The 140,212-nt window shown below is 39.5% G+C and overlaps 13 protein-coding genes and 4 non-coding genes across 25 annotated transcripts in view; 10 read left to right on the forward strand and 7 right to left on the reverse strand.

Moving 5' to 3' along the window:
• Window positions 1-1,942: 1,942 nt before the first annotated feature.
• asip2b (agouti signaling protein, nonagouti homolog (mouse) 2b) lies at window positions 1,943-9,047 on the reverse strand. 2 transcript variants are annotated; one of them, XM_061044145.1, is made up of 4 exons: window positions 8,889-9,047; window positions 8,669-8,800; window positions 3,851-3,924; window positions 1,943-3,063 (listed from the first exon to the last, which is right to left on the reverse strand). In XM_061044145.1, the coding sequence occupies exons 2-4, from the start codon at window positions 8,775-8,777 to the stop codon at window positions 2,896-2,898; spliced, it is 351 nt and encodes a 116-aa protein (XP_060900128.1). In that variant the 5' UTR covers window positions 8,778-8,800; window positions 8,889-9,047; the 3' UTR covers window positions 1,943-2,895. The 2 variants fall into 2 exon arrangements, with proteins under 2 accessions (XP_060900128.1, XP_060900129.1); XM_061044146.1 differs by having other exon boundaries at window positions 8,885-9,047.
• Window positions 9,048-17,079: 8,032 nt separating this feature from the next.
• LOC132978826 (sorting nexin-16-like) lies at window positions 17,080-20,538 on the reverse strand. Of its 2 annotated transcripts, XM_061044150.1 has the most exons (6): window positions 19,827-20,529; window positions 19,395-19,481; window positions 18,198-18,346; window positions 18,035-18,104; window positions 17,801-17,937; window positions 17,080-17,718 (listed from the first exon to the last, which is right to left on the reverse strand). In XM_061044150.1, the coding sequence occupies exons 1-6, from the start codon at window positions 20,118-20,120 to the stop codon at window positions 17,487-17,489; spliced, it is 969 nt and encodes a 322-aa protein (XP_060900133.1). In that variant the 5' UTR covers window positions 20,121-20,529; the 3' UTR covers window positions 17,080-17,486. The 2 variants fall into 2 exon arrangements, with proteins under 2 accessions (XP_060900133.1, XP_060900132.1); XM_061044149.1 differs by having other exon boundaries at window positions 18,035-18,346; window positions 19,827-20,538.
• Window positions 20,539-21,101: 563 nt separating this feature from the next.
• LOC132978825 (receptor-interacting serine/threonine-protein kinase 2-like) lies at window positions 21,102-30,523 on the forward strand. Of its 2 annotated transcripts, none has more exons than XM_061044148.1 (11): window positions 21,102-21,646; window positions 22,499-22,652; window positions 23,379-23,534; window positions 24,373-24,530; window positions 24,990-25,039; window positions 25,274-25,435; window positions 26,329-26,414; window positions 27,964-28,065; window positions 28,210-28,306; window positions 28,415-28,615; window positions 29,267-30,523. In XM_061044148.1, exons 1-11 carry the CDS (start codon window positions 21,450-21,452, stop codon window positions 29,650-29,652), a joined length of 1,749 nt encoding a protein of 582 aa, XP_060900131.1. In that variant the 5' UTR covers window positions 21,102-21,449; the 3' UTR covers window positions 29,653-30,523. The 2 variants fall into 2 exon arrangements, with proteins under 2 accessions (XP_060900131.1, XP_060900130.1); XM_061044147.1 differs by having other exon boundaries at window positions 21,104-21,646; window positions 29,264-30,523.
• Window positions 30,524-34,617: 4,094 nt separating this feature from the next.
• Window positions 34,618-41,998, forward strand: LOC132978828 (Y+L amino acid transporter 2). 2 transcript variants are annotated; one of them, XM_061044152.1, is made up of 11 exons: window positions 34,618-34,789; window positions 34,950-34,986; window positions 35,081-35,604; window positions 37,760-37,885; window positions 37,981-38,125; window positions 38,382-38,505; window positions 38,696-38,799; window positions 38,883-38,979; window positions 39,079-39,228; window positions 39,713-39,896; window positions 40,826-41,998. In XM_061044152.1, the coding sequence occupies exons 3-11, from the start codon at window positions 35,091-35,093 to the stop codon at window positions 40,918-40,920; spliced, it is 1,539 nt and encodes a 512-aa protein (XP_060900135.1). In that variant the 5' UTR covers window positions 34,618-34,789; window positions 34,950-34,986; window positions 35,081-35,090; the 3' UTR covers window positions 40,921-41,998. The 2 variants fall into 2 exon arrangements, with proteins under 2 accessions (XP_060900135.1, XP_060900134.1); XM_061044151.1 differs by lacking the exon at window positions 34,950-34,986.
• Window positions 41,999-42,089: 91 nt separating this feature from the next.
• wu:fc46h12 (uncharacterized protein LOC568958 homolog) lies at window positions 42,090-44,745 on the reverse strand. The gene is made up of 5 exons (XM_061044156.1): window positions 44,527-44,745; window positions 43,926-44,034; window positions 42,887-42,997; window positions 42,581-42,659; window positions 42,090-42,472 (listed from the first exon to the last, which is right to left on the reverse strand). The coding sequence occupies exons 1-5, from the start codon at window positions 44,622-44,624 to the stop codon at window positions 42,381-42,383; spliced, it is 489 nt and encodes a 162-aa protein (XP_060900139.1). The 5' UTR covers window positions 44,625-44,745; the 3' UTR covers window positions 42,090-42,380.
• A 3,017-nt stretch (window positions 44,746-47,762) lies between these two features.
• On the reverse strand, window positions 47,763-59,772 carry ccdc39 (coiled-coil domain containing 39). Its single transcript, XM_061044157.1, has 24 exons — window positions 59,649-59,772; window positions 58,831-59,581; window positions 57,523-57,642; window positions 57,229-57,375; window positions 56,975-57,133; window positions 56,761-56,853; window positions 55,888-56,016; window positions 55,557-55,748; window positions 55,288-55,391; window positions 55,065-55,197; window positions 53,526-53,720; window positions 53,198-53,362; window positions 52,958-53,095; window positions 52,070-52,278; window positions 51,775-51,898; window positions 51,507-51,666; window positions 51,278-51,384; window positions 50,283-50,423; window positions 49,920-50,099; window positions 49,660-49,748; window positions 48,575-49,522; window positions 48,344-48,454; window positions 48,188-48,264; window positions 47,763-48,006 (listed from the first exon to the last, which is right to left on the reverse strand). Exons 2-21 carry the CDS (start codon window positions 58,927-58,929, stop codon window positions 49,351-49,353), a joined length of 2,856 nt encoding a protein of 951 aa, XP_060900140.1. The 5' UTR covers window positions 58,930-59,581; window positions 59,649-59,772; the 3' UTR covers window positions 47,763-48,006; window positions 48,188-48,264; window positions 48,344-48,454; window positions 48,575-49,350.
• Window positions 59,773-59,893: 121 nt separating this feature from the next.
• dcun1d1 (DCN1, defective in cullin neddylation 1, domain containing 1 (S. cerevisiae)) lies at window positions 59,894-63,038 on the reverse strand. Its single transcript, XM_061044155.1, has 7 exons — window positions 62,921-63,038; window positions 62,066-62,279; window positions 61,721-61,889; window positions 61,091-61,221; window positions 60,921-61,003; window positions 60,738-60,834; window positions 59,894-60,537 (listed from the first exon to the last, which is right to left on the reverse strand). Exons 1-7 carry the CDS (start codon window positions 62,921-62,923, stop codon window positions 60,461-60,463), a joined length of 774 nt encoding a protein of 257 aa, XP_060900138.1. The 5' UTR covers window positions 62,924-63,038; the 3' UTR covers window positions 59,894-60,460.
• Window positions 63,039-63,225: 187 nt separating this feature from the next.
• Window positions 63,226-64,268, forward strand: setd9 (SET domain containing 9). Its single transcript, XM_061044154.1, has one exon. The coding sequence runs from the start codon at window positions 63,289-63,291 to the stop codon at window positions 64,147-64,149; it is 861 nt and encodes a 286-aa protein (XP_060900137.1). The 5' UTR covers window positions 63,226-63,288; the 3' UTR covers window positions 64,150-64,268.
• A 1,442-nt stretch (window positions 64,269-65,710) lies between these two features.
• Window positions 65,711-71,041, forward strand: eif4a2 (eukaryotic translation initiation factor 4A2). Its single transcript, XM_061044158.1, has 11 exons — window positions 65,711-65,869; window positions 66,691-66,748; window positions 66,841-66,973; window positions 67,237-67,376; window positions 68,292-68,460; window positions 68,559-68,668; window positions 68,963-69,106; window positions 69,488-69,625; window positions 69,731-69,820; window positions 70,099-70,178; window positions 70,262-71,041. The coding sequence occupies exons 1-11, from the start codon at window positions 65,838-65,840 to the stop codon at window positions 70,404-70,406; spliced, it is 1,239 nt and encodes a 412-aa protein (XP_060900141.1). The 5' UTR covers window positions 65,711-65,837; the 3' UTR covers window positions 70,407-71,041.
• On the forward strand, window positions 67,019-67,092 carry LOC132979686 (small nucleolar RNA SNORD2). The gene has a single exon (XR_009674096.1). It is a non-coding gene; the product is annotated as a small nucleolar RNA SNORD2 (small nucleolar RNA).
• LOC132979685 (small nucleolar RNA SNORD2) lies at window positions 68,116-68,190 on the forward strand. The gene has a single exon (XR_009674095.1). It is a non-coding gene; the product is annotated as a small nucleolar RNA SNORD2 (small nucleolar RNA).
• LOC132979683 (small nucleolar RNA SNORA81) lies at window positions 68,708-68,889 on the forward strand. The gene has a single exon (XR_009674093.1). It is a non-coding gene; the product is annotated as a small nucleolar RNA SNORA81 (small nucleolar RNA).
• LOC132979682 (small nucleolar RNA SNORA81) lies at window positions 69,191-69,374 on the forward strand. The gene has a single exon (XR_009674092.1). It is a non-coding gene; the product is annotated as a small nucleolar RNA SNORA81 (small nucleolar RNA).
• Window positions 71,042-77,059: 6,018 nt separating the features above from the next.
• Window positions 77,060-82,074, reverse strand: b3gnt5b (UDP-GlcNAc:betaGal beta-1,3-N-acetylglucosaminyltransferase 5b). Its single transcript, XM_061044159.1, has 2 exons — window positions 81,809-82,074; window positions 77,060-79,335 (listed from the first exon to the last, which is right to left on the reverse strand). The coding sequence occupies exon 2, from the start codon at window positions 79,024-79,026 to the stop codon at window positions 77,863-77,865; it is 1,164 nt and encodes a 387-aa protein (XP_060900142.1). The 5' UTR covers window positions 79,027-79,335; window positions 81,809-82,074; the 3' UTR covers window positions 77,060-77,862.
• A 5,466-nt stretch (window positions 82,075-87,540) lies between these two features.
• On the reverse strand, window positions 87,541-113,374 carry tbl1xr1b (TBL1X/Y related 1b). 4 transcript variants are annotated; one of them, XM_061044161.1, is made up of 16 exons: window positions 113,175-113,374; window positions 111,398-111,464; window positions 104,132-104,235; window positions 103,819-103,964; window positions 103,465-103,684; window positions 102,461-102,593; window positions 100,368-100,509; window positions 99,881-99,944; window positions 99,701-99,798; window positions 98,038-98,098; window positions 97,491-97,612; window positions 97,180-97,254; window positions 95,253-95,380; window positions 94,376-94,541; window positions 93,172-93,273; window positions 87,541-90,455 (listed from the first exon to the last, which is right to left on the reverse strand). In XM_061044161.1, the coding sequence occupies exons 3-16, from the start codon at window positions 104,187-104,189 to the stop codon at window positions 90,429-90,431; spliced, it is 1,542 nt and encodes a 513-aa protein (XP_060900144.1). In that variant the 5' UTR covers window positions 104,190-104,235; window positions 111,398-111,464; window positions 113,175-113,374; the 3' UTR covers window positions 87,541-90,428. The 4 variants fall into 4 exon arrangements, with proteins under 4 accessions (XP_060900144.1, XP_060900143.1, XP_060900145.1 ...); XM_061044160.1 differs by lacking the exon at window positions 113,175-113,374 and adding an exon at window positions 112,743-112,932; XM_061044162.1 differs by lacking the exon at window positions 113,175-113,374 and adding an exon at window positions 112,739-112,932.
• Window positions 113,375-117,130: 3,756 nt separating this feature from the next.
• Window positions 117,131-125,990, forward strand: kcnmb2 (potassium large conductance calcium-activated channel, subfamily M, beta member 2). The gene is made up of 6 exons (XM_061044167.1): window positions 117,131-117,356; window positions 120,711-120,810; window positions 121,224-121,346; window positions 122,180-122,350; window positions 122,570-122,765; window positions 124,405-125,990. The coding sequence occupies exons 3-6, from the start codon at window positions 121,288-121,290 to the stop codon at window positions 124,687-124,689; spliced, it is 711 nt and encodes a 236-aa protein (XP_060900150.1). The 5' UTR covers window positions 117,131-117,356; window positions 120,711-120,810; window positions 121,224-121,287; the 3' UTR covers window positions 124,690-125,990.
• Window positions 125,991-127,006: 1,016 nt separating this feature from the next.
• The window catches only part of LOC132978836 (phosphatidylinositol 4,5-bisphosphate 3-kinase catalytic subunit alpha isoform), a 14,700-nt gene continuing 1,494 nt past the window's right edge, over window positions 127,007-140,212 (forward strand). The window contains exons 1-21 of one of the 2 annotated variants that reach the window (XR_009673995.1): window positions 127,007-127,300; window positions 128,111-128,526; window positions 128,747-128,956; window positions 129,062-129,312; window positions 129,633-129,878; window positions 130,559-130,644; window positions 130,731-130,836; window positions 132,042-132,194; window positions 132,696-132,830; window positions 132,929-133,053; window positions 133,157-133,238; window positions 133,446-133,610; window positions 133,770-133,873; window positions 134,007-134,178; window positions 136,071-136,177; window positions 136,455-136,576; window positions 137,169-137,247; window positions 137,431-137,601; window positions 138,172-138,289; window positions 138,385-138,536; window positions 138,926-139,265. Coding sequence is in view for 1 of the 2 variants with exons in the window: in XM_061044164.1 (XP_060900147.1) it covers window positions 128,175-128,526; window positions 128,747-128,956; window positions 129,062-129,312; window positions 129,633-129,878; window positions 130,559-130,644; window positions 130,731-130,836; window positions 132,042-132,194; window positions 132,696-132,830; window positions 132,929-133,053; window positions 133,157-133,238; window positions 133,446-133,610; window positions 133,770-133,873; window positions 134,007-134,178; window positions 136,071-136,177; window positions 136,455-136,576; window positions 137,169-137,247; window positions 137,431-137,601; window positions 138,172-138,289; window positions 138,385-138,536; window positions 138,926-139,196 (3,207 nt within the window). In the remaining variant the exon portion in view is untranslated. Of the gene's footprint in view, window positions 127,301-128,110; window positions 128,527-128,746; window positions 128,957-129,061; window positions 129,313-129,632; window positions 129,879-130,558; window positions 130,645-130,730; window positions 130,837-132,041; window positions 132,195-132,695; window positions 132,831-132,928; window positions 133,054-133,156; window positions 133,239-133,445; window positions 133,611-133,769; window positions 133,874-134,006; window positions 134,179-136,070; window positions 136,178-136,454; window positions 136,577-137,168; window positions 137,248-137,430; window positions 137,602-138,171; window positions 138,290-138,384; window positions 138,537-138,925 lie in introns of both variants that reach the window. The other variant, XM_061044164.1, reaches the window with a different exon arrangement.

Genomic DNA, 140,212 nt, shown 5'->3' on the forward strand with positions numbered 1-140,212 from the left:
CACACTTCAAAGGACCTCAGTCGCCTCAGTAGGTGTAGTCGACATTGGCCCTTCTTGTACAGGACGTCTGTGTTGTGAGACCAGTCCAGTTTGTTGTTGAGGTGAACACCCAGGTATTTGTACGTCTCCACCATCTCAATGTCCAAGCTCTGGATGTTCACCGGTGCAGTCTGGGGTGACTTTCTGCGGAAGTCAATCACCATCTCCTTTGTCTTGCTGGCGTTGAGCTGAAGGTGGTTGAGCTCACTCCAGTCGACAAAGTCCATGATAACCTGCCTGTACTCCTGTTTGCTCCTCTTAGACACACACCTTAGACACCCTCCGATGGCTGTGTCATCGGAAAACTTCTGCAGGTGGCAGCTCCCAGAGTTGTAACAGAAGTCCGAGGTGTACAGGGTGAAGAGAAAAGGGGAGAGAACTGTCCCCTGAGGGGCCCCTGTACTGCAGACCACCATGTCAGACTCACAGTCCTGAAGCCTCACGTACTGTGGTCTGTTGGTGAGGTAGTCCGTTGTCCATGCAGCCAGGTGACAGTCCACTCCCGCCCTCTCCAGCTTCCCCCTGAGCAGTGCAGGCTGGATGGTGTTAAAGGCACTGGAGAGGTCAAAGACCCTCACAGTGCTGCCGGTGTTCTCCAGGTGAGTCCGGGATCTCTGCAGCAGGTAGATGACGGTGTCATCCACCCCGATGTTCGGCTGGTAGGCGAACTGCAGAGGATCCAGATTTGAAGTCACCAGGGGGCGGAGGTTGTTGAGGACGATCCTCTCCATGGTCTTCATCAGGTGAGAGGTGAGGGCCACAGGTAAGTGGTTAGGCTCCCTGGGGTGGGATGTCTTTGGGACTGGCACCACGCAGGACGTCTTCCACAGAGTCGGTACCCTCTCCAGTCTCAGGCTCAGGTTGAAGATGTGCAGAAGGACCTCACAGAGCTGGTCTGCTTCAGGTGTCTGGAGCTGATGCCGTCGGGACCTGTGGCCTTCCTCGCCTTGATCTTATGGAGAGGCCGTCGGAGGAGGAGGAAGAAGAGGAGGGGGTTGTTGAGGGGGCGTCTGAGGAGGAGGAGGAGAGGGCTGTTGAGGGGGGGTGGCAGGGCACTCAGGGTACTCAGGGTACTCAGATGGAGTGTCTGAGAAGCGGGCTGGTCTGCGCTCTGGTGGGTGGGGGTGGGGTTGGGAGAAGAATCAAATCTATTGAAGAACAGATTCAGTTCATTTGCCCCCTCCCACGCCTTCTGCTGTGACCTGAGATGTTATTCAGGCCCCTCCAGACTTCTCTTGCATTTTTCTGTTTTAATTGCTCCTCCATCTTTGCCCGGTAGCTGGCTTTCCCCTCCTTGATTTTTCTCTTGAGCTCCTTCTGCACCCTCCTCAGCTCCTCTCTATCTCCAGATCTAAAAACCCTCTTCTTTTCATTGAGCAGGGTTTTCAGCTCAGGGGTCACCCAGGGTTTGTTGTTGGAGAAACACTGGTTTTTTTTTGTTGGGTACAGTGTTCTCAACACAGAAGTTTATGTAATCTGTGATACAGTGGGTTAAACGATGTCGATGTCCTCCCCATGCGGGCTGCACAACACATCCCAGTCAGTGGTGTCAAAGCAGTCCTGCAGCGCCTCAGTGGCCTCCTTATTACATAACTGGTTTTGGGGGGTTGTGTTTTCAACATAGACAGATTTATGTTAAACCTGGCCTGTGACCTTTCCTCACTCACTAAATCCTCAAATGAAGAAGGAATGTTTTTGATTTGACCCCGCATGCTCAAATAACCACTCAGCACATGCTTATGTGGGCTGCTCTTAGATGGATATGTTACTGAAAAATGACTACTTCTCCTTCAAATTACACTTACCTTTTTCTACTTATGGCCATGGCTATTGCGTGCATAACATATTCTGACAAATAAGAAAATGTACTATCATTAAACAATGTAATACACGGACCACAGAGTACCTGGACAGGAGCTTTATTTTCTTTAATTCACATTGGCTATGTTCAGCTCTCTTCACACAATCGTCACAGAGAGAAATACAAAGCAGGTTAAGTCCATGTTCATTCACAAGATAGCTGCTGGACATCTTTTTTGCTAAATAACTACATATTTTGGCTTTTCCCCCCAAAAAATGATGTCTCATATAAACTAAATGAAGCATGGGTTTCTACTAAATGTACACTTTTAGGGGCATTTTTATTATTCTGCTTCTGAAATGAAAGTGAAAGAAAAAGATTAAAAGCAATAGGACAGCATAGGCTTCTGGTGTATTTATTAAAAAAATAAATTATAAACTAGCTTTAACCACAATATACTCACATGAATAATCTGCAAATTACCATTTTAGACCTGAATTGTTCTGTTCACCAAGGCCTGGATTACTGTTTTGACTCAAAACATATGATTTGGATTTATTTTTTCCACTCTGAGTCTTGAGGGCGGTGAGTTTCAAAAATAAGTAACTTGTATGCCAATGAAATCTATATTCCCATGGTTTTAACATGACACATAAAACATTAAGATATGCAAAAACTTGGGAAATTCCCAAGGCACAGCACAAATGGTTTACACGTGATTATCTACATACATGAAAAGCATATGTTACTCCTCTTACATCACACCTATTCTGTACACGATATATTCAACATTTCAGTGTTTTTTTTCTCGCTCAGGCAGCTGACGACAGAAAAACCCCATGCTTCACTCTTTCATCACTTTCAGCCTTGGTCTGTTTCATGGCTTTCCAAATGTTCTCTGAACAGTAATAATATTCTCTGAAGTGCACCTGTGTAGTAAAAGATGAGCCCACATGCCAGAGGACAGTGTGCATGTGCTGGTATGTATATATGTCTGTACATTATCATTGCAATCTGTGTTAGGCCATGTCTTTGCATGTGTTTTTGTGTTTCATCTATGTCTTCTTTAAGCACAGAGGGTTCATCCTCCAGCAGTGGCAGATGGTGTTGAAGAGACGACAGCGGCAGGAGGCACAGGGATCGCAGCACGGCATATGAGAGGAGCAGTTCTCCATCAGGCGGCCACAGCGATGGGCAGGGGTCATGAGGTTTGACCTGTGTTTCTGAAACAACAGAGAGAGAATTGATTTATTGGCATGAAACATCTGACATGCAAAAAAAAAACATTAAATACCCAAGGACCTTAAACATGTGAAATCATCAAACACAAAGAACTATATGGGATCAATTGCCTGTCAATAAGATTTTGAACTTGTAGAAACGTTTTGTACTTTGTACTACTGTAAATATTTTGTGCACAAATATAAGGTTTGCACAAACATAATGAAGCATTTAACGACTCAAGAGTCACATATTCCCCTCAGGACTTCTAGGAGACCAAGAAAGAAGAAAAACTAATCTGGCTACAAACAATACTTCAGAAGAGTGATAATGTTGCTTTTGTCTGAAACAAATTAAGCAACCGTCTGCTTACAGCTTCACCATCCACATTTCGAAACCTTTTAAAAATTGAAAAACTGCAGTTATAAATTAGAGGACAATTTGTCCTAATACAGCTATGTGCAGAAACAATTAGTCCTCTGGCATAGAGTCGCCATCACAAATTTGGTGTTATACAACACTCTGCAAGCTGCAACTAGGATTCGATTTGGAGGAAATGCATGAAGAAGAAGATAAAGTATGATGTTGTTGAATTAGTGTTTTTTTAAGTGAAGTCATATACCTGACATTTCTGGCTGTCTGAGATATTAACATTAAAACACGTCCTTGATTCATACAATTTCCAATTCAAGCATTCATAAGCACACCTTACGGAGAGGTTAGGCAACACACTGTGAAATGGTGATTATACAATATACAGGCAGTTTGAAAAGAACCAATAAAGCTTACAGGGATGTGACTTTCCTGTGGCGGAGTAATCTTTTTCCTCGCAAACAGTCGTCTGGTCTTTGCTTGGCTCCAAACTAGGTTTGAGAAAAAAGGAATCATTGTTTACTTTAAACACAACAGCACAATACCTCAATAAACATTCATTATCACACAACCTCTGTTCTATTTTTAGTGAAGGTCATTCAGTTTCCATGACTATGGGAAACCTTATCACACTCTCTTGAGACCTGTAATCTTCAGAATCTTGTTTCCCCCATAAAGGTAAACAACAATTCAGTTTGTCTCTCGCTCTTTCTTATCCAAAACAGGATTTGGAAATGGATAGAACCCTGAAGTTATGTGTCCACCCTGTTCATTCATCAAGCATGGATGAAAAGATTGGGGAAAAGGAGTTCAAGGTGCGCTGCTCCTGCGGCCTGGAACCTCCTGCAGGAGGATCTGTGTCTGGGGGAGCTGGGTTCTTTAAATCTTTTTTAAAAGTAGATCGAGGGTGTTGGAGGAAGATGCTGCAGATTGTAGATGCTTTGACTGATGACTTTCTGCTCTGTGACTCAGGACATGTTGATCTGTGTTTGTAATTATTCAATGTTTTATGTCTGTAACTTTTTGTTGTGCTGCTGCCCCTCTTGGCCAGGACACTCTTGTAATTGAAATTCTTAATCTTAATGAGGTTCTCCGTGTTAAATAAATTTTGAATGAATAAAATTTTAAAAATGAACAGCTAGGGGTTAGTTGTAACGGTTCGTTTTTGTGCGTCAATGCAAGTGTGAAACCGCAGAAAACGCTGCATGTTAAGTCCCCTTTAATGAATCTGGTTATTAGAATGTGGGCTCTATAGCTGTACAAGACAAGAAAGTGGATCCTCAGTGATAGTTTGGGAATCCTGCCATAAAAAGGCTTAGATCATGTTATCAGGTAGGTCGACCTTGCATGGCCTCTTCTAAGTAAGAATAACTTTTGTGTGTTCTCAGCTTCAGAAAAAAAGGGATAAGTCAATCCTTATGTAACTCCAAAGCAGTTTTCAACATTTATTCAAATAATTATAGAAAAAGTTGAACAAACTGTCTTTATGTTTGGACTGGGATCCCCCTTTCTTCTCCATTTAAGTGTAATTTATCAGGCTGAACCAATTGTTCCTGTTCAACTGGAAGGAGAAGTGTGAGAGGAATGTGGGATAACTTGTTTGTGTTGGAAACACACAGCATTGTGGTGAAACTGGAGTACAATTTTATGAATTATTACATGACAGCCAGAGGCAGCAGTGAGTGCTTCAGCTACTTTAAGATGCAGATTTAATGTCAGAGTCAAACTGAGTGAAGGCAAGTTATTACTACTGAGCAAATCAAGAAATGGAGTATTCAAGTCATCACAAAGTCATTGTTTACTGCGATCATTAGTGAAAAGGATGTAAGACGCCTTGTGGTACTCCATTGTTGGTCGTGATGGTTGGAGATGCTGTCTATGATCTGTTGAGGAATTTCTGTTGGGAAAAATCTGTCCACACAAACATCGATTACTATCATGTTTGCTTTGAGGCATGTTGGTATGTTTCCAAAAACAAAGATTGTCACTGTCAATGAAAATCAAATTCATCTGGAACACTTCTAACTCTGTTGGCTTCAGACAACGCCCTCTCCCTGGCTTTGACACCCTGGGTGCAAACCAAGTTCACAAAAGCAACAAATCAAAACTCCTTCTTGGCTCTGACCTCCTCTGCCTCATGGCTGGTGGATGCTGCACCTTTCCTTCAATCAAGCTCAACACCTTGGGGATATCCTTTGGCCAGATGTTTAGACTTCAAATATTACTGCAATAAATACATTTGGTCACCACTGGGTTGTTTAAATCCTGTCCTCATGTGCATGCCTCCATCACTGGGCCCTATCTGATCTTTTCTTTGACTGCAGATATAGTTTCTTTAATATATGAAATACACCATCTTTGGCCTTCTAAACAACACGAAACACAGTCCCTTCCTACATCTTTCTCACATTTTTTCTATATATTTTAAGGTTTATTATGGTCTTTTAATGTCTTTACGTAGAGATAGGACAGTGGAGCCTGCATTATTCTTATAGTCCAGTACTGTACAGTATATTTAGTGGTAAAAATACAACACTGCAGAAATGCAGGCCTTATTGAGCCTGAAGCTGCATCTGTCCAAGGCAGGAAAAAATAATTTACTATGAATGGCTTGCTTTAAATCTAATCACTCTCTTTACAGTCTTCGGTGAAAATGTTGAGTAACTACTATGAGTGAAGTAGCTCATCTCACAATAACGAACAGGTCAACTTCTAACACTCATGGACTTTTATCAACCTTTTTTTAAGAGAAAAAAAGGGGGAGATTCTGTGTCATCCCTCTAGTGGAATGATCCTGCAGCTTCCCTGAGGGCGGCAGACCTCGACTCTCATATGCCAACATTATTGCCTCTACTATCCAGTGAGACAGGCGCAGACTTTCTCCTTCTGTGAGAAAGGGCCCAAGACACAAAAAACCCCAAGTCCTTTCCAAATAGATGAGTAAGGCTTGTACAGGACAGGGCTTATTAAGCCGCCTCTTGCTCTGCGGAGCAAAGGGCCGGGGATAGAAAGCAAGCAGCGCCAATGTGGGGCAGCTATAAGATGACTCAGTATTGGAGTGGATTGAGAGTAGTGGATCTTGGCCGCCTCGAAGACAGACTTTTTTGGGGCTGAATATCCTTGTTTTTCTGTGAGGAGTGAATTCTTCCCTCAACAGGGTTGCCCATTGTCAGGTAGTCATGCCCTCATTCCTAAACTTTAAATCTAACATTTAAACACTTTTATGCCTTGGCTTTTAGCTCTGCTCGAAAGTTGCCTTTTATTCCTTCCGGACTGTCTTAACACTTTTTACTTTTTTGTGTCTTGCTGTTTGTATATTTGTCTTTTTGTGTTTTTTTTTTGTTTTGTTTTCATATTTGATTGTACAAAACTTTTAAAATTGTATTGGAGAAATCATGTTGCTACATTATATACATCTTCAGCATGGGAAATAGACATCTTAAAGGTTATTGTGTGCTGTTTCATCATCATTTTCCAGTTAAACTGCTTCAAGATTTTTTTTTTTTAGCAGGTTTAAATACAGACTGTATTTAAAATAGGCACAATGATTGTTGTAGTCTGTAAGTTCTGTTCTTGATTTCTGAGGGTTAATCAAGCTTTAAATGTGTTTTTTTTAAATCCCCATTGACTTTGCCTTTGTGGTAAAGTAGCCTGTGCTTTCTTCATGTTTTGATTTAATGGGTTGTTAGGGCTGAACTCCCCTTGCATTAAAACAGATTTCTTTCTCAACCCTAGTAGTTCAGATTGAATCTCCTCCTGTCTGTACCACAGAGCTCACAGCAGCATCATATTTTATCATTTACTTCCAGCTTCTTTCCTGAAAGGAATAAATAGAATTGAATATTTAATATTGAATATCTGTAAGTCTGCAGCTAATCTTACAGACACACATATGTGTCTGGGTCCTCAATGACCTCTCGGGGTCACAGTGATTCACAAACTTTGAAAGAACTCATTTCTGATGTTTTATACTAAAGGGGACCATTAAATTCATGACACCACAGACTTCTAAAGAGGCGGATACCATATGTTGTTGTTGGTTTATGTTTGTTCAGCTTGAATTTGCTAGAGCAGAGTTTTAAATCCATCATGTTATGGTTATACTGCACTATTCTCTCTGATAAACAAGTGGACAGTTCTCTGAGGATAAAAGTAGAAAACACACACACACACACACACACACACACACACACACACACATGCACTGTCTTCATAACCTCCTTTGTGGAAATCACTATTTAAAAAGCATTCCATGTTAGGTTACACTAACCAATATATATGATTATGATTATATAAAAATCTCTCCCATGGCCATAATCTGATGTTTAAAGGAAGGGTTGGTAATTTTCTACAGATACACTTTTTAAGATTTTGGTAGAAATTGTCTTTAGGTCCTGACAGAAATTAATTATTCATGTGCTGTGAAAAAGGAACAAAGAAAATCTGTCATCTGTAGCAGCTGTAAGCATGTAAAAACTTTGACCAATGGCTGCCACGAGGTACCAATCTGATGAACCAATCATGCCTCCCTGTCTCCCTGCTGGGGGCTTTAGATGACGCACTGAGGGATAGATAAATATCAAAAGACAAAGGATATACATTTTTACTTATAGGAATCTATAACTTCTATAATTGTTCTTCAAGTCAACATAGACCAATATAAGTAGCTTATTGTGCAAAGAGGGTTCATGAGCTGCACATCAGAGAACATTTGAGGTGAGAGGATGTTATGTTCAGGCCAAGAATTTCAGTAAGACAAACATGAGGTTCTCAAGATGATGTATAGCCTACATGCAATAAAAGCTGAAAACCAAAATAGTTGCATGGCCTATAGAGACGGTGTTATTTACTTTGAGGTTTTTTAATGATTAATGGGGTTCATATAGCCTACATGTGAGGGGAGAGTTTTTAAAAGCTTGAGTGCAAAAACATCTTTAGGACGGTCAAGTAGGCATATCTTTAAATTCTCTAAAAAAAAAATGAATAAAAAATTGAGATATAATGTGAACATGAACAATCATATAGCATATCAAATATCATATCCCCCTCTCGCCTTCTTTCAAATAGCCTTGTTTTAAGGGTAGTCTATATGGGATATTAAGTAACCACATCTATCGTACCATAAGCGTATTTTTTATCCAGTCATTACAGTATTATTAGCTGCATTATTTCCCCCACAAAAAAATCCTGAATATGTTCGAAAAAATAATCTTGTAAAAAATGGGGAATCCTCACCTGTGTCATTGTCAGGCTTCTTCACATCCTTATTCGTGGTCTCTGCCCAGGACAGCGGGAAGGCAAGCAGGATGAAGCACAACAAGTGTTTGCCGGTGATCTTCCTCATGATGATGGAGATGATGAGGCTATCTGTTGAAGACACGGTGAAAAATCAGTCATTAAATAAGTCCCAGATTGTGAGCTGCTATGGAAACAGAAGTGTTCGTGACTCACGCACATCTCCTGTGAAACTCCCTCTGTTCTGCTGTTGCTCTATGGATGTGAGGAGAGGGGCTATCTGCCTCCAGCACGTTGACGAACGACAGACAGACAAAGACGTCCGCCCCCACGTGCCGGGCTCCACACACTGCACGAGAAGATGCTCGCGCTCCAAACACGCGCGCCAAACACGCGCGCAAATGGACGGAAATTTGCAAGTGCCAACAAACACAACTAAGTAGCCTCATGGCTCCAGTGATTTGATGTTAAGCCCCTAAAAAACTGAAAGGAATGTCCGGAATAATTGGGTTTCTGTTAACTGTTTAAATAACGTCATAATTTCCCTGCGTGTTTCCTCATGAACCATGGAGAGTTTGCCCACTGAAAAAACAACAACGAATAGGCTACTGCTATGGATGAATATGTAGGATACATTTTAATGCATGGGATTAAATGGGAAGTCAGATTACACAGATGAGGTCGAACTGTGGGCTATCATATTGAATAATAGAAGGTTCAGTTCAATAAAAAACAACTTTTAACAGTATCATGTTTAACAATAGGCTAACATAAAAAACAAAACAGGAACAGGATAGCAGTGCAAAGTAGACAGAAAATATATATAAAATATTAAATAATTAAACCACATTTAAAGTGTGTATTCAATATGTGGTCTAAAGGGTAGAATGCAAATAAAGTTTGAATACAGTGAATGACGTTTTGAAAATACAGAAAAAAGGTGTGAATAAATCAATCAATAGATCATGAAAGTTGGATATGGACCAGGCGTTTAGATAGCCTATTTGATTTGAATATTAAGAATTGAAGTCTGAATATATAGGCTATAAAAGTTTGAACATTAAGAAAGTGGAATATAGCCTATGGAATACATTGTGAACATAAAACTGAGTGTATGAAGATTTGGAGAAAAAGCATGCATGAAAGTAGGTTAAATAGCCAATGACATAACAGTAAAAAAAACAAAAATCAAGTTTGAATATGTTGATATGGATTTAAAATATATAGTTTGCAAATTTAAAAATATGAAGAAAAGTTTTGAAAATAGACAAAGGTTTATGGGAAAAAGTCAGAATACAGATTGAAATGTTTGAATGTGGACTAGACTTTGAACATAGAGTAAAAAGTTAATAAATAGCCTATTTAATTATTTTTTAATATATGTAAAAAATATATTTAATATATGACATGCTTTGATTATATATGGCATCAAAGTTGGAACACCTGCCCACCCATACCTTGATGTAACTTTATTGCCTGCAGTAATTGGGCAGTGAACATTTTCAATAAAAACTTTTGAAATTGAAAGAATATGTGTTATTATGGTTACACTCAAAATAACTCCCGGTTGATCGAATCATAAGTGGACAGTCTTTTGTACAGGAAGAGGTGCTCTGAGACACATTTGTCTGCCAGTGTAAACTCCAATATGTATTTGAATTAATGTGCACAAAAACATATAGTGTCCCAAAATCATTAAGTAAGGGAAACTTTATTTAAAATTTCAATAGACCATGGGAGGATTCTGTACTGACGAGGGAAGATGGTGAGAACGCAGGTGAGTGATTGGTTCACCAAAAGTTAATCAGAGTTTTAAATAATAAGCAGTCATCTGAGTTCATAATAAAGCAGCGCATGGATATACAGATGATCAGACAAGCAGAGCTGTCTGTCTGTTATGCTCATTTTCTTACTCTATGAAGGCAGCAATGTCTCAGGTTTTTCAATGCTGTCAATGACAGGAGTGATGTGGCCCATTGGTCATCAGAGTTTAAATAATGCCATGTTCATATATTTCAGAGACCACAGAAGGAAACTCTAGCTTCACGTCCGTCAAAGTTTTTCTGTCACCTCATCATAGTAGTCTAGGATCCCCTCTCTTCTCTGCTGCTTGCGCACATGAGTGCAGCTCTCCACCTCTGTGCAGCCAGTCTGCATCAGCTATGAAGGTGAATGGGGCTCTGTTGTTATTTGCATACAGAGCAGGAAAGTGAGATCAGATCACAAGTGGTCCCTGGAGTTGAATTTTGGAGATGCCTTATCTGGCCAGGTGTAAACAGCTGTGTTTAGAGCATCAGCCTGTACCGCTTTGGAACAATAGGCTATTTTACTTTAGTTACTGTTAGTCCAATTTGTAATTTTTAATGTGAGGCTTTCATATGTTCATTTGATAGCTACTTACAAAAGATTGATAAAAGACACAACAGGGAAGAAAAGTCCAGGACACATGGACCCCTGTTGAGTTTTTTGTAGGCTTGTTCATTGTGTCCCTTTAAAGTTTTCGTCTTTTATTTTTCTGTCAGATTGATGAGATGGGACATCAGGTACACATTTAAACAGTTTTAACTTGATGTCCATCACTTTTCAGTATGTGATGCAATGCAGCACTGAAACATACTAAGACCAAAATGAAAGTCTGAATGTGCAAAAGAAAAAAGTGATTTATGTTTATTGTCTGTAAATTCATGATCCCATATTTGTTATTACTGCTTTTGATCTTCCCAGCGAGACTTATACAGCTGGAGATTTTATGCTCTCTGGGCCTTTTGAAAGAGGAAGATATAATAACTTACTTTAATGCAAGAATCAGTTTCTCATTTCATGAACGACTTCCCCACAGTCCAACCAGCATTTATCAGGGAAATGAAAGTGAATACTGTCTGATGGGGCCCCCTTAGGGATCTTTCCTACTGTCATAGCAACATTTAAACATTACAGGTTGCTGCTTTAATTTTAATTTTGTCAGCTTTCAGGGGCTGTCAAGTGTCCTGGGGCCCCTGTCACTGTTCGGTGTGTAAAACAAGGGAGTAGGACCCAAGTGCAGAAGAACTAAAAAGATTTATTTAAACAAAAAGTCAAAAACAAGACTTACTACTCAACAAAAAAAAAAAAAGGTAACAAAGGGAGCCACAAGGACTCACAGGAGCACGAGCAAAACTTACATCTGACAAGGACCAACATACAACAATGAACTGACCCAGAAGGGAAGAAACACAGAGACTAAAAAGACATGGGGTAATCAGACACAGGTGAGACTAATAACACAGGTGAAGACAATGAGGGCAATCACACTGGAGGGAAACACACAGAGGCAGGAATAAACACAAGACAAGAAACACTGAGGAGAACTACAACATAAATCAAGAAACACTAAAGACACACAGAACTCAAGAATGAAACAACACACACTAGAACACAGAGATACACGAGGATAATAAATGACAAAATAAAAACAGAAAACAAAACTAGGAAACCATCAACACTAGGAAACATTAAGACAAAAAACATATAAGGGAAACAATCAACACTAGGATGGACAGGAGAAAGTAAAACATGGAAACCTAAACGCTGAAATACAAAACTAAATAAGACCAAATCATGACAGCCCCAAGCAGTTTCCTGCCTTGCCTGTTGACAAGCAGAGCCTCTGAGGTTCTAAAAGCCAAGGGTGCTGATCGGCACTGATCCAGTTTATATGATCCAATGTTTTAATGCTGGCCTCTCTCAGCAGATGAAGTAAACCCTGCAGCTGTGAAACACAATTAAACACAGACCAATTTAACAATGATGCCTCTGTATGACCTTCAAAAGCAAACAATCCTACAAGATTTACCATGTCTGTAGAGATATCTTTAACAGCCTGTTGATATGTTTTACACCAGGAAAAGATCCACAAAGACATAAGAGGTACTCTACCTGGTACAAGGGGCCAAGAAAGTTTTTGTCACCATCATCTCACCTACACTTTATACAACCTGTACAATTGTATTAATTTAACAAATAACAGTTGACGCACAACCCACGAGATGTGACATGAGGACTTAAAAACAAATCTACCTTATATTGTTAGAATAACGGGAGGTCTGTAACAAACTGGAATACGTGACACGATCAACCACTCGAACATAACTCTGTAAAGAAAAAAAACGTACATGTCTTGCACCACAACCCAGTCATGGCACATTTAAAATACCGTACTACTGTACATTAAAATCAACAGTCAGGACTCAGGGAAACTTTTCATTTATTCTGTCAGTGTGATGCAAATGTTACTTATTCATTTTGACTGTTGAATATTCTTAAACTTGATTATTTCTCAAATGTTTGTACACACTGTCAGCTTCAGCTCCGGTTGGGATGAATGTTTTAGGTGGAAAAAAAAAGTGCTGATAAAATCAATCTCACTGAATGTCATGTGGAACACATTGAGTTCAATGTAAAGTATTACAGAAAATATTGATATAAAACTAAGAGTCTATGTGAGAGGAGCAGAAGTTTAGTATAATATTCATTTCAGATAAGATTAAGATTTTAGGGTTGAAGGGGAATCAGGCCCCATTACTACGCTCTGGGTCCTCCATAGTTATTTTTGAAATGTGCCAACATGTAAAAATATTTGTTTTTTGGCTTATTCTGTTGGAGATGATCATAAACAGGTTACCATATGGAAGTCTCTGCTGAATAGTTTGGTATCTCCAACACAGATTTTATCATCCTTCAGATTTTAATTTCATTCCAGAGGCACAAGGAACATGTATCATGTATCAGTCTGCTGTGTCCTCTGCATGTGTACATAACATGTTGGCCGGATATTAAAGCATAACAGAGGGCCAACAACTTAAATTCGTCCACAGCCTCCCACAGGTTATAAATGAGCTCAATAACAGTACCTCCATGACCACAAGCACCACACCACCTGTTACTATTAAGTGTGGAGCCTTGATGATGTATAGCGGTCTCTGTACGTTTGGGCAGCTGTAAGTTGTGTTCTGGATGGATAAGTATTCCTACCCCAACAATCCATGCTGCACTGCAATTACATTGGAGCAACATGAATCTTTCACTCGCTGAAGCATGCGGCCCATCAACAAAACTAATGGCTTAAGCCTTATCTCAATGAATAAAGAGTCTTTATTTTGGATGGTATGAGCCGCAAATCTGCACTAAGTCTCAAACGCTAGCACCCTGTGGAGTAATTTGTGGGGAGACTGTTCCAAAGTTTTTGCTGAGCTGTTCATGAATCTTTATGTTCTGACATGTTTGGGCATAATTAATGGTGATACGTGAAGGGCCGTACCCCGGCTGACGTGGAGCTCTGTATGTATTATTTTTTCTTGTTCTGAGTTTTGTTTTCTCATGGAGTGTGCCAAATTGCTGCAGGACACATGAGGGAAAACTGAAAACCACATAGTGGTATTTCATCATTTGACATCACATTTGTGGTTGCATGCTAACAAACAACTGGCAGATATTGAAGTTTCTCAGGGTCTGGCCTTGAGGGAGTAAAGGATTCACTACACCTTTTGCTGCACAAAACATTGTCTCCTATTACTTTCAACATCAGGTTCGTCCCTTTTCAGACAAAATCTGTGACCCACATGTTAAATAAAATAAACCTTTCCCATAACAGCTGAAAACCAACAGGGCCCTGCTCCTATAGATTTAAACATGTAGTTGTGTTTTATTAAACTGTTAAGCATTCACTGTCTTCACAGTGGCCATTTCTATGTCCTGACTGAGGGAGGGAAGCTCATATAGTGGTAATATATATATATAGCCTATTGTAAATTGTGTAAGTGTATTGAAGTCAGGGTGACAATCAATATCATTGCAATGCTTCCACATTCATGAGCAACACAGTGGACAATGGTAAATATCTGGAGGGATAGCTGGACACATTTGAGAATTAAAACCACATAATTCATAGCCTTTTATTTACGATTGGACAATGGCTAACATTAGCATGTAATCACTCCATAGCTAACATTACATAAGTAAGAAAATTCTCATCTAACAATGCTCATATGTATCAGATCACACTTTACAGTTGTATAGTTTCAGCTGATTCATTAGCCTGATAGTAATGTCATTAAGGATGTGGTTGGATGCTTGTGTTAGTTGTTGTCTGACTGTATTTGACCATAGAAACAAGTATTGGGTTTTAACTTAAATTATTAGGGCGGCTGTGGCTCAGTTGGTTGCCTCTCAACCGGAAGGTCGAGGGTTCGATCCCCAGCTGAGCAACATGTCCGATGTGTTCTTGGGCAAGACACTTAACCCTGAATTGCTCCCCCTGCTTCAGTGGCGGTGTATGAATGGGATTAGTTACTTCTGATGATACTACATAGTGATCTCTACCATCAGTGTGTGAAAAGGTGTGACAGGCGGTGTAAAAGCGCTTTGAGTAGTCGGAAGACTAGAAAAGCGCTATATAAGCTCAAGTCCATTTACCATTTACTGTCTTACTGTTTCACTGTTTCTTTTCAGATGCTGATCAATCTCTGTGAATAGTTTAAATTATATAAGTTTGTCAGATACTGTATGTTTCCATGACTAACAACATCCTGAAACATTAGCTTGAGCACAAGGTTGGATGAAAATGGAAGACATGAATACAGTCTATTGTTCACCCAGGACAAAACACATTTCTGTGTCTTAATAACAGGGCTTTAAACACACTTTTCTAGAACCTAACCCTTCTCTTCCCTGGTGCTAGGATGTTTAACTTCATCTTCACTTGAAGAGGGGAGCTGATTTGACACTTTGTGACATATGCTTTCAATTTGCATCTGTGGCTGAGACTCAGTCAGCCAATGACTGCAGGGTTGGCTGCTTGAAAAGTCTGCTTGGCTCCTCTCCTGTTGATTAACCATGTGAAGGACAGGAGAATGCATGATTGTTCAATATGCTGCGTAAATCATAATCAGGAGGACAGTCCGATGAGAATTATTACCAAAACTTCTCCAGAACTCTCGAGACCGCTGAGAGCGATTTTTACAACTTTTAATTAAAGATTTGTTCACTCCAGCCCTTGTCCACTTCATAAAAGTTACTGTTCAGATATTTGAACCCCAAACACTTCTCTTTGGATTCATCTATGCTCTTTCCTTCATGCATTTGTAGCCTATGTATTTTTATTCTTCCCTTTTTAATTTGTATTAATCTCTCATATCTTATTTTTTGTCAGGGGAGCCCTCATAGCCTCCTTAGATGCATTGTCTTTATTTTTCTACATGTGCATTGCATTTATTCTGCATTACAATAGAAGAAAAAAGATAAAACTTCAATTATATCTGCCGTGCAAGTGCTGCCTGGTTTCAGACCTCTGAGTCTTTTCCCACCTCGTTGATTCGTTCAATTTTCATCTAGGTAAATGAATGAAGGGAATGAACACACCCAGGAAACTATTAAACTGTAATAACGTGTTCAAATATGCCAAAAACCTGCTCTCAGTACACATACAAGAAAACACTGCAAACAGAGGACCACTGTTAGCACATGGAAACAAAGAGAGAGAATGACGATGAGTGTTTTTATGAATCTGATCACACAGTTACATATTCACTTCACCTGTTCTTAAATACAGTGTCGACAGTGGTTTCACACACACACACACACACACACACACACACACAAACAAATACATACAGCACATGTGTTCATTTATAAATTCATAAATTGTGAAAGTGTTATTCATCTCCAGGGGAAATGTCTGGGAGCTCTGAGTTCAAGGTTTTGAGATGTAGAGAACAGAACATCAAGTTCCCTCTGATGTGTCTCTGACTCAGGTGAAGCTGCTGAACAGTCTAAAACTGTCACAACACTGCCACCTTCTGGTCAAAGTTGCTTGAGGCACCAAAAGTATGAAAAATAAAACATCATCACAATGTGTAAAAGTAATATGTGAAATTCATTTTCAGAGAATTAGTCATCATTTCAAACCATCTGAAAATGTTTTATTTTATTCAGGCAAATGACCAAACACACCGGTTTACATTAAGAATGTATTTGTTCTGTTGTCTGCAATCAAATCAAATGTAATATATTTGTCACATGAACATGGACAGGAGACACTGGATGTCGAGTGATTACAACACTTTCAGCCTTTTTAGTTTTTGTTCTACCCTCATACATATGGGACTATATTTTCTCTTCTTTATAGATTCTTCATTGTATTGATGGGATACACAGTTCTTGTTCTAGGCAGACAACATGGTTATTGACACACTACACTTAGTTTTGACAATTGAACTAAAGGTTTGGCGTGAGTTATAAGGAATGAGCTTTTGCAGGGTTCTTAAAGTGTTTTGTTGAAGGTTTGAGCTGTTAACATTTCTCCAGTGGTGAGAATAAATTTAAAAAATCTCAAAATATGTACAATGAAGAATAACTGTAAAAACAAGGTTCTTGAATACAAAGCAGTATTTATTGAGGTATGTATGGTTGGCCTACACCTCTGAGTGTAATGTAACAGAAACCTTTAGTAAATGAGCATCACATGTGGAAGAGTATATAAACACACAAACACAGTGAAAATGAAATAAAAGGAAGATACAGACATGCTCAATCTACAAAGAGTTACTGTAGTCAGAGGTCCACATTTCTAAAACCTATTTCATAATTGTAATAATGCTGTGCTTGTTTTTTTAAGATGGTTAGTATTCTGCCCAAACTCTGAAATGGTGTCTCTTTTTTATTTTAAAGTTGCAGCCGGAGAATGACAGTTGCTCACAGTAAAACTTGTTTCACGACATTTATCAAAGTGTCTTTTAGTGTTAATAAAACGATCATCAGCAACTAGATTAAAATTGGGAAATTACTACCAGTAACATAAAGGGTAAATATAGGAGTTTGTTTCATGGTTTGATTCTTTGTCATCTTCATTTATAGACATTCCTCTGTCGTCACCTGCAGCTTCACTTCCATTTGTGTGCACTTTCTCAGATCCATTCAAATCTGTGTCTCCGTCTTCAAGTGTGTTTGTGTCCGTAGTTATTTTTTCTGTCTGCTGGAATCGATCCTCCGAGCTCTCAGAGGGAAGTGTCAGGGATCTGTTTAAGAGGAAATCATTTTAATATAGTGTAAAGAACATTTTTCTATTATTCCTGTATAAAAACAACGAAACATCCGTACTTGGCTTTCTTCACCAGGAGGCTGATATGGGTTTCCTTCTCCTCCAGGATCTTCTTCAAAGCGTCAACTTCTCTCTGATTGTCCAAGAGTTCCCTCTGCAGATGATGGTTTGTCTCCTCCAGAGTCTCACAAAAAGCCTAAAGTCAAAAATAGCCTAAAGTCAGTAAGAAACCAGAAAATAATCTTGACTTTAAGCCCTTGAGTCAACATTTTTTGCACAGACATGGACCTCACCCGACTCTCCACCAGACTATCGAAAGGACCTGGCGGATCAACCAAACACAGGAAGCGTCTGACTTCTTCACTGAGGAGCAAACAAACGAAAAACTCAAAATCAAACAAGATAGAGAGTAAAATCTGTAGGAGTCCATCTTTATATCCCCATATTGACACGCACCTCCTGATGACTTCTTTGTGTGCTGTTAAGCTCTGCAGAAAGCTTTGCAGGCCGCTCAGCCTCTCCTCCAGAAACTCCTCATCGTAGTTGTCTTTGAACCAGCGCTTAGGAGGCAGGGCCAGAGTCGAGCTGGGGTACAGCTCTTTAAGCTTCAGATGAAAGATTTCCCAAAGATTGAGGGAACAGAAAATAAAATAAGTTAGGAAGTTCCAAGCAGAATAATCAGAAACACCAGGTATACACTTAATTGGAATTTGTCTCTGTCTTTATATTAATCACGCAGACATTAGAATAGACAGAGGTAACATTAAAACAAAATTCTATTTACAGGCTTATAGATAAAAGCGCCTATGAAGCGCTTTTAGCTGGTGATGAAACAGGCTGAAAGTATTATTGTTGCCTCTATATGACCCACTTGAGCAAACAAGACCATCATTATTATTAAGGCCTAAAGGCACATCCGCAGGGTAGTTGAATGACAGTTATTGACGACACACTGCCAAAACAGCACATTCAAGTCAAAGATTCTTGATTAGTGATACATTTGACTGTTGAATACAAGAATGCTGACATTTTTTGTTTAAAAAACACAACTTACGCACATGCAGAAAAAAAATCAGCAATGATATAAGGGGTACCACTTTGTCCAAAAGCGGCGCCAAAATGGACAGAACTTTGTCCTATTTCTCACAGAGGATTTGAATATACTTTTTAGTGCAAAGGAGAAAGCAAAGGGGCTGAAATAGATATGGGTACATATGGGGTTCCTATAAAAGAGGTGTAAGGTAGTATTTACAGAATGCATGGTTTCTATAAGACACAAACTAACAAAAACAATAGTTTAAAGTTTTAAAGGGTGTTGGGTTATTATTGGGTTATTGCCCATACATTTTTTTTGGCACTCTATGACTGATTGACATGTAGAGTGACATTTTTATCATGTTTAAAAAAGTGCACATGTTCCAATGTATGCAGTTAATAAATTGTTTGGAAGAAGCAGACTATATTTAACCTGCAGATCTGTCTATAAACAAGGACAGTTAGACACTCTGCTCTGAATAAAAATGAGAATTTAGTTTGATTTTTTGGTGCAACCTTTGTGGCTTTTAACTGATTTTAAGTCAATAATCATGGCTTGCTAACTTAGTAAAGCTAAAATTCAATAATGTCTATAGTGAACGAGGTTGACAGTCTCACCTTGTCATTAAGCCGGCAAAAGTCAGTGTATCTTCTGAAGATCACCCAGCTGTCTCCTTCAGCAGTCGTCACATGGATCTTATAAACCTAACAGTTAAAAGTACATACAAACACATGGACGCACAAAGAGTACATTGAGATACACACACACACACACACACACACACACACACACACACACACGCAAGTTATGTAAGCTTTTTCAACAGAGTGAGTCATATGATGCCAATGTGACATCATACGTGTTTCCAGACAAAGTCCATGTGTTAAAATCTTCATAAATCCATTTTCAACATTTCAAAGGTATTTACTTAAAAAGTAAAAAAAAAAAAAAAAAAGTTTTAGCCCATCAACAAACATGTCAGTGATCTTTTTCTTTGATTACTTGATTTAGATTAGTCATGTTTGGTTTGGAAAGTTCACAAATCTTACTGTGAATTTTGCCCTCTCCTCCAGGATCTCGTAGCCCAGTAGTGTTGGGGTGATTGGTCTTTCCACCCAGTTGTCCCAAACTCTTCCTTCACCCCCCAGCAATGTTGATGGTCCATCCAGCATGTCTCCTCGAGGTCTCCTACAGAAGTAAGCTGAGGTTTGAGCCCAGGGTCTGACTGCTCTCATAGAGGAAATTCTTTCTGGAGGTGGGGGCTCAGACTCCTTCTTGGCCCAGGACCTGCAAGCTCCAGTCAAGTCCACATGTAAAGGGACTGGAACAAAGGGGGCAGCCATCTGTGGGGGAAGGATTTAGAGTATAGAGTTGATTCATATGACCACAGAAAAAAAGAGTCTAGTTGCCAAATCACACCAGCTCAGGGCAGATAATCCCACATTTTGTGCTGCAGGTTTGTGTCTTGAATAAACTGTGCTGGGAGTGTCTTGGTCGTAGTCAGATCATCACATTTTGTGAGGCCAATGTAGTCAGTGCTTAAAGCATATTGACTGAACCGTTGACACCCTGAGTGTCACAGCAGCGTCAGATTACTAAATCACATGCTTCAGAGTGTGTCACCTCCCCTAAGAAAGGAATAGTTCCTGTTTTTTATAAAGCACAAACACATACGAGAACACATAAAACACTAAAAGCAAGGCAAGATGAATACATGACATGCTTTTATCTATCTATCTATCTATCTATCTATCTGTCTGTCTGTCTGTCTGTGTGTCTGTCTGCCTTCTGTCTGCCTGTCTGTCTTCTGTCTGTCTGTCTGTCTGTGTGTCTGTCTGTCTGTCTGTCTTCTGTCTGTCTGTCTGTCTGTCTGTCTATCTATCTATCTCAAATTACTTGCATTGATTCAAAAATTGCTAAAAGTTGCTAGATGTTAAGTGAAGTTGAATTGTTCTTCTACGACGTGTTACAGTTTTAAGACTCACAGTATCAACATGTGGGTAGAGGACTGACGAGTTTGGGGAATTCCAGCATGTTGAAAATCACTTTTATTAACTGCTGAGTTCCTTTTCGGAGGAAAATTTCGTCTCCATGAAACTGAAACAAAAATGTGAGGAAAAAGACAACGTCGGTATTCAAACAGGTCTTTTGAATTTCACTCCTTTCTTAATAACCAGTGTGTTATTAGTATTTTAACCAAGACTGAATATTGAAGGTCATATGTGCACAGCGAAGCGTTTAAAAAAAAAAAAAAAAGTACAAGGAACAACTATGTAGTTCCCTCGAAACCTATGGACCTGAACGCATCTCATGAACAACCCGGAAGCGTGTCGTCATTAGCAACAACAAACCCACCTGCCTTTATATGACAGTGCAGGTCAGCAGCAGCAGCTCATTGTTGTTATACCTATTTGACTTAGCCTGTCAGAATATCATGAATAAACAGGCATGAAGACGCAAACATTTAATTCTAGTAGTTTTTTCGTCTGGTTAACCACCGCGTTCACATTATTACGCTACATGAACGTTAGCTTAGCTCGCTAGCAGACAGCGGTATTATGGCATGCGTTTAACAGAGCCAGCTCTTCCTCATTGCAGTCAGCTAAAGGGGCAGTTCTGCTTTCAGTGGCTGATAAATCGACAGACTTCCCGCAAAGGGTTCACTGTGTGCTATGGAGCCGTCCGCGGCAATGGGCTGTGTAAACATCGGTAGTCTGACCAGCACCTTACCGGTGATCCCCTACCAGAAGCTGACCGACCTGTACTACCTGAGCAGAGGGGGCTTCGGCACCGTGTTCAAGGCTCAGCACTCAGACTGGAGGACCACTGTGGCCATCAAGTGCCTCAAACTCGACGCCCATGGAGAAAGGTAAACCGTGTTGGTCTTTTGGCTGTACAGTTATTGACAAGACGTGGTTGGAACAGCTGTATATTATCTGTATTAAGATAAGATAATCCTTTATTTATCCCACAATGGGGAAATTTACATTGTTACAGCAGCAAAGAGCAAAGATTGCAGACAAAAAGTGAACACAGTAGAATTTAAATTAAAAAAAAAGAAAAATTAAGAATGTACAAAAAAAATAGATCAGCTATTGTGCTTCTCCAAGTAATCAGTCAATGCTGTACAGACACTAACACGTCTATGGTGGAGATCACACAAGCAAGATATGAATCCATGTCAGCTGTAATCCAATCAAAAGCGTGCAGACATTTAAATCTGATGTATTATTGTTGTTTTATCACTCTGTGAACAGCTGCAAGTCTCTCTTTGTCCTTCAGCTGTTCAGGTGGATCAAACATCCCTAGATTAAAAAAGCACATCTTTATTTAAGGTTACATTTTAATTGTGAGATTACAATGACTCACACTTGGTGGATTCACACACACGTCTGAATCTCCAGCTGACCTTTAACCTTCTGTCTCATGCTGGCACACATACTATCATTATGATGTCCTGCTGGGACAGATGTTGAAGTTCATCTTTACTTTTTGTGTCTTGCTTGTTTTTTCCTTGTTTTTGAGCCATAAACTGTTCAAGCACTAAAAGTCTTAAAGCATAGGAGCCTCTAATTGAGACCTGCTTTTAACTGTCAAAACATGCAGTAACACAAGGCCAGGCTTTTAATACACTGACAATACTGCAAATGTGGTCACAGTTGTGGTATTTCTGTCACCCTGCCCGAGAGTTAACAAAGACTCTGACCTGGCTGTGTTTCAGGGAAAGGAACTGCCTGCTGAAGGAGGCTGAGGTGCTGCACAAAGCCAGGTTCAACTACATCATCCAGATTTTTGGCATCTGCAATGAGCCCGAGTTCTTCTGCATCGTCACAGAGTTTATGAGCAATGGCTCTCTGGACCTGTTACTTCATGAGGTATTTGTCACTTCATTATAAAGGGAACCTGTCATTGTAAAACATCACAACTGAAGCCAGCGCTCATTGTAAGATAATTAATATGGATCATAAGTTAAGAAGACACCAGATTACTTTGGTTTAAAGACATTTATATTGTGTTCTTCTTCCACCCAGAGAAGGAACAGTAGCATGTATCTCAACAGAAACAAAACAAATCTTTGCTTGGAATTGCAGTTTAGAAACATGTGAACTAATATCTCTTTTTTATTTTACAACACGGTCACATGTCCAGAGAACATAGTCAGTGTTCTTTAGTTCTTGTTTTGTGGCTTTTGTTGCCAAAAAGACTGAAGTGAAAGAGCTGTTTTGTTTACATTGGCGAGCTGCTCCACATCCACCTGTGTCTCTTTGATACCTAAATGTCACGCCACAACATTCCTGCCTGTTTGGCGACAAGCCAAAGTGAAACTTCCACGTTTTCCGAGTCTCTGATGAAACTTTGAAACAAGTCGGGGGAAAAACAAAGCTGAGCCCTGAGGAAAGCAGACTCATTTAGTTTGGGGAAATTCCCACTTGTCTTGGTTGTGTAATTTTTCTCTTGCATCACTCTTGAATGCTTTGGATTGTAGTTTAAATGCAGTTTAACTCCCCCCCCCCTCTCTTTCTGCACGTGTATAAGCACGTTTTTTATTGGTACTTTATTGATCATTTTATTCCCTGCTGGTCTGCTGTCTGTGCCCACAGAAGGACATGTACCCTGCGCTGGCCTGGCCTTTACGTCTGAGGATTCTGTACGAGATCGCCCTCGGGGTTAATTTCCTCCACAACATGAACCCACCTCTCTTACATCATGATCTGAAGACGCAGAACATCCTGTTGGACAGTGAATTTCATGTCAAGGTTTGTGTGCCAGCGAGAATGTGGTGCAGTGGGAACTGTGTGAGTGAAAAATGAAAATCATTGATCGGGAACTTCCCTGAGAGTCGCTCTACACAGATACCTTCTGTACGCTATCTTTATGGCTTTGTTTGTGTGTGTTGAGCAGCAGACCTACTTAATTATTATTAGAGCTGACACAGTGACTATGTTACGAGTGGATGACAGAACATAAGTCAAGAGCTATTTTGATTATCATCATCATAAAAGGATTTGCTGCCTCACATTCTCATATCTGATGTTAAACTGAGTGTCACAGAGATTTGGACGGTTAGTCTCTTTAAATGAGCAATCTGTGGACGTTGTCTCTTCAGTGATTCATCTTTTATGAAAGTAACTGAAGGCTTGATTATTAAATCTGGAAATAATTCCATAATTACTTGCTGATAGCAGAGAAATAATTCCTGTAGAAAAATTTTTTGTTCTAATAAAGGATTGTTATTCATAGCAGCTGCATTGAAAATAAAAAAATGGCAATTCTCCCACAACACAGCTCAGGTGTCTTTAATTAATAAAACAAAAAGCAGATCAATGAAAATACGGTAAAAAGAAATAGAAATAAATAATCAATCAATCTTTATTTGTATTGCACCAATTCATAACAAAAGTTATCTTAAGACACTTTACAAAAAGCAGTTTAAGAGGTACTCTTTGTTATTTTACAAAAGAAAAATGGGAAAGTTGGAGATAAGATGCAGGAGGAAGAAGGATGGATGGACACACACACACACACACACACACACACACACACACAGATATAAATCAGATAAAAATGCCAATGATCTGCTGTGGTTGTGTCCAGATTGCAGACTTTGGCCTCTCAAAGTGGCGGCAGCTGTCCGTCAGTAAGGGCTCCGGGTCCAAGCCCACAGAGATGGGGGGCACAGTGATCTACATGCCTCCAGAGAAGTACGAACCCTCCAAGAGCCGTCGGGCCGATGTGAAGCACGACATGTACAGGTGAGGTGACACTACATGTGACTGTAATGACTGATTACTGATAGGTTGGACAGAATATATGTTGTCATTACTGTGGTTATGTATCCACAACATGAACATCCTTTAAGGTTTTTTATTTGTTTCATGTTTGGTTGGCAGATGTTCAAACGATAGGGCAGATTTTTTGAATGGATAAACTTCTGATGACTTTATTGTTCTGCTCTGATAGAGTAAATATTTCTCAGTCAAAACCTGGATTTTAAGAACATATCAGAGCGTAAAGCAGATTTTAGGGAAATCCTAACTCTGTCTTGTTAGGCGTCACAATGGGCTACCATAAGCCTGGATTTTGTCCAACAGGTTTGGATTGAAGTCAGCTCCTCGTAAAGTCCCTCAGCTCTTGACGGAAAGTACCGTTGGGAAATAATGATGCAACTCTAGTTTTCCTAACTGTTTCTTTCTTTAATGTCTACTCTGCAGCTATGCCATCATTATGTGGGAGGTCCTGTCCAGACACATTCCTTTTGAAGGTAAAACACTTTCTGGTGTGTCGCAATTTACAACTGTCACTCTCTCATTCTGTTCAGACTCTGTGTAATCTTTGATGGTGCTACCAGCCTAATCCCAGATATGTGTGTGTGTGTGTGTGTGTGTGTGTGTGTGTGTGTGTGTGTGTGTGTGTGTGTGTGTGTGTGTGTGTGTGTGTGTGTGTGTGTGTGTGTGTGTGTGTGTGTGTGTGTGTGTGTGTTTGTTTGTGCTGTCAGATGTGACCAACCCCATGCAGATCATGTTCAGTGTGCTGCGTGGGACGCGTCCTGACATCAGTCTGGACAGTCTACCTGCTGACATCCCCAGCAGAGAAACCCTCATCAGTTTAATGACCTGCGGCTGGACCACCAACCCAGACGAGCGACCTTCCTTCCTAAGTAAGCTCAGACTGATCTGTAGGGACTCATGACTGACAAAAGATTACAACCACAGCCCTCGAAAAGAAATACTCTTAATAATTGTAACCTTACTCAAAGTTCAGGATGACGCCTTTTTGTCATGTTGAGGAAAAAGCTTTCTCCTGCTCAGAGTTACATTTTCTCCTGACAGAGCAGTGACTCAGTGTCACATTGTGGACATTTCCTCTGCTTTCTGCATTGAAACTCATTTTTCTTTTTTGTAAACAAGATGAAACCCAAGATGACCCTTAGAGCAAGTATGCCCTTTACTCATTTACTGCTTGTTCAGCGATATGGTAAAACTAATATCCTTTGAGCTTCGATAAAAAAGGCCTCACAATGGTTTTTTAAAGTATGATTATTATTGGATCAATCACATGTTATATTATCAACACATTCATTATGATTTTAGGACTCTTTGTGACTTAAACAATCAAAATAATCAAGATATTTTTTTATGATTCCAACAGGGAGAATATTTAATGTTAGTTTGAAGGGATTCATTTTTTAACATGGAGGGTTTCATCTCACTCTTCTCTCACTGACACACCCACACAAACTGCAACAGTTACAGTACACAGCATACGGTCCACATAGTTTGTGAAAATGTTTGTCATTCATACGGTCCTGTTGTAAACACACTGCTGAAGCACAAAATACGTGATTTGAACAGAAGAGTTTAACGAGATTCCATTGAAGTAGATCAATGAGATAAAACACACGTTGAACTTTAGGGAGTTTCTGATCACACCTCTTGCTGAGAGCGCTGCGGTTCATAAAAACTTCCCTTCTCTGACAAGATTAAAACAAAATACCAGGTTAACTGTTTCATCGATTTAAGGTGTTTTCTTTTCTCTGACATTTTGTTTCAGAGTGTCTGATTGAACTGGAGCCCATGGTGAGGAAGTTTGATGAAATTGACTTTCTGGAGGCTGTGCTGGAGATAAAGAGGACAAAGGTCAGTCAGGAGTCTTCATGCTTCATGTTCTTAAAGGTTTCTTTTAGTCATTTACACTTGTATGAAAAGTGAGTAGATGGTAGAGATCTGACAACAAATAAAGGGAGAAAGAGTTGAGGAAGAACATACGACAAAGGTACACAGAGACTGTAACTGGGCATAATGTGTCGATGTTGTGCTCTGCCTCTGTAGAATGTAGAATTAAAGAATGTTGGTCTTGGCCAGGTGTCACATTTCTGATCAGCTGAATTGAAGAATACGGATATCATGTTGACTAAAACAGGAAGCGGCAGAAATGACGTGTTGCAGTGGTTAGAAGAATGGGTTTCATTTTCAAGAGATTGTAAGCTTAAAAAGGAATAGCATTAGAAAAGTCACTTACATTTTTAGACTAATAAAAAGAACGATATATATATTTGTCACAAATCACAAGACTGTATAGTTCTTTCTCAATTTGACCACACAAATTAGAAAACATAGAGGAATTATACAATAAAACACAATTTAACCAAAGCTGTAACGTATGTATCAGAAAGTCTTTCTTTCGTTTCCTTTTACTAAACACACAGCTGTTTGGGACCAGATGTGGGTCTAACTGCACAGAGAGGCTCAAAGCTGTAAACTGAAACAAAAACCACACTGTTAGCCTTCCCTGAAATGTTATTACTCAAAACGTAATAATGTTTACATCATATTCAGACCTTTATTCTCAGTGGTTTTAGGTAATAATGGTTAGTGACTGTCCTCCTAAAGGAAACCCCCTGCTCGGAATAAATACTCAGGCTGTGTGTGTAATTCAGGACAGTTTGAAAAAGAGAATGACAGGCCAGAATTTTTTCTTCATAATTTCCCCGTCGCATATCCTTCCTCTTTTAAGGTTGAGCGTCATTTTGTGTGTGTGTGTGTGTGTGTGTGTGTGTGTGTGTGTGTGTGTGTGTGTGTGTGTGTGTGTGTGTGTGTGTGTGTGTGTGTGTGTGTGTGTGTGTGTGTGTGTGTGTGTGTGTGTGTGTGTGTGTGTGTGTGTGTGTGTGTGTGTGTGTGTGTGTGTGTGTGTGTGTGTGTGTGTGTGTGTGTGTGTGTGTGTGTGTGTGTGTGTGTGTGTGTGTGTGTGTGTGTGTGTGTGTGTGTGTGTGTGTGTGTGTGTGTGTGTGTGTGTGTGTGTGTGTGTGTGTGTGTGTGTGTGTGTGTGTGTGTGTGTGTGTGTGTGTGTGTGTGTGTGTGTGTGTGTGTGTGTGTGTGTGTGTGTGTGTGTGTGTGTGAGTGTGTTGGGTGAAACAACTGTCGACACTGACCTTAAGAGCAAGTGAAGTGAATATGTAACTGTGTGATCAGCTTAATAAAAACACACTTCTGCTCCACTATCTCTCTCTCTTTGTGTTCATGTTTTAACAATGTTTCTCTGTGGGCAGTGTGTTCTTGTAATTGCACCAAGAGCAGGTTAATTCATCTAAGCGTATTTGATTCAACACATTATTACAGCTTTATAGTTTCCTCCTAATCTTCCCTGGCAGTAAGTCTCATGTTTCTCTCCGTCCTTGCTCCTCCACAGTTGATGGGCCAATCACGCTGTTGTTTAGCACAGTCAGAGTGTGAGAAGAGGAGTGAGGAGGGGTCTCTGAACATGCTGAAGGACAGACACAGCCCCTGGCCGGTCAGTAGTCGAAAAAAGTCTCCGAATATTAATCAAGTAAACAGATTCAGTGATGGTGAACTTGCGCCTCCATTGGTTGTTGTATTATGACTTTAATATGTTTGAGGATTTATCAGTAAAACGTTACTGTCTGTTCTACTAAAGGAGAGCTCCACCTCCGGCTCAGGCTCTTGTTCCTCTCAGGACACAGACATTTCTATCCCAGGAGCCCTCACCAGCAGCAATGCTCCTCCCTCTAAAGGTAATCATGCTGTGCCATGTTTCCCTATTGTTCAGAGTCTGGCTATGCTGCTTCATCACATTGATCAGATTTTAAGATATGAACACCATACTCCTCATACTATTGTAGATGGAAGATGTCCATCGTCGTTCCTAGCTCACAATCTGGACCCTCCTGAGTCTCTGAAGGACAATTGCGCAGTAAATGATATGAACAGCTTCCAGACTGCCAGGCCCACGACGGATCTGAACATCCCCATCAGAGCAGAGCTGCCTGTCTCTGAATATGAGACACATCTGGATAACCTCACCCTCAAGTCTCAGCAACAAGGTACAAGCAGTTAAAGCACAACGGATGAAATATGAGATGATAACAACGATGAGGATAATTGAGTTCTGGAAAGTGAATTAAATAAAATGTTTTGATTGATTGGTAACACTTCATATTAAGGTGCACATATTCACATTTTACTACATGTGATTAACATGCTCATTAATAAAGTGTATAAGTCATTCTAAATCCATTAGTAATGCCTCATCCTGCATGATCATTTTCTACAATTACTGGGGAATTTACTGAGAGATTCCCATCAATATAATCCTCTTTCATCCTTATTGGTTGTAAAAAATAAAGTTGTTCTGTTCTAAGTCTGTTACTTATAATCTGAATATGCTGGGCTCAGTATTGTGGAACTACTACCTCTTGATTGTCATAGAAAGCCAACAAGATTCAGAACATTATACATGAAACACTTCTTATTTAAGGAGTAAAGAATATAAAACATTGCATGACTACACTTGTGCAGAATGGGGCATAATTAAGAGCGTAATATTGACTAATGGTTGACCAATGCTACAATTACACATATATTTTTAGGACACTAGTTAAAGTTGTTTATCCTAATACAGGTTAACAATTGTTAAACTGAACTTAACATTTTTAACCATATGTATCTCCCCTCTCTCTCCTCTATTGCAGCAGATTACTCTCCTCCCCCGCGATACTCTCCTCCCTTTCAAGGCCCGTTTGCTCAGTGGATCTCGACGCGGCGTGAGGAGATCGTCACTCAGATGACAGAGGCCTGTCTCAACCAGAGCCTGGACGCCCTGCTGGCTCGCTCCTTGTTAATGCAAGAGGATTATGAACTTGTGAAGAACCAGCCCACACGCACGGCTAAAGTCCGCCAGCTGCTGGACAACTGTCTCAAACACGACGACGACTTCTGCCTCATTGTTGTACGAAAGTTGCACGACAACAAACAGAGGGGCTTACAGCCGTACCCGCCGGAAATCAGCTCGCCTCCCCCTGTCGTCTTCCCGACGGCACCTCCACTCAACATGTCCTTTAATATACCCAGGAACATGTAGCAGCAGTCACAGACAAACAGTGATACAAGATCGTGCCGACTTGACACTACACTAAGCTCTCAATGGTCATCAAGATGGTCAACGTGTTTTATTTTTTTGCAAGTCTCCATGAAAACAAACAAAGGATGAGCTGGTTGAGAAAAGACTCTCACAGCTACAAAAAAGACGCTGTGAGATATGAGATTTAATCTCGGCTCATCAACAAGAGATGAAAAGTTTAATTCTGTGTGAACAGAATGAAAGATTTTGACTGAATCAGTGATTTTATTGAACAATTTAATGTGATTTTGTTTTATGTATGCATTTGTCTCAAAAGCTCAGTTTCCATTATATGAGAGCCTAATTATGTGGCCCAGCTCTTTTTTGTGTTGTGTAAGTGTGTACGTGTCTGAACGTGTGTGTTTATTTATAGAAGAGGAACATCCCTGATACGCTCGCTTGGTCTGAGTAATGCCAAAAGGACTGTTATCATGCTGTAAAGTCTACAGCATGTATTCCTTTTATAGCAGTTGCTCAATATCATGTAGTCATGGGTTGAATATCCTGATTTTTTACCTGAGAGAGAATGTGCTCACCACAGCGGAGAGTATCTGTGTGTTGGAGTGCATGATCGATATCAGTGAGAGACTGCAGAGTCAGTGTTCTAATGATAGCCATCGAACTCCGGGACCAGTTAAACTGTGGCTGAATGGATAGATTGTGTCCCTAACTGTGCTCTTCTTCTCTCTTTTTTAGTTTTTACTGCTGAGCCCTACAGAGTCACTGGGACACAGAGTAAAGAGGAAGTGGAGTTTGTAATACAACACCCAGAATGAGAGGGATGTGCGTCTCTCTGCATGTCTGTGTCTGAATTAAAAGTGGACCAAAGTGATCCGATTTCTTTTAGTCCTCTCAGCAGAGACCTCACCTGTCAGTAATCATGTATTATGTTCGCATTAGAAACTTCAGACCCATCTGGATACTTCCAAAGTTTAGAATAGTTTATCCTCGGACTCTGAACAAGGTTGAAAAATAAGTTTCACATTTTGTTCCTAGTGAGCACATGGCTGGTGCTCTGCTTGTAGTACCAGCTGAGTTTACCTGCTTTACACAGAACAGCTATTAATAATTCATCTTTTCTACCGTAATGCTTCCTAAACCGCTCAAAATTACAGACACAACTGTCACTAATATAAATATGCATCTGCTTCACATAGACAGGTTTCAGTAAAGGAAGGAAACACATAAATATACATAAAGACAATAGCAGTGGTTCATCTGTATACATAAGGATGATAACTGTTCTGTTTATTTATACATACAGGTTCTTTGTCCTAGTAAAGAAACAAACATGTCTGTTTTCCTCACGCTAACATGTTGTCTTTTTCATTACTGATTTAAGTCATCTTAATGTCAACTAATTTAACAGTTGTGCTCCCATAGTTTGGCCTTTACATATCAGAAAAAGCTTTAAATTGTCAGTTCACAAGAGCCCGTGCTGACAGCTGAAAATGTGTCAAGAGTGTCCAAGCAAGTTTCTACCATCCAAAGAAATTCAATTAACTGTCCCTTTAAGAAGCTTGACTCTGAACTTTTTAATTGAAGTTAATTTCAAATTGATTCATCATCTGATCGTTTTTGTATATGTACGTCTGTGTGTAGTTTCTAAGTTATAGCATCACTGCGTTCACATAAAGAGGTTCTTAAAAAGATGATGCAGCCCCAGCATTCACTGTCTGTAACCACTTTAAATTCATCACACTGTTAACTATGTTTTAATTCAATTCTCTACATGGATGTACTTCATCTTTCATCATGTGGATCGACAGGTTCCCCCACCATTAGTCAGAGTAGCTCAGTGAGGCTGTACTAAAAACACTGCTTCATTCTTAGTAAGACACATTGTTACGAAATGAAATAGTTCTTTTTGGAAAAAAAAAAAAAAAGTCATTTAAATAACAAAAGAAGAGCCAAACAAGGTCTGTGCTTCCATCATCTTGTAATGCCTTGTTTTTGGAAACTGTGCCTCATATTGAGCTTTAAGTCTCAACAGTGACGTGTCAAAGCTTTTTTTACACTCATATCAAACTCAGTCGAGTACAATGCTACACATTTGGTAACATAAATATGGTGTTACACATTTTTATAGTATATTTCTGTGTAGTTTCACCTTTTTATATGCACACTTACATTTGTGATCTCTTGATTGTTTAAGTGATATTGACCTTGACCTGCCTTGTGCAAAGTATTGGCCTGGTTTTAGTGCCCCTGTTATTATCAGTGTGTTGACCAAACAGCCATATAACGTGATACTCTAAGTTCACTTTAAGTGTTTTGGCAGTTTCAACAGAAACTATAATTTTTCATTAATCTGAACTAATTAAAAAAGTGACCCTCTTTTTACTTCTGATTGCGCTCCTCTTCTTCCTGGTTTCACTCGATGCAGCATGAATCAAATCATGAAAGTTTAAGCCAAACTGAAGAGAACATAAAGATCAAAGGAGACACAAAGAATCACAAATGGATGACGAAAGACAACAAAAGAATCTGCAAAGAATGAGGACAGAAAACTACAAAAATGGCAACAAAGAGTAAATGATTATCAAGAGATTCATAGTAACCAAATCAAGGACAAACAAACACAAAGACATAAACAAACATACATTGAACAATGTAAACAAAGCAAAAGAGGCAGAGTAACAACACAGATCCCTAATAACAAAGATATAAAAGAACAACAAAAGCAACAAAAAAAATCAATGAGATGCATAAGAAACATAAAAGAGCCTTTAAAAACCTATAAAACAGATACTCAAAATGACTATAACAACACAAAACCATGTCAAGGATATACTGAACACACAAATGAGAGAAAAAATAATCTAGAAAAACAGTAAACCAACTGCAAATACGCATACAGACAAGCATACAGACACTGTGAATGTCCATAAAGACATGTAAAATAACAACAACAAAAAGACCTATAACATAACAAAAACATGCAGGATCCCAAAATGACAACTAAGAGACAAAAGTAACACAAAGACATGCAGACCAAGAGAAAGATCAACAACTTCAGAAGACTAAAAACACACTTATTGTGTTCAATGTCACAAACAAAGACGAGAGGTTGTGAAGAGAGAAAGAGAAAAGGGACTAATACAAAGAGACACAAAAGATACAGAAAACACAGGGGCTCACAACAGCTACAGGTACACAATATAATCACAGTGAGATACAAAGTCCAGTTCATCACCAGGTATTCTGAGCCCCATGAGAAAATACCACTGTGTGGCCCACCAACACCACCGCCAATCCAATTTAAGACAACATCTCCTTTATGCTAATAACCTCAAAAAGGTTTTAAAAAGCAAACTTTGTTTAACAGCCTGTAAAGTGGGGAACAAAGTTTGATACTGTCATGTTTTATGTTTATAAACACAGAACATTATGATAATATGATTATTATGAGTATTATAGTTAATATGATTATTGTAATAGTAATTATTATTATTAGTAGTAGTGATAATAACTTAATAAAGCCACATTTGTCTTGACCTTGAACATTTGAATTAATGCCTTCAGTTCCTAGTTTACTTTTCTTCTCATAACACCCAAACTTAGAGTGGATCATCCCACCTGACATTGAAGGTCACATATACAAAATACACTTCACCGTGGTTTTCTAACACTAATATGTGTCAATAGTTTATCTATAAACCCCCCAATTTTAAGAAAAGTCCATCCTCTCTGTCTTTAGCCTGCTCCACTTTTCAGAAAATGTGTGCTCAAACAGGCCGTTTGAAGATTTTCCCTTCATGACATCACAAAGGGCAGTAGCCCCTCCCCCAGGTGGGTGACACTCCCACAGCCAGGTTTTTGTTCTGCCCTCTGAGTCTGCCTTCTTACTGTTAACAATGAGGCATGGAGCGAGAAAGCCCTGAGTACACCCAAGCCCTTACAGAGAGGGGCGTGGTCAGCCAAAAGACAACTATGAAAAGTCACAAATTATGATAAAGATGGTTTTGTTTGATAATGACGATGACAATATTAAGGATGTTTTTTATGCTGATTTGAATTTTCAAGAGCAGTGGTCGATGTGTTGTTGATGATGATAAATTAACTTTGATTTTTTATTTATTTTTTGCCTCTGTGCAATGCCTGTCAGAACCTGTGTGTCTGTTCGGACTTAAAGCTCTTTGTTTGCACTTACTGGTGTTGTTTCCTCCTCTCTAGATCCTTGCTTGTCCCTTTGGACAAAAGCATCTAATAAATGAATTGTAGAATTGTGGTTCAATGAAAAAAAATGAGACTCAAAATGACAATAAAGATACACAAAAGAGACAGAAAAAAAACTTTAGAGGCCAGAAAAAAAGGCCCAAAATGACACAAAACAATCACAAAGAGATGCAAAGACAGGAAAGAGAGAGACAAGACAATTACTAAGATACAAAAAAACACAAAGATAAAAGTAATCTGTAAATACAAGGTGACACAAATATGTGAAAAATACAGTGACAAAAAAAAATACTGAAATCGGCACACCAAAAAACTCACAGAGAGACAAAAAATAACTGGCAAACACAAATTAAACAAAATAGATGCTAAATAACTTCAAATTGATGCAGTCTGCGTGTAGAAGGGTTGGATTGTGCTTTATTGGTCAGTGCATGAGAGCCACTGTCTCAAAACTAACCATGTGTGTAATGTGTCAACCTTTCTGAATTACAGATTTTAAGGCATCTGTTGGGCCAAATATGTATTAAATGATGAGTGTGTCATGTACTGTTAAAAACATATAAAGATGTTAAATATTATACAATTTACTGACTGAATCCTGTCAGTTGACCCAGAAGCAGTCTGAGCCCCTCTATCTTCACTGCTAAGAGCTCCCTGGGGGCAGGGACGAGGTCTTCTAGTCTCTGAAAATAGCACAAGGGGGGAACACGAGAGTGTGGTTCGCCTGGTGCTGGAAAAATACTCGTTGTGGTCATGCTGGGCTGCAGGGATTGCAACATTGACCACCCTGTTGCTGCCTCTCAGAGGTGATGTCAGCAAATGTCTCAGTACCTGGTTCAGAGCACAGTGACCTGAGGACTACTCTCTATGTTCAGAGGATCAAATTCAACTGTTGACTTTTTCTTAGTAAGCAAATAAAGTAAGTACACTTTTGTCTTTTATGTCATAAAAACTGTCCTTAAATTTTCTGTTCCTGTCTTGATGCATCCCGAGAGGTCTTGGGGGAAAATGTAACTGTTGCATTAAGTATGTGTTCGGCCACATGCTCACACATTATTGCTGCACTTTGGTTTTTGTAGCTCAGCCTTGAGATCTGGAGTTAGAAGTTCAAATAAAGTAAGAACAAAAAAATGTATAAATGGAATAATCATGTCTTTCAAATGTTATATCAGTATATACTCTAATCATTGTTCTATCATTTCCACAACAGCACTGGAGCAATGGGGGATCTGAGGCAGAAGATGGGTGTTGTGTCTCAGACGATATGCCCGAGTACCCGGGCTGCGTCTGATGATGACTTAAAAGCACCAAAGAAAGAAGAGAAAATACAGATGAAAAGAGAAATCACCCTGATAAATGGAATCTGCCTTATTGTTGGAAACATGATCGGCTCTGGGATCTTTGTCTCACCTAAGGGTGTCCTCATGTACAGCGGCTCTTACGGGCTGTCGTTGCTGATTTGGGCTTTTGGGGGCATCTTCTCTGTGTTTGGGGCTTTGTGCTACGCAGAGCTTGGTACCACCATCACCAAGTCAGGAGCCAGCTATGCCTACATCCTGGAGTCTTTTGGAGGCTTCTTAGCTTTCATCCGTCTATGGACGTCCATCCTGCTGATTGAACCAGCCAGCCAAGCAGTGATTTCTCTGACATTTGCTAACTACATGGTGGATGCTTTCTACCCCACCTGCCAGCCGCCCTATGACTCTGTACGACTTATTGCTGCAGCCTGCCTCTGTAAGAAACACTTTGTGTGTCCGAATGAGTGTGTGAGATATAAAGTTCAGCATATAAGTTCACTCTTGATCTATAATGTAACATACATTTTTGTGATATTCCAAGTGTTTACGGAAAAATACAGAGAGGAAAACTCTCTTCGCTGCTGCTTTCACTTGACTACTCTCTTGAGTTTATGCTCCAGGCTTTCTAAGAGTTTAGAAAGCCTGAAACAAAACACTCACAGGACTAATGTATAAAACTCTGACCAATTGCCAATTCAAATGCCTAGAAATAATTCATTTAAATAAGCTATATTTTAAAGATGGTAATAGGCTGATTTTAATGTCTTTATGTGGCTGTTAAAATTAAGACATAATTACAACAAGATTTCTGGCTTGATTTGTAGATTTCAGTGACATGGAGTCAAGGCAAGCACTGACCATTAACCTTCCTTTTTAGGGCCGAAGACAGGTATTTCAGTTATTTTCGCACATGAGCACATCCACTCACTGATTCCTTCAATACACCTGGTGAGTGTAGGGCACTGTAGTCATATGATGACACTGAGATATACAGTTGTGTGTCGTTTGCGTAAGCATGGTAAGAGATATTATGATATTCCAGAAACTAAGCAAGCGGCAGCATGTAGATGTTAAAAAGATTAGGCCCAAGAAGTGATCCTTGGGGAACGCCACATATTATATTTCTACGCTCAAATTCATGATTATCAAAGAACACAAAATAGTCTCTGTCTTACTCTGACAAGTACGTTTTTGAACCAATTCAGTACAGTACAAGAAAGTCCCACCCACCCTTCCAGTCTGTCAAGCTGTATGTTAAGGTCAACGGTTTCAAAAGCAGCTCTGAGACCAAGTAAAACTAGAACTGTGACTTTTGACGCATCACTGCTCAGGCGAATGGCAATACAGATGGCAGTCTGCCACTTGAGTTCATATCAGCCTCACTCTCCTATAAGGCTGTATTAAAGGGAACATATTATGAAAAATCCCCTTTTACAGTGTTTTTGAACATATATTTGGGTAACCTGGGAGTCTACCGACCCACAAAATGTGAAATAAATCCATCCAGTCCTTTGTTTGTGGTCTGCATAAATCTTAAAACACAGAGAAAAGTGCTCCGTTAAAAATTTGCTCAACTTGTGGGATTCTGATAAAAAAAATCCCCTCCCCTTCCCTGATATCTCCACCCATGGACTCCACCCCCAGTCTAGAACAAAACTTTTGCACAGGTCTGCCATTTTTATTCTCGCTAGCATGTATGATGTAATGTCTACTGGGAAAACTCAGGGGGGGCTCATTGCATTTAAAGAGACACACACACCAAAACGGAGCGTTCTGAGAGAGCTGGTTTATACAGGGTCACAAACCTCCTCTGGGGCTTGAGTCATGTTTTATTTTGACAAAAGCACAGCACAGATGTTTCATTTAGACCACAGGGGACTGTTTTAAAATGTAGAAAAGGGGTATATGTCCTCTTTAAGATACTGCTGATGCAAATCCAACATTTCCTGCTGCTGCTAGTTCACTGTAAGAATGTTAAATTAGCACTACATGGGTTGGCCTTCATTGTGAAGCAGCCACAAGAAAGCCTTTTGTCAGTGTAGATATTCTTTATCCTCTGGGGGTATAAAACTCTTCAAGAAATCCTTAAGTCTTATCTAGCTGGAATAACATGTCCAAAATGAAGTGGTGGAGAGATATTATGGTACCAGTAGGCTATCCATTTATCCAAGTTTCAAACCCAGTAACCCTGTGTGTGTGAGACTGGCATCGGCTATAGTTAGACTGTCAGTCCTTTAAAAATACCATCATGGTCTTACAGCATGGCTTTGTGCTGTGAAGAATGTCGTTAGCAGACGTGGTATTTAGGTTAGAGATCAGAGATACAGTAAGTCACGAAATGCTCAGCATCTGTTTTTGTACCCTCATACTGTATGAGACATACAAGACATAGAGGAGATGGTTAGTGGTCTTCTGTACATGGCTGGGATTACAGGCTTTGTTATACAGCTTCTTAATTTAAAGTAAGCCTCACAAAACTACCAACACATGTGAACTTTATTCCTGAAAGAAGAAGCTGTGCAATGCTTTGTTTGTTTAAACTCCCAGTCATTGCAATCAGTGTTTTTTCATGATTCCTCTGGTTTGTCCAGGTATGCTCATCTTTATCAACTGTGCCTATGTGAAGTGGGGGACTATGGTCACAGACATTTTCACTTACGTCAAACTCATGGCCCTCATCCTCGTCATCATTGTAGGAATCCTAAAAGCGCTGACAGGTAAAATGAGATAAAAGTATAAATGCTTCAAAGGAAACATACATATGCACATATGCACCAATCGCCACTTTAATGTTTTTACTTTCTATGTGCAGGAGAATCAAAGAGCTTTGAGAGTCCTTTTGAAGGCTCCTCTACAGATCCAGGAGCCATCGCTCTGGCACTTTACTCAGCTCTGTTTTCCTACTCTGGCTGGGATACTCTCAACTTTGTGACTGAGGAGATTCAGAACCCAGAGAGGTAACATACGCACGCACACACACAAACATACACACACACACACACACACACACACACACACACACACACACACACACACAGACAAAATTACATTACAAAGTACAATTACATAAGTATGAATGATACTGAAACAAATGGACATCTGAGTTATCTGTGCACTAAGTGAAACAGACTCTTAAGTTTGGCGTTGAAATGTCTTTTAAATATACATATTTTTTTCCTTTCATGAATCTTCTGTAATCTGTTGTGTTTTTAGGAATCTTCCTCTGGCCATTGCAGTCTCCATGCCCATAGTGACCATAATCTACCTGCTGACTAATGTAGCATACTATGTTGTTTTGGACATGCCGTCTCTTCTGGCCAGTGACGCTGTCGCTGTGGTAAGCGACACACACAGTCACCTGAGAGAGATAATTAATACTGCTGCTAACTTTAGTCCTGCTCTTCTCAGAAAAAGCTGACCTCTGATGTTTTGCACTGTGCACCAGTAAACCTTGTTTGCATGCTGTCAGTGTAATGTTGAAAAATGTGTGGTCTGATTTTGAAAGGTTCTTTAATCCGACCCCACAGACATTTGGGAATGCGGTCCTTGGACCGTTCAAGTGGATCATTCCTATCTCAGTGGCCATGTCCTGTTTTGGAGGTCTTAATGCTTCCATCATTGCCGCCTCAAGGTATGTAGGAGATTCTGAACAACAAACAGCCTTAGCCTTATAATAAGTACGTCATCAATAACCTTTTTTTGTTGAACATGCAGGTTGTTCTTTGTCGGGGCCAGAGAGGGTCACCTCCCAGACACACTGAGTCTGATTCACATGGAGCGGTACACACCCATACCCGCCCTTCTGTTCAGTGTGAGGACCATTTAACTTTATCGTAGAAATTATTCATTTTTTCAAAAAATAAATACAAAGTTCAGTTGGAATAATGAATGTCTTCTCTTCATGCTGCAGGGGCTGATGGGTCTGATCTTCCTGTGTGTGGAGGACGTATTTCAGCTCATCAACTATTTCAGTTTCAGTTATTGGCTCTATGTGGGTCTGTCTGTGGCCGGCCTCATCTACCTCCGCTTTACTCAGCCGGACAGACACAGGCCTGTGAAGGTATGAAGGCACAAGATATAATATCAAAAATCCACTTTGTAAACTGTATCTACTGTATTACTGCATCTTTACTTACATTTTGAGTAAAGATTGAGAGGTTTCTTTACATTGTCCCAATCGAAAAAGCCTCTGCATATTTTAAATGAGCTCCACGACCAGAAACGTGGTAAAACTAAATGCTACAAGTCAGAGTTACATATTGCTCCTTTTGAGTTTTTCTGTGTTCAGCTTTGTATCATCTTTTGTATCAAATAAACAAGGAAATATAGCTGAGTTATATTTTTATGCACTATAGACTCCTGAGAAAGTTCAGTTGTTCTCTCATGTAGTGCCTTCATTAGCTAAACACATTGTGTAAAGTATACATCAGTAATAGTTCATTTGAATCCTTGTAGAAAAACAAGATACTCCCACTCAGCAGTTTTTTAATAATTAACAAACTAACCAGATTTCTGTCTCTCTCTCTCTCTCTCTCTCTCCGCAGTTGACGTTGTTCTTCCCCTTCATCTACTGTGTGTGCAGCCTGTTCTTAGTCATCGTCCCTCTGTTTGGAGACACCATCAATTCCCTCATAGGAATTGGCATCGCACTCTCAGGGGTGCCGGTCTATTATGTGGCAATTTACCTGCCAGAGGAAAGGAGGCCCAAGTTCATACGCAAGCTATCCAGTAAGTTTCTGGTTCAAATCTACGGAGGCCAAGAGAGGCCATGCTTTAAAGTCTTTTTTATTTTAAACACCATTGCTTTGAGTTCCCAAGTTAAGTAGTTTTGCTTCTAAAGAAACAAATATCATCGCTCTCTCAAAGGAAAACTAAAATTAGAATTATTTTTATTACCTAATTAAGAGTACGTTTCCAGTTATCATCTTTATCCTGTGATCTTGAAAAAACTAAAGTTTTTTTCCACAATAAGTTTATTTTTTTTTAAAGCTGTAAGCTAATGGGAAATCAAACATATTTTTTTTTTTACATGAAATGTGGTCCAAGCACTCTCTTGATTTTCAGTATCCACTGTCTTCTTAGATCGTTTTCACATATGAAGTCTAGAGAACCTGGTGTGATTCAGGGGGGAAGTTGTGACATTGTTGCATTTTCATTTGGTTCGGTTTGCTTTCTCACTACACTTGGTCAAGCCTGTCAAATGTTGCTTACTGTTACCACCCGCCACTAGGCGGGGCTGTAGCCCTGGTCAGCGGCACTATGACCAGAAAGTAAGCTTAGTTGTGTATGCACCCTTAGTTGTTTTTTTTAATCTGGCAGCGATGAAATGAAAAAGGTTGTCAGATTCTCTATTTCTATAACTTACAACCTGTATTATAACAAAGACATGAATAATGATAACAACATTTGAGCTTCCCACCCTGAGCGTGAGGTCATGGGAACATGGCCTCAGTGGGAATATAGTCCACTAAGTCTTACCAAAGACACCAGAACACTTGACTGCAGCACAATATATGTTTTAATGGGATTGTGGAGGTGGTTGACTACTGCCCTGTTTTTAAGCCATGTGTCAAAAATGTAAAGAAGTGAATTCATTATAGTCAATCATTTGATTGTCACAGTAACTAACCTCCCCTCCACTTCTTCTCCTCCTGCAGACGCTGTCACCATATTCACCCAGAAGCTGTTCTACTGCTGCCTGACTGAATTTGACACCGACACAGATGCACAAGCAGGCGGTAAAAAGCAATGAGCTGCAGACAAGCCTCATGGCCCAGTACTCAGCTGCCTCCTGGAGTTCCTCAGTCTACTCCATGTGCTAACATTCATGCTCCCAGTGGGCAGAAAAAAAACTTTTCATAGACTGAGCGGCGAGGGAGCATGTGTAAAAAAAGACCTCAGTTCTCAAACGACTCCGCAGGAAAGGAGCAAGAACAACATTTGAGAAACTTTTGCCGTTTTCTGAAAATGGGATTCATTTTTCTGATGAAGGAATATCTTCTATGAGGATTTTATAAACATAGGTACACAACAACAGCTCAGCACTTTTTAGACTTTTGTGATAACTTTTTGTCTGTGGAAACATCAAATAATGATGTGGCTGTAATACAATCATGTTACAGCTCTAGATATATATAATATGCTCATTATACTGTGTAGCTTTGTACAGTTTGATTCCAGATTCAAATGAACTGTAAATAACACAAATATAAAACAAACAGGTTGCTGAACAGTCTAACTCAAAGTAGTTCAGTTCTCAGTTTGAGGTATTTTTATTCACTTTGAATATTTAATGCGATCAGGTTTACATTTTGTTTTCAATGTATGCCACTTTAAAATCACCAGCAGTGTATTTCTGTTTCACTGCAATAAGAAAGAGATTATTTTGACCATTTTTATGAAACTTTAACACAACACTTTCCCTGCTTTAGATGGAGCCTGGTCCACTGTTACTGCAGGTTCAGTACTGCTGCACACATAGTGTTCAATTAAACTGTCAAACGTTAATGGACCAAGATGTTTGGTATCATGTATTACATGTTGGGAGGACGGTTATTCCTCATATGTATTGGGAAATAGCCAGATAGAATTTAAAAACAGATTACACCTATAGAATATATTTATAATTTTAAAGATGACTTTCACTTACAGTACCTTCAATTTAATTTTTTCTGTTTTTCTTTCATTTATAATTTGTCTTTTGTAATGAGCTGGAAAAATAATTAGGCATCCCTTTCAAAAACAGTATATTTCTTTACAGGTTTACAATATTACAGAGTTTACCTTCTTATTATAAGTCACTGTATACTAATAAACCGGTGGAGCCTCAACACAGTACAACAACTCTTCTTAACCAGCTCATAGCTTATTATGTCCATTGATTGACTTATTTACACTGTTTATCATGAAGAAACTCACAACTTTGAATTAATGCATTTAATTGCTTTTTTATAAGAACAGGTCAATCATTACGTCTTTCAAAGTAATCAGCTGTTCAACAATTCTGGATATCGGTTTCATATAATGGAAATGATAAACAATGAATTATGACAAAAACATGTTTCTAACATATAGCTTCAGTAATATTCAAAGTTCAAATAAGATTCTAGCTGCAATTAAAAGCCACTATTTTAAAAACTATGACACCAAATCTTGATGATACCTAATTTAAAAAAAAGGGTTATTCATGTAAAGAGATTTTTTTTCTTCCAGTTAGGTTAAAGTGCAGTTTGCAGTATCAAACCCAGAACAGATCCATTTGTTGCTGAACTGTTTGTACCCCTCAGCATTGATCAGGTTACTCCCTGAACAGAGAAAAACACAAAGACATTCATGAAGACAAAAAAGTTCAATGAAATCATTTTTCCATGGTATTTGAGGTGTGTTCTGAGGTAAACAGATCAGATACTTACCATCCATCAAGTTCTGCAGGCTGCAGTAGTTTGTGCTGTTATCAGCCGGCTCTATAGGGAACTCAGACACCGCCTCTCCCTACACACACACACACACACACACACACACACACACACACACACACACACACACAAACACACACACACACACACAAACACACACACAAACACACACACACACACACAAGCACACAAAGAGGGGAGAGATAAACACTGTTTTAATAGAAACATTAGAGATGATGACATTTTGTATTGAAGTCCTGTGGTCTTGAAAAGAGCTTGTTCGGGGCTAAAACACACACTTACAGTCACTTTGCAGACGGTGGACTGCTCCAGGAGAAACTGAAGGTCGCTCAGTTTCTTGGTGGTTGGAGAGGTGTGTGTGGCTGTGATCAGGTACGGAACTGACGCCACAAGCTGTAAAACATTTCAAAATCACTCTTACAGACACATCAGATACTTTCTATTTCAAACTCAACCTAAAATACAATCACTGAATTGTCCATAACTGTAGATTTCAAACAGACACAAGAATCTGTTCTGCTGTGGACTTTGCCGTTCTGAAGGGATCTTGCACTTTTTCCCAGTAATTTTAACGTGTGCTGTGGTTAGCTGACGGAGCGTGGTGTCAATGCGGTGGTTACACCAGCCATGTCTTGGCTCCAAATGACATCAGTATGTTAATAAGGCAGCGCCCGTTGTGGGGTTATTTTGGCTTCAAACTATACAACAGAAGGAGACTGAGAAACACAGCAGTATACGGGCTGTAGCAAATTCAGTGGCAACTAATCCATGTCTCCCATATATTAAATAATATGAAACACTGTGTCATTACTAGAAAAGTTATTTATGTCGAGGGTCTTTGAGGATATAGGAAGACATTTTAATTGATTTCCAATTCATATATTTACTGTAGGAGCTGTAATGTGTATTTTTACCTCGGTTGATTATTTGTTATATTTTGCTCCTTATATGGGTTTTATATTATTTCCGGTAATTAGCAGTGGGCGTGGTTTACCTTATTTTTACATGTGCATTGGGGTGGCCGGAGGCTTGACAAAGAGGGTGAGTGAGTTTGAAACATTTTCTGTTGACCATCATCGTCATTTTTATCTTCATCATCATCACCGTAATCATCATCATCATCTTTTGAACATTTTGTTTACAATTAGTTTTTCACTATTGTGTTTAATAAATCCACAAACATATCTGGAATTAGAATTTTTTATACAAACAAGTCACATGTACAGACCCCCTTAGTCTCTGTGCGGAATTTTTCAATCTTAAGTTGCCACAATATTTATCACACCTCAACATTAGATCAGTTAAACAAGATGTGTCTGACCTCGTAGGAGCACTTCTCTCCTGCATACAAACAGCTCTGTCTGATCTGCCAGGCCTTGATCTGGTTCACCAGCTTTCCTTGGACAAGCTCACACGAGATGTCAAACAACCTGTACAGCCCCACAAAAAAACATCATTAATGCAAATATTAACTTTATAAACTTTATATTAAGAATCATCATAACTCTGTATGTTTCTGCACAGGTATGACTAATGTGAGTCTTGTGGTCTCCACATATCCTGCATAACATGCGTGAGAAATTAGTCTGCAGAGCTTTGACTTCCTAAGTTCCTTGTCTAACATGCATTTGACCCTTTTACTCTGTGACAGAAGTGGATTATATGCTGCTGAAAGACACACAATAAAGAGTTATCTCTGTCTGAGAGCAGGTCACATGGTGCAGCATCTGCTCTGTGAACATGAAGTAACAGCTGCTGGATGGACATTTATAATCAAATCAAACCATTTTTTTCAATCGAACATAAAACAGAGAATTCCTAGAGAGAGTGCCTCAAAGCAAACTCAATACACAATGACAAGCTCTAAATTTCCTTCATGAAGCATATCATGAAAATACTTAAATGAAGAACATTAAACTTACCATTTGACTTTGCACTGTGAGGTTCGGTCTGCCAGTGAGATGGTGAGCGTGGCCCCCAGGAGAACAGCAGAAGTTACTAACAGCAGTCTCAGGTCCATGATGAAGATGGACGGCTCAGTATGTGTCAAGTATGTTTATCAGCGTGTGGACGTCTTCTGAATGCAGCTCAATCTCCCCTGAGGGCTAAAAAGAGCCGAGCATCATGTGATCATGTGGACGGTACAACATTGATTAACATGGACCACAGCAGGAGGAAGGAGAGTGGACGAAACTGAAGAAGAACAAACTTTAGTTTAAAAAGAACAAACTGAGAGATGTTAAACTACTTATGTAAAATCTGGATGTTCATTTGTTGGATATGTTACAATTGAATATAAATATTTTAATAAATTATCATATTGTGTTTTAATGGATTTAATTACTTTCTGTGCCCATTGTTGTCCACTGGCGAGATTTTGGAATTTAACTTGCAGAGACCTGAAACTTGACTTAAAAAACAGAGTCCCAGTCCAAAACATTTTCAGATCATCCTACAGCCATTTTATTTTAACCAACAGTATCCATGCTGCACAGCCTTCATAAGACCTATAAAACATGGACATTACATCTCTGTGAATCATGATGCAAACGCTCTCAAAGAGAGATTTACCTTCATGCTATCCTAGTGGTCTATATTCAATCAGTTCAACCTTTTTAGGGATTTTAAACAACAGACTTTTGGCTAACATGGAGCAGCAAAACAAAAGCACAAAACTAACCTGAAATCAGCACATTGTCTATTCATGCTGATGTGGTGGGAGTTGCCTTCTTGCACATCAAGCAGAATAAATATCACCATCAACATGAATACTCTAAACCGTATCAATATCATCATCAATATAATCGTCATTAACATATTTTTTTCAAACAGTAATCGGCTGCAGTCAACAGCTACACGAGAGTCAACCAAACATTAGAGTTAAATAAAAATAACAACACTGCTCTATAGAGCTAAAGGGGAAAAAACACAAAAACACGGCTTACATTCTAGGTGATCTGGTTTTTCACAACATCAGTGTGATTATTTGTCCATGATTTCTAAACATGAGTCATAGTTGACAGACAGTGAAATGTTTTCTCTGGCTGCTATAGCCTCACTAACATTCATGTTTATAATAACCCAAATATCATCAACTCTCCCAAATATTCAGAGCTATTGATTGTTGTTGTTGATGATGGGCTGATAGCTCAGATGAAAAGTTGAGTCATGAACTGAAATAAAGCCAGGAATATGTATGTAAAAGTGTTGATGCACTGGAATTTCCACATGTGTACATAGCATGGGAACCAGAAGAATCTGAATGAGGTGTCCACTTGAAGTCCCCCAGCAGAGCTAAAGAGCCCCCCAGGCAGACCCCCTTCCAGAAGCTACCCAAATACTCCAAGACAGCTGCATACTTCGAATTGCCTTTCGGTTCATATGCACAAACAACAGCCAGTGCTTCCTCTCCATAACTCCAAGTCCCAAAGAGGCAACCCTCTCATTCCCAGAGGAAAACTGCCCGGGGCCTCTTGAGTATCACCACACCTGCCTGGTGCCTCTCACCCTACAAACTCTGATATACGAGAGAGGCCTTCCTTCTTTGCAAAGAGTTTGGCTCAGAGCCTTAGCTGTGTGTTGGGTTTAAAACAAACAAGAAACTTTTGTATTTAATGTTGAAAATATTTGAACTTGAACCTTTTCCTAGTGATAACAGCATGAGAACTAAAGAGTCATAACAGACTCACTGGAGATGATTTGTTCTCACATGTACAATAATCATTTGACACTGTTGTTTTAATACCATGGCATTGATTCTGCTGAATTTGTCCTGGCACATGAAATACTGCTGTGACTGTAAAGACTTCTTAGTTTCCTGAGATGTGAACAGACATTTCTGAGAAGTGTTAGAATCTAAAGAAAGTACAGCAAACATATTCTATATTTTAAGTAGTGGGGAGTGAAAAGTATTGAATGCGAGCAGCCTGAGTCAGAAGAGGATTGTTTCCCTCTTCAGCCTGTTCGCCCTCTACTGACAAAACGTTGAACTTCACATATCACCCAGTTTGATTTGTTTAAAATTAGAAAATTATTGTGTTTTTTCACAACTGCCATGTTGATAGTAACATTCACTTAAAAATGAAAGGAATAACACAACAGATAATCGAGGGTTCGTCAAACTATTACACTTACTGAACAAAACTTGTCGTGTGGAACATTATCTCACTCTGATTATTGTCTTTTAAGCTAAGAGTCTCTCCCCTTTGAGTGACAGTTCATCATTTTCCCCAAAACTTTGTCAATGAACATCAGGTACTTCATATTATAGACAACGATCATTACTGTCAGAAAGTGAAACACATGAGTGATATACATGTCTTTGTAAAATGTAAAACTCTGACAAAGACTGCATTTTTGTTATACAGATGGCGCTTGATTCAGATTTTCTGCCTAATAAAACTGAGAGTGTGACTGAAGAATGGGCATATAAGGGCATACAGGTCTACTCACAAATGATTACAAACAATATGATTGATACATTTGAAACATTAGTAACTACATGTAATATACCTCACAATAACTTATTTCAGTATAAGTAAGGACCTACCTCCTGAAACAGCAGAGAGACGAAACAGAACCAGAGAATTCATGGGTTAAATGAATTTCTTAGCGAGAATAAAGATAGTGGAAATAGTAAATCTCAAGCTCTCAAGAGAAACAAAGTCGAATTAGACAAGGCCGTTCAATCTATTAGATGTTCAGTAAGTGTAAGATCTAATCTAGAAGTACATAGATGCAAACATGGAAAGTTGTATGAAAAGGAAGTAAGACCTTTGGATTACATTGAATGACTGCCATACTGTTTATTTTACATCTTTCACTGACATGTCACTCAGATTTATATTCCGGTTACAGGACATGAGCCTTTAATGTAGTAACAGACACACCTGCAACAATAACTCCTTTCAGTCTCATTACTGCAGGAAACAAATAAACTGTCTTATACCTAAAGTCTGGAATTTAAAGCTGGACTCCAAGCAGCGTTTTGACATATCTATCTTTAGATCAAGGCAGGCACAGTTTCTGCATGTTTGTCTTTTTTTTAGAATCAGACTGTCTCTTTACAATTGTGTAAATAAAAACCTGTATATATGTCGTTTGGCCATAGTTTTCAGTTCTTCAGTTCTACGCATTTTAAAACATAAAAACACAACTGTTGAATGCTCAGGAGCAACTCTTCAGAAAAAGGAAGAAATGTTCATTCAAATCTCTGCATCAAGATCTTCTTTATATAAACTTCATTGTTGAGAATTTCATTTTGAAGTCTTAATATAGTCCAGCTCCTGCACGACAAGTGATCAAATACACATTTGTGAGTTAAGGATTCAGACTTTGGTGATTTTCTTTAATGTCGGTTTGAAGTCCAGACCTGGTTGGATCCCCTGGATGATTTTTTGGAGCTGAAATACAAAAACAAAATCTAAACTCATCACATTAACATTTGATTCCACTGTGCAGTCAATAACTTCATAGAGTGGTCAGTGTGCTGCACACATTGTATCAAAGTAAATGTTTTAATGGCATCAGACACAAAATGATTGAAAAGGTATTTATACCTGTGAACAAGGCAAAGTGACTGACCTGGTTTAAGACTGGAGCAACTGTTGTTTCATTTAGCTCCAGAGTGGACTGAACAACTGTCTCAAAGATCACTATCACTGTGTGGCATACAAAATAGAATTCAGACTCATTCATGTTAGAATCCCATGTTCAGTAGCATGCTCAAACAACACTTACCATAGTCTGATGAATCTGTTGTTTGAAGGGTAGATGTTGCTTCAATTGGTTCTAACGGAGACATGGTCAACGTCTCTGGTTCAGAGAAGGGATGAGACACTGGGAAAACATCTAAATAGAAAAGACCACATTTTTAATTCGTATTGCAGAACCTAAGTTTTAAGAGTTTAAGAGTTAACCGACAAAAATATATATTTTTCATTTTCCTAAGCCTTCTGGAGGTCTACTCACCTGTCTGTGCAGCACACCGGGTCAAACATCCAGCAAACAGGATCAGCAGCAGCATGTTTACGTTTTTTTGCAGATTATAAAAAATTCAAAGAGTGAAATTTATGGAGAGAAGAAGCGTCCTCTGGTCCGTCAAAGGCTCTGGCTTTTTTTGTTCCACACAAGGAAGTGGAAACTTATCCAGAAGGTGTGGCTGTGAACTACAATACATTTTCTCCCTCAAGAGGAGACACTTGTAATGTAGGACAGACAGCCCACACTGGTCAATGAAATATGAGAAGGCCCCTCATTTTAATGTGTCATGGCCACTATTTCTAAGAATATGATTTTCTTTATTATTATCCTCTAGTCCAAAGGTCACAAGTGCCTGTGTAGCTATTTTTCTATGTGTGAATAAAGTTTTTCTTAAGCTTAAACAAGCAAAATCAAATGAATCATTTCAAATTAGAAGAGAGAAGTCTACTGACACATTGTGAACATATCCAGGCTATTTTGTGAAAATCAACTGTGCTTCAGGCTGGATTACATTCAGATACATACCCAAACAAACAAAAAAGTAAGAGTAATATTACAATTAGAAAATGACTCATAACAGACTTTTAAATGTACCAAACAATCTTTTTAAAGGCATTTTAAAATGTCCCATCCTGTCGTTATACAGTTATAGGACACTTAAAGTAACCATAACCATCTTTCTCATGAGGTGTTTAGTTGATCTCCATCCACATCTGTCAATAAGGAATGATAATAAAACATGAAGTAGACCGACAAGCAGCACACTACGGGTTCTTCAACTTTCTGCTGCTGCTGCTGCTGGCAGAGCTGGAGCCTCTGGAGGAGGTACAAGGAGGAGAGGTCACATTCAGATCCAGGCCCAGCTCCACAGTTTTCAGTACGGGGGAGTGCAGTGCAGAGGCCCTGGGGCTGCTGCCTGCTGAGGATCCAGCAGACCTACAGAGAAAGACCATACAGATACAGATACAGATACAGATACAGATACAGATACAGAAAAATGAATGGTACCAAATTAAGATCATAACTTTAACATTTTAGTTGTTAAAATAAACATAATTATCAGATCCTCTGACCTGAGAGAGGATGAGCTGCAAGCAGAGTTCGTTTTGGAGCTCCGGTGGCTCGTTGGAGTGGAAGATGGAGATGGGAGACACATGTTTGCCTGAGAGAAGTGGCAGAATTAAACAGGAAAGTTCTTAAAACCTGATTTATATTTACTAAAATAAAATCTATGGTGCCATAAAATGACAGGAACTCACAGCAGATCATGATATAAAGCTCAAATAATCCTCTGAATTCAAAAGAATAAATTGTAGTCTTTAAGGTTTTCTACCTGCAGGAAGTATTTCTCCAGCACTGATCTCAGGTCGGGGTTGTCCTCCATGGCTTCGTTCAGCATCTTGTTGATACTCTTGTTGAATTCGATCAGCTCCCTCAGCCTGATGTCCTGTTCCTCAAAAGTCTCAGTCTTGGTGTTTTTTGCAGAGCGGATCCCTTTGGTCAGTTTAGAACACTGAGCAGACAGAACAATGACGATCATAATGACCTCTAGAAAATGGTCGTATTTAAGGACATCAGTGCATAACAGTTTGTAACCAAAAGACCCCTATCAAATAAGATTAAATTCCAAGCAATTAGCTTTAAAGTTCTCTTATTGTAAAACAGATGTGCGATGTAAAACAGTTAGACATCAAACCTGCTTCGTGGCTCTGTCGATTTTCTCGTGCTGGGATGCAATTTCTTTCTTCAGCTTACTAATGAGTGACTGTTTGTGATCGATCTGTTCTGTCTTCACCTGCTCTTGCTGCAGCAGACTCTCCATGGTATTGTTCATGTCCTGTAAATGGAGAGCAGTGAACAAACACAAAACACATTAAAGTAAGGTGAAAAAGCATGCACATACGCAGGCCCCCCAGGTCAATTTCACTGGATGACTAAGCTATACAAAGCTCTGTAGTGGGTCGCTTACAATGAATACTCTAGAAGGGACAAAACTGAATAATACAACAAGCTAGTGGTGTGATACTGAAGAGTAGTACTGTTTGAAAGACGCCCTGGAATCCATGCTGTAAACAAAGTTGGGACATAAAAAAAGTTTTTTTAAAAAGTTTTTAAAAAAATACAAATGAATAAATCAGGATCATCTTCAGTCCTTTTTTTTTAGTTCTCAACAGTATAAATGTATAGATGTAACTCTAAGACATGTTTTACCCCATGAAGGCATACAAAATAAAAAAAGATATCAAGCCATTAACATCATGCTGAATATATTGGTGGCCCTTCATTTTATGTATTTTTCTCAGCCCTGTCCTTTGATTGGACAGAACGACAGCTGTTTTAGAGGAACTAAAGTCTACAAGGAGAGACGTTTCTAAATCTTTAGTATATCACTTAGAATATACTGGCATGTAATGGAAGTAAACATTTAGGAAAGACAGTAACTAAGAGGTGAATCAACAAATATGAGGTGCACCCCAACCCACCATAAAGAAGGATGATTGTGATTTTGGGCAGCTGAGGGAAGATTACAATACTAGCAATGAAAGCGGAATAAGTAACAAACATTAGACAGTTGAAAATGTTTTTTTTTTTCAGGTAGGCTGACTGCTTACGGGTGAGTTTAACAATAAGTTACTTCTGGGAGTATTGTAATGAGGTGTGTTGCTGCTCTGTCTATAAAAAGAACTGAACCTGTAAGTCTTGTTGGAGCTCTTGTATCTGTCTTCTCTTAAACTTCACTGTCTCTTCAGCGGCCCTCAGCTGCTGTTCAAGTTTGACTTTCTCCTGGTTCTCTGGACCTAAAACACAAACATTGCAATCAATCGTACATTTATAGTCAGTCACATAAGTTGATGATCCCTGATACGAGTGTGAGTGTGTGAGTTGTCTAGTCTACTTCTGTATATCAGGTCATACGTACTGGCTTCACTTGCTTTACTAAGAGACTTTCGAAAGTCAGAGTTACAGTTGTTGAATAACTGGATGGTGTTCTCCAGAGCTTTATTTTCCAGCTCCATCTTGCGGATATCAGCATCCAGACTGTTTCCCTTCCGCTTTAGCTCCTCCTTCTCTTGTGCAGCCTGATGGAAAGTACACAGCAGTGATTGAAGAGTGAGAATGCAGTGCAGAACAAAGCACACCCCCTTATAGTGCCAACAGGCTTTAAGGAGAATATTAAGACATCTTACTTTTGTGATGTAGAATGCTTGAGATTTCTCCTCCTCCCCCTCAGGAGCTCCCAGTGTAAGCATCACCACCTCATATCGCTTCTTCATAGTATCGATCTTGGACAGTTTCTCATTCAGCTCAGCACTGAGACAGAAACAGTTCAATTAAGAGATCCTTCAGTAAAAATGTTGACTGAAACAATGTTTATGTCAGAATAAGAGAAATGAAAAACGATGTAAAGCAAATATTGATCTGGTTATGTGAAGGATTGATGGCTAGATAAACAAAGAGAAAAGTTTTATTCAAAGTTTTCACCTGAGTCTCTGCCTCTCCTGCTCACTAATCTTGAGCTGCTGGCCGAGCATTTCCCTGCTGACTTTGATCTCGTCCTCTCGCTCCTTTATGGCTCTCTGCAGCTCCAGCCTCCTCTTCTCTAAGGAGAGCACGCTGTCCTCCTTGTTGTACAGCAGATCCCTCTTACGCTTCAACTCCATCTTCAGGATGTTGTGCTCCACCATGTTGTCCTGGTGAGGAACATGTCAACAACAGAGTGTGTGGTTTTGTTCTGCATGTAGATGGTGCCATCTTTCAGATTCTCTGCTGTTTCTAGGGAAGTAATGGCATTAACTATTTCAGGGACAACAACAAAATGAAAGTATATTTGTTAAAAGTTTTAATTTTTTATAAATGTATTCTGCGTCATTAAGATTAAGTCATGATGTGCATTGTTGGACATAGCAAAGCTCAAATGTTCAAAACCTTTTCTGGTTCCTGTTTTTAAATGTGAGGATATGCTGTGTTTTCTAAACGTATGTTTCTGACTGTTAGTGCACCATTTTTGGCTCTGGGAAAATTGTAAGGACCCACTTTTTTCTATTCCCTGGCATTGTAGAGTTGTTGACAGAATAATTAATTTCCAATAAATGATATAAACAAATGTTTAAAATTAAACTACAACCTTATATATTGTATATCATGTCTGTCTGTCTGTCTTTACATATGTATATATGTATTTATGAGTTACATACAGGTATGAGGCTAAAAAAAACAACAGGGACAAGACCAAAGAAAGATACTACCTTGAATAAAGCAGTGGAAATAAGTGCATATTTATTTCTTCATCCTAACCCATTCTAAAGGTGGTGATCATACACCAATGACTTTAGAGATTTCTGCTTACCTGCCATGACATCAGTCAGTTACCTGTTTCCTGAGCCTGATTCTCTTCAGCTCTTTTTCGTTGGTGGTTTTTTGCAGTTTGAGCTCCTCCATCTTCTCGGTCAGATCCCTTTTCTGAGCGGCTGACTTTGCCATCTCTTTGTTCAAGTAGCGAATATCATCCTGTCAGAATCAAGTTTTGAATTAATTAGTTTCACTGGTTCGGTGTCTGTAAAATGTAGAAAAGAACAATGAGATTAAAAAAACAACAAGTACTTGACTCACCTCCGCCTCCTTGAGTGCACTTGTTAGCATGTTTGCCATCATCTTTTTCTCCTCCAGGGCTTCGGTCAGCTCAGCAATGGTCTTACCCATGGCTTGCTTTTCACTTTCGTGAAGGTTACCTTGCAGCTTAGCAAGTTTATTACTCATTTGGTGAATCTCAAATTCCTACACAGGGCAGGAAAGAAAAAGGTTAAAAAATGTATTAGAATTGCAGTCTAGCAGCAGAAGGACAGTTTGGTTGTGTAATTGTAGCAGGTCAGATTTGTGTGTGTGTGTGTGTGTGTGTGTGTGTGTGTGTGTGTGTGTGTGTCGGCTTTGGTAAGCGTGCCTTTTTGTGCAGGGTGGACTGCTGGTTTATTAATTCATTCTCTAGTTTTCTTAGCTGGCTTTCCAGGCTGGTGATGGTGGTTTTGCTCCTGGAAACTTGGGTGATAGAATTCTTCTCCTTTGTTGTCAGAGTCTGCAAGTTTTCTTTACCATGGAAAAGCTCCTCCCTGCAGACACGCAGCTGGACTTCCAACTCCTACAGCAATACATAGACCAAAATAATATATAACATAACAGAGTAAAACAACAATCATGTTATATGTATCACAGATTTCTTAAAATTAAACTTCTAACATGTTTTTCTAAAACAAAAAAGTAGGGTATAAAATCTGATTTGGTATCTGATGTTTTTTCAGTTTTAATTCATCTAGTGTCTGTTAACCTTGGTATGTGTCATCATTTACTCTTGTTTAGTTAGTTTGTTGCATGTTTTTGTGATTTCCTGTTTTATTTTGTAATTTCGATCCTTTTTTTCTGTTTCCTGTATGTTTTTGGTTGATAATCCAGAGTTTAGTTTTCAGTGTTTCCTGTTTTATTTTGTAGTTTTTGCCCCTTTGTGTCATATCTAGTCTTACTTCCTCTCTTTGTGGGTTTCCTCCCTTTCTGACTGCCTTCATCAGTTTCACCTGTGTTCTGTGTTTGATTGCCTCCTGTATTTAGTGGACAATTGTTATGGAATTTCTAGTTAAGCTGCACCACGAATTGTCAGACTTTTTCCGTGTTCCTGTTTTGTAGTTTCCTCATGGCTCTTGGTTTTGTCGTTTGGTTTTTTTGTTGTTAGATTTTTGAAAAGTATGCCTTATTGTGCCCTTTGCCCTTTTTGTTCAAATAAATACTTTGGGGTTTTCTGCGAGTGGGTCCTCCTACTTGTTTTTTTTTTTTACCACACGTGACAGTATTGGTGCATTCATGGCCATTTACAGGCCTTAAAGCCTCCACCAATCTCAATGTACGGAGGTCAAAGAAACAAAACTCAGGGCACAATCCCAAAATGAACATAATGCTGAATATAATTCTGATTCATGTAAGAAGACAATATAGTCAAAGGCACCTTTAAATAATGTCCTAACATTTCAAGTAAATCGGAACTTTTCTTATCTGGACTATGGTGTTTGGACAGTACATGCAGCAAGAATTGGTACTTTGGGTAAAAACACACTTTATGACTTGACTTTATGGCACTGCATCTCTGATGAGCCCATAAAGTCTATATCTCTTACCAATATATGACCAAAACATATCTGAGACAATTTATTTAATTACAATATTACAGTGGTTGAGTTCATCAAGGAAATGTTTCATTACTTTAAGCATGGTCGCATGCATCAGGATGGTTACAATACATTTTTTTTTTTAAAACATCCCACCCCAACAAATGGGACATTATGTACTTTTTTCAGTTTATTAGGTTCTCTAATTTGAAGGTCATTTATTTCCTAGTAGTATGCTTCTCTTCGTTATTGTTTGAAAAAATTCAACAGTGGTCCATGCCAATCGTTGCCATAGAAAATAAAGAGTTCAGGGTCTTCGGGCTGCTTACCTTGATCGCCTGCTCCTCGTCCTTGAAGAACTTGTCCATCTGTTCAGCTCGCTCCTCCTCACTGAGGGCGGTCTGAGTCACAACTTTCAGCTTCTCTTCCAGAGCCACATTGTAGGTCCTGGCCTGCTTCAGTCTACAACAGAAACACACATACAGAGAGAACTTGTGTACAAGATGCTACAGGTGGAATTCAACAACAGACATGTTGTAATATTTCACTGACTTCTCATTGTTATCTTGGATGTCTTTCTTCAGTCTGGCTATTTGCGACTTCACAGACTCCACATTTGATGTTGTTCTGTCCAGAGTGCCTTTACAACTCAGCAGCTGCAGGGTATTCAAAGTTAAATGTGATATCTTTAAAAGGATGAAGTTAATTAAAAAGGTACGTTATTTGAAGACTGTCACATTCTTCATGCACACGTTCAGTGAGCATTTTTTTTAAAGGATAACAGCAATATGAATGCCTTTCATGCTTTTTGAGGAACTGACCTCGTCCTGCAGCCTCCTGCAGTGACTCTCCTGCTCCATTAAATCCTGCCGTAGCTTTACAGCCTGTTGGTTGGCGATAGTTATCTTCCTCTCGGTTTCCTTGTTGTTGCTCCTCTCAGTGTCCAGCAGGTGCTTCCATTCTGTGATAGTGGCATTTCTTTCCCTAATGTTATGGTCGGCTTGGGCAAGTTGCTGGATGGATCAAGGAGCAAGATAGGGACGTGGAAACAAATGTTACTCAGGGAGTAAAGTTTAGTATTCAATACATTCTGTTTGTTTTTTGGTTCATAAATGCATATTTTTACTTTGAGTCAGTGTGCGTTTTATTTACCAGCGCACACTGCTGCATCTCAGCGTCTCTCTGCTTCATCTGTTTGATGGTGTTTTCCCACTGGTGGATGAGCTGTTTTGTCTCAAGGTGGGCCTGCTGCAAATTCTCTGTAGTTTTATCTAAAGCAATCTGCTCAGAACACAGAGAAAATATATAAGCAAACATTTCAAAGATTTTCAATGGGAGAAATATTCAACAACAGCATGATGTAATGTATGTGTTTTACATGATATCTGACCTAAACATTCTAATGTTTTGATGTCCAACCCAAAGCCGTTCTTAAACTAACTCATTTATCTGCCTGATGCCACTGGCACTGTGTTCAATTTATTGACAACGTAAAGGGACTAGATTGTCAGACATCCTGAAGAAAGTTTTTGTGTCAAATTCATATTTAAATTCCTCTTATAAGTCTGCAAAGCACATTTCTTTGCAACTACTCATACATTTGCCTTATAGGATAGGATAGGATAATACTTTATTGATCCCCAGAGGGGAAATTTGGGCGTTGCAGCAGCAAAAGACAAGTAGAAGAAGGTCAAACACAAGAAAAATGTAAACAGAATAGATTAGATAAATAAAAATAAAAATAAAAATAGGGGATATATACAAGTACAATATGAATGCTGAAGTTAACTATGCAGGGAATTAAGATATTATGTGCAGTGAATGGCAAGATAAAGTGACAAGTGATGATTAAAGTAACTTGGCATGATTGATAGCAACAGGTTATAATGCACTTTGTACTTCAAATAAAATAATTCTACATGGACTTGGCTTTTAGTTGCTTTAGCATGTGTCAATGTCTTCGAGCATTTGCTAGTTTTATCACTGTGACAAAAATCAGACATGTGCAGGGTGTTTTAACAGTACCTGTGCAGATAAAGTCTCAGTCAGTTCTTTGTCAAGTACTTTGCGCTTGTCATTGGCCTCCAGTGTCTTCTTCTCTATGGCCAGAGTGAGTGACTGTATCAGGAGAGATCATACAGCTGTCAGTTCAGGTTATTTCTAAAACCAGATGTGTCGTTTCTGATGAAAACAGAATAGATGTGAAGCCTGTTTAAATATAAAGGTGTTTTCCCTTCACCTTGATCCTTTGTTCATCTTGCTGAGCGTACTTGATGATAGCCATTGTATCCTCATCTTTACGTGCTGACTCCTCTAAAAAGGCGTCCATGGTCTGCTGGTCCCAGTTCATCTGGTTCCTGAACTCCTCCAGCTTCTGCTTGGCTTTGAAGATATGGTTCTAAGGATGTAGAAATTGGTTAAAATAGAGAATTTTGGCACCAATGATTAAAATTGTTTCTACACTAAATATGTTATGGATGGTATATATTGTACCTCTAGCATGTTACTCCTCTCTGCTAAAGATCTATTGTCATTCTCCATCTTAGCAGTCTCCTGTGCCAGACGACCTCTTTCCCTCTCTGCCAGGGCTGTAAGGTGTTTCTCTAACTCTTCCTCTCTTTCCTTGGCCTTCCATAGAGCCTGCATTTAGAAAAAAGCAAAGTGAGAAATTAACAACACACTCGACACTGGTTATTCTTCCCAACAACAAGAAATGGCAATACATATCAAACACATAATAAATATACAATATATTATGATAATAAATATAGTGATGCACATACGTACCTCTGTATTTTCCAGCTCTTGTTTGGCATTTTGGAGATTATTGACTAGGGCCTTATTTCGATCCTTGTTTTTCTCAACTTTGCTTTCCAGTTGCACCAATGCCGCCTCTTTTTTACGAATCTGTTGTTGAAGTCATATTATTAAATGCATCATATATGAGAGCAGGTCTAAATTAAGATCATGTAGCCTATAGTAAACATTGTGATAGGGTACCTTGTGACCTTAATCCTTAAATTATATTCAAACAAACAAAAATTACTGCAATTCAATAAAAGATTTCACTGACATTAGCACAAAACTAAGGACAAACATTACCTACTGCTAGAAAACACAGGCCATTCAGAATTTAAACTACAATTATATAATTAATGAGAGATAATTTTTTTTTTTTTTTAAAAGGCCAACATTTTAAATTCTCTACAGATGGGCATTTACCTTAAAGTCCTATGAGGGACAAAAAATGACTAAAGTATAAATAAATGAATAAATAAATAAATAAATGTTGGGAGAAATGCATACAATAATGTATAAATAAATAAATAATTAAATAAATGCATTAATAAATATATAAATGCTGAAAACAATACATCAATGAATAAATAATAAATACACTTTGTTAATGAAAAAGGCTATTTATATATTTTTACATGTATTTATTCATTTATTAGCGTATTTCTACAGTTATATATGTATCAATGCATACATTTCCACATTAATTGAGTTATTAATTTATTTCCGTATTTTTACATTTACACATCTATTTATTTCTGTGTCCAGGTCGTAAGAGGAAAAGTATATATGTAAATTTGCTTCTGTCTGTTTTTCAAAATTGACCAATCCTACTTCAGTAATGTTAGGACGGCCCACTTAATTTACATATTTACTTTTCCATGTACAACATGGACACAGAAACACATAAATAAATATATGAATATATTTATTTATATATCTATTGATGCATTTATTTAATTATTTATTTATACATTATTGTATGTATTTCTCCCAACATGTATTTATTTATTCATTTATGTATTTATTTATACTTTAGTAATTTTTTGTCCCTCATAAAGTCCTTACACAGCATATGAATTTAAAACTGTATTTTTCGCCATTTTAATTAATTCAGATTTATTTGTTAGAATGTTTTCCAACATTTCCTTACGTCATTTACGTAAGTTTACTTTGGGATCGTTAAGAGTCTCACAGCCAAATACAGATTGAACACGTTCATTCACAGCATATTTAGCTTTCTATGCAATGACTTGTACTTGTTGGTTTCATTTGTTTGGTTAACTTTTCAAAACTCACCTCCTCTATCAAAGCCTTGTTTTCAGCGTTTGGCTCGGGGATAGCAAAGCGCTCATCCCAGCCCATCTCAGATAGAACTGTACTAAGAGCGCTCGCCATGTTCCTTCAGTTTCACAAGGTCACTAAATACAAAAAAACCTAACAATAATGAAATAAAGTCAAAAAGTTTCGCTTTCTTATCATTAACTGTCGACGCTTTCTCTTCCTCCACTTGTCCAGTCACCGTTACAGCTGGTGTCTGTTGTCACTCAGGCGCCCCTAGCAACCGCATGTGCCGTAGAGTAGTGTCGTGAGATAACCACAGGGAGGCAGCGCATTCAGTGGATAGTTCACCTTGTGAATATGATGAATACTTACAAGCAATAACTCTAGTCAATGAATTATTACTTTCTCGAGAATTCATTTGACGTATACGAGACTTCCATTATTTATCTGACTTTTGTTAATAATTCTGAAAACGTGTATGCCCAGTTGACAATATACTGCCTTCTTTGACTTATCTTATACAGGTATTTATTTGGTCTGTGTTCGAGAACATACTGAAATCCAATAGTTTTTGTTTTTCACTCATTTGTTTCTGCTTGCTTGATTTCTTTATTATGTCAGTTTGGCATGCCCCTGCAGTTATAATTGATTACTTTCTCTCTCCATTTGTACCTATGTTTAATGCTTGTTGTGTGCTTTCTAACTTTGAAATGTGCTTTATAGATTAATGTACATATCAGTCTGCATAATGTATTTGATTTGACCTCTGCAAGTGGAGCAAAAATTTAAAGTTATGAGCAAAGTGACAGCCAATCATGAACTATGACCTCCACATAATCACAACCGGCAAATTGGGTTTCACTATAGGGTCAATTGACAACTCAAATTGTGATGGTACTTGACCAAATTCAACTCAAACTATGCTTTAGATGTATAGAAGAACCTAGCCTGATTTCAGACAGAATTGTAAAGTCGTTACACTGCATTTCTATCGACTGAATGAATTTGGTGGATTCAAAGTTCTAAACCTGTGATTTAAAGGACCCATTGAGGGCCACATCAGTCACAGAAGCCTGGCAGCTTTAAAGACACCAAATTGAAACATTTATTTTATCTTAATACATTTGTGTTTTAACAAAACAGCAATATTCTTAAAAAATTACAATCAATTTTTTATACTGACTTGTCGCACAAATGTATCATAAAACAAAAACAAAATCAGTTAAGCACACGAGTATTAAATTCAATATTAAAAGAACAGAATCCCCTTGCGACCCCTCGTGTTTAGATTACAATTCAGAAGTGTGTCTATCTACCTGCTTCTGAGTGGAGCCCAACCACATTAAAGAACCATGTGGACCAAGATGGTGACTCCTCTCTATTTGGCTTGAGCGCACACAAAAAGCCCAATACTTTAGATAAAGGTTCCAAACCACCACAAGTTGACCAACAAAGAGATATGCCTTTTTTATATATGTAAATACACACAAACATATATAAAGTCTCTGCTGTGTAAAATATTTCAGTCCTGAGGGTTGAAAAGGCAACATAGTTCTCAGCTCAGTGCGGTCCCCTTGTCCTCCTTTCAAAGCGCTCCCTGTTATGTAGAAACTTCACATGGATGTTCCTTGAACGAGAGCCGCCATTAAACTGCCGTGCTCTTTGTCCCGATGTGCGGCCGTGCAAACTCCACAAAGTCATCAATAAGCACAGGCCATGCTCCTGTTGAAAAACACAAACCCAAAAAAAACATCTGATAAAACTGAACATGAGACTTCAATGTGGGTAAGAACATGATTATGGACGACTGATATTTTGCATTAATACCATGACTTTACAAAGCTTACACTAACATTGTGTGAAACAATCACTCAGATGGTTAAATGGGTTCCCTTCATGCTTAGAGTAAAAGTTGCACCAACCTTCCTCATCATAATTCGACATGTCATCTGTGATCATTGTGCTGAAGTCTAGTAAGAGGTTCCAAGTGTCCTTAGGAATGGATCTTTTGTGATGCTCCTGTCACAGATGTTCATTAAACAGAATGTGAACCAATAATATTTGCATTTTTTGAAGAGTAATCCTGAGTGAGATTATCAACTTACAACTAAAAATCTGTTCCACAAATCCAGGAACTTGAATCTTCCAGCCAGTACTAAATTCCAATATGCAATAGCCATTTCTAAATCTGTAAAAAAAGACAGTCATGGGTTGACATTTGTACAACACACAAAGAATTGAACCCTTAATATGATGAGTGTCTAAAGATTCTTACCCAAACCTTTCTGGCCAGGATTCTTTGCAAAATTAAATGTAAACTGGTAAAAGTCCTTAAATTTCCCTTGGTCCTTTAACTCTTGTTCCATCTTTGGCAGTTGAGCTTTTAGCTTGTCTATGCTGTCACAGCTGGGGAACAAAAAAGTACAAGACAAGATTATATTTTTTTAAACTAACATTTAATCAACATGTTTGTTGTAAAACTATGCAATGAATGGGACAAATGTGTATCAACTGAGACTATGTAACTTAGTAGACCAGGAAGATAGTTACGTTTTTAAATCTTTGATATCCTAAGTTATTATGTCTTAAAAGGCTTAATTGCTGCTCTATTAACATAAGTCACATTAATCAACAAAGCATCCTAATAGACGGATAAAGTAAACATTGTTAAATCAATTAAAAAAAGGAATACATGTAAAGTTTTCCAAAAAACTTTAGGCATGTGTTTACAGCAATCTTTGTATGGCTCTGAACGGCAAGCCTGCCTTAAATCATATTTGAATTATAGCCACCAACATGTAATAGTAGTCCTGTGAGTTTATGTTATCATCTCTTTCAACAGAACGGAGCTTTTTTCTGTTCTGTTTCAGGATTGTTTGTGGCATCTGAAAAAGCACACACTCACCCCTGTTCTGCCATGCCATCCATGAACTCTTGTTTTGAAAACTCGCACTGCGTTGCTGCCCTGAACTTCCAGGCTATGAGGAGGACACTTATACTGGCCGGGTCCAGACTCAGGTCATCACAGAACAACTGGATTCCGTCAATGCCAATCTTGTTGTCATCGTGAGGATCTAAGCATTGGAGTGCGAGAGGCATAAATCATTAAAAAAGTCATAGCCAAATGATCATTACAAGTTATTAAAACTCAAGACTTTTAAGTTCACTGTAGTTACATTGTCTGACGTATTCCTCTATTACAGTATTGGAGTGGTGCTTAACTCTTACACATGAAGGATGCTTCTCATACCTCTGTATCTGTTGTACAGCTGCTCGAGTTTCTTCTTGTCTAAGGCCCCCTTTAGATTTGAAACATAGAGCTCTGGGTTTTGGAAAAACTTGTCGGTGGCAACATCTAGTTTCCAATCATTTTGTGAAAGACAAGTCAGTGCAGTTTTCTCATTGGATTGAGTGAAAATCATGAACTGACGAACTTTATCCTTCTGAGAGGACTTCAGCTTGTTCTGTACAAAGACACAGAAACAGAACAAAAGTTGTTCAGACAATAAACAGACTGATGTAACGCACAGCAATAACAAATAAAACACTACATTTCTGTGATGCTTTTTGTATAATTATGAGTTGCTATGAAACAGGATCAACGTCAGCCAGTACCACTGTGGGACTCTAACAAACTTTACATGATAACAACGAAAGGTATGCTTATTGATAATGTAGAATAAATCATGGTAAAGTACATAGTTGTAAAAGCAACGAGAAAAACTAGCAAAAAAACATGTTATCCTGAAAGAAGTGACCTGCTGCAATAAGCTGTCTGACAGTTAGCTAGTATTTTCACCTTGTATTTAACATCAACCAAGTATTCAAATCTGGTCAATAACCAAACACAGTTTACACTACACTGGTTTGTACAGCTAATTGTGTTGGTTATCTTGCTAACTGGGCGAGCTGGCTAGTCTAAACCGTGAGCTAGTTAGCTAATGCTAACGTCGAGGGCTACGTTTGTTTTCATTATATAAGGGGAATACTAGATAATTAGCGCGGTTCTCTGGCTATATTGAATATCCCAACATTATAGTTTTTTTGCGAGTTCACTGTTTTTGTTTGCATCAAGGCGCATTATAAAAAAAGACTAATATCTTACCATGTTTGTCTTTGCCTGACTCTCTTTCCTCCCATCCAGCAGGCTAATAGCGTAAAGTCTTTACATGACAAGTCAAACACGTTTCCGCTTAAAGAATCGCTATTGAAAATAAAAGCACATAATTAGTTTCTTACGGATTATTACATATTTTCAAACTTCAACATTATTCAATTTAATTTTCATTAAATTAAACTTTATACCAAGTCATCGTAACTTGAATACATAATTTCATCCACACTGAGACATTTCATTATAATTTGAAACTATATAGTTCACGTTTTATTTTGAAATAACTTGTCGGATGTGATACGAGATATCGCGAAAAAAATCTGATTCCTGCACGACAGAAGTAAAACACGTCGCTCTGGATGTTGAGAAGTACACTTAAAAGATTTCTGGAGAAATGGAAATCGTACAGACACAGGTTTGTGCCTTGGATTGTGCTGAACTTGTCAAAAAATGAGAAAACTTTGCGGCAGGTGACGGAGAGCTCAAAGGACAAACTGGTCCCGGATGAGGAGGTTTCACAGACTCTATTGAAGCTCTTCTGGATCCTGCTCAGGACTCAGTGGGCTAATAATGAACAGCTCCGAGCTGCTCAAACTCAATTTCTCAAACAGGTAAAAAGTGAAGAAGACGAAAGTGGGGGTCTCCCACTGTCTGGAGACGATGCCATGTTACAGTGTGTGGGGTTCTGCATTGACCGGAAGCAAAGCACTGTGCCCTCTGCAGGAACTGGGGTGTTTGTTACCAAAGGATTTGTGTCCAAAGGAGCCACAGTTGCCATGTACCCTGGCACTGTCTATCAAGCCTATGAGCCAATTCTACTCCAGTCCATCAGGAACCCATTTGTATTCAGGTGTATTGATGGTGTTTTGATTGATGGGAATGATAAAGGCATCTCCAGAGTGGTCTTCAAGTCGTGCAGTGCCAGGGACAGAGTGGGGCCTTTCATTATGAGTGACACCAGCTGGTTGACTGCTAGACCACAGAACCCACTTGCTGTTGGTCAGTACGTCAACAACTGCTCCAACAAGTGTCCTGCTAACGTGTGCTACCAGGAGTATGATGTGCCAGACACATTTCCCATCGAGCTACGCCAGTATCTTCCAAATGTCAACTACAGTCAGGACTCACAGAGGCCTTTACGCTGTGTTGTCCTGGTGTCTCTCAGAGACATAACAGCAGGGGAAGAACTCTTTTCCAACTACTACACTGTTGTGCATTAGAGTAAAATACACTCACTGCTTTGAATTTACCTCGAGAATATGCAAATGTTTTAAATTCAAACAATGTTATTAAAAAAAAAGTCACAAACAAATCTTTGTATACTCTCAGTTGCCCTATATGTCGTGTATGATTTATTGTTAATTGAAAGAGACAAACAACTTTTATTTGACGTTGATATCTGGTGTTCAACTGACCAGATGACCTGCGTTTACTATGCCTGAGCACAGGCATGGAAGGGGTATATATATATATATATATATATAGTATAAAGGTTTCTACACAAGTAAATACTGCAATATCAAAGTACCCCATTACGAGTAAAGGTCAGTCATTCCGGTCTTACATATTTTAAAGTAAAAAAGTGTTAGGCCCATCAAATATGTGTATTTGAATTTCCAAAATCAAGAAAACACATACGATATGATACACTTTATTTTCCCTTTGGGGAAATTTGTCTTAGACTCAAAATGTTGCCAGATATTCAGCTGCTTCCCCTTGAGTCAATAAATAAAAACAACAGAAAAACACATCCAAACATTAACAGAAAGGCACGTACCATTGCAAAACAACACAACACATATTGTACATTACCCACATGACACGAGAGCTGCAAAAACAGCATGAGAGATAAAATAAGAAAGGTAAGAAAATATAAAAGCATGTAGGAAAACCATGACCCACAACCCCTACAGCCTTCCGAAACATTAGTCCGAATTTTGATTGACAAAAGAGTTTTAAAGCGGTTCAGTTTACAAATTGCAGATTCATCAGCTTTAGACTTCAAAGTTGTCATCAAATAGGCTACCAGTTATAATAACTCTTATTGAATTGTATTAATGGCGCTAAGACTGCTGGGTAATTTATGGTGCTCACCTGTTGTGGATGAAAACTTTAACCTGCAAGTAGTTAGTAACACTGGGATCATATATTGTTACTGCTCAACTTATTGAGCTTTTATAAAAGTTTCGCTTGAGTATACAATACATGAGTCAATGATTTTGCCTACTTTTCCCAACCTCTAATGGAAACTAATCTAGACTATAGGAAGATATATAGCGTGAGGAACATATGGCCTAATGTATTTTCAAGGGGGATCGGGATCAAACACTTAAACTACATTTAGGGGAGGACAAAGAAGATTACCAATCTGTAGGTTCTCAAACTAAGTTTTTTTAAACAAAGGTTTTACTTTCAAAATAGGAAAATTAATTAGTGAAAGAACACTATAACCGAATTAGCACAATAACATTTTAAGACCACTATTTTCAGTTTAGCATTACTTAGCAATAATTAGGTTAATATGGCGGTGATCGTCTTACTTGATTAAACTAATTCTTCGGCTTCCGCGAACACGCTCTGAAAAATGTTGCGCAACCTTGTCTGAAGCTTTTTGACCTATAAGAGCCACCATAGCAACCTAAGAACAAATTATTACTGCAATATCCTTACGCTGATAAATGTAGTCCGCAAAAATATTTCATTTTTTGATCTAAATTGATTGACCTCTGTATCTTGCAGACCTATACAACAGTTAAATGAAGTCCACCCATTAATTATGTAAAATTTGACGATGATGTCGATCAAACTGAGTGTTTAGTTTGTCTAAAGTGAAAGTAGTCCGGCCGCATAAAGGCAAGTGGCATCGCCATCAGCGATCTTTCCACTCGCATGCTGAAGTTGGGAACGGATGATGTCTAGCGATTCTGCTGATTACAACAGGTAAACCCACAGTGTAGTCTTATTTTCTTCAGTACCTCTGTTTAATGTTTTATGTATTTAGGAGTGCCACGCTGGTAGACACTCAGCGTAAAGATGAAATTACAATATGTATTTATTGTAGCCTCAATTAATGTGGTTGCTAACTGTTAGCTTTTCTGTCGACACCCCCCGGTTACACCGCAGCTTTAAATCCCCGTTACATGCCACATAGTTAAAAGTGTCTAACTTTTCTTTTTTTATATTAATATAACTTATTAGCTGGGGTGTATTTGCTATATAATTTTCTCCGGAAACTGGAGTTGAAGGAGCCGTGTGGCTGCAGCTCGGCCTGGTTCACAGCAGACTGAAACACGCTGGCAGCAGCACAGGCCCGACTGACCGACATATTGACTTACGTTAGCAGAGCTCCATGTTAAAACTCACAGTGTACTGACGTGACTATGTCGCTTTGTTTTAAGTTAACTCTTTTATAAACGGACGTACGAGCCACTCACACGCCCATCGTGGTTACATAATCATGGTGTAGTCAGAATCGGTGGTATTTGACTATGTAATAAAACACTCTGGGCGTAACCCTGTCCACTGAACACCCGATCACTTCTCATCAACACATCGTTCACTTTGCAATCTCTTAAAGTTAGCTGACATTAGCGGCCTTTGCATTAGCAGCCACATGACTCAACACGTGGTAGGTGTTGCTGATCATTGCAGCGGTGTATTTTACAGTTCATCCCAAATGCATCGGTCATTTTTTATTTTATTTAAATGATGGTCAAGAGGACTAAAAGTGAAATTTGAACATTGTCACTTTTCATTAATAGCTCAAAAGATAGAGGCCATGAGGGGCCAGATGGAATGGAGCCTGATGGAGTCATCGAGGTAAGTAAATGACCCATACTTAAGTTGTTTTCACAGCTCACTTTCTGTGCACACTTTCACTCACTAGCCCTTGTTCCTCCTCTTTATTTTAGAGCAACTGGAGTGAGATTACAGACAATTTCGACGATATGGTCCTGAAGGAGACCCTCCTCCGGGGAATATATGCATATGGTTTTGAAAAGCCATCTGCCATTCAACAGAGGGCTATCATTCCTTGCATCAAAGGTACAGAAAATACAATTGGTATAAAAGTTTAAATTGTTTCAGTTTGAGTGAAGTGATGCTTTACCATCTTTCGGGACTTACTCAATAATGGGGATATTTATATTTTCAACTGATCACTCAAAACTCTTAACTTGACACATCATCAGCTCAGCACATTGCCTTTGATGATTGTGTCACAAGTTTTGTCTTGAAACACCCTTTTTTCTTTTTTTAAATTTAGTAGTTTAAAAAATGTTACTATAATATTTTCCCCTTGCTGTTAGGCTATGATGTCATTGCCCAGGCCCAGTCAGGCACTGGCAAGACGGCCACGTTTGCCATCTCTATCTTGCAGCAGCTGGACATTGAACATAAGGAGACCCAGGCTCTGGTGTTGGCTCCTACCAGAGAGCTGGCTCAGCAGGTATGCTGTTCTGAGGTCACAATAACCTCAACAGTGTCTAAGACCTAAACAGCACATTGAGGACACTGATTCAATTATGAAGGTACCCTTTTTTTTAACTGTCAAAATTCTGAAAATGTGAACAAAAGCATCCTTTCGACTGGTGTAGTCTGTGTCCATGGCTACATTGGTTTAAAAGGCGAACTGACTTCTTCAATTAATTGTGCTTTTAATTAGGGCTGTCAACGGTAACACATCATTTGCCAAGCGAGGTCTGAAATGTATTTTATTTATTGCGTTGATTTCGTGGTGTTTTTGTCCCTGTTGATGCAGCATGTTTGCCAACTCGGTGTCTCCCTGGCCATAGTGATGGAAAAGAACCTTTGAATGGCTCATTTAACTTAATACACAAAACAAAAAAGCTCCCAGACATATCCACCTTATGACATTTAACTTTTTACTGTTCCCTTCAGCTGATGTCATTTATTTTTTGCTCCATAACAAGTTAATGTAACCTTCGATCTACATGAAGTTCTGTTTTTTTTTCTTTCAAGTGTAAAGGTTTGTTTCTGAACAGGAAGTACAATACTATTAGCTTAAGACGGTATAAATGATAAAAGCATAACTGAAATGATAAATATTGGCTTGTTTTAACTGCGTGCTAAAAAGATTAACTACTGGAAATGTGCAATCAATCGTGACTAAAAAATGTCTCGTTGACAGCCCTACTTAAAATATTTGTATGTTCTGTTGAAAAACTGGGTGAAATGATGGCATACCATCTTTCGGGACTGACATAAATTGATGAGTTCCTTTAATATTTTACTGATCACTCTAAACAGTTTTTCTTACTTTTTCATCTTTAAAGTCTCACGCTCTCAACACTTTCCTGAACTACTGTTGTGTTTTTTTTTGTCTCCTGTCTTCCTTCATTAGATCCAAAAAGTCATTCTGGCTCTGGGTGACTACATGGGGGCAGCCTGTCATGCCTGCATCGGGGGAACCAGCCTTCGTACAGAAATACAGAAGCTGGATGCTGAGGCTCCTCACATAGTGGTGGGCACACCAGGACGTGTGTATGACATGCTCAACAGAGGACATCTGTGTAAGTATTACAGTACGAGTTAAACTGTAGAAACAATAGCAATCCTGACTCATTTCATTTACAGAACTGTTCTCTTTTCATCCCTTGTTTCTGTGCAGGTGCTAAATACATCAAGATGTTTGTTCTGGATGAAGCCGACGAGATGTTGAGTCGAGGGTTCAAAGATCAGATCTACGAGATCTTCCAGAAACTGAGCACGAACATTCAAGTAAGTGTGACCTTAAAGGTTGACTGGTGCTATATGGCCCACTTCTGCATTAACAGAATTCTGCTATAATTGTGTGATTCAGATTACATCTGTTTCATGCAATCATGCTAGCAGAGTATTACGTGGAAGGAGATGAATTTGCACTCAACTGAAAATGAGATGTGGTCGAACCTCTTTCTTAATGTTCGTTGGCCTCTGTCTCAAGGTTCAGTGCCACACATGTTGTTTAAAACCTTTTTTTTAAACTTGGTCATTTGTCCTTGAATTTAATGTTTCAATCAAATGTGTCTGCAGGTGGTCCTGCTTTCTGCCACCATGCCAGCAGAGGTGTTGGAGGTGACCAAGAAGTTCATGCGGGAACCCATTCGCATCTTGGTGAAGAAAGAAGAGCTTACCCTCGAGGGTATCAAGCAATTCTACATCAATGTGGAGCGAGAGGTGGGTTTTACCTTACCCTCAAACTACATAACACTGTGATAGGTGAGATTTGAAGAATATGAAATACACTGAAATGTTAAACTCCACTTCTCATTAAAGCACTCTGCTAAAACTGCAGGAGCCAGACCTCACAGGTTTGGCTCATGTGGCCGTGTAAGCATGGGTACACCAGGGAAGGAGATTAAAGGCACAGTGTCTGAAATGAGGCTTGGAGGGACCGCTTTCTAAATGTCCAGTGTCCTTTGTCTCAAGATGCTGTGTTACATATAAGCTGCTTTTTAAAAAAATAATTGAATGGATGATCATTTTGTGCTTTTATAAGGATTTGTCCAGTTGACACTGTCACTTGGCATAACTTGTTTTGTTTTTTTTGGTCTCAAGGAGTGGAAGCTGGACACCCTGTGTGATCTGTACGAAACACTGACTATCACCCAGGCTGTCATCTTCCTCAACACCAGGAGGAAAGTTGACTGGTTGACTGAGAAGATGCATGCTAGGGACTTCACCGTGTCTGCTCTGGTAACATTTCTCTTCCCTGCTAGCGTGAACAATCATTGAAACTGATAAATACACTTCAGTATTAAGCTTGCACATTTTCCTCAATCAAGTCTTCTCTATTCACAGCATGGTGATATGGACCAGAAGGAGCGTGATGTGATTATGAGGGAGTTTCGGTCTGGATCGAGCAGAGTTTTGATCACCACAGACCTCCTGGTTAGTATAGGGGATGGATAGGTGCTAATAAACACATTCAATTATTAGCTTCAAAATTGAAACCCAAACTATTGTCAAACCTGCAACAGTCCTAAAATGACCAAGCAGTCAAAACCTTTGGGGAGATTAAGGCTCGTTCTCCACAATGGGTTCTTCTACTGTAGGAATCTGTTACTTTTAAATGGGCGACAATTAAGTGTGGAGGATTTTTTTATATTTTGTTTTTGTCTTTTGGGTTCCATTAACTTCTTAACCTTTTTTTTTTCTTTGTCTTTAAGGCTCGGGGCATTGATGTCCAGCAGGTTTCGCTGGTCATTAACTATGACCTTCCTACAAATCGAGAGAACTATATTCACAGGTAAACCTCATCACATATTGCACTAATAAGAAGATCTTGGCCGCCTGACAGTCTAATGTGTGCCTCACCCTTCCCCTCTTCAGAATCGGTCGTGGTGGCCGTTTTGGCAGAAAAGGAGTTGCTATCAACTTTGTCACTGAGGAGGACAAGAGGATTCTTCGGGACATCGAGACGTTTTACAATACAACCGTGGAGGAGATGCCTATGAATGTGGCTGACCTGATTTGAGCCCTGAGAGTTGTCTTTCTTTTTTCTTTTTTTTTTTTTAAACGCAGTGATAGCGATCGTACACTTGCATTGTGCTTATATTATTCGAGGGGGAGAAAAAAAACTTCTAAATGCTAAACCTTGGATCAGAATTTTGGTTTGTTAAAAGCGAGGTGACTTCTGTGGTGGTCCCTCTTGGACAGTTGTAGATTCTAACCTCCACAGCTGGCTGGTTGGCGCTACAAAGCCATGGGGGCTGTAATCATAAAGGTCCTTATCAGGTATTTCTTTCGATGTTCAATAGAGATGTGTGTATTGGATGTTCTCCACCGTTTAGTAACTTACTTGTGGACTAAAAGGTATAAGTGCTGTATAAAGTCTGCAAATTATGTTATGCTAACATATGTGCAATGTATCGTTGGCCTGCTTAGTAGAGGCACTTTTCATGTTATATTGTGGATGTTTTAATTAACTGTACTTCTCTCTTTTTAATCCCACTTGCTTTATCTGAATTTCTCATGGTTGGGCTTTATTTTGCTGATGTGGTTTTAACTTTACCAGATTATATTGCTAGTCTCCCCCCCCCCCCCTTCAATACTTTCAGATTTCCTTCCCAGAATTGTATGAATGTCTTAATAAACTGAAAGTAAACTTGCTGGTGTGTGTCATTAAAGTCTGTACTTTAATGTTTGTTAAGCAACCTTTAAAATAGACTAAACGTTTTATACTGGGTAGCACCGACCTGCACGATCACGAGATGTGACAGCACCATCTAGTGGTCGATAAGGTTACTCCAAAACACTGGGTCAGCTTTGGAATCTAATGTCAGGTTTCTAATACACTCAACATTTGATACAGCTTGAGGTCATTAATTCAAATGTTTTCTAAGATTAAAAGGGTTGTATCTTTAACTTCCTGACAATAAAAATCATGTGCTCCTTCACACGATCAAATGTTCTCTTCTGATTAAATCAATTCACTAATGAAAATGTTCGCCTTTGCCTGCACAAAGTTCAGTCGACTGCAGGAACAGCTTAATACTTTTACACGATGGCCAGTTCATAAAAACGACATAATGTGAATGTTACACTTGTAATCTGGTAGCTGCTGTGGATGGACATGTGTGCTAAGTAACCAGTGCGGTATAATGCAGTCATGTGCTTCGCAGATCATTAAACATGCAAATATAGAATTACTTTATTGATCCCAATGTGTGCTACAGCAGCATGTTATCAGAGCAAATAAAACAATATAAGAATAGATACAAAGTAAATAAGAACTTAAAATATAAGAGATATGAGACTGTTAAAAGGTACATGCCTCCACACGAGTCTAGGATATTCTTCCACACAGCAGGTCATGTAATTTTACATTTTTTATCCAAGTTGAAATAGGGTAATAGGTGATTTGATATCTGTCTTAATGTTATGAAATGTGACATGACTCACACAACAGGAACATTGTTTTTCTGAATGGGGTAGTTTATTGAATTCAGATTAAAAGAACACAAGTTCTGAAACCTAAAAATGATTCTAGTAAGCCAACAAGCTACATATTTGTCATTTTAGTCTTTCGTCGCTGTATTGTGTGTATGCCATACCGTATTTTATTTTTATCAGATTTTAAAATGTGCTATGGAGGACTCCAACATGAATTTCCGTTTTACTAAGTGTGGTTTATCCTGGAAACAGAAAGCTGGTGTCTTATTTCGGAAGGCTTCACAGTTTTATTCCACTGTGTCTTCTTGTTCATGCTGAGTATTAAAATAAAAACAACAAATCAAAATAACACCTTTCCTCCTAAAAACATTTGAACCCAAAATGACACTGCTGCATATAACCCAAATAAGAATGTATTGTACATTATGTTACTTATGTTGTTTTAGTTGGAATATTGAAAAAGGTTTATTTTCTTTAGTTTAAATAAAACTACGGTGGCCGGTAGGGGTCAAACGCTCAGTAACTGATGAAACGACATACATTTAGAAAAACGCGCAGCATACATAGAAACGCTGCACATTGAAAAGCAAATGCAAACTACCACAACAAATGTAAAGACACAAACGTGCTGCAAAAGAAACAAACGCGCTGCAGGTACAGAAACAAAACTTAATGTTAGACGAGCAGGGTATGTCTGTCTGTGTTTGGCTTAGTGCGCATGTGTGAGGGTGGGAGGAGCGAGAGAGGAGCGAGAGAGAACGAGGCGGGTGTGTGGTGAGAGGCACGTTGTCATAGCGGAGACCGGAGCAGGATGTGTCGCAAAGTGTATGTACAGTTCAAGATCTGCGAGCGTAATAAACGGCCCGGAAGCCCAATATAACAAGCCGGACTCTCCGTTGTCTGGTTACACCTTGCTGCACCCCAGTGAAGTGACGGGGGTCAGGGCCCTGGAGCAGATAAAGAGTCTCTCCTGTGCGCCCTGACCAGGGTTGGAACGCGGAGCAGGAAGGTTAACATTCAGTCAAAACACACACAACCAGAAAACAACTGCAAACACAGAAACAAGTTTGTTGTGGTAGTTTGCATTTGCTTGTGAATGTGCAGCGTTTCTATATATGCTGCGCGTTTTTGTAAATGTCTGTTGTTTCATGAGTTGGTGAGCGTTTGACCCCTACCGGTCACCGTATTAAACACATTTAGCAATTTGTTAATAAAAGCTTTCAAACGTACAAGTTCCTTGTTAATCTCCTTTTCTACACTTGTGTCAGGAATGTTGCATGCACTTTGGAGTGATCTAAATATAAAGTTATAATGAATAGTAGTTGTGTAGTAGCAATGCTTCAGGACTGAGTAACTACCCAGTATGATGCCTCACTTCATTCTTTTAATTGATCAGAAGCTACTCTTTTTGGATGAGAAGTTACTCACTATCTACCCGTTAACTAATGGTTAACTAGTAGTTCTTTCCCCACTAACTATGCAACAATTTGTGTGGTTTATCCAGCATTCTTATCCATTAAAGAATCATTAGCTACTCTAGAAAATGTGATGAGGAAGTACTCACTATCTACCCATTGCTTAGTGGTTACTTAGTGGTTAGTTCCTCTTAGTTTCCCACTAACTAAGCAGAATATGTGTACCTTATTGTAAAGTGTTATCCTCAAAGTGTCAAAGTTCTCCTTCAAGTCTCTTACATTGAATTAACTTTTTTTGACCCTTACAAGATACGTTGTGTCAACTTTTTCTGGTTGAGCAGACTCTGTTTTGCAACACATGTAAAGGTTACATCAACATAACAAAAGTTATGGGGTAACGGGGTACCGTGTGAAACAGCCTACCTACGTCCTCAGTTTTGGGAGCAAATAACGTGTTTCGCCTGTAGCTTCCTCAGGCGCATGCTGGGCGAACCTGAGGAAGCTACAGGCTAGTCTGTTCCCTATAAAGTTACAGTAAAGTCATTTTCAGCGTCCACTGATTATTGATTTATTTTTCAGCATACAAAATATGTTCATATTAAGTTGGCTTATTGTCTCTAACAAGATTTCTACACAATGATAGATTCTCTAATGCAAATGTTTGAGTTTCTGAAGAGAGGAGTCACGTGGGCTTCATCTGAATGAAGCTGTCTCTTTACAGTCGTGAAGTATTGGAGGGAGCTTGCTTATTAACTTGCACACTCTGCATATATATTTAGCATGTTAAGCAATTATTTTGCTAAGCCAACTGTCAGGAAAAGACTAAAGAAGAGCTTCACTGTCCTGATGGTGCAGCAAGCAGCTGACTCCTCATTAATAATCACTTTAGTCTAAAAATTTGTATATTTCTGGAAATCAGACTCAGCAGCTCATTTAGTGTAAACTTCATTATCCATTTTAAATGAACATACCTGCTTAAAAACATTTAGGCATCTGGTTTTGTGTTTAAAGCCCTTTGTGTGAATTATTCTTACTCGTGTTGTCTTGAACACAGAGCAGCTGCTTGGGGAACAGCTAATCCAGGTAACACCAAATGTGCAAAATAAACATATAGGGCATTCATAGAGAGGTGAAGACTCTATCTGCTCTGTGTCAATGTTCCAGACGTACACAGATTCACCTACTAGTCTTGCATAATGGAAATGGATTCTGTATAACAATCCACACTTACATGTCTTCCCCAGTATATGGGGCTCACAGTTTGTTCTGTCTCTGTGACCTGAAGATATGCAGAATCTGTACCAACGCCAAAACCGACACATGATCAATGTGTATCCTGGCAGAATATGACCTCTCTGTGCTGAATTATGTCGTAAAAAATAATCTTTACAGTTTTAGTAAGTAAGTCAAAGTACACGCTGTCTTGTGAACAACAACATGAAAAAGTGAACAGTCAAGTAGAGGTACTTTTCCCACTTATGGTTAAAACAGATGTGCGGGATGGGGATTGTGTAAGACATGGGACAATGGGATATAAATGTGCAAGTCTTATGTATGTCTGAGGATATGTTGTTATATTATGGTTGGTAAAAGATTGTCATTAAGACCCTGTGATGGAAAGCATGGCATTAATAAAGATATTCCTAAAATAATAAAATGAACAACGTCTTAATTTTTGAACATTTAGAGTCATTCATGGAGTGCTAGCTAGCCAGTGAAGCCCTATAAAAAGCCTTTGATCAATATGAAACAGATTATACCGAGTTCTGTACAGTTAAAGTGAGCACACCAGAAATCATCTACCCAAAATGCAAAGAATTCCCTCACATATTATTTGTGCTTTCACTGAAAAAAAACTCCAAATGACTGAATCTTGGCCGTTATTGAATTAGGCCTACTTATTGATTATTAAATCTCCCTATTATTTTCTGTATTATTTAAAAGCCTGTTTGGACATTAAAAATTATGTTTAAGGTTCAGTTTCTCCTCCAGCCTGCATCACAAAGTTACAGAACTGCAAAATGACCTCCTGATTAGTTTATCCGTGAAGGTTAATGACATCATGACCTTTATAATATGTCTTTAAAGCACTGACACAGAACCAGCCTCAGTTATTACTGTCAGGGTGGTGCCAGATGCCTCTGTGGATCAAACATACTCTGGACACTGATGACTCTCTGGCCAATGCCGGGAGATATTTTTGGCTCTGCATATCACATGTCAGATGTAAAACGTCTGAATGAAAATCTCAATGAAAAACATTCCAGTGCACACTCAGGGGCAAAGTTAATCTATAGAGATGTGTTTGTGTGTAGTAGATTGTGTGTGAGCTATCGTAAAACGTTTGCACTGCGACGAAGCCTGAGAAACCCCCTCACCTGCTCTGCCGTGCAAACTGTGTGTCGGTTTGTGGCTTCTGCACATGGTTGCAGTTTCTACATTGTTTCCCACCGACACTGTGGTCAGGATGCAAAAACAAAGCACAAGGTTGTGATCATCTTCTCTGTTCTCAATAGGCACTTCATCTTTGATAAAGATTTTAAAGTGTTTCTTTTATTCATTTTATTCCTAATTTACCCCAGCTCTAAATGACAACTTGTACTTGAAATATAACTTGATGATGATGCTCCTTTATTAAATCTATGTTTTTCTTTTACATTTTTACCTGTTTTCTTCAGAAACCACTATACCTTCCTTGAAAAAAAAACATTCAGATAAAGGGACTGTTCAGTTTTGTGAAGTGGGGTTGTATGCGGTACTTATCAATAGTTTACTTAGTACACATATAACAGCCTCTGTTTGAAGAAGCTGGCCGGAGAACCAACACAATCAATGGACTGCTGTGGACGGGCTCACTAGGAACATATACTTTGGGTATTTTAGAAAAAGAAAAAAAAAATCCCCATTTCACTTTCACGTCAAACAGCCCTTTCCTTACGCCCTATGTTTGTTTGGAGGCAGGTGAGCGATTTCCCTCCGTTTCCATGTGTTTAAAGCTAAGCTAACTGGCAGGCAGAACAGACAAAAGCAGAAAAAAAAGATTGTTGTGCATTGAGATTACAATAAACCTACGCCGCAGCCTAGGTAACACTATTGTGAGCATTTATTCTTGTGCTCTGTTTTTGCCTCACTTGGCAACTAAAACTACTTAAACTCTTTCTCTGCCATTCTAAGAAGGGTCTGTGGCTCTGCTGAAACTTGTGGAATCAACAATCAATGTTGATGACATCTTGGAACCAACTTTCTCTTTTAAGTTGTGTTTTATAGATTCAGCAAATAACATCACATATCAATTGATGAGCTTAAAAGTGCTGGTGAACTGATTTTGTGATATTTGAACAGAGCTGAGGTCGCTGTTTCCCCAGTTAGTCCTAGAGCTAAGCTAGGCTAAGCTAAGCATATTCTGGCTGTAGCTCCTTAATATCAGACAGAGCGGTAGTGTTCTACCGTCCTATCCCTTGCATTGATTCAACTTGCATATTTTCCCCAAATACCACTCATTTTGCAGAAAATGTTAATGATTATATTGGTGGTTGGCTTAGACTTCAATCCACTGGCCAGTTGTTTTGGCTTCTGCATCTATCAATATGTTTGGCTGCTTCTGAGAACTATTAATTAAATATCTAAAACTACCATTAAAGAAATAAAGTCACTACATTAGTGGTTTTTAACCTCCGTTTGATATTGTTGGTTTAAAGGTCTGGTATAAATAACTTTGCCATTGAAATGGAAGTAATAAAACAGCAACAACAATTTGCAGTCAGACTGGGGACTAATCTTATTATTGATCTTCTTCTTTTAAACAAACACATGAAACACGTTTCACTTTGGATATTTTATTTCTTTAAAAAACAATTTTCACAAATTTTATTACAAACTAAAAAAAGACTGTGTAACATAAAAAAAAATACTCATTTTGAACCCATGATTTGTTGCACACCATGACTTCATAGGTATTTCCAGCACAGGAACTCACACAGGAACATCCATTACTTCCTTTGAGACATTCTTGCACTTACATATGCAAACATTTTTAGTTCCGACATGTCACTGTTCCATAATGTGTCCTATTATCTGGAAATTAATCACACATTTTTAGAAACTTTTTGTTGGCCCTTTAGTTTCATATGCGTTATGAGTTATATATCTATTTTAATAACAGGTAATAGAATGTGTAAAGAATACTGTTGTTTTTTTTAAGAATTAAAAGTTTTGGAAACCCTTTAATGTATTACAGTAGTTGAATCCACAGGAAGAATTTCTCTCATTATGAACTGGCTGAGAAAGACAATTGTTATGTTCATCAATAAAATTCAAATTTGTAAGCATGGAGGGTTTGAGTTTGGATAACAGCTTCTTTTAAGAGCCTGCTTTGAACACATTGTGCTGTGAACGCAGTCAGTGTTATCACACCTCCAGGACTTGAGATCTCTGACGTGTTAATGACCACACAAACATGAATCGTCTCTGCCTGTTCAAACACAGAGCACACAAACTTCAGTGTTTTCACATGGGTGTCCAACTGAAAGGACTGAGGTAATATTTGCAGTGATGATCCTCCTTTCATTTTGCGCTTTGTCACATTCCCACCCTGTGTCACACCCTTACACACACGACCCTGAACTACAAAAAGGCTGCTTTGCAAGGGTATGTGTTGAAAAAGTAAGGTTTGCAGAGGAGAGAGACTTTCACTGCTGTGCAATACAGCCTCCCTATGAGTCCAGATGTCCTCTTTTTCACCTGTGGGTCTGTCGCTGCCTTCCACAGGTCAAAGATATCTTCCACATGACCGTGTGAGGTCATCATCTGGTTGTAGATGCACAAGTGATACGGCGCTTTGCCCTCACCTGAGAAGAAAACGTGCTCCTGGGGGGACACACCAATGGCATTGGCGCAAATGCCCATGAACACATCATCTATGTAAAGAGAGGCGTTTAGGGTCAGCGTGGCTTGGTAGATTCTATCTGCTACATCTCTGGAGACCACATACCCAGCCCCGGCTGTGTAGTCTGGGTATGACAGCCACTGGTACATCTCGAAGGACACGTAGTACTTGCTGTCTTTGCTGCGGATTGGCGGAGACGCTCGGTGCACTCGCCCAATCCAGAAGTCTGTGACGCCCCTACTGCTCACATCCTGAAGGTAGCTTACCAGGTTTGGCATGTGCACAAAGATGTCGTCGTCAGCGGTCATGAGAAAGCGGGCATGTGAGCAGTGGCTGTGCATCCAGTGGAACTGCATGATCAGTTTCAGAGTCAGGTTGTGGAAGGAGTCGAGAAAGTCTTGTTGGATCAAATCACCATGGAGTCGGTCCTCGTGAATAAGCAGTTCCTGAAAACCGACCCCACTTCTCTTGCTCCACGAGGGCTCCTCCTTCTTGGTCGGAGGTGCTCCTAAGGCGAATACCACCTTGACTGTCACTCCCAGGGCTGTTTGGATGTAGGTCTCATTACCCCATGTGGACCTGATGGCATTTCGCCTCTCAATGTTCTCTGGGGACGTTTTAACAAAGAGGAGTAGGAGGACGTCCTTTCCAACGCACTTGTCCGGGTGGTCCAGCAGGTAGTGGAAGTTGCTGAAGCTCCTGGCCTGCTCCCGTGGGATGGTGAGGCTCTTGTTGATGTAGGTGAAGCGGTTGACCAGATAGCGGTAGGAGTAGGACTTGACGTGGCTGACGACATTGCTGTCCAGCTGCTCCCAACAAACCATCACCACCGAGAGCACCAGGCAGGTGGTCATCAACTGCACACACTGGCATCTTCGGATACGCCGGAAATTCATTAACATCCTGGAATTCTGTCACCCGGTGGCGGTGTTCCTTGTCTGGTTGGAGATGGCGATGAAGCGGGAAATTTGTGGTGAGGACGAGCTGAAATGGTTGAGGATAAGGTGGTTTTGAGTGTTGTTCCAGTGCCTTGGAGCAGCACTTGGTGGGTCTTCCATCCTAGGCTTTCCACATTCAGCAGGAGGCGTAGATTGGGGTCATCGTATCTGCCAGGGAAATGTCCACAATGGCAGAAGAATAACTTGATTGCTCACAGCCGCCCAGCAGATGAGGATTCATCTTTTACCCATGAAGAAGTTTTTTCTGCGGAGCTGGAAAAAAAAGGGGAACATTTACCATTGTGAAAGATTTTGACAAATTGAAACTCACTTACTATCTGCTGCCATTATTCCCAAAAGGAGGAAGTTAAGATATATTAAATCACCATTTGCACAATGTCTGATTGACCAATGCCTTTTCAGAAATAAAGTTCGATGTATGCAATGGGTCTCATGACATGTTTTGCAACAGTTTTAGTGACGAGTACTCTTGTTCAGCATTTTGTTATACTATTACTTGCAATCAACTGAGGCAATGAATAAACTTAAGTTTCAAAACAGCAGCCCTACAAAAACTTTTAAAATGAGACTGCTTTCAGGTTGGATCTGAACTTGGTGGGGGGTGTAAAGGGAGTGGGGAGGATGACTGAATGCAAAAGCCAACACAGCAAATGTGGCAATGCAAGCAAAGTCCATAATGGAGGGGTTTAAGGGGTAGACCCACTGAAATCGCTGAGAGTCACGGAAAGCATTCGGACACAATGGAAGGCGTCAGAAAAGCTCGGCAGCACAATGCCGGACCAGAATAGCCTGCTTCCGGCCGGGCGCAGTCTGAAACCAAGGGGGATCATGATGGGCCTGGGGCCTGGGAGTCCCAGTGCACCCCGAGAGCTTTTTAAACATCATTGGATGGCCTGAGCCTAATGGGGTCACTGGCTCAGAATGGCTCTCTTTTCTCTCAGCCTGATAATGAGAAACTCTGCTTCACCTCTGGTCCACGTCAGCTTTGTGCTCGTATGTGAACACTGACTGTTACACTTAATTCTTTATCATACAGTACACTTTTATGATCACAAATCCTAAAGTTTACTGGTTCATAAAGCAAGTGTAAGATGTTTTTATTGCTCCTGTCAGCATGTTAACAGTCAAACAGTTAACAGTTAACTGTCATATGTAGATAAGTTCAAACATGCTGGACTGTGGACTGTAAAAGTATATATTTTTAGATAAGCGATATAAGAACCTATGGAAGATTTGAAGGTCTTCTAACAAGCAATACATCTGGTCCCAGCTCATCCTCTCAGGGTTACTAAACCCACAATTGAAAAATAGAAAATCTATTCATGTGGTTTACAAAGGCAGATATTTAAGGGGTTTTACATGTTGTTTTTATATTTATATATCAGGATTCAACCTTTAGAGTTACTCAATCTTTGGCACATAAGACAAAATATTCCATTTAAAAAAGCATTTAAAAGCAACATAGTTCCCCTCACTTTAATGAACAGAACACATGGCAAATTGTTTTGTAGGGACTATTTCTTTGGCAGAACGCACTAAGTATCAGCTCATATGGATATTTCTAGAATAACGAGCTGCTGCTTATTTACATTTACGTTTTGTTGGTGCATAAGTCAAATCTATCTGCCTTGCTAGTTATTACAGACTTCACAGGATTTGATTTGCTTCATTTGATCCTGTAAATAGAAAGTTATCTCCAGCTGGTCAGGCCCATTACACGCCTTTCTTTGCCTGCTGCCTTTGTAAACATTTGAACCATAAATACAGACGCACACACGATTATATAAAAACGTTTGTCTCAGGTAGAGATGCTTCTTCCTTAAAAACTTCAAAAGCATTTTGTACCAGGCTGTACATATGAGACAACACTGTTCAGACTAATATATAGGAACATCAAAATCACACAATAGTTAGTTACACAATAAGACACCCAAAGAGATGGTGCTTATGTGACAGGTGCACAGACAACAATTTAGTTTTTCCAGCATTAGAAATTACAGTCTAGTAAAAATTACATTGACACATTTTCTATTTAAAATCTTCTTTATAATTCTTTCCTTACATTTATAGGATATTTGTATTGATTTTTTTGGAAATCAACAATTGGAGGAATTATATATGTAATTTCTGTTCAGCCTTTGGGAAAACCTTTGGTATGAACTAAACAGTTATCTTAAATTAGATTATTTTTTCATTATGGAAGATTATCAAAACAGGATTAAAGATAATCCAACCAGCAAATGCATTTGTCTTGTTACTGAATGTTGCTCATTCATAGTTTGATATTGTCTCTGTTTGTTAGTCCTGCATTTGTTATTCAACATGAAAGTTTTTATGCTGTTGTCTCCAGCAGGAAGTCTTTGTCTAACTGGGAATATTTATGCTAAAAGGTTAGATTAATAGGGGGAAAGACCGCGCCCTCACACAGTGGTAACCTTTAGCTGCTTGAATTCATTATAACACTATTTATAAAAGGTGTTGCCCCTGTCTCTTCCTTTGAACAGGTTTGTTCTGCCGTCATTCTGCCCTATAGAAAACATACACTGGAGCCAGCACAAACACAAAGTGTTGATCCTCACTCCTCTGTCTGCTGCATCTAAAACAAGCACTGTGAAAGTGAACCACCCGACCCTACAAGCATGTTTCCAAAGTCACTTTATTTATAGAGTTGAAACACAGAGAAGGAAAAGCACACCATCACTTCACTAATGAAACCAAGACTCACCGGTAAAAGAAAATATCTGTATGTGAATCCGAGAAACAGTTACAGTCTCTTTCCCCGTCTTCTTGCGATCTGCACAGATGCTCTTCTTCTTTGAATTAAATCCTCCCTCAGCAGGTGATGGGGCAGGCATCGATCCCTCGTTAAACGGTCAAACCCTCTTGTCTTGTCGGTGACTGTGTGTTTCCCGAGATCTCCCCTGTCCCCTGACTTTATGGAGATGACTTGTTAGTGTTGGTTGCCGAGGTTCTGTCTGTCTCTCCCCTCCCTCACGCTGAAGTTTTCAACTTTTAACCACGCCCAATAACCTATGACGAGGGCCTCAGCGGCCACGCGCCCAGGTCGCCTGGTCCTGCCATGCAGCAATACAGGTGGCCAATTATAAGCGACTTTAAATGAGCTAATTTCATTGTTTAACAGACTGCAAGAAGACAAGAATTTGCCATAGTGATTCTACAGCCTTTTTTACTCTGTTTTAATGAGGATTGAAAGCTAAAATGCTGTTATGATAGTGGACTATAGCTGCTGTGTCTTTAGGTTATTTGTGAAATGAATACAGGATTTTTGACTCAATTATGATTTCATCCCTCTTGGATTGATCTGAAACTGATGAGTCACACCGTGACACAAATGACTTTATCAAACTGCATTCAGCCTCCTCAAAGATAAGGCTCACATTAGCTCGGAAACTCACATTGCTAAAATTAGCAGTTGTTGTTCAGCTAACCTCTGATCAAATAGCCTAAATTGTTTTTGACATGTCACAACATCCCTCAGAGGTTTTATTTTTGATCAAACCATCATTTCAGGTGCTTATCAATCACAAAGTGGTGAAATGTTAAAATGATGAAACAAGAGCTTCACACCCAGTGATTAGGATGAAAAGCGTCTGTTCTTTAATATGTCAGTTAGTTTACTCATGCAATTTACTTCCTATAAAACTTTGAGGAACTACGAGTTAACATTTCCTCAATTTAGCACAACATGTTTCATAGGGGTTGTACATCAGTAGGCCTAGGTTTAAAGTTACTTAGAAAACAGAAAACAGTTAGTTCAGATAAATAATGTAAAATCAGATGTACGTGTACAATATTTATTGTGGGGTAACTCAGGGGTTGGTCCTAGGACCAAAACTGTTTATTTTGTACACTTGTGATTTTGTTAATGCATCCAAACTGCTCAAGTGTATTCTATTTGTGGATGATACCACCTAATTTTATTCTGAGAATAAAATAGCACAGGTGTTGGATGTGTATTATTATAAATAAATTATCATTGAATCTTGAAAAAACACATTTCATGGTATTTAGTAACAAAGGGAAAGCATTGCTGCGTCTGTGGATGTAGAATTGGTATTTTAATTCATAAGGTAAAGGAAACTAAGTTCTTAGGTCTCATGATTGATGTAAATGTGAACTGGAAATGACATAAATGACATAAACATATCGTAGGCAATTGCTCTGCCTCTGCTCAAAAAGTAAAGGGTAATTAGATAATAAAGCATTGTACATCTCAATAAAACTCAATGATTATTCCATATCTGAACTGTGTTGAAGTATGGGGAAGTACTTGTAAAACATACACTCATTCAATCTTCATTTTACAAAAAAGAGCCATAGGAATCATCAGTAGTAGTCGAGAGATCAATCAAACCGTTATTCATTCAGGAATTAGTAGATTACAATATAGCCTAATGAAAATGATGTATGAAGCTCTCTCTGTGTGGTTAAGGTCTACCGTCTGCTAAGGTGGGGGTACAGAAAGCAGAAGGAAATGATCTCTTTTTCTTTGTGCTCTGTTAACAATATTGCAAATTGTTCTTTTAAAAAAAAAAAAAAGTATCTTTGCCATTTTAGATGGCAGCAATGCATCCTCAATTTCGCTGCTTGTCATGGAACATTAATATAACTGTAAGAGTTTGGAAATACACTTAACTCTTTCAAGTTGATGATCAGCAAAAATTCAAACTCACCTTTTTACAGTTGAAAGCTGTATGGGTACCGCCTTCTCCCCTCAGACTGAAGGTTTATCAGCATGGAGATCCTGCTGCCTAAAACCTTCCACTGAAACAGATGAGGACCAGCATTTTGGATCCAAGAAAATATGGGAAGTAAAACAGATTAATAAATGGGAAAAACTTGAACCAGAGGTGGGGGACTCGAGTCACATGACTTGACTCGAGTCAGACCTGAGTCGCAAAGTTGATAAAAGACTTGACTTAACTCAAGGCTTGAACTACCTTACATGCCCAGTATGTCTCCTCAAATATCGTGCAACTTAGTACTATAGTTTACTACAGAACCAGGGATAAATCTATGTACCGGTACATGTATTCATGGTGCCTTGGTGACTCTGGGGATGTTGAAGACTGTGGAAATCTCCCAACATTTCATCTGGCACTACTGTAAGGTTCAAATTTAAGTTTTAGTTTTTTGTTTCTATGAAAACTCACAAACATTATTATATGGATTTCATAAAATATGATAAAGAGGTTCATTATGCCCAGGGAAAAGATCTCTATGATCGAGTATACCTAGTCTTTTCCTTTTGTACTCTATATGTTCAAAGAAATATCTCTCTGCATCTTCAAGACAGATTGGCACATCATTTGTTCCAAACTTTCATGATTCCCAGATGACATATCTCCTAAGTCCTGAGGATTCTGTTAGTTCCTAACACAAGATACACAAGTAAACCTTTAGATGTATGACAATAGAAGCTATTGAAGAGGTCTGAGGCACTCAGAAGGGTATGCATAAAAATCCTTCAATACATCAGGGCAACAGATTCATAAAAACATGCCAACATGTTTCAGCCATACAGGCCTTCATCGGGGCAGGTGATTTGAAACATACATTCATATCCCCCTTTTCATTTTGAACTATTCATTTAGCAAAAACATCAGGCCACGATTTCATTGACACACGTGGTGTTTTAAAAGCGCACACAAAACTAAACCTTCCTTTAAATGGCATTAAGGATTGCTTTATAAGAATTTATTTTTAGCCTTTTAATACTAACGTTTACGATTAGACACATTTAATCAGGATCTCGTAATTATGAGAAAATGTGTCAAATTTTTTTTTTCTCTGGTGAATGCCCTTCCCTTAACTTTTTATTACTTGACAAAGGTTACTCTTTTCATCCAAATAGTGTGTTACACTGTTTCAGATACACATTTACTGAGGTAATTGGTTTGCTTCAAAGGTGGTATATGATGTTTGTCTCCTGTTTTATTCATATCATAGCAAATGGCCTGAAACAGTGAAACTTCATCTGATGCAGCTGCCCAGTATTACAGAGCATCGTAAAACGACGAGAAAAGTCTAGTGGTCTGAAGCTGCTTAATATTAAAACTGTATGCCAATAAACTTCCCCCAAAGGTTGTGTTTTTGTCCTTTCATGGTCCAATACACTATACTATGAAAACTTGCAGCTTTACAGATAATGGATTAAAGACTTGCAGTGCTCCCCCTCAGAGTCGGATTGTTTTTGTTTGGATTTTTTTGGAGAGGCCTCTGCCTTTATTTTGATAGGACAATGGATTGAGTACAGGAAACTGGGAGAGTGATTGGGGGATGACTTGTGGAACAGGTAGACTGGAAACCGGGCTGCCCGCTTGGACAGCTATAGCCTCCGTATTAGGGACGGGACCAATCATGTCCTTAATTATTCACCAATTTGAGCCTAATTGAATTGAACTCTTTTTTTTTTTAACTTAAATTTAACCCTTCATACAACAGTAATTTTATACTATAAAGTTGGGCATTTGCAGTTGGGAAACTCCAGTTTTGGGCACTTTCTCTGTGAGCCATAAAGGCTACCTCTTGAAAAGCCAAAATACTTTTGGGCACGATCCTTGTTTAGTTCATCAGCCAGCCATTTGTCCTTCAGCACTAAACATAAAGTATAGCTGTGGTTTACAAAAAATGACCAAGCGGATAGGTCACGTCCCATTAACGGAGGCTATAGTCCTCCAAACTGGCAGCTACGTTCTAGTCCGACCTGTAGCTCCTTTCCCAAATGGGGTCCAAACCAAAGGTAGGAGAAACCCGTTTATCTGCTTTGTTTTTCGCTCTTCTCTCTTAGGGTGAGGTAGAGTAACAGCCTGATCCGGTGCTAGTCACTTCACTCTGGCTCTGCCTCCCCTAGCCTCTTTCTAAAATGTATCTGGCTTTTCTGTCTTTCTATTTTCTCTTGTTTTCTCTTTTCCGATCTTTTCATGTATAATGTTGGCACCAGGAATAGTCACATTTTCTTTGTAGGGGCCATGTGGTATGGTAGGTAGTAAAAGCTGCATAAACAGAGTCTGGACTCTGTTGAAGGTGGCATTGTTGTTTTGGTTGCGGTGGTAACTAAGGGCCATAAAGTAGATTGGATTGGAAAATCTCTGTCATCCCCAAGGGGCAAATTGGTTTGCAACAGAAGTCCACACAAAACACATCATAAAAACATCACAAAGACATAAATACATAGATATGAACCATATCTCTCACAGATGTCATCATGATAGACATGACACAAAGTAAGCAGTCCATAGTAGAAGTGTAATGGCAACAATACCTACAGCTTATTTAAAAACCCATCTGCTGATGGGACAAATGACCTCAGATCTGTTTGATCTGGCCCTCCCAGCAGAAGTAAAAAGTCTTCCAGGAAGGCCTCTGCCTTCTGATTGGCTCTTACTTACTTTTTGCTAGTTATATTCCTGTTTTTTGAGCTGTTGTAACAAAAAAATGTCCCCCATTGGAGGATCAATAAAGTTTATCTTTATTTTTTACTTCAAAAAATAGCCAAGCTCATTCAGGTCAATACCTACAATATTTCAGCAAAGTTTAACTATAGTTCCTAGCCTGTTTATGTTAACGACACTGAGGTAACCAAACCAACAGATCATAACAAAAGTTCTAATTGAATCAGTTAAAGATGAAAAAAATATTTTTTAAAGAGATTTGTCAACATTAAAAGTCCTCAGATTTCTCAAGAGCCTCTGATTTGCCTTTTTGCTTTCATCAAGTGTCGTAGCCAAATAATGACTCACTGTCTCTTCAGATATGCTTTTAAGAAAAGTTGGTGCTGTGCAAGTGGGTTTCTGCGTAAGTCAATTATCATCTCTTGTTTTAGAGACATTTTGAGATGCAAGTAAATGTCATCGGTGATGTAGCTTGACAAGGGGGAAGTCAGTTCATCCAGGTCTGTACAAGAGCCTCAAATTAAAGACCTTCCAGTCAGTGCTGTGAAGACAGCCATGTAGTTCACATAAAGATCCTTCTGCTCACACAGCAACCCCTTTGAATTGAACTTTCCCTCTCTTGAGGGCCGGCTGCTAGACCGGCAGCAGAAAGATGTAGTTGTGGTTCAAAGAGCCCAGTGGTGCCATTGTGTAGGATTTATACACCTTTAATGGTGCCAAAGCACGTTCAGCACTTTGCCATACCTTGTAGGTAGGTTACGTAACTTATCAGTAGGGCATCATTAAGACGAGGGGTTTATTCACTGAGCGCTTATTCCTTCATAAAGGAGTAAGTATCTTGTGCTTATTTCAAATTCAAAACTTCTAGATGATCAACTTTGGTCAAAGTGATAAACAGACTGACATTACAATCCCTAGCTCTATGATGCTGAAGAGGCTAAAAAACAGAGTTGAGTGTCCCGTGTATGTGTGACATGCCACTGATTACACAAATAGGTAGAGTCTGTGCAGAAGAGTGAAAATTAAAAAACAAACACATCAATATTATCAAAATAGATTTTATTCTAGACCTTGAAATCTGAGTGATATTACAACAGTCAGATCAGAAGGCTGCAGGCTGCAACCATGTGAGTGAGAGAGAAAGAGACAAAGGTGAGGGCAAAGACAACACAACAACAAAAAATCTGCAAATTTGTATTTACATATTCGGTGTTATTATACATCAATAATGAAATCCAATCAATTATATATATTTTGTTCAATTGGTGTATGTATCTACAAATTAATCAAGATTACAAAAGTTTTGAGAAGTACAAAACCTTCAAGGACTCTCCAACGTAGCAAAGATAGAGTTAACGTTAGTACTTTTGTAGGAACAAAAAATAGCAAACACTTGAACGCAGTGTAAAAAGCTTCTCATCAAAAAACACAACATTATAAAATACCATTCCACTGTCATAGACATCATTGAAATAGTGTCTTTGTGGTACAGTCTAATCACTGCTGACTGTATTAAAGCAAACTTCAAAATAGTCTTTAGCTTCAGTACAAAACTTTTTAAACAAACATTCTGAGTGAGATCTCTGAAACATCCTCCAACGTGTGTGTGTGTGTATGAATCAAGTCTTTTGCTGGATGAGACCTGGAATGCCATGAAGTTGGCTTGGTTTTGATTTGACGTGACCTTAAGTAGACCCTTATTAACCATTAAACACTGCACACTTTCTGCACCAGTTCTGATTCATCTTTTAGAGCATTAAGATGCGTCATCGCTGACTTGAATGAACACACCTCCCTGTAACTTCCTCTTAATCTAAAGTGCAGAAAAAAACACCCTTTGAAAGGGCCGTTCTTTTTTTTATTATTTCTCTATGACTGTATAATGGTATTTTATAAAAAAAAACAACCATTCATTATCGCCACGCCCCTGGTGATGCACAAGAACATCACTGTTTTCAAGCGTTTTCAAAAAAGTAACTTTAAAACCCACTCTTAGTGTACGAGTGGCATTAAAAAAGAATCCCCTGTGGTAGCAAAGATATATATATATATATATATATTGTATGCAGGTTACATCTAGTCATTCTTCAAAGAAGAAGCAGACTGGTTTTAAAACCCCAACTCTGAACACTACAAATACAAGCGCCATCTATCGGTGCCTAGGCCTGAACGCAGCCAGTTTCCAGAGAATATGTGTGAGTGTGTGCGTGTGTTAAAGCTGGACAATAACTTTATAAAAAGATGGACAACATGACAGCTTCCAAAAGTGAAGCCAAAACGTTTGGACCCCTACTTACCTGCTGCTGTTAGGTCATAAACTCTCCCCCTTCACCACCTTGGGTCAAACTAGAAAATTAAAATACACGTCAGATAAATCTTTGTCAAACACAGTAGCCAACGGGAGGCAGAAACACTTCTATCTTTTTAAACAGTCAATGATGCTGAACAAAGGCTGCCTGGCAGCAAACCCAGACAGAGGCTGTAGTGTGTGTTCATGGGTGCTCAACATGAAAGTTGTGTTACAGCGATATTCGGGTAGATTCAAAGACGACTGCAAAAGACGACCTCCAGCGTTTCCATTTATTTGAGATGGGAGGCGTGTTTAAAAGGCTTGTTTAGAGAGCCTGTATCCTGTTGAGGAAGTGACAACCCAGATGATGTCCTTATGTTTAATGTGTATGGAGGGTAAACAGGATACAATTTGAATGGCTTAGTTTGATTATCCTTTAGCATTGGATGGCAACAAGCCATTAATTGAGGAAATGAGTACATGTCAAAGTATTAATTGATTACAAAGATGGATGTGAGTAGTCACAGGCCTGATTTCCTGTATCTCTAGCTCTCTCTTCCCCTACAGGTCCCAGAGGCTGTCACTGGCACCAGAAGTCAGGCTATTCCTGCGCTATGTTACCTCACTGCTGACATTTAAGTGCAGACATTTGTTCACCAACCTGAGACACAGATTCAGGACAAGCTCAGTGACAGAAACCTGAAGCGTTGGAAGTCTTTCTGCCCAGCACACGGTACGAACATGAGATCCACACAGTGTTTAACACCTATGAAGATTATCTTTCAGCCTGGAGGTTTTGAATTCTTTAGCACTCTAATATATATCAACCTGATGAATTGTGAACACCTGAAAAAAACATTTCTGAGGATAAAAGTTGCTAAATCAAAGGACAGTTCTCCTTTGATTCACTGCTTTCCACTTTGTTTAAAATGGCAGGAATGAAGCAAATCTCTTGGTTAAAAACAGAGTAGCTGTAATTCCATTTCAGCCTCCAAGCCATACACCTGCATTTTTTTAACCCCAACAAATGCCAAGAAGAGAATGAATGAATCTCAAATTGAACAGCTTTGAACACCTATCCTAAAAGACTTACAACCCCCCTCCCTTCTTCTCTCCCACCCAACATGAAATATAAAACCCACAGAGATAAGTTCAATCCAAATCCAAAACAAAAATGTCCACAGGACACCAGATGCTGACATATGCAATATGCACACACCAACAGACACACTAATGTGTAGAATTCAGGTACAAAGGATAAAAAGAGAAAAGCAGGATGGGTCCTGGTGTTTTGGTTTGTGTGTGATGGGTCCCTCGAGTTTGTACAGTGTGAAAACAGAGATGTGTTTCCCCTGCACTCTGAGAGTGAGACACATGTCCACACACACACACACACACACACACACACACACACCTGTTGCATGGCTGACACATGCATTTAAACCGTGTGTAGTGAAGGTGTGGTCCCCCTGTGTAATAATGGAGGGAGGATGGAGGGGGACATTGGGTGCTCCATTTGGCTCTAACAGCAGGCCATGGTCTCTGATGGGACTGCAGCAGTGTGGCGGACAGGCAGGGACAGTCAGTCATTTTGGCTATGTACACATTCGTAGTCGGTCCATGGCTCCCCCAGTCGAGTGTCATTTCCTCAGGTCTAATACACACACCTATAAAAACAGGAAGGAGTCAGACACAGAGACACTTAAAAAAAAATAAAAAATAAAAAAATAAAATTAAAATAAAAACCAAGAGACAAAGACACAACCAAGTGAACAAGTGTACCTGAGTTTGGGGATCTGTATATTTGAGTTAGTCTTATATCCTCAAGATAAACAATGAATCTGCTGTGACAGGCTGGCCAAATGATTTACCGTAAAATACAGAATAGAAGTCGCACTGTTATATTAGCCGCAGTCTGATTTTAAATGTCTTCCAGAGAGAAAAAAGTTTTAAACTCTATACCTGCCACCGTAGGCTGAGAGCTCGACTACTGTACTGTAGATAGTATGAGTGCAAAATCCACAAAGCGAAAACAGACAGAAGTGAAAGAGCTACACAGCTCTTGCTTTGCTGAACACAATAGAAATCATCTTTGCAGAAATCCTATTTTGTAGAGACTTTGCTGCAGTCAAGAACACAGCTATGGAGTCGGTACAGTGAAGAACCCTATAGAGCCTTCATGTCGTACTGCCCACCTCACTTGTTAACTTTAATATAGGACTCTCTAAATGAAAAGAGCGCTCCACAAGGTTTATTTACAGAACAACATATCACCGTTTTCTTTAAATGTGTGATAATGACCTAATGAGGGAGAAAAGATGTTAAAAAGTCACGCAGCCATCCTGGTCTGTGTCGCCATGTGTCCCAACACAGCATGCAATACACAATGAATGGGGATTTTCAATGGCGTCAGGTAATGGTTTGGGTGATGGTTGCTGCTGCACCCACGATAACGATGGTGCACGTGTCAGCATTTTTTACAGATAAATTAGTCGCACTGGTGTAAAAGACACAGCGCCCTTTTTAGATATAAAAATAGGTATTAAAAGTGTGTCTTATACAATGGACTGTACAGTACTGAAAAGTGCTCCTGTACTGTCTGATTTAGTCTCTGTCCGCTCCTTGGGGTGATCCTCTTTTCAGTAACATGCTCGAAGTGTTTACTCAGACGGAGCCTACTTGAAAATACACTTCTTTTAGCTTTTAAAAACCTGGAAAATGTAATGCTCCCAAGCAGCTGATCTAAATGTCACAAGAGGATTGTCCAGCTCTGGTCTTTGTGTACCATATAAGGGTAGCAACGCTACATGAGCTGGCAAACCTGGCTTACCTTGTTAGGGTCAACTAACATGCTACATGATTGGAAACTACTGGTGCAGTGCCAAGAGTTTTTTGGTACAATTTGTGCTCCCCTTGAGAGAGGAAGACAAAACCACAACTCAAAACTAAAGATAATGTGTTTAATGGTTTTAATAAACAAATAAATACATAGATATTGATATATCTTAACTTTATGAATGATACATTAAATTAATATAGACTTACGTTACTCAGGGTAACAGGAAAATACTGCTATCATTATTTGGTATGCCTACGTCACAATAACTGGAACAGTTTGAGTACAACTACACTGGCTCCCAACTACTGACAGTTTATAAACTACTTAGCATAAACTCTCTGGCCTCTCATGCACTGGAATAGTATCCTAATAAGGCAGTCAATATTATATGTAACATAAACTTAACTTTAACCACCTTTTATGATTTGTGCTATTTCTCAGTTTAAAAACATAAACATTAAACATTTACTGACTTAAGTGGGATTATATTTTGCATTTCGGCTTCCATGAGTTTATCATTATTTTAATTATTATTAATAATATTATTGGTAGTACTTGGTTACTCACATTACACATTTTCTGCACTTTTCATTTCTGATCATCTACTGTCTCTACTTTCTTTTCTCTCCAAAGCTGCAGGCTGTCTATCAGTCAGTCTGTCTGCAGACAGCAGTACAGGAGCGTCAGACACTTATTAGGCAAATAACTAAACAACAGAACCCTCAGTCACAATGTTTATCATTTAAATCTACCTTTAATGGGAATTACTGCATTTCTGACTTCTTACCCTCACTTTCCTTAGTACTTGTAATAATTCCTCCTCCTGCTGGAGGGCAGCAGGAGAGTGAAGGGAAGTTGCTTATGCTGTTTTAACATCATACATAGGGTTTCTTCAAAACACTAGGGGTTTTGGGCAGTGCCTTTCCTGAACGTGGAAACATGGGGGACCGCCTAACGCTGATAGAAAGTTTGCTGCTGGGGAGTAACATTTACTGGCCCGGTGCTCGCTGAGGGTCTACACTAACTCTGGTTTGCGACTGTTGTTTCTTGCTTTCGGTATGTTCTAACGGGTGATATTGTTTCAAATGGTGATAAAGGTATGTGGTGCTGCCCTTATTGGCTGGCACATGAACAGACTGCTTTTGTCAGACTGTAAATAGCCAAAGTTTCCAAACTACTGAAGTTGAGTGGCCTTTATGTCAATGATGGTTTTTCACTGCTGCAAGTTTGTAGTCACATTTTCTTAGGTGTCACCATCGCTTATGTCAATGCTTTGGCTCTTAGCAACATTCTCCACTGTGGGAAGCGAAAAGGCCCCAGACATTAAGTCAAGCACTATTATCCACAGCAGAAGCCTGTTTCTGACCAGAGCTTTTTTAATGGGGTCAGTTTACACGGGTGGGTTGAACCTTTAATACCCACAGCTGACCCACAGTCTTCCTGGGTCAGCAGTCTGTTGTGGGAGTGATACAGAAACAGAGTGTGTGCTACAGTCAGCAGTGATAATGAAATGTTTGACGATGCGTTCAGGAAACACAACTCACCGATCCATCTGACGCACTGGCTCCTACTTTGTCCCCTGTTGCGTTCCAGCAAACCTCGAAGATCCCTCCTGTTCCCCGATAGCTGTGAACTAAAGCACCCGTCTGAAGAAACACAAACACACAACAAGCTATTTTAGGTCAAAGCTATGACATAATATTGCATGAATCAGTGAATCCTTGACCCCACATGTAAATTCCCTTCCCTGAAACATTCTATAATATTTGTTTGTGATGTATCTTTAGTTTTATTCCAACACTCCCTCCATCTATAAATGAATATCTTCCCTCTCTATATTCTAACTCCATGGCTGTGTTCTTGACTGCAGCAAAGTCTCTACAAAATAGGATTTCTGCAAAGTTCTATGAACTTGACCTGTTGGTTTATGACATGTTTCTGATTCAAAATGGGCTCAACAGTGTGGTTCAGGAAGTAAAAATACCATGAAGCCATAATTTCATAACCATCCAAGGTAGACATACCACGAGCTAACTGTGTGTGAAACGATGGTACAGTGTAAGATCCTGTAGGGGACACAAGTATAATATCGACCTCATTTTAAGAAAAACTAGATTTGATACAGAGGCAAAGAACTAGACTACCCACGATCATAGTGACTCTGATTGGTGGAGCTTGCTGTTACTATGGCACTGTTTCCCACCCCTTGGCGCCATATGCGAACAGATAGCTTGGCTAGCAGGCTAGCTGGTCAGTTAGCTAACAGAAAATGTACTAATAACCTTGTTATGCTGCAGTTTAATTTGTTAAATATATTCACAAAACACAAACTACAAGATATTATATCAAATGTATTATCTTATTATTATATTGTGTTATTATGTATTATTAGCATAGGGGTAGCTGGATGTCTCAGGTCCAGGCTTCAATCTCTTGATATAAGGATTTTAAGAAATGTCAATGGAGGATTTTAATGAGGAAATTACTTCCTGAACTGAAGCCACTGACAAAGTGGGTGTTCACTTTTGAGCTTTATATAGTTTCCAACAATGTGAGGTAGTCATAAGACATTATTGTTGGCAGCACAGCACAGCTTTAAGTGTAGACTACAATTTAAGAGGGACATGTGTTGTGGCTAATAAACTGCAGTATGGGATCAGTGCACATCCAATAGCTGAGCTTTTCCAGGATCAATTCTAATGTTTATCAGTGTATGTGTGGTTGTAATTTGAAAGAAGAATCCCATACCTGAGTGTTCCAGATGTGGACACACTTGTCGAATGAGCCGCTAGCGAGGTGGCGGCCGTCAGGGCTGAAGGCCACACTGTAGACAGGCTCCTGATGGCGGGTAAGTGTGTGGATACACACCCCTCGCTCCACGTCCCACAGACGCACCGTTGAGTCAAATGATGCACTAGGGGGAAGGGACAGGGGGAGGAGTGAAAAAAAATGAGAGGCAAGTTGTTATAATATAACAGCCATCTATGTAACTCACTGACTGCACATGAAATGATTCATGTCTGTGACACTGACTGAGTTCATCTATCAGAAAAAAAACCTGACTATGTTCCACTTGTGCATTAACTGTCTCCTGATCTAATCTGTTAGACCTGTGTCATATCCTCAGGTTCATTAAAGCCACTGTGACATCTTCACCGGTGCATCTGAAGAACATTCAGGCTGTTAAGGCGTGACTCACATGCTGTGTAACCAATAGCTTAAAAAACATGTGATGCAGAATTAGTTCAGCAGAGAGGCAGATGAACACGTTTTTCTCGCCCAGCTGAGTTTTAACAATAAGGGTATCAGACTAGAGGTCAGAGTCAGATTATTTGATGATGAAGGAATGGGGCTGCTCCTTGAATCTGACCCAAGCCTCAACAGAGATCTTGAACAAGTTTCAGATACAGCAGCACCCGTTTATTGAATTGATCTTTGTTCATGGATATCTCCTCATGATTATCAGAAAATATATAATTTTAACAAAGAAACTGGAGAATTTATCTTGTTTTCTTCATTTAACAAAACAAGATTCCCACTCTGGATCTTCATATTTGACAAAATCTCCATGTAGAAAAGTCAAATGAATCACAAGTTCTGTTCAGGTGCTGCTTTGTGGTCTCACCTGGCAAGCATGAGGTTGGCGCTGGGGTTGTTGGTCCCGGGACCTGTGGGGCTCCACTTGATGGTGTAGATTTCTTTACTGTGGGCCTGGAGGTCATGAACACACGAGTCCTGTTTCATACTCCAGATCTGTACCAGAAAGGAGGAAGTCAGCTTTAGGTACAAAATAAAATGATTTTTCTTATTCTCCATTTATTGATACAGTATGATATACAACTGCAACTCCATCCCGGTTATATGCAAATGTTCTGATATTTTCTGAAACCGACACAGCGTGAGCAACAATCAACTTATTTGCATAGTTTGCACAGTTAAGTTTACATCTCAGATAGCGACACAAGAAACCTTTTAACGAGCCGGAGAGATATAAGAGATATGATATGGGAGATATAACCCCGGTGTTTAAAATGTTGCTGTCGGTGTTTTCTGCTCTCTCTCAGTTTTTAAAAGTTACTATCAAGCTTCTCCACCCGAAGCTCACCTGTTGTGATTACCGAAATACACATTGTGTGCAGCAGGCAGGTGAGAGTGAGTAACCATGGTGACTGTATGTCTGTCAATCAACGATGTCCCGCCCCCTCTATGAATAAAACTATTATTTCAGTAAAACTTACTTTGATCATGTGTCACTTAATGAACACATTCTGTATTATGTTTGATTATATATAAACTAAAGTTAGTCCAATGATGTCATAAAAACAACAAAGGCTGCAGAACCTGTATGAAGGCTAAAGTAGAACAGAAACACAAGAACTCGAAGTCTACATGTTTTTAAATGAATGCATCACTGTGTGAAAATGTTCTTGATGAACATAAAAAGAGGACACATAACTAACTCATAATTTCAAATTGATGCAGAAAACCTTCAAATTGTCCATAAATATTGATCAAATCGAGGAAAAGATGTTTCTGGTGATAAAAATGTTCTGGGTGGGAGAACTCCAGACCTCCTACAATGATGTTTTGGAAATAGACTAAACATGTTAGCGCAGTTTTTGTGCATTTAAAAACATTATACAGGGAAATAAGTTTGGTTGAACTGGTCAGTAACTTGAAAATTACTCTTGCTAAATTAGGCTAAAATCGTGATCGTGATTTTACCAAAAAAAATTGTGATATGATATTATTCCCATATCGCCCACCTCTAGGCTGGAATGGTCCACACTGAAGCTGGCACAAATGAGAGCAAGGACTTCCTGTCTTTTCTAATAAATTAACAGTTGGAGCTCTATGAAAATGTAGCAACCATCACTGTGTCCTGATCCCTCTGCTCTCCTTGTCTCATTGCTTCAGGTGTTTGTTTTAAAGAGTGCTTGACTAAACCACAAACACACACATTAACAGAGCCTGACTTTGGGTGCACTCACACAGACAGATGATGGGGGGCCATGTTTAATAGTGTTTTACTATGTTACTGCTGTGTAAGAACCTGACAGGAGCATTTCAACCTCTGACTTACTGTTTAGTTCTTGTTATCGACACGCTCTCTCTTCGTTACTCTCTAGCTTGCTCACCAAAGAGGTGCTCTCTTGTGTCCAGTTTTGCCAGATGTAATGATATCACATAACTACAGTGAAATGTTATCCTGTATGTGCAAACAGTGTAAGTGTTCTTTATAATAAGAGTATCAGAAGTAACATTGTGTTTGAATGAGAAGTGTTGGAGGTGGCTCAACACCAAACAGCAACAGAACTAATCCCTCTCATTCTCACCTAATGCTAACTCAATAACACATGTTTCTCAAATGGAGAATTATGTCTATTATTTCTTCGTTAAATGATCAGATATAAAAGTTAATTATTTTGATGATGTCACACTGACTTAATGACTTTACTGTGAGAGGACTGATCATGCTCACAGCTGTGTGTTAAATGTCCTAAATGCTGGTTTCGAGCCAGGCAAACCCTGCGTGTGTTATGTGAACTGACCTTCAATGTCATGTCATCTGAGCAGGAGGCCAAAAGGCTGCCAGTGGGATCCCACTTGATGGCATTAACTTCATTCTACAGAGAGAAAGACGAGTGTTAGAAACAAACACAGCATATCTTACTGGATGTACATGAGAAATACAAATATAGACAACATTTTTGTGTTTCTTTATTTAATGTCATACAATAAGTTGACTTTCATCTTAAGCTACTGACACAATACTTAAAGAACCAGTGTACACTTGACTAGCAGAGGGTTTCTATATCCCTCCCCGTCAGAGAGCAGTGCCCACACAGGAGTCCTCTCTCACCGTGTGTCCCTGGAAGGTCTTGACAGGTCTGTCCTGACCCAGCTTACACACATGGATGCACATGTCTGTGCTGCAGGAGGCGAACGTGTTGTTGCTCTGCCAGTCCACGTCCAGAGCAGGAGCTGTGTGGAGGTACATAGAGAGAGAGAGACAGGGAGAGAGATAGAACTGTTACAACAGTGAGGTATGTAGACAGAACATGAGGAGAGGGGATAGCATGAATGTGTTGGTCTTTATATAGATTTCTTACTGCCTCATGCATGTGAAAATACCTTTAACAATACTCTAGTTCAGATCATTTTTGTAAAGTGAAAGCTGCCGGAGTATGTCACTGTTAAACTAACAAAGAAAACAATGTCAACATGCAGAGCTGCCTCACAAAATGTGTCAAGATAAGTAGTGTAGAATATGGCAGTCACAGATATCAGTATCAGCATGATTTTTTTATTGTCTCACTAGAGTTCAGCAGAAGTTAACATCTGTCTGAAAAGAATAACTCTTGTACAGAATGTGATGTGGAACAATGCAGCTGACTTCTGTCACTCACCCGAGTGGAAAGGAAACTGCTGCTTTGCCTCTCCCGTGTGGGCGTCCCAAATAATCGTGGTCTGTGTGAAAGAGGAGATTTTCATTACTTTCCCTTGATGTTCCTGTTCAGTCATAGTTTTTGAACAGCCCTACTGTCAGTGTTGCTGTCATTTTATGGGTACTCTATTCCCGTGTTATTTGTCTTGTTTTTAGGATGGCTTGTTTTGTTGACTTGTTTAACTGAATAACATACTTTGTTTTATGATATTTCTTGTTTCAAGCACTTTGTAATGCAAGTTTAGAACACTGCTCTATAAATAAACAATATGAATGGATAATGGATAATTTGAACAAATAAAGGACGATGTATAAAAGTAAGTTCATAGATCACACACATCTCAGAACCTAGGCATTCATGTGAACACTGAAGGTGACACTCTGTATGTCATTACACTTCTGTACACTAGATGGCAATGTTGAACAATGTCTTGGCAAATTAATGTCCCTGAACTTGATCTGATGACTGATCTATCTGATTTTGTCAGCCAGCTAAATGCAGATATTGATTGCTGACAGTGTTTTACATTGATCCATTAGCATTACTAGACGAGGCAACGCAGGCAGTTATTTTTACATTTCAAAACAACCAAACTATACAAAGCATAATGGGTTTACACTTAAGCTGTGTGACTATCCAAAAACAATATGTAAAAAGTTGAACTTGAAGCAGCATTAAAACCTTACAACACTAAACAGTTAACAGAGATGCTAAAAGGATCCACAGAGCTGGGTGAAAATGTGGCATTGATTTATCAGTATAAATGACCACTTTCACATTAGTGACGGCCCTGTGGCCTGTTGGGCCTTCACTCTTCTTGTGTTGCAGGTTCTTGTCATTGGTAGGCGTGGCTGTCTAATCAGCCTGACTAATGGTGCGTTCCAGTTGATCTGGGAAGTGGGAAATTCCGAGTTCCCAGTCGGAAGTGTCAACTGGAACGCCCCCTGAAGTCGTAATTATGACTCGGAAACTCAGAGAAAAAAAAGTAGCCTGAGTTCAGATCCAATATGGCTGCTACGTGCATCGAAAGGGATGTTTAAGATGTAACTGTTGAGTTTATTAGCAGCTTAGTCGTCTTTTTGTGTAATGAAATCAATCAGACCGAAGGTATCGTGCAAGTTCTCTCTGTGGAGGTGTTTTTATATTATTTTCGGTCAGAAACTATCATGTAGTGTGTTGTTATCGTCTGATATTAGTTTACAAACTAAAGGTACTCCTGGTGGCGTCCATGCTGCTTTTCCGACTTGCAACTGGAACGCAGTTAACTCGAGTGTGACATCATTCCCAGTTCCGACTTCCGAGGTAAATGGAACGCGGCATGAGAGCACCTCGGCCCAATACGCCTTGTTTGGTTACTTCCTCCTCCATCCAACCCATGCACAATACAATTTTCACACATCCACTCACTTATTACACTACTGACTCTACTGACATCTAAACTTCATGTCTTTTGCAATTTAATTGTGCTGTGTTACATCTCATCTCCACACTTTGTTTCCATGGGAAATCTGTCACATTTCCGTAAAGGTCACTATGAATAAGAAATGAGCTGCAGTGCTCTCAAGGTCAATCCCAGAGGCATTTATCCAAGTCTAAAAGCCAGAACTCAAAATCTTTGTCTTACCTTGTCTACACCAGCACTGAGGATGAAGTTTCCTTTCTTATTCCACTTGAGTGCAAATATAGGACCTTTATGCTGACCCAAAGTACTGGCCAGGTTGCCTGAAAAAATTATATATATATTAGAATGAGCGCAGGTACATTACATCATTTTTCAAAGACATGATATAGGCCAGAAACTCACCGTCTTTCGTCCATATTCTAGCAAAGCCGTCATATGAGCCTGTAGCCAGCAACGTTCCCTCGCTCTGAAAGAAAGACAGAGATGGCTCTCATTCATTTGAGGTCAGTGAATTTAATCCTTCTCAGTTTCATTAACACATTGTGATACAGGTAGAATTGAATCTCTTTAATTTTACAGGTTTATTAACAAGGCTAGGATCTGAACTCCTAAATTATGAATGCTGGTTTGCTGTGGTGCACTGACTTCATAAAATAAAAGTTTGCAGCTGAGCAGTGTAAAAGACCTTTTCCCACGTGGGAGAGAATCGCCCACACATATCAGGTCAGCTGGAATGCCTTTAGTAGAAGTTGTAGTCGCATACACATGCATACAGGCACACACACACGCACATATATAACTTGATTACGTTACTAAGCACTGCACTCAATGGAACACACTCACAATCTTACAGTTGGACTCAAACACACACACACACACACACACTCACATTCCAGTCCAGTGAGGTGACGTCTTTGTTGCTGGGTACGTCCTGGCCTCCTTCCCGTATGCAGTGCCTGAGAACCAACTGAGTGGATCCGCCTGTGCTGTTCTCACTAAGGTTCCAGATCCGTGCTGTCGAGTCCCCAGACCTGCCCCGGCCAACAGCCACACCCCGGCCAACAGCCACACACACATATGCAGACAAAGACACACACACAATATAACATTAGGCACATTAACACAGCAAACTGACCATTGTTGCTCTTGAGTTGAGTTTGGGTTTTAAAATCATGAATCAAACCTGGATGCAGTATCAAATTCAAAATCTTTTTTTTAGGCCTTATTAAACCTATTCATAAAGGTTTTGAGGAAAATTGAGGAACATGAGTCTGAATAATGATGATGAACAAGCACTAAACTCACTGACTGTCTCGTGGGAGCTGTATGGTTTCTTGCTCTCATGTAACTCCTCAGATCAAAGGACAGCAGCACAACAAGCAGCACTCATTTTCATATACAGAGATTACCTATGAAGGCTTTGATTCAGGGACACTTTACAGTTGGAAAAAGTGTTTGCTGTGATGGATATTGATGGGCAAGAAACATATACAGATTCACAGACATGCATACCCGGTGTTAGAAGAAAGTAACTGGATGGGCAGCCAAAGTCTTTTTGCCCTGCACTTGAAACCCGCTGCACAGAGCAGCTTCTTCACAAGATATGCCAAAAGTGGCCTATGCAAAACCATGGAGTCTCACAACACTACTATACCATACAGTTCTTACAGACAGTCTGAGCCTGTTATTAGTGAAAGACAAAGTCGCTAACACTGTGACACTGTGACAGTCGCATCAGGACCATGGACGGCACTACACATCAAACAACTACGACAACTGCTACAGCTGAAAGGGAATGACTCTACACTCTCCAAAGTCTATGACTTGAGTTTAGCAAACATCCACTGAAAAAGACAAAATGTTTGACTACATAGCTGGGGCTGGAAGACTTCTTATGGAACTATTCGGAGATAAAAAAAAATGTGCAGAGAAATTATACAACTAATATTCACTACCTACGCTAAAGGGGCTGTGGCTCAGGATTGGATGATCAGGAACCATTTTCCAAAACAAGACAAACACATTTTTTAACCCTATGTAGAAATATTTCAAAAATCATCAAGCAGCACAAAAAATAAATAAATCAAGATCCATTGACCAGAGGGATTATTCACAACTGCTGTTACAGTTAATTTTCTGATTATTACGATTTCTTAAGTCTTCTTAGTAATGAGCTGAATACGTGACTGATTGTATTAAAAATGTTTGTTCCTTACTGTACTTGTGTGTTCCAGAAAGAATGATACGTTTCCTAGTTACTTAAGACCCTGTGTGACCAGTTAAAGAGCCCATATTTTGCCCTTATTGGGGTTTGTATATTTAATCTATGTACCTACTAAAGTATGTTCACAATAGCTGAAGTTTGAAAACAGTGTCTGTTTTCATGTACTGCTGCTCCATGCACCGGCTCGCTTCTGACTCTCTCTAAGGCTCTGAAGTGCCCACTTTGAGAGTCCCCACGTGTGCCAAGTCTGATCTGATTGGTCGGCCTGTCAGCTCTGCCGTAATTGGTCAGTCGCTCAGCACAGTTCTCGGAAATATCCTGCCCCTTTTACCATATTGGGAATGCAGCCACTTTGGCTCCGTCCGAGGGGAGCAAAAACATTAGCACCTTAGCACTACTGTGCTACCGCAGGCTATGGCATATTGTGTGCGTGCTACAGAAGTTAATGGGCGTGCAACATGAGCTGCTGGGCTTGCCACAACGAGCCAATGGGCTTAGATCAGTGATATCACACTGGCACATTTTTTTCGAGGGGGGCTAGAACCGAGCGTTACATGCAGCTAACGCTGCAGCTAATGCTGCAGCTAACAGGAGGACGTAGTAGAAGCCGCGTTTACGCTGACTTTGAATTTTTGCAAATGTGCCTAAACATGCACAGGACACTTGGAAAACACACTAACGGGCATATAAAACCAGAAAAAGCATAATATGGGCCCTTTAAAACAACTAATAAATTACCGTAGGGAACCTGTACTGACCCGGAGGCGAGGAGGTCGTTCACAGGGTTCCAGGCACAGATAAAAACTTCAGATTCATGGCCCCTCAGGACCATGGCTTTACTCTGGGGGATCTCCACATCTCTGTCCACCTCCATCATCTCTGAGTGGTGATCTGCGGGGAGGAGTGAGAAACAAAACTCATCAGTATTAAATAACTTTGGTCCTTATGCTGGGAAGGAAGGAACAAGAAGAAGTAATGACAGTGTTTCCCCTACCATTATATTATAATATTATAATATTATTATATTGGGTTTTACAGTGCAGGGGAGCAAACACCCATTCTGACATCATCTAGTTTTCTGCAAACCAGACCAGCCCTACAGCAGTGCACACATACGTCACTGTCTGATCTTGTTAATTCAAACAGAATGTTGTCTCCACCATTTCTTAACAAGACTCAAGTAAACAGTTCTGCACTTCAGTGACCACCAGCCTGAACAGCTGACAGCTGTGGACTTAGAGAGCAAGCTGTGGAGTTGTCAACCGACCCGCAATGTTTTTTATCGAACCACAGCTTTACCAAATGTTGAAACAGTACAAAATACAAATCATCAACCCCTAAGCAAACAAATAATTGTATACTGGTTAATGGTGAGTTAAGAGATGCACCACAAACCATGAGGAAGCACTTGAGAGTGTGAGAAAAAACATCAGAGCAGCCTCATGTAATTACAAGGAAGTCACAGATATTAACACAACAAAAGCCATGAGGTGTAAAGCAGCCATGGTGAGAGAGGCAAATATCACACGCACAGAAACACACAAAATATGACAGAGTTGGGAGGCTATATTCTTATATTCTTTATAAATAATAATAAAAATCAGTCCCAACATCAAGGTAGAGCTGGGAAATGCGTCCACATCATGCAGCCCCACATCAAGGTATGACACCATACATTTCTTTTCCCCTAACCACAAGAATACAGAGAAGTGTTTGTCAAGGGGCTGATTCAGAGATTGTTTACAACTATGAGTAAGCTTACTGGCTAAGGTGTGGGATCCATTTTCCTCCCCATTGGCAGCACCCTCCCCGTTCTTGGTGCTTCCCTGCAGCCCTGTGCTGCTGCAACTTCCTGCAGCCGCCTGCTGCTGCTGGGCCAGCTTGTCCCTGTAGGCCTGCTGCCTGGTCTGGACTACATCTGGCATCACAGCATCGATCAGCGACAGTGACTCGATTGGCCGCCCGTCGAATAATGTCCCGTCCTAAAAAGACAACATGAAACTTGGGATTTTAACCTCTTTTCTCTTTATCTGCTGAATTTACTATCAAGTGTAAACCATGATTTGAAACTGAAGTTGAATGTGTAGCATAAACCTCCACTCATGAGGATTCTGACCTCATTGATGCTGACTTCAGCCTCCACATACTGCAGGCCCTTCTGGATGATGGAGATGAGGGCAGCAGGGGGCACCAGGGCTCCATTGATGTTGGACTGGCTGATGTGGCTCTCTATGCCAAAGGTGAATGCTGAGTGGGAGAAGCCTGGAGGAGGTTTGGATAATTTGGAAAGTAGAATGGAGATAAAGTTCAATCCGCTAGAGCCAAGAGAAGCAGTGAATAATATAACACTTTAAATTTCTATTTAAAGGAAGGAAAGCGACTGCTATTCGGACAGGTGTCAAAAAAATGTTCTCCTCTTGAAGACTTACCTGACTCTTGCAGGTATCTGTAAACCAGGAAATTGACCTCATCACTGCTTATGCTCATTTTGAGTCCTGGTGATTAAACCATTGGGTCAGCACAGGATAGGAGCCTGTAAGGGAAACCACAGAGCAGTCTTGTTTAACAGCTGATGTTATTACAGACTACAGAACTGAGCTGAGCGAGATTTGATTAATATCTTCATCACTCAAAGTGCATTAACAGCCCACAAGAGCATTAATGGGTAGTAAAAGAAAGATGGTATGCAGGGGCACTGAGCCAGGTGTAAAACAGAGCTGTCACACACACACACAGACAGAGGATTGTGTTACACTACGAGCTAATGATGTAGCTCATTAACAAACTGGCAAACACGATGAAAACTGAGAGGAGGAAGACGTTTAAAAAAACATCAAGTTACTTGACCTACATCTTGAAACTTCTAAGCAGAGAAGTAGGTAAACTGCTATCTGCCATTTGATAAATAAAAAGGCATAGTTACTCTCTACTTGTGTTTGCTGCAGAAGCTTCCTGACTCCAGGCAGGGCAGCTTTTTCCATTCATTAACCTACAACTGGGAATAATTACCAGCCATGTTCATGAGACATGCGGGCTGTTTTGGCCTCAAACGTCTGGAATAGATGGGCTTTAAGCCTCAGCAATAACAGATTTAACCGTGCTTATGCCGGGCTCCATTTTTCTTTCTGCAGAACCCACACTGTTTAAAAAGGACTGTGGAAATAAACAAGGGGTCTGGCTGGGAGACAGAACTTCTACTGTTTCCATCCTGCCAGCCCACTGAAAGAGTCAACAAGCCTCCTGCCACATCCCAGCGGCTGAGATCCAAGATCAACTGAACAAGAGACCTGGAATCTGGTAGAAGCCCTTCAGCTATCCTAACAAGGTGGTCAGAAAAGTCCTCATAGCTCGATACACAGAACCACCAGACACAAGCAAATGCTTTAAAAAAAAAAAAAAAAAAAAAAAAAACAGAATCTCAAACAGAACTACTGTTTGTGAAGAAAGCCATCAGAAATTATAACCTCTCACCATAAAAAAAAAGCATTATAGAAAACATTTTTTCCAATTGCACCAGAAATGTATTCATACTTGACAGTGTGGAGAGTTTCATTAAACAGGGCTCATAATTAATAATAACCCAACTGTCTTTTACCACAAAAACTTGATCTGTGGCAGATATAACATGTAGATGTCCCACAGTTGCCACAAAAAGCTGTGCCATACTTCAAGATTTGGCAAACGCCCTATTGTTACTAGTCACTTTTACATTGCCAGTTCACAGCAAGATTTGAACGCCTCCATGGACTCAATCAAAAAGTTTGCGACAGCACTGTAATGAAGCGGTCCACAACATCTTGATGCGACGTGAATTCACACACTGGGACACCAATGTTTCACCGTTATGGATGCAATATAATCTTGCGTAAAGCAAGAAATGGTCAAGCTAAAAATCGACTATGAGATCTAAAAAATGTGCGTTTGTATTTGAGTATACGTCTTCACTTGTGTGGTTATTGTATGTCCAGTATGCCCTCGGCCCTCACATCCAGACTTAAGTGTAGGTTGCGGACACCAGCGTTGAGCTTGATGATATACTTATTTTACTTCTGGTTATTGTAAAAACAGTTAATTAAAATTAATAATAACTGATTTTAATTACAGATGGTTCATATTTAGGTCACCCAGAGGTGAAAGTGTTGATCATCTAAAAGTTTCAGCGCGACATCACTTCTAAATGCAGTGTCCTGCTGTTGCGACTTTATCACCAGCTTTCATCAGACCGTAAAAATATAACTATTACTGAACATTTCATTCTTATCCAAAAACGATATCACACACAGGCTGCCCGATCACACAGACGTCCGCTGGTTTGACTGTGGAGCAGCGCTAAAATGCGTCCTTGAATTGCGCACAGAGATGGCACAGATTCAAGGCGCATAAAAAGTCAGTGACCGAGTTAGATCACGATATTTCGGACACGTAGAAGAACGGACTGCCAGACTCAGAAATCAAAAGTTGTTTAACTGAGTTTACTTAGTTGAAGAACGTGCACTCCGCACGGAGCTGATCAGACTGCTGCGCAACACTGAAGGATCAATTCAAGTCTGTTGGTTTGGAAACATGTTATCATTTTATAATGCCTCACACTAAAATACCCGAAGATGACTTGGGTCTTTGCATCAAAGACACTCTGTGTGTTTGTGACAACTTATTCATGTGAGCAGGTTTATCTGTAATGAACCTTAACAAGTGCAAACTGTAGAATAACCCGTGTCAAAGTTTCTATAACCTTGAACAGCAATATTAAAACATTATATAATAATCTCAAATATGGCGTTAAAGGCGATGCAATGAAAAATTTGGACCAGTGCAACCAATGCAAAAGTTAGTCTGGAGCCCTGACTAAAGGGCTTCTCTTTTGTTCATGTTTTGGTTGTTTTTAGTCTTTAAGAATGAAATATTCAATCATCTTTAAAATCCCATAGATTAGCTCCTGCTAACTCTACAGCTGAGTCAGACACATTTAAACTAACATGATGATTTTGTTACGTCTTCAAATCATTATCAAATTAATTCTCCAAACATTAGTTTAAAGATTCTTAAAGATGTATAACAGAGATTCAGGGCTATGTAATAGCAGTCTATCAGCATAGGCCTGTCTTAGACAGAGAGGAGAGCTTTCAAGACATTAAACTCATTGACACCAGTTTCATATGACCACAGCTCGACAACATTAAACTGTGCCAACGGAGGACTCACACTCAGTGAACCTGCATTCCTTGTAGACAGGGTCCGAAATTAACATTTTGACTCAGCGGCCAAGGTGGCGGGTAGATGAAAAAACTCACCAGCCAAGCAAACTTTTTACCAGCCAAAATAATAAATTGCGTTTTCATTTCACATATAAATTTGTTACAGTACATTTAATGAAGTTAATATGGTATTATGTTCTGTTGAATCGTATCACAGATTTAAGTTGTGGTTTGGGTCATTTTATCAGAAAATTCAGAAATAATAAAAATAGATTATTTTTTTAAAAGGTAGTCATGCCCGGCTAGGGATGCACCAAGTATAGCCTGAAAAATAATCCCTTTAGGATTAATTAATCATGACACTTATAATCCTGGTTAACGGTACAACCAGTTAACCGAGTCATCCCTAGCCCATGCCACCCCTGCAACCCTCTGAAACTGCACCTTTATTACAACATTACAAACTCAAAACAAAAATCTGTCTCTGAATAATAAATCTGCTTTAATGTAGAAAAACTAGTATTTCTCTCGTTTTAGCTTTGACAATGTTGAACACATAAGAAAATTATTATTTAAGGCCTTATGATTTCCAGGACGCTGAAAACAGACGGAATCACATAATTTGACAATAAAAATGTACTCAGTTGTAACACAAAATATTGTGAAATCTGTTGAAATGAAGGTGGGATTTATAAAAATAATAATAATAAATTCCCTGTCAATCTTATTGTTTTTATAAAAAAGCAGTTCAAGAGCATTTGGAGTAGCTGTAGTGTCTCTCACCTGCACCTCTGCATGTCGGGGCATCGCGTGCGCACACACACACACACACACACACACACACACACACACACACACACACACACACACACACACACACACACACACACACACACACACACACACACACACACACACACACACACACACACACACACACACACACACACACACACACACACACACACACACACACACACACACACACACACACACACACACACACACACACACACACACACACACACACACACACACACACACACACACACACACACACACACACACACACACACACACACACACACACACACACACACACACACACACACACACACACACACACACACACACACACACACACACACACACACACACACACACACACACACACGATCGCCAGCCAACAAGCTCACCCGTTAACTTTCTGGGTAACAGAACACAGGCGTGGCTTATATCCCTGAATTGATCCAATGGAGCATATCGTAAAACACAGAATTCAGAAAAATTGTAAGGGAATAACTGAATTCTGGGAAATTTGAATGGATTTTTTAGGGCCCTAATTATAGGACGGTGTGCATCTCTGACTGCTCCTGCAGCGTATGTTGGAAGTAAAAAGTGTAGCATGCATGTAGCCTGCACTATATCGTCAGGTTTAAAATGCGCTGTTTAACAAAGTCTGTGTGGCGAAGTTTACAGACTACAGCGGGCACTGAGATAACATCACTATTGTTACTGATTGTTGATAGATGCGGACGAGGTGAGAGTGAACAGAGAATAGTTGAAACATCCTTTCGACCAGATCACGTGCGTTTCTGACTACGTATGTAAAGATCACTGACTAATTGTGTTCATTGTACTAAAGTGTGCGTGGTGGTTGGCGTTCTGTTGTGTGTGTTTGTGCAGCCCCAATGTATGTAGGTGTGTCTCAACGTGACCCCTCTTTGCCTCATCATGCAGACAGCAGAGGAGCGGAGAAAAGTTGCTTCAGCAAACGTGCTTAAGCATAGTTTTTATACATTGACTGTTGGGTATAAACATTTACCATGTGGCGGATAGCCTTGTGAAATTGACTCACAAAACGGAAAATCTGCGCTCGAAAGCTGTTAATTTTGGACCCTGCTTGTAGATGACTGAAAACAAGGTTTGGTATGTTCTAAACAAATATTTTGGGGAAGTGGTGAGAATTATTATTATTATTTTTTTTAAACATACTTTATAAATGCCTGAGGGAAATTTAAAATAAACACACGCACAAATAGGACCTTTGGACATGCATTAGTGGAGAGATGTCAAAGTGGTGCTGCTACACAGAGAGCGATCCAGAGCTGTTGGGGGTTTGGTGCCTTACTCGACATAACTACTCTCCAGCTGACATCCATTAGCTTTACCGCTTTTTCCTGTAGGTGACGCGGAGGGGCTGGGGCCAATCCTGGCTGAGCTGTTCACCAGTCAATCTACGGCTAATTTTGAGTTAAATTGACCTAATGAGCATGTCTAAGGAACGTGGGAGAAAGTACCTGGAGAGGACCCACGCATGCACGGGAGAACATGCAAACTCCACACAGAGAGGCTGCTGTCCAACGAGGATTCGAACCAGGAACCTCCTTGCTGTAAGGCAACAACGCTAACCACTGCATCACCGTGCAGACTGCTAACATTATCATATTGTTAGATTTTGTATCCTACAGATTGTGCCCTGTACCCACATCCTCTTTGCTCCATGTCCAGACAAAGTAGGAGGGCAAGCATCCTCTGTTTGATGCTCACAGTGAAGGGGGAAAAAAAAAAAAACTATCTTAAATATAAAACATACCGTAAAAAGCAACGGAGCAGTGTTAGTCATCCAGTGGCTGTCATTAGTTAAGGGCCAGTTGTCATAGAGACAACACACAGCAGCACATTTATTCTTAGCACATAAACGCATCATCCAATCGCTCCAGAAATACAGTAGGGCTGGGTATTTCCCTCAACACCACAATACGATACGTATCAAGATAGAGAGGCCACGATACGATACATATAGTGATATACATTGATTTAGGATAATGTCCTACATAGAATTCACTACAACAGCTGTTCCTTATTATTGAGAATAACAGCAGAGGCATACAGATCCTACAACTTAAAACACTTCAATTCAGGTCCTCAGAGGTTCTAGAAATACTTTAAAATATTTGAATCCCAGAGCTATGACTATGGTGTTATTGGTAACTGCCCAATAGGTCTTTTAAAACTGTCATTAAAGCTTTGCAGCCGTATTGATTCTGTAACATCTGCATCGATACATGTATTTGCAAGCAGCACATGACGATATATTGCAGAATCAAGTTTTTGAGCACAGCCCTAAAACACAGCCAGCGCTTTTCTGCCTGAAAAAGGGCTAAGTGGACACAGGGCCTTAAAGAACTCCAGTGTTATGACCTTTATAAATAGCATAGGTGACAGATGATCTTTATTCCTGTTGTGGTAGGATATATTCTTACCATGAACTCACTCCCTCCAAATTAAATCACAACTATGTATCCTTCCTGAAACCTGAGCTTATTGTTTAAACAAGAATGCATGCAGAATGTTGATTGCAATCATTAACAAGCCTAAAGTTATTGAGGTAGTCAGTCAACACCTTTGCTGACTGTAAAAATAATATAAAATCAAAAAACATTTTGAAGAGTTTGAGGGCGCGGTCACACTGGCCATCCGTACCGTGCTGTACCCAAGCACGATTGCCCCCCCCGCAGCGCCATTCCCCCGCTGGCCGGCGCGGCCCGCGGTCACACTACTCAGGACTAGCCGTGCCTAAGCACGATTACCTCTTGTACATAACGTTGTAATACAACACATGCACGCTTTATGTTATTATGAAGCGTGCTCAGTTTACAAACAGGCGGAGGGGAGAGTGAGAGAGAGAGAAAAAGAGACGCGCAGTCGAGTCCGTGTCTGCACATCAGACAAAAACACAGAACATGACAGCTACTTTACTGATTTTACAGCTTATTTTAATCAGACACAGCCATAAATAAATTAAAAAATAAAATAGACGTGCGGCCGAGTCCACAGGCGAGTCCGCAGCCGCACATCAGAGAACAACACAGAGCATGACAGCTACTTTACTGACTTTACAGCTTATTTTAAGCCATTTTAATGAGACACAACAATAAATAAACTAATTGTTCTCCGATGTGCGGGCGTCCGCGCGGACTCCCGCACATCGGAGAACAACACAGAGCATGACAGCTACTTTGTGTCTTATATTGTGTCATGTTAGTCAGATACGGCCATGAACCTGTGGATTTCTCCATAATGAAGGCTGTCAGCGTTGTTTACCCGCATGCTTGTGCTCGTGCATGAAGTGTACTGTGCTGAAGTACACCTCTAAGTGTGCCAAAGCCAAGGAAGTGTACCGTGCCTGGGCAAGATACGGAGCGGTCACACGAACTGGACTTTAGGGTTTAAGCGTGCTTGGGCACGGTACGGATGGCCAGTGTGACCGTGCCCTGATACTAAATGTCTGTCTGGACTGACCAGTCCTCTCTGATTAAAAGCCAACCCCTTCTCTCTTACACTTAGAAAAAATTTATGGAGCAATTTAATGTTATAGACATGCATTTGTGTAGCAAGAGAAGTTATGTGTGTGTGTGTGTGTGTGTGTGTGTGTGTGTGTGTGTGTGTGGGGGGGGGGGGGGGGGTATAAAGAGGTAAATTTAAAAAGTGATATACCCATGTGATCGAGATGTCTTCAGGTGCGCATCATAGCTCTGTTGTCCACGGCAAGAACTCTGAGCTCCTGAGAGAAAAAAAGGCAGACTGTTGAGTGTACTGAGTTACATGTGGATCACATATCAAATTTCTCATTACATCTGTCCATCAAGTTTGGTTAAACAGCACGAGATTTGCAAAAGCCAAACCAGTTAATCGGAAACGATATCGTTTCTCTGTCAGTGCTGTGACAAATTACCTTTAAAAGAACAGACAGTCCAGCAGCTGTTTGTCACAGAGCAGGGGAAAGGGCAGCAGAGGAAAGTGTAATGATCAAAGGGGTGTGTCACCAAGCAAATGACAAAAACTGGGTCAGTAATGCTTGAAACCATAACAGTCACATATTTCTGTTAGCAGTAGAACTAACCCCGAAAGGCATGCTTTTTTAATAATGATCTGTGGCTGCATTCAAGTGAACAGAGTTCAGATGTATTTATAACACCAATTCAGGATAAAATACATTAAGGGGCTTGGTTAGTGTGCCCCTCCTAAAGCCAAACATTTCGTGCAAATTAAGTAACATTACATTCAAATCGTCACCCTGTTAATCTGCCTGTTGCGAAATTAGAAAGATTGCATGACAAACGGAAATCCCCCCGCACACACACACACGACCCAAAGGGCTTGACTACAGTGTGTACATGATCACCGACACTTGCTAACCCGCCCCAGTTTGTGCCAATTAATTGCAAAAAAAAAATGCAATTTATCAATATATGATAAGCCTGTGCAATATCCCCTCAAAACAACGGCGAGCTGTACTCTCACTGTACTTGATTTAACTCTGCTGTGAAGGCGGGCTGACAAAGGTCCACATGTGATGGCTCACTAAGCGGCTGATACACTGTAACACAGATAATCGGCACCATAGTGTGTAGTTATTGAGTAACGTTACAGGTACAATGTTTGTAAATACATGCCCAACTTTTGCAATTTGAACTTCATGCCTTGAATCCCGTTTAAGGCCAGTGAGCTTAGTTGCATGTTAGCTCAATAGCTAACATGCAACTAAGCGTCAGTTCTGCTTTGACGTCCCCACATGCCAGTCCGGCAAAGCGGTCTAAAGATTCATTTAAATTAATGTAGAAAACCAACAGTTGGCTACTTTGTTTGTTCGTGTTTTGTAGTTGTTTCAAAGTAACTGAGTATAGATGCATTGCGTTTGCTTCTTAGAAACAACAACTCTAAAGAGTACCGTGAAATCGGCAGCTTGCTATCAATGTTAACCTGCTAACTAGCTAGCTAGCTTCATAGCTAATGCTAGCACGCTATGCTAATGACAGTGTTGCTATAATCTCGTACCTACTTGAAAACAACTCTCAATTGACGGTATCTTCCGCAGCTCGTGTGTCCGAGTCAGAGCGTGCTATCGGTTTAATCGATTAGAAAAAGATAATTTTCGCACAAACACAAACTATCGTGAGGTTATAATATTTAAACCACAGCCAGGCGGTAAGAAGCAGCAACGGCTTCAGACAGTCGACACAGTGGAGTGACCCGACATGCAGAAATGAGCTGCTGCCTGTAACTACTGTTGTTTAAAATTCTCTCTCTCTGAGGCTCAATGTAACGATTAACACATGACTATGGTAATATGTAACATATTTATCGCATATTCTATCGAGAACATCACACGTCGGAGGTTAATATATGTAAGAACACCTGAAATACAAATATATGTAAATGTTTAAAATGTCTTGGAGCTGGACTATGACATAATGCTACATTGTTAACTAACCTATTTTCCAGAAGCATCAAACACGTCTTGGATGATTGTTATCGCTGATAGTCGTCCTCAGGCGTTGATTCCTGCTCCGTTTGACAGATTCACATCAAAATGGAGCCACATTTCCTCGACCTGAAACCGACCAATGAAGTGTAACAGAAAAAATGCCGAGGCCTCTGGAAGTTTGTCCCGCAGCCAAGCACCAGTCATAACAACTGTGTCCTCTCCCATCCCCCACTACACCTCTTTTTCGCTTGTCGGGTCATCACTCGACATGGATTAATGACACCCCACCCCCTATCCTTTGCTCAGTCATTCAGACTGGGAAAGTCAACAACAAGCTTACATCATCATTGCAATCTGTGTTTTACACAGATTTTTTTCAGATGTATACATAATCAATAATCACAATAATTACCTCAATATTTCCCAGGAATATGATAACCGTATAGTTTTGAAATGGCATACCTTGATATGTTAAAATGTAATATCTTATTATAGAAATAATTGGGTGCTGACCTTCAATATTCAGAAAATTTTGTATGAAACTTCTCCTGCTTGAGTCCAATTATTAGCTATCCCAACTGAGGTGCCAGCACAGCATTATCTTGTCCCAATATAAGATGATGACATATCATGAAATTAATTAAATCCCTCCTATACTCCGCATGCAGCCTCACAAACTACAACAATGTGTAATAATTGTGGATCATTTATACTTGCAAAAAATGTGCAGGATACCATCTGCAACAATGACTAGAGATGCAGCATTTACATGCAATTACATGGTACCACTCTAAAAGGTTATATATTTAATCACCGGGGTTGCTGATGAACTTGTGTGCTACTGGAGTACACTGATTTTTTGTGTGCGGTTTTGCTACCCAAGCTGTTTAATCCTCCTTATGATCCCAGTGCTCTTCTGGCCTTTAGTCAACACCCTAATAGCAAAAGAAACCTTCCTGTCTAATTTATTGTTCTACACATATACGCCAATATGGAGGTGTGCTGGGTGAAATTATGCAATAACAGGTTTCAGTTTCATTGCTGTTTGTCTCTTTAGGTCAATTAGGGGTTATTTCCCACACTCTGCCTCTTGCTTCTTTCCTAAAGCGAGGAGAAACAGAAATCTTTTCTCCGTCACTCCCACTTTGTGTGAGGGTGTTTTGGCTGCCAGTGAACAAATGTGAGGCAAATTTCTCCTCTTGAATGCCAAGCTTTACGCAATATATGATTCACTCTATACGTGCAAATATTGTGAATTGACTCAAATCCTATACTCTTCTTTTTATACTATCCATGCACGTATACTTCACATTAATAGATTAATAGATATAAAAATGAATAGCTGCTGACTTATATTTGAGAAAATGTCTAAATCATACATTCTGTTCATGTCTGCATCGTACAGCTGCCTCCATGAAATACGATTAGCTGTGTTTCCCTCCATAAATGTGAGACTACAAAGAATACAGCAGTAGCATATCTGTGTGTGGGGGCGGGGAGCTAATCTGTAGGACAATAACACAAGGTTGCTAGGGATGTGAGGACAGCCGCAACACTGCACTGATATATGCTGGACCTGTTGGCATTGTGTAATTGCTTGGATACTGCTGCTTAAGTTGCAGAGAGCTTTATTAAGTGCCTTAGCCACAGCAGTACTGTGATGTATTTAAAGAAGAGGCAGACATGAACATCACATTTGTGGCTACACATAAAGAGGAATCTTTTTATTACCATAACTTTTTAGAAGAGAGAATGTCAAACCATGAATAAAAAAATGACATCTTTTATTTTACTGTAAACTCTAAAAAATAAGTAATACCCATTATGTAACCCTGTATTTTAGGTGTAAATGCACATAATGTGAAACTAACAATCAGATCATTTTTTTATCTGCACCTCAAGAACTATATATGGTTTTAAAGATAACAGAATTCTCCCAAACATTTAAGATGAAAAAAACCTTCAGATTGGGGTCAAAAGTAATTTTTATTTTAGCTGCAGGAATAACAAATGCTACATGTAAAGAGAGAAAATATCATCTTGACCTGACTGCTGTTAAACATCACAGCACTACAGAGCATATCACATGCATCATTAAGCCTATGAAATATGTCTGCAAGAAGATGAAAGACAAAAAAAGCGGAAAATGGAGCAAGAGAAGGGACTGCAGCTCATCTCCACTGCCCGCTCAGCAAGAGTTATTTTTAGATCCTGAGAAACAAAGAAGCAGAATCGCCTTTCATCCCCCCTGTAACTGTTATTTCACCTCTAAATGTGGGACTTGAAATCAGTCTGCACCTCTTTATGGCCATGTTATGTTTAGGCCTAACCTCAAATAAATACCTCTCCATCTGCATGTCATTATCTTTTTCCCAGCTATAAGCCGACTTGTGATCATGTTTTTTCCTGCTCTCCTGTATGCCCAATGAGAGTGTAATTAAAGAAGGAAGCATCTGAACAATGAGCCAGGAAAGAGTTCTTCATGTAAGTTGTCTTGTGATTATTCTGTCCTCATTGGACATCACTGGACTGAGGTTGGAGGAGGCAGCGAATGGAAAGTGATGAGCAGAACAATGCAGCAATAAGAGACAGACTTTATGGTCAAATATATCAATCACGTTGAATAAAGACTGCTGCAAAATGGCTAATTCTGCAAGACACTGCAAGAAAAGATCCAATTCCTAAGAGTTTTTAGTTCTTACCTTCTGGAAATTCAGGGTCCCCTAGAGCAGACTGAAATGCTGGGATTATGTGTCCATATAGATTATCACCAGCTGGTAATGTGGGATGTTAGCCCTTAGGGTTGTGCAATATGTTAATGCTATCATAAGTTGTTGATTTTCATGTGCAAGTTGGTACATATTAGCAATATATGTTTCATGTGTCCCTATACGGACATTCAATATCTCATATGATCATGTCATAAAATCACACAGTGTCCTGTAAATCATGGCCTGTATTAACACACTGCCATAGTCTATAGATCAGAATTCTGAAAAATAAAAAAAATCTTTGGAATTTTATTTTGAAGGACAGTTGTATTCTACATCTTTGATTGAGCTCACTTTTTATCCATGAAGTGACACCTTTCACAATATAAAAAGAAACCACAGCAGGAAGTTTCCAAAGATACTAAACTTACTAAACTGTATGTGATAATACTTCACTCCCTTTACTGTAACTAAATATAGATATGCCACATGCTACATTTAAGAAATATCTATACAGGAGAATTTTCAGAATGCGAAGCAGAATATTCTTCTTATCATTTTAATCTAGTGTTCTTACCTTTGATTCTACTGTGGAGTTAGTAATATGAAATATGGTATGGTATGGTATGGTATGGTATGGTATGGTATGGTATGGTATGGTATGGTATGGTATGGTATGGTATATCTTATCCTATTGTATCTCATCTTATTATATTGTATTGCATAAAATAATTCTTATTGTTAAATATGATATAAAAACTAGAAAAAAGTATCTTCCAACAATATAAATAAATTCTTCTGTACACATTTGTAGAAAGTAAAAAATATTACTTCATGCTCCGAATGGTAAATGTCACATCAGTTATATTTCCCATTTAATTCAATGGCTTAATTGCCAGTTTAGATACATGTAGACCAGTTTAAAAAAAAACCTGCATAAGAAAAATACAAATAATTTTCAGGTTTTCCGTTTGAACTGTTGTAATTAACCAGTAAGTGGGAACCTCCTCTATCTTTCTACAGTTTCTAAGGTTACAGAGACACCTTGTGGCAAGAGGAGGCATAGTTAACTCACACTGTCTTCAGCGGCGGCCTTCAAGCAGCCTTTAAACATACAGTACATTTGTAACATGGAAAAGGAGGGCTGGGGGGTTGAAATAACTGCTCCTGAATTCCTGGACATGCAGCAGTGCCTGCTACTAACATAGCGCCGGGCCCCCAGAGGAGCCTGTCACACACGGTTATTTGGAGGCACAGTGGAAATTCATTGTGCTGGACTAACCCATTTTAAGCATGACGACATTGTACAGGGAACTCATATTACTAACACAGGTATGACAGGCATTCTGTTCAGTTGGGGTTTGGGGTTTAAATAAGAGGTGACCAGCTGCTTTCTCTGGGAGCCCAGGCCATGCTGGAGGGCTGCTGACAGTTGTAGCCCAAAGTCTGGATTATCATAACAACACCGCTACAAGAGGTAAGATCCCACACATCCTTCTTATTGCCTCTGTTATTTCAACTCAGATCACACTAGTCTCACACAGAAGCCGGGGGCTTATTGTAATTTAGAAGTGCAAAGACAAGAGATTATGACAGGCACCAACGAGGTAACACTGAGACAGCAGGCCATGTGCTTCAAGAGGATGCAGCCCATGATTGAGGGTCAACAAACAGCACATAGCTGGGATACAAAAGAATTATTTAACTAATGCATGTGAAGTTTATCGAATTACAATGGGTATCTTGATTTACATTATCAAGCAGCTTTGGAAATTCATCTGTTTACAGCCCCTTTTTTATCAACTGCCTTGACGAGTTTTAATTGTATAATGAATTGCCCCCTGGGGACAAATAAAGATTTTTGAATTGAATTGAAAAAGTAAACAACCACAAAAGACTCATAATTAAATTCTAAATGGATGACTGGGTTTTGACATTGTGCCCACAACATTGACTGTATGTACAGTATGCTTGAGACATGCCTTTTATAAAGGCTTTTACTTTCACAGTGCAGTTGCTGTTGTGTGCACACCTCAGGTGAGTGTTAACTGCTCTGTTGTACGTCTGTGCGGGGCTGTGAAGTGGCATGTGACTCTTTAAAGGCACCAAACACTATGGAGCACCTGACAGGGAGGCAATAATCACTGGAAGGACAAGGCAAAAAATACATGCTGAGACATTCTTCATTAAAGAGCGTGTTGATAACAGGCCCAGGCTTTGAAGTCCTTTGACGCAGCTAAGCACACAAGGTGAGAAAACACCTGCTAATGCAACATTTTCAGAATCGAAGTAACTCCCTCAGACCTCCAGTCTCTATGACGAACACGCAGTATGGCCTCAATGGAATTCAAAAGGTTATTACAAATACTCTTTAGGAACATGAATGGATTGTGTGACAATGGGCCCCTTGACGCCCTCTCTCTCTCTCACTCACACACACACACACACACACACACACACGCACACACACACACACACACACACACACACACACACACACACTGAAGCTGGAGGACACACAAAAAGACACAAAGCTAATTAAAATAACAAGCCTGTTTTGCATCTCATTTTGAATTTTTTGTTTTTGTTGTTACTCTGTTGTTTTATGTCCTTTATGTCTATTATCTATTCTCTTTGTATTCAACATTTCCATGAAATATTTGAGCATTTCTTTTGGTTTGCTTTGTGTGGCTTTGTAGTCATTCTTTGGGTGTGTTGCATTACTTGATGCTTTTTACTGTTTTGGTTATGTGTCTTGCGTTCTTTGTGAAGTTATGCATCTCTTACTTTTAGTTGCTTTTTTCCATGTCATTGTGTTTCTTATTGTGTCCATTTAACATCTCTGTAGCTTTTGTGTCATCTGTAATCATCTTGCCTCCATTTACAGTGTATCACTTTAATATCTCTGTTTAGTTCTCTATAGTTAAGTCATATTCCACATGTCATTTAATTCTTTTTAATCACTCTTTCAGTCACATTTTGAGTCTTACAACTGACAAAGAAGCAGCTGGAAGAAAATATAAACCAAGGACGCACCCATAGAGAATATACAGTCAGGTCGGCCGGCTCTATCTGCCTTCAGATATGTAGTTCATTAAACTGTTACAGTAATAGGAAAATGTGAACAATACGTTTCTGCTGGAGTAGAGCTTTAGCGCACCTCCACACGTGCATGTACACACCTACAAAGTCTGTCTCCCTCCAGTGCTTCACGATGTGACACTGCAGACTCAGTACCTTTTTTAAATAAGCAGAAAAAAAGGACACAAATGTATCTAAAGTTAAATTATTAAGTACCATAAGGGATTGTCATTGAGGATTTCTTCTTACACTGTAGCTTTACTTTGGATAGAGTTTGAAAAAAATACTGAAGCAAGATTTCACATTTTTAGGGGTCTAGTTCTAGAAAAGTACAGAAACACTGACTGTAACAATTTGGAAGGTAGGGAATATTATATCGTTCATATTTGATTTACATTTTTAGTTTACTTCCCTAATTTGAAGGTAACACTGAAGGCCCTGCAAAGTCAGACTTAACAGCATGATCCTCCGTCCCTTCACCTGCCCTTGTAAGTCCAGCCTACATGCAGCATGAGGCCCAGCAGTATAGAATACACTGCTCTCAAAACCCTTCAAACTCCTGACTATAAAGAAATAAGTATAAGGCTGTCTTTCTGAAAGTCTGAGCATCCACATTTAGCTGAAATCAATACACTTATGTGTGGAACTTTAGGCACTCGAGGATCAATGGTCAGTGTGCTTTTAGGGGAGAGAAAAGTTGTAAAGACAGAGCATTAAATTCATGTAAGTGTCCCTCGTTGTTGCATGCAGAAATGTGTGAAGTGCTTTGAGAGGAGAATAGCTATGATAACATTTTTGGTTTCCTGCTGATTTTGTTGTCACTCTGGGGGCGTCTCTCAGCAGAGTTTCCCCTTAGCAGCTGGGAATGTGATACAATGAGGAAATTACTCATCCGAGAGGAACTTATTTTCCGTTTCTGTTCCTTGCTCTTTGGCAAGGTTGACATGTGTCATAATACAAAAACAGCCTGCTTATTGTGCTTACATTTGGTCCATCAACATAAGAAATGTTCCCTTACCATTGTTCTTTCAGGATAGTAATTCCAAACCACAACGACATTGTGATATTGGTGGGAAACACTGGTTGTTGGCATTGTGTGAACTTTAACATTACACTAGTTTCTAGCACATCACCAATGTTGTTTATCATTGTCAAATTTTTGATAATTACTTTAAAAAAGTGGAATTTTTGGGGCTCATTGTTTGTTGGATCACAACAGCGCATATAATTGACGTGTTGACTGACAAAATCAGCGATACCAGATTTAAGGCTGTATTAGAGGCCTTTACAGATACTGGTATCCATGATGGATGATGATGCTTAGAGAGATCAAATCTGATTCATTAAGTGCTAGTTATTTTGCATCTGAAAAGGAGTAAAAGAAAAACATGATTTAATAATTGATCATCACATGATTGAATGGTATTTCTTATAGGATTCAGACTCATGATGGATTACACTTTCGATTTTTACATTACTGCTTTATAGGAGCAAATGACCCCTCATAACTAAATATGTGCCCATGTAAATACATCTGTTCAAAACTGTATTTTAAAATAAATGTCAGGCAATCATCAGAGTGGGTTTGCATCGACCCTCAGCTCCCGGCTCACCCCTGGGTAACCCCAGAACAAATAACTCAAAACGTCTCACTTGCCTCATTCATTTGCATCTGAATCAAAGCTAATGATATTTATGGGGCCAGAGCTGCATGTGTAGCATTGAATGTTGTGTTTTCTGCTAACTGTAGGACTTGGAAGAGAGCGAAGAGGAGGTACATGCAAGGTGTTGTTGTCCTGAGAGGAGCCAATGACTTTGTGTTGACAGCACAAGTGTTGAGGAAATAGCAGGTAGGTTTTTCACATCAGCATTCACACCTTTCATCCGTGGCTATCTGTCATCTTGTTGACCCTTTGTACAGTTTCTTTGTGTTCAAAATGAGATGTTTACCTGGTAGAGTGAGTCCACTATATCAGGGCTGCTTCCTGTCCCAACACTGCAGAATACTCTGGAAATCACAAGCTGCTGTTTCAGGGAGATTGGGAGAGATATTTAATCAATGGTTGTTATAAAGGAAGTTTTTTTTATTTTATTTTTTTATGTGTAGAGTTTGACTGCAAATATGCACCAAAGGTACAGTAAGATTTGTCATTTGCAAATCTGTGAAAAGGTAACTTGGGATTCTCTAAATGTTTATGGTCTTGGTGGTAAAAGTGTGTGCTGGTGTAAAACAGCAAAACATAAAACGGGCTATAATTCACAGGTCTTTTCAGCAATCCTTCCGCCCTGCGTCAGCGAGGAAAGGAGGACGCGGGTCATCGGGAAAGATGTTCTTTGTGGCAGGAGCCAAAAACACAGGCAGATCGGGTGGAGGAGGTGAAAGGAGGTAACAGGGTCATTCTGAGTCAGGCTTTATAAAAATCTGATCAGTCAGCTCTTAAAGTGTCCTGGGATAACTTTTCTTTTGATTCAACGCTTTTTATTGATTGGATGATGGGAAGATAAGACACAATGGGCCTTTAAGAACAGACATGAAAAGGGTCCCCAGAATCTTTCAGACTGAAAAAAAAAACTAGAAACAAGACTTTTATGTGTCTAGTTTTATCTTTGCATTTTCTATTTGATCGATTTGTTCTTGTTACGGGCCCTTAAAGTTGTGTGTGTGTGTTGGGGGGGGGGGGGGGGATTACTTTGTAAATGTTTTGTATGTCTTTGAAATTGTTTTGCATCCCCTTTTAATGTCCTTTGTGATTGTTTTGTACGTCTGTGTCCATTTTGTGTTGCTTAGGTACTTTTTGTTTCAAATCTGTTCGACTTGTTTTGTTACTTTGTAGCTCTTTGTGCATCTGAAGTTTTTTGCGTCCCTTACCTCTTTGTCTTTTGTCTTTTTACGTCTGTGTTCATTTTGGGTGAGTGTTTTCTGTTTCACATCACCTGTCGTTGTTTGTGTCTCTCTTGTTTTATGTTTAGTGATCATTTTTATTCTTTTGTCAGTTGAACATTTCTTTAAAGTTGTTTCACATCTCTATGTTTTTTCTTTCTCTGTAGTTGTTGTTTGGTGATGCATTTCTTGTCGCTCCGTGTTGCCATTTTTATGACTCAAACTGCAGTGTTGGTGAGGGGGAGCCTTTAAGCTGTCACTGCACTTTGAGTTCTTATTTATGTGTACAGTAGCTTTTCAAAATAAAATATTGACTGTCTCTCATTTGCATCATTTAGGTCGATCTATCAGAAATTCCGTAATGTGGATTTATTGGATAAAAAGAAAACAGTGACAGCTCTGAAGCCAGGTGAAGATCGGGCAATCTTCCTCGGACTGGGAATGATTCTCTCTTCAGTCATGATGTATTTTGTCCTCGGGATTACAATATTACGCTCCTATGCAGACAGGTACAGACTTCCCTATAACAGAGTAAACTGATATATCTGTCTCACACGTTTTATTCATCAGATGTGCACGTTGGAAAACTGCTTCTGTGCTCCCTCAATGTGAAAATTGCAAAATACTAAACATTATGACATGACATTCCAGCCGAGTTGATTTCACACCTCTGAAATGTTTGCTGCTTTTCTGCATTCAATTCAATCTTCACTTGAATGTCATCACAGTGTGTGGACAGAAGAGGGTGTGTGTGTTGTAGTCAACTCCACGGTCACAGCGGACATGAACTGTTCCTACAACTGTGGGTCAGACTGCTGGAGGGTCTCCAAATACCCGTGTCTGCAGGTCTTCGTGAGTGTCAACAACACGAGCCGCGTCAGCCGCTTATCTCACAACGAGGAGATGCAGGACATCAGCTCTGAAGTGAGTGCCAGAGGGAAAACACTGAGAATTACTGAACCGTTTCAAATGTTGACAACAGCTATCAGATGTTGGCCTGATTATAGATTTACACTGCAAACAATTCAGGAAATGAGAGCGGATAGGACTTTGAATTTGTCCTGTTAAAGATGAGGGTTTAAACATAACGGGTGAAGAGTACGATGACATAGAAGACACAAAAGGGCAAGATTACTTATTGTGGAAACAAACCACACACCTGACCTTACAATGCTTTCACCAAACTATGATACAATATTATTGCAATTTTTAATATTGACTATATGCTGAGAATTGTGACATCATATACTGCAATTTTCATCTCTTTTGAACTGCAAATTGTCGCCCTAGAGAAAAATGTAAACATTCTGCATTTATTACACTGTGACTTAATGAAAATACTAGAAACCATTTGTAGTATAGAGTCATTTCCCATGCTGTCATATACTATCATCCATCCTAATCTTAAACAATCAGTTACATGGTTTCATTATTATCGTTTTTATTGATTAGAATTGAATCTTTGTTGTTTTTTATCTTTGTCATTTATTGAGTGATTACTCTTTTCATTACTCTGACTCTGGAGCTGCTGTGACAAGCAAATAATCTTATCCTAAAGCTAACAGTCATATTTTAACATCAGTCCTACCTAAAAAGATACAATACTACGCCTGTTTATCTTATTTTTGTAATAGCAAAATGAGATCTACAGCTCTACATCTTCAATGTCCAGAAGTAAGACTTTGACGCTGTAGAGCAACCTCTTCAGCAACTTAAAGAAATATACAGTTAAGAATAACATTGGCCTAGCGGTTAGATTGCACCCAATGTACAGAGGCTATATAAGTGGGCGGCCTGGGTTCAAGTCCAGTCTGTGGCCTCTTTCCTGCATGTCCTTCACCACTCACTCTCCCTGGTTTCCAACTCTATCCTCTGTCCTATCAAATATATCATATTCCCAGGGACAGGGGCTGCAAATCTAGTAACCTGTATGTGTGGCATCTACTTTGTATTTTACATATGAAACAATGTTCACTGCATGTGTCCCTGTTAAATAAACAGATAATAATAAAAATAAATATATAAATAAAGGCAAAAAGCCCAACATTTTAAAAATAAATAATATCCAATTTTGTTTCCACTTATTTCATAGGAATCCCTGCTAACCTGTTTCTTGTACAAACATTTTATAATACGTTTTTAACATTACCCTTTTGTATCATTGATTCACTTTATATCATAAAACTTTGAAACTGTGTGAGATAAGATGAGATAAACATTCTGCACTCCCCAATGTAGAAAACTCTTTTTTTTTTTTGCAGCTCAAGAGTCAGGAAGCAAAGGAAAGAGAAATCAAGTAATACTTTAGAGAAAGAACGTGCCTACAGAAAAAAATGTATTACAAGTTAATTGTAAACACAAATGTGTGTAGCATTTGAGTTGCATTATGATCTAAATTAGAACATCGCAGTCTATTTTTGGTAGTCCTGTTTGCACAAAATAGTAGTATCAATTATAACATTATTGCCTGATAAGATATTGTCATAGTGTGCTGTATCCATTTTCCAGACTCTTGAATGAATGACCCCTAAATGACCTCTGTGACCTTGGCCTGTCCTTGCAGTGTTTCTACGTGCCGAGGTGTCAAAAGGACAGCGCTGCCATGCACGTCATTATCATGAACATCTCAGAGCGCCTGAAGGTGCACCAGCAGGTCCCGTGTTTCTACGACCCCAGTGAGCAGCAGGACACCGTCCTCCTCACACGGCTGTACGATCACAGTGTTGTCTTCCACTCGCTGCTGTGGCCCTCCTGCATGCTGATGGGAGGGGCCCTCATCATCATCATGGTGAAGCTCACTCAGTACCTCTCCAGGCTATGTGAAGAGATAGGAAAGATAAAGAGGTGAAATACGTACAGCAGCTTTGAAAGAAGAGAATTTGGTGATGGGCATACATCACGAGAGGGATGTTTGGAGTAAAATGAGCTCACCGTGACCTCTTGCAAACTTTCCTCTTCAGTTGAGACATTATGATCAGCTGATGTTCACTCAGGATCAAGGATTTGACTGATTTGTAATATTAAACTGAATGTTTGGAAACTGGCACACATAACATGCAGTTATACAGGGAAAACTATGACTGGATGGTGTCACAACTGTAACCATTGTTACAAATGTTAAACAAAACCATGCTCATATGGATCAAGGAAAATATTGCTACCTGTTTTAATTGATGCATCCCATTTTGAGAACCTTTCAAACCTATTTGACTGTTTTTGAAGCAATAACTTTTCCTTTTTGATATCCACTATCTCAGTGACCAAATAATGTGCTAGGATCTCCTAATAAAATGTCTTCCATAATCTAACATGAGGTACTCAGAACCTGGCATGACTGATTGATTGATCGATCCATTAAGATGCTCACAAAAAAGGATCTCATTCTAACACGATGAACACATGCAGACCTAGTATTCAACTAGTGTGCACCTTCCTTAAAAAATCGAATTTGTGAACAGGTTATAAAACAATGTATGCCTGGAATAAAAAACAACAACACATGCAAGGCTTTTAAAGCAAAGTTGAAGTAAAAAGGACTTATGGTTCTAAAATCTCAAATTCACTATTGACTATTCACTGGACTTAGTTTGTCTGGACTTGCTCTCCTCTTGCTTGCGCTCGTGTACCTCATATCTAGATGTATGTACTGTGCTGTACCTTGTGCCTTAACATTGCGTACACTATGTGTGTATGTACTGTATAGTGTGTATGCATATATATATGTACATGTATATGCATTTATATGGTGCATATGTGTGCATGGGTGTACACAGCTCTACCTCTACCTTTACATGTATGTTATTGCAGAGGTTTTCCTTTCTTTCTTTCTTTTTTTTTTTCTTCAGATTTTTTCAGATTGTGTAATATTGGCTGGATGGTGGGTGGCTAGGCTTGGGGGAGCATTAAGTGTGAGTGATTGTGAGTGTGTGTGTGTTTGTGGTGTGGGTGTCTCTGTGTTTAAATGTTTGGTATTATGTTTTGGATTTAACTGTTATTTAGATTTTTTATTATGATGATTATATTTATGTTTTGTAAGGACCCCCTCGAAAATGAGATGATGCATCTCAAGGGGCTATCCTATAAATTAGAAAAAATACACTATTCATCCCCACAATGAATGTATAAAACTCAAGGATATCTTGTGAATAAAAAAAATTAAGATGTGATTCTGTCATTGTCATTGTACTGACTTCACAAAATGTTTTTTTTGTCACACTGTGAACTTGTAGCTAAAAGACTTGCTTGAGATCGCACACTCCTGCTGCATTTTCTTCTTTTTATTATTGTTTGCCTACAATTAAGAAAGAAATGGGTTTAAAAAGTTTCAATCTTCTTCCATGCCTACATCAGGGGTGGGCAACTGGCGGCCCGGGGGCCACATGCGGCCCTCGTCAACCCTCAATGTGGCCCTCAGGTCAATTTTTACACATCAAAACATGAAGAAAACGTGACAAAATCTGCCATGAAACCATGAAAACCAGAAATATGTCCATAATAATATTTGATCACTGGTATATGTTGAGTTAAATTTGAGACATAATCAACTGTAATCGTTTTTGTATCCTACAATTTGGCCCTCTGGCAGTGATAATTAAATGAATGTGGCCCTTGCTGTGACCAAAGTTGCCCATCCCTGGCCTACATGAACACTCCTAATCAGCTGTGGTTCATGGCAGCTCTGATATTTGGAGAATATACCTGTCCTATACGTGACTGTTTGCACAAGGATGGGTGTGCAGATGTTTCTCTGCAATGACTTGTCCCACTAAACTCAGTTGAAACGGTGTATTGTAGTTTTATTAAATAACCAGTGGGGAAATTATAACATTCCTGTTGGATGCAATAAAACACTAAGTGTAGTAGAAGTTATGAATAGTGGCTCAGGAATAAGTTTTCTCTAAGGGTCCTTCCATCTACACACATGCTGCAGAAAGCTGTGGGCTCTGCATGTGACTGACTGTCCGTAGCAACAAAACAAAAACTCTGACAGTTCTCCTCGTGTTTTTCGGTGGTTTTTCGGTGAATAAGGTTGTTTCCCCTAAATCCCCCACTCTCATCTCATGACAAGCTGCTCCCCACCAGCTAACTCACTCACTGTGTGGGAGGGCGGTCCATCCATGATGATGAGCCTGCTAGCAGCCTTCGAGCAGGCTAGCTGTGTGGAGCTAGCGTGCTACCAAAGTGTGCAGTTTATTTTCGGGGCAGCACGATGAAGAACATCATGAAGTATTATCTACGCATTCCGCTACATCTCATTGACAACCTCATTGGGAGATAGGGGCGTCTTTACGTCAGTGAAGCGGGTCTGCATGACCCTACAGGATCTTTGTTTGGATGGATAGCGCCGCTGCTTGAGACTCTCCGAGCGGGCACGGAGGGGACTTCCTCAGATAGCCGCTGCTAATGGTTGTGCTGATTAGCTCCACGGCTAACCGGGTGGCTTTAGCTGTCTGACACAGGTAGCTTTACATTTGTTTTTGTGTGTTGGTGTAGACTGTTAGCCGGAACTAATGCCACGTTTATCATGCAACAAACTGCAGGACGTCACCCTCTTATTGTAGTATTCACATTGTGCTTGTGTATCAGTCGATATTTTTATAAAATAAATGACATTGGTTTGCTTAGTGAACTTGACTAGCTTGATAAGCTAGCTAGCTAAGGAACAAACACCTTACGTTAACACACAAAACAACAAAAGAGGAAACTGACCGAGGATAAGAGAACAACAGCTGACTCTCAATGACTAATGTGTTTGTTTTTGTTCTGTGCTAACGTGATTATTAAAGTCCTTTAAATCGATATAACTGGACGTTTATAAGTTCATTTCTGTAAGAGTTATTTTAATATCGTGTCTTTTATTATTAAAGACGTTTCTGTTAGATGTTATTGTATCTGTGGTTAAGTTAAAACCGGTTCAATAGATAAACAATAAAGTGACAACTTTGTTAACTCCAGTCTATATCGTTAAAGATATCATTGTTGTCATGAATGTGTTGCTGTCACCTTTCTTTTAAAATGAAGTTGACCTCACATTATGTTCATGTATGGTAGATGTTATCTGAAAACTATACACTGTAGAGTTATAGGTGTTCCAGTGTGATGTACTCAATTTAATCATATATTTTAATTTAACAATTCATTTGCATAGGAAGCATTTCTATATGATGTCACTATGCAATTCTCATCCATGAATATTTACCACAAGCGTTTTGCATTATTGTGCACAGGTCAGTGATTCTTATATAATCCTGTTTCCTTCTTCCTCACAGTTGGTTGACATCGCTCATCTGATAATTAGCAGGCTCTGAAAAGAGCGGATTTGCAGGCACGACCATGCCTCCCAGGCCCTCCTCAGGAGAACTATGGGGGATGCACTTGATGCCCCCTAGCATCCTAGTGGACTGCCTTCTGCCAAATGGCATGATTCTCACGTTGGAGTGCCTCCGGGAGGCCACACTGATCACAGTCAAGCATGAGCTTTTCAAAGAGGCCAGGAAGTACCCTCTATACCATCTGCTGCAGGAGGAGAGCTCCTACATCTTTGTCAGTGTCACACAAGAGGCAGAGCGAGAGGAGTTTTATGATGAGACCAGGAGGTTGTGCGATCTCAGGCTCTTTCAGGCTTTTCTTAAAGTAATCGAGCCAGTAGGCAACAGAGAAGAGAAGATCCTCAACAGAGAGATAGGTATTTGTCTTGGATTATTTTGCAGTTACAAACCTACTGTCAGTTATGATAATGTACTGTAGCAAGTGTTGGCCTTTCCAATTACATTTCCCACAAAGAGGAGAGTTAACCTGTTGTTTATATTGCCTTGTGTGTTGCGCTGTAGTATGCAGAGGCTGTCGTGAAATGCACAAAAACAACATCATAACACTTTTAATCTAGTGCTTGTTATCACTTTCAGGTTTTGCGATTGGAATGCCCATTTGTGAGTTTGATTTGGTGAAAGACCCAGAAGTGCAGGACTTCAGAAGGAACATTTTAAATGTATGTAAAGAGGCTGTGGACCTCCGAGACAGTAACGGACCCCACAGTAGAGCTTTGTACGTGTATCCTCCCAATGTAGAATCCTCTGTTGAACTTCCCCGGCACATCTATAACAAGCTGGACAAAGGTAAGAGATTGGACACTGAGCAGCTAGTTCACTGTTATAATGTCCTCAATATACAATCCAACATTTTTTTTTTTAATTTAAATTTTTTTATTATCTTTCCCTCAGGTCAAATCATAGTGGTCATATGGGTTATTGTGTCACCCAGCAATGACAAGCAGAAGTACACCCTGAAGATCAACCACGACTATGTACCGGAGCAGGTGATAGCCGAAGCCATTCGTAAAAAGACGCGCAGCATGCTGCTCTCCCAGGAGCAGCTAAAGATGTGTGTGCAGGAGTATCAGGGAAAGTACATCCTCAAAGTATGCGGCTGTGACGAGTACTTACTGGAGAAATACCCTCTGAGTCAGTACAAGGTAATCTAATTTAATCTCAGGTCTGCTGCATCGGATGCTATTGTGCTTAGAGGAGAAGAGATTCACTTCACATCAAATTATCATCCAACACAGATTTGCTTGGCATTCATTACAAAGAATTACATTTATTACAAAATGCGCCGCCTGTAAAATGATGCTGATTCAATCGACTGAATGCATCACTCAAGCACTCAAGTTTCAGTTACCGCTGTGCTGTTATTTTTAAATCTAATTTGTTACATGTTGTAAATGTTTTGAATTATGTGCTTCAAAATGTCAGGCATTACAAATACCCCTAAATGTCACTTTGTCCTCAACAGTATGTGCGCAGCTGTATCATGCTGGGACGGATGCCCAACTTGATGCTAATGGCCAAAGACAGCCTGTATTCCCAGCTGCCGATGGACAACTTCACCATGCCGTCTTATGCAAGGCGAATATCCACAGCAACGCCCTACATGAACGGCGAAACAGCCACAAAGTCTTTGTGGACTATCAACGGAACACTGAGGATCAGGATACTGTGCGCTACTTACGTCAATGTCAACATCAGAGATATTGACAAGGTGCACATTCAGTACAAATGAGTGGACTTATCCTGTGCTTTGTTGTAGTTGTACGAAAATAAATTCTGACTGTGATCACACTCCAAAAACGTAGAGGTACAAGGCTGATGGTGCACAATAGGACTCTGCAGTACAATGCATTGTCATCTTTGTCATCAATGTACTTATATGCACAAGCCTTTGAATTCAGCTTGCCTTTCATACTTGATCTATGCGTTCACATCATTTGGCCAGTCAGATGAAACCACAGTTACCCATCAGCTAACCTCAGATGAATTGATGTCAATTAGCTGGCTATTGCAGGGTTGGATTACTTGATGGCTCAGGAGGGAGACAAGATCGAGGACACTATGAGTGATGAATAACTTGTGGTGGGAAAAAAACACTTCTGCAACGTGGAATTACTTTTGTTAACTAAGTTCAGAAACAGTTACTGTCAAAAACATGTTGATCATCAACAATTCATTGGGATTGTGAAGTAATACCTAATATGCACACCTCAACGATTTTTATTTCGTCATCACAATAATCTACAATGATGGTGTGCACTGGAGAATTTCCTCATTCCATGTAGGATAAGTTCATGTTGTCTGTCACATCGTGCAGTCCGAAATGCAATAATAGATTGATTTAAAATGTGATTAAGTACAATATTTGTTGTTTTTGGGGTTTTTATGTAGATCTACGTCAGGACTGGGATATACCACGGTGGAGAGCAGTTGTGTGACAACGTCAACACCCAGCGCGTGCCCTGCTCTAATCCAAGGTAGTCTCGCATACTTTGGGAATTCCCTCGACTTTGGGACGGTTAATGCGATTGGTTTTAAATGATACTTTCTCTGTTTGCTCCAGGTGGAACGAGTGGCTGAACTACGACATGTACATTCCAGACATCCCACGAGCCGCCCGGCTCTGCCTCTCCATCTGCTCGGTGAAAGGAAGGAAGGGAGCTAAAGAGGTTAGCGGTGTAACGCTAGAAAGTTACATTAAAGTTAATGAAACTGTACAACGACATGAGAAATGGTTCAAGTGAACAAACACACAGACAGACATCCACAGCAACAAACATGGAATTTAAGAGACAGTGTATGTATACAAAGTATTCCCAGCAGATCATGATATTGCACAGTAAAAAAGTAGCTTGCCATAAGTAAAAAAAAAAAAAAAAAAATCATTTTGCAAAGGCAGAAATGAAAATATTGCACAGACAGAACCTTTAATTCTTGGTTAATTTGGCCAAATATTGTGACTTTGGTGATAACAAATGCATTCAGTACCACAGTAAATACTTCTTGAGTCACAAGTTTAGCAGAAATATATCATAACAACAAGTGCTGTGTCTGTTTACAGTTCAGGAAACAAAGTAGCGTTGTTTGAATAAAGAAGGCTATCAAATTTAGATGATGGAAACGGGACAAATAATTGACCCTCATCTACCATGCCCTGAGATATTACTATCTGATATAGTGGTGCTCATTGTGCAAGCAGATTTCTACACAACAGAAAGCTAGCGTGAAAAGAAATGGATATGTGGCCTAGGAGTTGGAGATGTGCAGCCTCCAGCAACTCATTGTGGCTGCTCCCTCTTGTTTCATTAATCCTTACAATAGAAAAGTAGCATAAATGACGATGTCTGGTTTTGTAGACACATTTTTCATAAACTGTCACTGTCAGCATTAACCTTAGCGACGCACACATTGCTTTCCTTTGCCTGCTTCACTATAATAGCCACAAGTTGAACACTTATTGTGAAGCAGACAAAAAAGAAAATGCTGTTTTTTGTTACTCTGGTTTACACAAGTCATCATTTTTCCTGAATCCGTTGTGTGAACGTGAAGGCGGACTCCACCACTAACAATTGCAATTACTGTATAGAGCTGTGATTGCAAAATGGAAAAACATTGCATGGTTTTTGTGTGAAAAAGTGGGCTTTGATGTCCTGGAAATGTTAGAGAGCACACCGCTAAATATCATTCAAACTCTTTTCAAATGTATTCTAACTTTGTCTGTTATAGAAACGAAAGCATCCACAAGGTCGGTTAATGTAGGCATGGAAAACAAACACCTTCCCTTTGTTCTGCTCTGTACCTGTCTGTTCCGTTGCCCGAGGCTGTTTGCTCTAATGATTTTCACATGCATCATCATCTTGGTATTTTCCTGTAGGAGCACTGTCCCCTCGCCTGGGGCAACATCAACCTGTTTGACTACACCCACACACTGGTTGCAGGGAAGATGGCTCTCAATCTATGGCCTGTTCCACACGGTCTGGAGGACCTGCTCAACCCTATCGGCGTCACAGGATCTAATCCAAACAAGGTGAACAACAAATGTCAACACATAACGCTGACTCACATCTTTTTGTTTACGCTTCGAGAAGTTCCATATATTCATGTGTAAATGTTTTACAGGACAAATGGAAATGTTCATTATCCTTAAAGCGAAGCATAACAATGTACAGTGTATGAAGTACATATTAGAATTAGAAACAATAATATACATAAACCACAATATTTTAAAAAGATAATAATTTGGAAGCAAATGACAAGATCAAAGTAAATGGCACATAATGTCATCTTCTCCTGAAAAGGTTAAGCTTTATCAAATGTAGTTATTGCCTTTTCCTTTGACCTCTAAGCGCCATGAAGCGGTTCTAATCCAGTAGGTGACAACATGTAGAGTTCCAGAGCCACACTTTAAGCTGCCTGGGTTTAATAAATGATCGTCTTATACCTCTTAATAATCACTCAGGCTTCTCTCTTTGATAACAGTAAGCACATGGAATGAAAGTTCCCCTCCCTTTACTTTGTAAACATGCAGGAAACCCCTTGTCTGGAGCTGGAGTTTGATCATTTCAGTTGCCCCGTCAAGTACCCTGATATGACCATCATCGAAGATCATGCTAACTGGAATATCTCCAGAGAGCTTGGCTTTAATTACTGCCACACCGGTTTGGTAAGATATTAAGCATTTCATTAAAATGGGGTTTTGTTTGTTTGGTTGTATTTTATGGTTCAGTTTAATTTCTAACCTGTCTTTTCTCTGTGTCATAGAGTAACAGACTGGCGCGTGACAACCCCCTGACCGACACCGACAATGAGCAGCTACGTCTGGTGTGCAACAGGGACCCGCTTTCTGAAATAACTGAGCAGGAGAAAGACTTTCTATGGAGGCACAGGTAACGTGTAATGTGTAACCATTACATTTACACACACGTAATCCGGTGGCACTGACCCTGTTGTCATAAAGGCTTAAACTATTTTATTCTGTTATTATTTTAGACAAGACTGTGTCAACATGCCAGAGATCCTTCCCAAGATCCTCCTGGCTGTGAAATGGAACTCCCGAGATGAGATCGCACAGGTAATCTCATGTTTCTACTGCTGACACGCCTTTATTTTGAAGGACATCTGGTGTGAAATGGATACGTGCCTTACTTATTCGTTAATGCAAAAGCTCAGCTGATTAAATAACAGATACTGCAGACTTAAACACTGTCTCATGCATTGTTTAAAACTGCAAGAATGTAAAAAACAAAAAGATCTGTAAGTATGTTTCTTTGCATTTCAGATGTATTGCCTTCTGAAGGACTGGCCTGCTATCAAGCCAGAACAAGCCATGGAGTTGCTGGATTGCAACTTCCCTGATCCTATGATCCGAGAGTTTGCCGTAAAGTGCCTTGAGAAATACCTAACTGATGACAAACTCTCACAGTACCTCATTCAACTGGTTCAGGTGGGTTTCACTTTTAACTTACTTTGAATGCAACCCAAGTCAACTGTGTAAACTGTTTTTTATTAGAGCATGAAGGCTTAGGTTTGACTTTTATTCAGTGTTTGTTCTAACGAACATTAAAATGATTTTATGGTACATTTCTTTGTTTTCTGTGCCCAGGTTCTTAAGTATGAGCAGTACCTTGATAACCCACTTGCACGCTTCCTGCTGAAAAAGGCTTTAACCAATCAGAGGATAGGACATTTCTTCTTCTGGCATTTAAAGTGAGTAGATTAAAAAAAGGGCCTCCTTCAGGAGTTTAAAGATTCATTTGTCACTTATCATTCAGGTTCTAGATTATTTTGAATTCAAAAGAGTTCTCCTCATTTTTTTTTTCTCTTGCTATCATGTGTGCAGGTCAGAGATGCACAACAAGACAGTGAGCCAGCGGTTTGGCCTGCTGCTGGAGTCGTACTGCCGGGCCTGTGGCATGTATCTGAAGCACCTGAGCAGACAGGTGGAGGCCATGGAGAAACTCATCAATCTGACCGACCTCCTCAAACAGGAGAAAAAAGATGAGGCACAGAAGGTAATCCGACAGCCAACAGCTGTTAATTGTGATCCGTGAGCAGTTGAATTAAATTTTGACAACATCTGGACCAATCTGGCGACAGATCCCCCAACACTAGTTAAGTAGATAGAGTGATGAAGTTTGGACAGTTGTTTTTTTTTTTTTAGATTGCTTGGAGCTTAATACAAACAGACTAGGATAAGAGACTACAAAACGATGTGATGCAAACTGTTATAGCCATACAATAATAAACAAATAATAGACAAACCTTAAATACAATCTGAAACTTAAATAAAGCAACAAACTCTGGTAGGACCTTGAATACATTTGGCATGGTACATGTATAACCTATATTTTCACAGCTTTGTTTACATCAATATTGTTCATTTTGATTCACTGCTGCTCTGTTAAATCTATTTGGTTGTTTTTGTGTCGAGCAGTTAAGCTGCTGTTTATAAAGATCAGCTCTTTTAGTAGTTGTTCAATAAAAGCCTCCAGGGAAGTGAAAGAGTATCAATAGCAAATGAATGCAGATCAGAGCACAGGGACGCTCCTTGTTTATTCCCTTAAAATAAAGAGGACACTAACTGAAGAATAGACACTTTCATTCAAATGGCCAGCATTTGGGGCGACAGACAGCCCTTGCAGTTGTCATGCACGCCATGTACAGAGACCATAGTCCTCGTTGCAGCAGCCATGGGTTTGAATCCGACCTGAGCACTTTGCTGGACATCACCCCCCCCCCCCCCCCCCCCGACACACACACACACACACACACACACACACATTTCCGGGCTCTCTTCTGCTGTTCTTTCCAATAGAGGCAAAAAAAATATGACTTAAGAAAAGCCAACACAAGAAACAACTGTATACAAATTACCTAAACATGTAGAAGTGGGACACTGTAATGAGGACGACCTAATTCCAGTTTTAGGCCTGAAGAAATGCAAACAATAAGACATAGTTCTTCCAAAATAGCAAAAAGACGAAGCAAAAAGGTTTTGGCACAAAAACAAGATCTGTTTCTTTTTCTTAGTTTACTAACCTGCATGCAGCGCTGGTGCAGAAAAAAAGTGACTGAACACCAGACGGACACATTTGAACATATTAACATAGTTATGAATAACATAATGAGTGTTATTCTACTAAAAACATCCCTCTCAGTTAGCAGTGAAGATCCCCTAGAAGTGTGTGCTTGAGTCTGTGCCTGCAGAGAATTTGCCTGTTGTTATATTTATTTTGCTGTTGCTGCTCACTTGAAGGTGTCAGTCTGACATTGCTGTTTCTGTCTCTCTCTTCTGCTCTCTGTGTGTCTGCAACAGACGATAAAGGTACCTTGTGTGTCCGTATGAGACGCCTCTCTTTACTCACTCTTTAATTCACTCGACCACCACTTAGTCTGTCTCACTGGTGTCACAGCCTTAGGCTTTAAAATCTGAGACTAGATCAGTTTTTTGTACTTTTCATAGTTTCACATTTTCAATTATAGCCTTTTAAACATGTGGTCTCAAAAACTATTGAAATATCATTATTTGTAATGATCCTTCATCTTATTTTTGTAGTATCAGAATTTCTGTAAGAGTTTCCTTGTTGTAAAGTAACATTCAGTTTGTTATATAAACACTGGTTCAGACACAAATAGCTATTAAATAATGGGCCACACTCACCGGTGTTGGTAAATAAGTAAATTCATTGTTTTACCTGCTTACTAGCCAATTGAGATAATTTCTAACTACAACAGTATTTAACCTGTTATTGTTGTATCCATAAAGACATGACCGGTGCCCTGCTACACAACATAAAAGTTATTTAGAGTTAACTCACTGTGCACTGTGTCATCAGTTTGCTAAGAATAAAACATCATTGTGCTCTTGTTTGAATGACTGATGCATTTGTTTCTGACCTTAAAGGTTCAAATGAAGTTTCTGGTGGAGCAGATGAGACGGCCTGATTATATGGACGCCCTGCAGAACTTCACCTCCCCGCTGAATCCAGCTCATCAGCTCGGAAACCTCCGGTACATCATCACTCCTTTTATCTAACCTCTCCACTGAAATGTTTTGACCTCTGCAGTTTGACCTGTTAAAGGCTTAAAGCACTATTGTATTTAACACACATTAATAGTTTTGTTTTGTGTTTGTATGAAGTACAATCAGTCATGGGGTTCACACTGAACTCATTTTATGGTTAACCATGCACATTTGATTAGAAGAGATTAAATAATGAATACATTGTTGGTTTCTGTTTCTACCATTATCTCATCCACTTCAAAAATATCCTAATTTCTGTTTCAGCCTGGAAGAATGCAGGATGATGTCGTCAGCCAAGCGACCGCTGTGGCTTAATTGGGAAAACCCAGATATGATGTCAGAGCTGCTCTTTCAAAACAACGAAATCATCTTCAAAAATGGAGATGGTGAGTTTAGCTTCCCACGTCGATCTCTATTCTTGTGTGTTTCACTGTGTACAAGTACACACAAACACACACACACACACACACACACACACATGCACTAAAAAGTATCTCCAAGCGTGCATCGTAATTCTTTCTAAGCCTTTGGTTCATATGTGCAGCATTTTGCCACAACTTTTTTATTGAGTTTTGAGACATACAGATATATGTTCGACGGGTTCTTCAGTAAAATAAGAGTAATTTTAAATAAATAAAAAAAACGAAGAAAAGGAGACAACTAGAACACAAAACAAACTAAGCTTGGCCGTTTAACGAGTTACAAAAATAAATAAACACAGTATGTATTGAGGTAACATATGTGCAGCATTTTGGAACACAAACACAACCTTATATGCCTTTAATTTAGAAATCAGAACATCTTATTCGAATCACACTTCACAGCAGCGGCTCGGGCATTTTGGTGCACCATCTGTGACCAAAGCGACTCTGACAGCTCTGCTCCATAATGCATGGTGCACTTGATCAAAGTGGAGCTAAGCAGCTAATAATCACCTGACTGTCATCCTCCTCCTCGTCTCTCTCTGTGCCTCTGCAGATCTGAGGCAGGACATGCTGACGCTGCAGATCATTAGGATAATGGAGAACATCTGGCAGAACCAAGGCCTTGATCTCAGGTAGGCTCCTCACTTCCCCATGACAGCGAGAATGCAGGTGCACATTAACTGGCGCTGGGTGCTTTCATGTTCGACCCCCCGTACCTGAATGCAGATTAGTGGAAAACACCTGAAGTCATCCGATGTCACTGCTGTCCCGAGTGTTCCTGCCTCGCTTCATGTTTCCTGTCCCTCCTCTCCCAGGATGTTGCCTTATGGCTGTCTGTCCATCGGAGACTGTGTGGGCTTGATCGAAGTGGTGAGGAACTCTCACACCATCATGCAGATCCAGTGCAAAGGAGGCCTGAAGGGGGCGCTGCAGTTCAACAGCCACACGCTGCATCAGTGGCTCAAGGATAAGAACAAGGGGGAGATGTGAGTGCACACAGAGTTTTTCTAATTTTAAAGGGAGTATTAGTAACTAATAAAGACTTTTATTCAGGTACTCATGAAATCAAAATAGAGGTTTACATTTTTTAATCACACGTCCTGAATTATTTATCTCAAATATAAGCCTGTTTCTGGCTCACGAGTTAAAAAAGTCACTCTGTAGGTTCTGTTAAAAAGTTTCTCACAAAAATATTTGAAAACATTTATGACCCTTCCTACAATGTAATTAGCCTCAAAATAAACTAGCTGGATGTCCCTCCTCCATGAGGATGTTGACCAACACATTTCTCTAAGATTCTTTAAACCAGATGTGAGACCATTGCTGTGTTTGAGTATTAACGTTGATTGGGAATATTGGGCTCGAGATGGCAACAGACTGAAGACTAATTGGCTGCTACGAATGTTACGAATTGGCCTCGACAAGACCCTCCCTTGTCTTCTTTTTTTGCATCCAATCCATAACTATGTGGAATGAAAATGAATCCCTGCCAGCTGCTTCAAAGGGATTCCAAGCATGATATTGAGTTATCTAGTTTTTTTTGTTTGATGTCTCAGGTATGACCAGGCCATCGATCTGTTCACCCGGTCCTGTGCTGGTTACTGTGTAGCCACATTTATCCTGGGCATAGGCGACAGACACAACAGCAACATTATGGTCAAAGACGATGGACAGGTAAGGCTTACATTTATTTAGACGTTATTTGTGCACTAGTTTATTTCCTTACACTAATGAATATTACATTTCTTACTCCTCTGATGTTCCCACAGCTGTTTCACATAGACTTTGGACACTTTCTCGACCACAAGAAGAAAAAGTTTGGGTACAAGAGAGAACGGGTGCCCTTCGTGCTCACGCAGGATTTCCTGATTGTAATTAGCAAAGGAACTCAGGAATGCACTAAAACAAGGGAGTTTGAAAGGTATCTATCTACACAGTAGCTTTTTATCTTGGAAGTAAAAGAACGAAATTAGTTATCACATAAAAATACCAAAGTTAAAAAAAAAAACTTGAGCTTGAACCTTTTTGTGCAGCATTATGACAACTCTCTATACACTATTTCTCTACTCATTCAGTGTAGCACAACTGTTTCTCTATGGTCAAAGTTATGGGTATGTTTTTATATTTGACCAGATTTTAAAACACTGCTGTACAGGACTTGTGTTCTTTTAAACAATGACAATAACGTTCCCATCCTATAAGATTAGCTTTAACTGTTCTCCGTGGCAGATGTATAAAATATCTTGACCTTGTTTTGTCTCCACTTTTCTTCCTTCCTTCCCTTTTTTTTTTGTCATCGTCCTCGCCCAGGTTCCAGGAGATGTGTTACAAAGCCTATCTTGCAATCCGGCAGCACGCCAACCTCTTCATTAACCTCTTCTCCATGATGCTGGGCTCGGGGATGCCCGAGCTGCAGTCGTTCGACGACATCGCTTACATCAGGAAGACCCTGGCCTTGGACAAGACGGAGCAGGAGGCCTTGGACTACTTCATGAAGCAGATGAACGACGCTCACCACGGCGGCTGGACTACAAAGATGGACTGGATCTTCCACACAATCCGGCAGCACGCCATGAACTAAAATGAGGACTGAAACAGAAGAAGAGTCGAGGATTGTTGTGACAGCAGTGAGCTCTGAACAGTGAGCGAGGTATTTCCCCAAACACACTAAGGCCTGGTTAATACTTCAACCAGTGCGTGACTGCGAACGTTACCTGCAAGTGCACCAGAGAAGAAAGGGTCCTCTGAAGGGCCAGTTTTAGGGCCATGATGCCTAAATGCTCCTGCAGGGTTCTGAATTTCTTCTCCCTGCACTTTGAACTTAAAAAAAAAGCAGGGTGGAGATATATTCTATCAGTCTTCATAGGAACTAAACAAAAGTATAATGGACCTCAACAACGTTGGCCTTCTTCATGTTAACTAACTATGGACACATTTTTATTTTCTTATTTTTTAAAAACATATTTCACTACATCTTAAACCATCAGCATTAAGGAAAAAAAAACACCATGAAGTTGTAAACCATTAGCACAGCTTGTTTTTTCTAACTATGAACTGACAGAGAGTAACTGCATTTATTTCCACTACCTATTTCGAACGGATGAAGACGTTGGAGATCCAACCAAATCTTTAAAGCTACTAAAAAAGCAGTCTCAAACACTCTAAGTAGAACATACAGAGGACGTGTTGTAAAACACTTAGCTAGCATTTAACTCTTTTTTTTTTTAAGGACTTCTTTGTAGCCTACAGATGACTTATCCTCCGCTCATAACCCTCCATAGAAAACTGACTTTTGTACAGCAGTATATCCAGAGACTTGTATGAATTCGGTGCATATACTCCTTTTTTAAATATATTTTCTACTGAGCCAAAGTACTAGATGTGTAACCCCACTACTCCGCAGTCTTATTGTTAAAAAAAGTCACTACTATTCCAAGTCTCCTGTGTACTCATAGCACTGATCTCTGCAGTATTTTTGTTTGATTTTGTTTTGTTTATCAGTATTATTCTGTCAGTTTGTGAGGCACCAGTGTGCATCATTCGACCCCCGAGCAGTTTGTACGCAGACGGACTGGAGGAAAACGTTCAGATGGTCAG

This window comes from Labrus mixtus, chromosome 8 (genome assembly GCF_963584025.1).
Source record: "Labrus mixtus chromosome 8, fLabMix1.1, whole genome shotgun sequence".
NCBI classification, from domain to species: domain Eukaryota; kingdom Metazoa; phylum Chordata; class Actinopteri; order Labriformes; family Labridae; genus Labrus; species Labrus mixtus.

Coding starts and splice junctions, on each gene's coding strand:
- asip2b (XM_061044145.1), bottom strand. CDS start 8,777: ATGAGGAAGATCACCGGCAAACACTTGTTGTGCTTCATCCTGCTTGCC. Junction 3,925..8,668: donor GAAGCCTGACAATGACACAG/GTGAGGATTCCC, acceptor TCTCAAACCTAG/TTTGGAGCCAAGCAAAGACC. Junction 3,064..3,850: donor CACAGGAAAGTCACATCCCT/GTAAGCTTTATT, acceptor CTGTTGTTTCAG/AAACACAGGTCAAACCTCAT.
- LOC132978826 (XM_061044149.1), bottom strand. CDS start 20,120: ATGGCTGCCCCCTTTGTTCCAGTCCCTTTACATGTGGACTTGACTGGA. Junction 18,347..19,394: donor TTTGCCGGCTTAATGACAAG/GTGAGACTGTCA, acceptor TTTCATCTGAAG/CTTAAAGAGCTGTACCCCAG. Junction 17,938..18,034: donor ATAGTCTGGTGGAGAGTCGG/GTGAGGTCCATG, acceptor TTTTGACTTTAG/GCTTTTTGTGAGACTCTGGA.
- LOC132978825 (XM_061044147.1), top strand. CDS start 21,450: ATGGAGCCGTCCGCGGCAATGGGCTGTGTAAACATCGGTAGTCTGACC. Junction 25,436..26,328: donor CGAGCGACCTTCCTTCCTAA/GTAAGCTCAGAC, acceptor ATTTTGTTTCAG/AGTGTCTGATTGAACTGGAG. Junction 28,616..29,263: donor CCTCAAGTCTCAGCAACAAG/GTACAAGCAGTT, acceptor CCTCTATTGCAG/CAGATTACTCTCCTCCCCCG.
- LOC132978828 (XM_061044152.1), top strand. CDS start 35,091: ATGGGGGATCTGAGGCAGAAGATGGGTGTTGTGTCTCAGACGATATGC. Junction 38,980..39,078: donor TACCCGCCCTTCTGTTCAGT/GTGAGGACCATT, acceptor TTCATGCTGCAG/GGGCTGATGGGTCTGATCTT. Junction 39,229..39,712: donor ACAGACACAGGCCTGTGAAG/GTATGAAGGCAC, acceptor CTCTCTCCGCAG/TTGACGTTGTTCTTCCCCTT.
- wu:fc46h12 (XM_061044156.1), bottom strand. CDS start 44,624: ATGGACCTGAGACTGCTGTTAGTAACTTCTGCTGTTCTCCTGGGGGCC. Junction 44,035..44,526: donor TCACAGTGCAAAGTCAAATG/GTAAGTTTAATG, acceptor GGGGCTGTACAG/GTTGTTTGACATCTCGTGTG. Junction 42,660..42,886: donor CCACCGTCTGCAAAGTGACT/GTAAGTGTGTGT, acceptor GTGTGTGTGTAG/GGAGAGGCGGTGTCTGAGTT.
- ccdc39 (XM_061044157.1), bottom strand. CDS start 58,929: ATGGCGAGCGCTCTTAGTACAGTTCTATCTGAGATGGGCTGGGATGAG. Junction 56,854..56,974: donor AAGATGAACAAAGGATCAAG/GTGAAGGGAAAA, acceptor CTCCTGATACAG/TCACTCACTCTGGCCATAGA. Junction 52,279..52,957: donor GAATCAGGCTCAGGAAACAG/GTAACTGACTGA, acceptor GTTCCTCACCAG/GACAACATGGTGGAGCACAA.
- dcun1d1 (XM_061044155.1), bottom strand. Junction 61,890..62,065: donor GCTGTACAACAGATACAGAG/GTATGAGAAGCA, acceptor TCCAATGCTTAG/ATCCTCACGATGACAACAAG. Junction 60,835..60,920: donor TGTGGAACAGATTTTTAGTT/GTAAGTTGATAA, acceptor CATCTGTGACAG/GAGCATCACAAAAGATCCAT.
- setd9 (XM_061044154.1), top strand. CDS start 63,289: ATGTTGAGAAGTACACTTAAAAGATTTCTGGAGAAATGGAAATCGTAC.
- eif4a2 (XM_061044158.1), top strand. CDS start 65,838: ATGATGTCTAGCGATTCTGCTGATTACAACAG. Junction 65,870..66,690: donor GATTCTGCTGATTACAACAG/GTAAACCCACAG, acceptor TTTCATTAATAG/CTCAAAAGATAGAGGCCATG. Junction 69,821..70,098: donor TGATCACCACAGACCTCCTG/GTTAGTATAGGG, acceptor TTTGTCTTTAAG/GCTCGGGGCATTGATGTCCA.
- b3gnt5b (XM_061044159.1), bottom strand. CDS start 79,026: ATGTTAATGAATTTCCGGCGTATCCGAAGATGCCAGTGTGTGCAGTTG.
- tbl1xr1b (XM_061044161.1), bottom strand. CDS start 104,189: ATGAGCATAAGCAGTGATGAGGTCAATTTCCTGGTTTACAGATACCTG. Junction 103,965..104,131: donor CAGATACCTGCAAGAGTCAG/GTAAGTCTTCAA, acceptor AACCTCCTCCAG/GCTTCTCCCACTCAGCATTC. Junction 102,594..103,464: donor TGGATCCCACACCTTAGCCA/GTAAGCTTACTC, acceptor TCCTCCCCGCAG/ATCACCACTCAGAGATGATG.
- kcnmb2 (XM_061044167.1), top strand. CDS start 121,288: ATGTTCTTTGTGGCAGGAGCCAAAAACACAGGCAGATCGGGTGGAGGA. Junction 121,347..122,179: donor GGTGGAGGAGGTGAAAGGAG/GTAACAGGGTCA, acceptor TGCATCATTTAG/GTCGATCTATCAGAAATTCC. Junction 122,766..124,404: donor TGCAGGACATCAGCTCTGAA/GTGAGTGCCAGA, acceptor CTGTCCTTGCAG/TGTTTCTACGTGCCGAGGTG.